This window comes from Argiope bruennichi, chromosome 1, assembly GCF_947563725.1.
Source record: "Argiope bruennichi chromosome 1, qqArgBrue1.1, whole genome shotgun sequence".
Lineage (NCBI taxonomy): Eukaryota > Metazoa > Arthropoda > Arachnida > Araneae > Araneidae > Argiope > Argiope bruennichi.
The window spans coordinates 93211740-93355918 of NC_079151.1; the positions used below are offsets into that span (position 1 = coordinate 93211740).

At 27.9% G+C, this 144179-nt stretch overlaps 3 protein-coding genes across 5 annotated transcripts; 2 read left to right on the forward strand and 1 right to left on the reverse strand.

The window, feature by feature from the left end:
• Nucleotides 1-18893: 18893 nt before the first annotated feature.
• On the forward strand, nucleotides 18894-49844 carry LOC129965996 (ATP-binding cassette sub-family C member 5-like). Of its 2 annotated transcripts, none has more exons than XM_056080328.1 (30): nucleotides 18894-19025; nucleotides 20221-20349; nucleotides 20679-20813; nucleotides 22140-22298; nucleotides 23497-23644; nucleotides 24314-24547; nucleotides 24654-24827; nucleotides 24924-24986; nucleotides 25176-25260; nucleotides 26459-26607; nucleotides 27341-27448; nucleotides 27735-27894; nucleotides 28591-28712; nucleotides 30469-30540; nucleotides 32267-32391; nucleotides 33806-33878; nucleotides 34970-35173; nucleotides 36113-36266; nucleotides 36789-36899; nucleotides 37807-37991; nucleotides 38804-38974; nucleotides 39311-39440; nucleotides 39950-40232; nucleotides 41053-41239; nucleotides 41673-41952; nucleotides 42953-43112; nucleotides 43980-44058; nucleotides 44432-44545; nucleotides 46272-46436; nucleotides 47233-49844. In XM_056080328.1, the coding sequence occupies exons 2-30, from the start codon at nucleotides 20249-20251 to the stop codon at nucleotides 47329-47331; spliced, it is 4230 nt and encodes a 1409-aa protein (XP_055936303.1). In that variant the 5' UTR covers nucleotides 18894-19025; nucleotides 20221-20248; the 3' UTR covers nucleotides 47332-49844. The 2 variants fall into 2 exon arrangements, with proteins under 2 accessions (XP_055936303.1, XP_055936310.1); XM_056080335.1 differs by lacking the exon at nucleotides 18894-19025 and adding an exon at nucleotides 19228-19360.
• Nucleotides 49845-54692: 4848 nt separating this feature from the next.
• LOC129967996 (homeobox-like protein HDP1) lies at nucleotides 54693-62473 on the reverse strand. 2 transcript variants are annotated; one of them, XM_056081928.1, is made up of 2 exons: nucleotides 62422-62473; nucleotides 54693-56738 (listed from the first exon to the last, which is right to left on the reverse strand). In XM_056081928.1, the coding sequence occupies exon 2, from the start codon at nucleotides 56413-56415 to the stop codon at nucleotides 55219-55221; it is 1197 nt and encodes a 398-aa protein (XP_055937903.1). In that variant the 5' UTR covers nucleotides 56416-56738; nucleotides 62422-62473; the 3' UTR covers nucleotides 54693-55218. The 2 variants fall into 2 exon arrangements, with proteins under 2 accessions (XP_055937903.1, XP_055937904.1); XM_056081929.1 differs by lacking the exon at nucleotides 62422-62473 and adding an exon at nucleotides 61489-61581.
• Nucleotides 62474-138733: 76260 nt separating this feature from the next.
• On the forward strand, nucleotides 138734-143986 carry LOC129971504 (uncharacterized). Its single transcript, XM_056085337.1, has 3 exons — nucleotides 138734-139002; nucleotides 141810-141962; nucleotides 142894-143986. Exons 1-3 carry the CDS (start codon nucleotides 138928-138930, stop codon nucleotides 143671-143673), a joined length of 1008 nt encoding a protein of 335 aa, XP_055941312.1. The 5' UTR covers nucleotides 138734-138927; the 3' UTR covers nucleotides 143674-143986.
• The last annotated feature ends 193 nt before the right edge of the window (nucleotides 143987-144179 follow it).

Genomic DNA, 144179 nt, shown 5'->3' on the forward strand with positions numbered 1-144179 from the left:
CCTAGCATTTACGTAGTTAAGAAGTAAACTGTTCGAGATTATATTTCGTCTAAAGTAAAAGCAATTAAAAAAAATCATCAAAATCTTTCGAAAATATTATAAAACAAACAGATTCAAGGAAAATGCATGTTTATTCGGATATTTTGGTATCTTAATTCAATAATTTATGGCATGGTGCCAATGAAAGGTGGAATTAACGCCTCTCAATACTAGTCTGGTGAAAGACAGCAGTCAGAGAGAACAGCATTCTGTTACGATTTTCTTATTTTGTTATTCTACAATATTGGCATTACCACTGAATACAGTAATTCTTAATGAATGCTGAAAGAATTTTAAATCAATGGCCTCTGATCTTGGCGACAAATTAGACGACAGTTTAGTGATTTCATGACTAATCTTATAGCTTTAATAGGAAAATAAAGGTTCTGGAAAATACAAGAATTTTGGCTCTATTTCCATTAGAACTCAAGTTCTAAAAAATCTTCTGGAAAATTTCATTCCTTGTTGGGAAACTATAAAAATGTGAAGTATTCACATGAGGATGAACTGTCTGTTAGGAATATTGATCACGTTGCGAATTGGTGTGTCGAGGGCTGCAACTCTTTTATTGCTTTAGAAAGGGCAATTTGTTGGTTCCTTGTGTAATAAGTTTCTGCAAATGCTATTCTTTGTATACACTTCTGCTGTGTTTCCTTTACCTATGCTTCGAGCTTTTCGCGAAATAAAGCGCTAGTATCCGTAATCCGGCTAGGCTGGCCTTCTTTCTCGAATACTCCAACATCAAGACTTTACCATTGGCCACCGTGCAGAGGTAAATACACAAGATGTGTAATAAATATTTGGTTTTGGACTACAAAGTTTTATTTTTCTACTAACTCCATTAGAAACAAAAATTAGGCAGATCATTGTTTATGTAATTGCAACCTCATACAAAAGAAACAATTTATAGTAAAATTCTTAGAAAAATATATTAAACCTTAATTAAATGCAACCTTATTTTAAGTAGAACACAAATTATCTTTGATTCAAAACTTTAAGTATCAAACAACCAACTTCCAATATAATTAAAGTAATATCTTAAAATAGTCTACTTAATTGGAAATACAAATATGAAATATTAGTGGCACTAAGCTCAATGCTGAGAAAATCCTACAACAACCCGTTTCATGTAGTTCATCTGAACTAATCCCTAATAATAAAAATCGTAGGTTTCCAGCATTTACGTTTATTTGAATGAAAGGACAAGAGTTCTAAATTCAACAAAATAATAAATTTATAAAATCGATAAAATGCTATCCAAGCTCAGATTTTCATTAATCTTATTAAATATGTGATAATAAACTTTATTCCATGGGTAAATAAATAATTTACTTTCTAAAAAATTAATACAATAAGTAAAATAAACATAGAAATAAGAAATGCTTTTCTTTTTTGTGATGTACTATTTCTTATAAGTTACAAAATTTCTACTTCCGTATTTCATCTCTATCTCTGCTAACAATACGGATGAATGCACGCAAATCTGCGTTTACGTATTATTACGAAATTTCCGGGTTCGTTTGGATAGTGGGAGTTATAAGGTGTGCAGAACGCTCAATCAGCAGGCGGCAGTAGAAAATAAAACAACGACGTTTATTTACACGAAGACACACAGGACAGCACAAAGACGACAACTATATACAGCACAAAAGACGATTATCTTCAGCCGAGACGTGCAGCATACAACCAGACTCTACTGCAGACAGTAGCTCACAGCTTAGTTCAGCACTAGCTTCACTCCGTCGCTGCTCCGCTAATCTCTGGAAGGCCATTTCTTTATCGTCGATTCCTACTACCCGACTACTCTCTCCGGCAGCTGCTGGCTGCCTCCTTTTCTAGGTCTCAGGAGGCGGGGCTAGAAGCCTCTCAACCAATCAGGAACGTTCGAGGCGTAACTCGGTTCCTACTGGACGGTTCGGGAAAATTCTCGATGTTTCGAGTATAATCTATTTTGGCGTCAAAGTCGTCGCTAAATGGTTGCCAAGTTTGTCGCCAAGCTCTGGGACCAACTATGCTGGGAAGCCACATCAGAGATTCGTAACAGTATATTGACGTTCTACAAGTCAGACCGTTTTACCTGAAGTTATTCAATTTGACACATATATACCTTGGATAAGAATGTATACTTCAGAATTATTTTTTTTGAAATTTTAAATAATTATAAATTAAGCGAAATTCTAGTGTTTTCCCCGATAACTTCCAAAAATATTGCAGTACAAAAATAAATAAAAAATGTTTTAAAAATTATTTTTTTAATGATACTAATTTTTTTGCTATAACTTTTTCTAATTTTATTTAATTTAACAAAAATCTTAAGCTTATTTTATTACAAAATATTGTTGAAGTGAAACTGAAATCATTTCTATTCTTGCTATTAATATTCCATCCTGGCTTTTTATCCATTGTTGATGATCAGGGTATGAAAATTCCATTTGTTTTTCCATACGGAACAGGTTTCAGTATAAGGCACCAATAAATAAATTTTTTGAAATTTTGTTGCACCTACAATTAAGTTTTATCTTCAGAATAATCATTAGCATAAAAATAAAAATAAAGTATGTCCTTATATAAACATTGATGTTTTTCCCATTGATATTGAATAAAGTATGTATAAAGATGTTGATAAAAAATTAGAGAAAGGGTTAGCACATTAAACAAGACCGTTAAAAGCTACTAAAGTAGTGTTATTTATATGTCTATCAGAATTTAAAATTAATTTGCTCATCAAGAAATTAAAAATATTTTACTTGAGAAAAGTAAAAGTAGAAATTATTACTACTCTTACTTTTGTAACAAGTTTTGGTAAAATCTTGTTGCAAAAACATAATTAATAAAATTCAGTGTATGATTTTTAACAAATTTTGCTATGATAATTTCTAAATATGTTCCGCAGATCTCGAAAAGAAAATACGCAATCTATTCATTTAGGAAGATTCGACATTGTTTTAATATTTAATAATTCTAAAAAAAATGAAAATTTCACATCATTCAAGCCTCAAGATTTGAAAATTATATATAAATGCAGCTTATGCGTATCTTAGTTTAGCAGCTTTATAGTTTATTTCTTGTCTGCAAAATTTTCAACAAATCATTTGACAAACTTCTAAACTAGAAGAATTCTGCTTTGGATTGTCAGGTAGATGAACCGTATGTTAACTAAAGTCAAAAATAACACTCGCTAATTTCAACTCGAGAGTTTATTCAAGAAACTAAACCTTACATCTGTTTTTATCCACAAGACGAAATGACTCAAATCTTCCAAATTTAGAAAGATACAGAAATTATAAGAACTTTCTAGAAAAAATGTGAAATAACAGAAAGAAAATCAATAATAAAACAGTTTTTAAGGTAACTTGCCTGCAAGCGGACACGAACTTGTGAACTGACGTTTTCACTTCAAAGCATTTTACCACTCAGCCATTCAGTCCGCGCCAAGTTTTACAATATTATTTTGTGGCTGAAAAAAACGTATTTCTTCCAATTTACAAAAAATGTTTTGGCTTTTAACTGGGGTATTTTTATTTTATATATGCTTTTGTAATCGATTTATTTATAAGTATGTTATGACATTTTTCAGAAACTATTTTCTAAATGTTTTTACATATTTAATACTATTTTATTTTCTATGATGTTTTATTACATGCAATGAAGAATTGAAAATTTAAGAACTCTACCCTTGTTAATTATCATTAAGAAATACTTTCTTAGAATTTCTACCAGTTCAAAATACAGAATAAAAATCTTTACAAGGCATCACATCAATACGGATTTCAATAATAAAAATTAGAAAAACACGAATTTATGTTTTTCAAAACAAACTTGAAATCAATATTTCATTTGAAGTACTTTGTACAAGACATTTATCCAACTCATGTTTTTCAAGTTTTTTTTCAAAGCATCGTTTATCATGTTTTCGTATCCTATGTTGTGGTCATATATGGACTCTGTCGCTTATTAAAAACAGGTCACGTTCTGAAAATAAATCGTATCTTGTCGAAAGTTATAAATGATTTGAAATTCGATATTTTCTAAAGATTGCTTTTTAATCTTTTGAAATTTTGATATTTGTCTCATGAATTTCAATTCGCTCCTTATACTAAAAATGCACTTGATATATTGCCTCCTGTTATCCATGTTTGTAAAAAATAAAAAAATATTAAGTTTCTCATATTTTTGAACGTAAAAAGTGAATAAATCGAGAGAATTATTGAAAGAATTAAAAAAATGTGTTCAGTTAAAAATGTTATATTTGAATATTCCTTTAAAAGAATGCTTTTATTGTTTTTTCATTGACATTCAAATTTTACTATAGAATCTTTTGGGGAGAGAATCACAATTCTGCGTTAAATTTTCATTTTATAAAATTGTAACACTTTGCACTCGGAAAAGTAATTCGATGCATAATTATTCACCTAACTCAAGGACTTATTTATTTATTGTAAAATAAATCTGCCTTATCTTAGTTTTATATAGATATTTTTGGCAATGACAATTAAATAATAAATAAATAAAATGTCAAAATGATGCACCGTCTTGAATAGGGTCAGATGACATGAAAATCAAGAAAACAGAAAAAAAAGCGATTTGCAAAATTTTACTTCAAATGCACTTTATTTACTATTTTCAAAGCACAAAACTTTAAAATATCAATTGCCTTAATTTTTAATTTACATAAATTGTGCAGATTTAAGCACTTAGTTTTCTTTTACTGTAAAAGGGAGAATAAATTTCACTTCTCTCTATTAAAAATTTCTTATAAATAAAATCTTCCAGAATTCCAATTGAACTTTTTTTAAATTACTAACAGAACCCATTTGACATTGCTTATAAGTTGATAAATGTTAGCGAAATTTAAACCACACTATCATAAAATAAAGCGACAAAAGCGAAATTTAAAAAAAGTAATATAGGTTTTGCAAGTTTGTTTTTCTTTGTAATAATGATATCGCCTGTTAACTGCAGACGATAAAAAAAAAGACACAAATAACTGAAAAAGAAGAAGAAAGTGAGATAATAAATTTATAAAAATGGTTGCAAATGATTCTATTAGAATTTAAAATATATAAAAAGAATTTTCATAACTCTTATTTTCTAATTTTGCTCTTTTGCCAAATTTTTTTCCGTTGTTCAGTGTTTTCTGTTGCGAATCATCGAAGGAAATCTTTTGGAACTCGGTTTTTTTTTATTATCTATTTTTTTTTATTCCTCTTGGCGATTACAATACTTTCGTTATATTTCGTATATATAAACAAGAAAGTAAAAGAAAAAAAAATAGTAATAAAGGAATATAAAAAAATGCAAAAGTAAATTCTTCATGTTATTGAAATAACATTCAATATTTATGGAAAACATATCTTTTCTTTATTTACACTTCCATCAATCAGAAGAATTCTCTAAAAAATAAGCGGGTAGTTAAACGTTTTAATTAGCTAACAAATTCTTTCAAAATGTGAAACAAAAAAAACCGAATTAATTCAAAACCACGTATTCTGGTTAAATTATCAGATTATATGTAATAATAAATTTGATATAATTCATGATTTTTTAAAACTTTTATTTGACTTTTTTTACGTTTGCAAAGCTAAAATTTGTAATCAATATTTCACTCTCCTCGTGGCAGAATTTCGAAATGTCCTTTCTCATATATTCTTGAAGACAACATATAACTTTAATGCATTCAAAACTTAATTATTGCTTAATCGGCTGATTTAATGATATTTCATTTCCTTACCAGTGGCGCCTCTTGATGAAAATTTCAGAAATAGTTATTTCAAATTTTCTGAATAATGAATTACAAGCCAAAGACTGAAAAGTAGAATTTTATTTAAATATTAATAAAAAATGTTTTGTATAAATATTAAAATGTGTTTTCTATTTATTAAATTTATTTTGTGCATGATCTGTTGAAAATGGCAATACATCATCTCACTTCTAGATTATTAACATACTATAGAAAGCTATGAGGGAAAAGGTGGAGGAAATTATCTGTATTACAATCAAAGCACATTGAAAATGAAACATAGAATAATGATTAAAAACAAGAACATTAAAAAAATATTTAAAATGTAAGATTTTTATTTAAAAGTCTTATTTATATTATGCCAAAATAGTTTAAAGAGTTATAGAAAAATCTCGAGTTTTTAAACCAAAATACGGTTTGTTTCAACATCCTGAGACGGCACTTTTCGACGATTCTGTCTCATTAAGGGGTGAGATGTGGAAAGATGTGCGCTTTCTGGAATTAACTTTATTGCTAAATATAAACTTCTCCTCTTTTCATCTTTCCTCTTACCCCTATTTGACGAATTAAGCCTAACCTATCGCATGCGTAAAAGCGCGGAAGATTTTAGAATCCACTAACAGACAATATGTCCAGATGTAAAATATTTTCAATATATCAGTCACCATTTAAATCTTGTAATTATATCAAACTATTATGCTGCATACTTTGAATGTCTGCACTTTTGAAAATAAATAGAAAAAGAAACTTCACAAGTAAAACTTATAAAATAAAAAGTAGAAAGCAAATAGGAAGAGAGTTTGATAGGAAAAAATTATCTAAAATAATTTGTATTATTTCTTATAGCTTAGTAATGACAATATGGAAGTCTCCTAATGACTAAAATTGACTGATGAGAATTTTCTCCAAAAGAAAGAAAAACTATTCATCAGCTTCAAAGAACTTTCTTTTTAAACTTATATTATTTTAAAATACTGAAGCAGCATTCTTTTAATGATATAATGAAAACCATTTGGCTTTAATGATGGTTTAATGCAAGTTATAAAATAGATTTGAAATTTACAATTCTTTCTTAGCTCTTAATCACTTTTTTTCAACGGAAAAAAAAGAAAGAACAGAGGAGATAAATACTGTATAGAGCAAAAAAGCTATCAAAATGTCTCGCTATCGAGACTAATACTTGAGAAAAGCAAATATTTCTTTTTCAAGAACCTGATAAAAAAAGAACTGATAAGTTATCAGAAACGCAAAATGTGAAGTTAATGCTACCCTTACAGAGCTTTATAAGAAAGTCTGATTTCTTTTACGAGCAGTGCCCTTTTTTGCTACATTAAATGCAATACGGAATTTATTTCCTTCTTTAATGCTATTTTAGTAGCCCTAATAAAGATAAGAAAAAGCCCTGATTTAATTCTTCTTTGAGTTCTCTTTTTCGATTATTTCACATCAAAGGAGTATTAGCTGCGACAGAATAATAAAAATACCAAAATGTTTTTGACAATCTATAAGTTGTTAAAATTCTTCTCTTTTAATACAGAAACTTTTCAGACGATATTAAAGAACTTTTAGCAAGCGATTGAAAACCATTCCTATTGTGAGGAAATACGTATGGAATTTATGTCTTGGTAATTTTTGCAAGATCCTATAAATAAACTCCAGGTTTTTTATCATTTTTTCTCAAAAATTAAACTAAGTTTTGATGTAGAAATAGGAGTTAATTTACACGAAAAAAAAGAATCAGATTTTATTGTTTTTGTAATTCGCATGTATCTCATCTTAGAGAATTGAGTCCTTTTATTCTTTCATATTACCGTTACATGCGACGTACCAATTTATTTTGCAGTCCATTAGGAATCTGGCAAGAGAAAAAAAAGATGTTACATTATTATACAGCTTAAGACAGCATGCATAATTGATATTAGAGAGCATGCGCGATTATGTAAGTCATCTAATTAGCGTCACGGACGCTGGTTAGATGATATAAAACATGTACACAGATGAGATAAGATATAAAATATGGAGTGAACGCTGACGGACTCCATAGTAAATCATGTAAATAAATGCTATATATATCTTTAATGTAAGGATGATTTTCCATATACATAAAGATTAATATTTATTTTTATGTTCTTTAATACATATAAAAATTATATACACATAACAGAAAAAATACCAGTAGAAATACAATACCAAAAATTAAAAGAAATAAAACCGAAAAAGAAACAAGTGTAAAGAAAAAAAGTACCTAAAACATATGATAAAAGCAGGAAAGATATAAAACAATGCGAAATTAATGTACCAAAAGCTGAAAATCAAGGAATGCTCTGAATATAAATCATAAAACGATAGTAAATGTTGAAATAAAATGAATAATAAAATGAGAAATATAGCGATCTGCGCTTTAATTGCTTATCAAGGCATGGAAATAATTTTCTGCAAGAAGAAAATGCTATAATTCAAAAAGAAAATATGGCATTTTCTGTTTGATAATTCTTTTTTGCAGTCTATATTAATTCCATATTCTGATAAGCAAATTGTGCATCAATCCTATGTTTCAACTCTGTTTTACATTGTATTTCCACTTTTACTATTGTTATGAATTTATTTATTTTACATGTATTTACATCTTTTAGCCTATCTTGATAAAATGTGAACGACAAGACAAATGGAGTAGCTCTATCATCTTTCCAAATACCCAAAATTCAAGTGAAATATCATTTAATTAAAAATAAAAAAATTTAGACGTTTTTAATCTTTACCTTCCGAAAATATTATTACACATATTGTTGCATTATATAAGATAATGTAATTATTATATCTTAAAAATTAATTTTAAGTAACACCAATTTCATTTCCGCGCAATATTTTCTAATTAATTTTTTAAAATTTAATTTGATACACAATTTATAATAATATTATCTTTGCTAAGATGAAATTTTAACTAGTTGCATCTTTCCTTCAATTCATTCAAACTCGTACTTTTGCCAATGTTAATATTAAGATTTTTAAAATATTATTCTCTTTCGACATTAATTCCTAAGTAGGATTTTGATTTTCACTTATATCGCGTAATATAAATACTATTTAATCTACACTTACAGTAATTTGTAGTAAAATGATTCTGTTAAGTTCATATATTTCAACTTTATCGCATCGCAAAATGAAATTTTAAATAAATATAATTCATGCGAATTATTTAACAATTAAGAAAACCAATATTTCGGATGAATAAGCTGGCCACCAAAAGCAGTGAATCACAGTGAATAATCTAATTAATAATGATTTAAAACGAATCAATTTCCGTATAAAAATGGGTAAATTATTATGTAATGTTAACGCAATAAATTGCATAAAAACTAGCTGAAGTTGTCTCCAGAAAACTTTCTCGCATACGCTAATAAACTTGCCAGACCAGACAACCCCTTACATGACATTGGCGTACAATAGTTGCGAAATATGAACTTTTGGCATGCATTTAACTTTTTTACTGAGTCTACTGTGTCATCCTTGGCGAATTATTTGGCGATTATTCCCTGATGTGAGTTGATAGCACCCAAAAATCGAATTCCCATTTCAGACATTTTCTCACTGACTGAAATAGACTGATATAAAACTACCCTTTTAGTCACAAAATTTCATGACTTAAATATATCGTGCCAAATTTGATATATTTAATTCATTGGGTTTTTGAATTATTTCGTGTACTTGTTTCTGAGAGTACAGATCGACATACAGTCAACCCTTAGATGGATTTGTCTCAAAATATGACATGTGCCTAAGCTATATATGTTAAATCTGTGCACCGAATTTTATTTATATAGTTCTCTTTGTTTTGTAACTATTATGTTAATTTATATTCGAACAACCGGACAACCCTGACTACCCCTGAACAAATTTTACTGAAAATTTCAAAGAAATCTACAATTTTAGTGTAGATTATATAGCCAAATTTCAGTTCTAGCTCAAAACGTTTTTGAATTATCTTTGTCACAGATATACTGGCGAACACTTTCCAAAAATGTGTTTTTCGAACTCATTGAGCCCTCAAACGTGGAGGTTCGTCAAAATTTCGCATTCGATTTTTTTTAACGATTGTTACATTTTCTCTATACTACGCATGTTTGAAAGTAAAAATTAATTTATCATTATTGCAAAAGATTTCGTTCAATAATTTTCATTCTGCGCTTAAAACTGAATAAAATTTTTATACAGATATTCAAATTGTAGTTAAGAAAGGCGATTCTTTATGAAATTCTTATGAATTTTGTATAAATTACTTTTACGCTTTATATAATTCATATAAACTTTTAAAATATTAAATGAGAATTTTAAGATTTATTTTTTTCTCTTTACCAAAAATACTGAAAATTAATATTTACTTATAATAAGTTAAATTCTATTATTAACATTTATCCTTAGTTTTAAATGATAACATTGTTGGAGGGAAATAGAACGGAAATCTAAATAATCAAAGCATCACAGTAATTTAATTTATAAATAAAAATGCTAAATCTAAATTCAGCAAAAAAAAAAAAAGCAGAAACTATGAAAAATTAATTATGAAATTTTAAATTTCAATTTAATTTGTTTTATACTTATCGTCTATTATTAATTTCAACAGCAAAAGAACATCACAAAATGTCACAATCTTTTACTTATAGTTGTACCGTACGAGCTGATAATAATATCTCTCAGCATTCAGTCAGGTTAGATTTCGTTGTTAACCAACAAAAGCTGCTGATAATGAAATGATTCTGGTAATTAACTTTAACTTCAATGATTCAGATAATTAATTAGCCGAAACTATAATATGCATTTCATTTCTATTTGCTGTAATTTCGCCTTATTTTAAAAGATTTTTCACGGATTAAGATTTTCAAAAGAGACTAATAGAATGTAATTATTTACAGATATTTTATAACGTTGTTCAAAACTCCCAACTTTATACAATATCGTTAAAATATCGTCAAAATACTTTAGATAATTTTATGGTTCTGCAGCATGTCTTGGAGCCGTGGTGGCGTGGTAGTAAGGTTTCGGCTTCGGAATCGATGACTTTCAGGTTGGATACCCGATTCCATCGTAAAATCGTCGTGTAAGAGGGTCAGGTGCCCGTTAAATCCGTTGGGACCAAATGTCCTTCCACTGGTGGGGCGCAGGAGGACGCTTGGACTCGACGTGGCAAGGGGGGATGAGAGCTAAAGTGTCGTCCTTGTCATCTGATAGCTCTTCAAAATTACGAAATCTGTCCCAAAATAGCCTGATGTTGCTTTAACAGGGAGCACTAATATAGCTTCAACATGGGTTCTGATTTCAAATGTAGTAAAGTAATATAATTTCGAGATCATGATGTCATTCACTTACTTTTTCATCCAATTTATCAACATTAAAGATAAAATAAATCTATTTTAGCCCAATATTACATTGCGATGCATCAAAAAACATTATTAAATTATTCTTTCATCCATCATAAATTAATGCAACATCCTATTCAAAGTTATAGTTTCAAGAAAAAAATATATCTGTAAATGAGATCGAGTGAATGTTTTTTTTTTTTTAATCCAAAAATAGGTCTCATGTGCAAATTTCTTTTACCGATGAATAAAACTAGTTGAAATCAGTGCGCAAATTGCATCAAAAAAAGTTAAACTGAAATATTTCGATTTCATGATAGAAATAATTAAAAAAAAAAGAATCGCTTTCTTTTAAACTCCAGTTTTTGATTAATTATGTTGGTTTTCATCTTTTTACGATGACAGAAATACCTCAAACAATCTGTAAATTTATAATTCAGCATGACTTCCTAGAAAATAATACATCTTTAAAAACGCGAAAGTTCCAAAAACTGTAATTTTATGTGACCGAACAGAACTATTTGCGGCGCCCTCTACCGAATTTGGCCAATTTCTACTTCCCGGGGCAGTAATGCGATGACCAGCGCTTATTGCGTAATCGACAAGCAATTTTCCACTTCACTTGATCAACTCGAATTCTCTACTTTTTTTGCCCTGCTTGTTCATCTTTCTATTTTTTTTATTTCATTCTTTTTTCTCTTCTTTACACCCTTGTTGAGGGCCCACAGACGCAATCTCTCGGCTAGTGAACTGCATTCTTGTAGGAGTTCTCTTTTGTTATCCATTGCGGACGAAAATAAAAGAAATTGAAAGAGTGTGAGTAAGTGAGAGAGAGTATTGATAATGCTCTCCTGCGCATGAAATAACCTTTCCTTGTTTCACACGAGGTTGTACAGCTTTAAATACCAGTGGCTATTGCCATGAGTGTTGCTATAAACTTGTTGGCAGAGCCTTCGAGCAGTTTTCTTCGCTTTATTTTATAATAAATGTATTTTTTTATTTAGTGTCACATTAGATATGTAGAGTGATCATTAGATTAGATTAGAACAAACAAAGACAAACAAGATTAGCCAAAGAATTAGATTAATGGTAATATTAAATACGTAGAGTGGTAATTAATTAGGCACCTCCCGTGGTACTGATTTCAAGAAATAAAGTCGAATGTACTTATATTATCTTCGTTCTTACTTTCTCGCACACGTAGTAGAGAGAAAGTATATTAATCGTCAAAAAATTCGAGCTCGGGATTTTGATGAGTCTCCACATTTTAGACCTACCTGATTTCGAATAAGACGTTTTTGAAAAATATTCGTCTGCCTATCTGAAACAAAAATAATCCACAGATGCTTTGAGGTAGGCAGTTGGAATTTGGTATGCAGTCTTTACAACAAATTTGCAAATTTCTGTCACATTTTGAGTAAAATCTGCTCTATGAAAGTCCGTTTATCCGTAGTTGGAATATAATTTAACATGATAATTGCAAAATGAAGAGAGCTAGATCGATCAAATTCTGTAAGTAGATTTAACATCTATAGAGTAGACATCTGTCAAATTTTGCGCCAAATCCAGTTACGGTTTGAATGTCTGCTGGTCTGATGTACTTTCAGATACATGTAAACGCGATAATTCAAAAAATGCAATGATTTGAGTTTATCAAATGTTGTATTTAAATTTGTGACCACATGTGCAGTTTTGTGTTAAATTTTTGTTTTAATCGATTGAGGAAAATGTGCGTAAAACACAAATTCGATTTTTAGACAATAGACGCATTCCAGGATTAATCGCCAGATAGCTCGCCCAAAGATGACACGATAAATTCAAAAAAAATTGCTGAATTCCCGGCAAAAGTTAATATTTCATAGCTATTGTGTACACTATTATCATATAAGGCTTTCTCTGGCATAACAATTTATTACAGAGTTGGCGAGAAAATTTTGGGGAGACCTCTTCCACTGGTTATTCTTAATGATATTTGACTTGCACATTCTTGTACACAAATTATGCTTATTTTTTGTTAGAAATACTTATAATTAAGCTATGAAATATCTTGCTTTTATTTCCGCATTTCTATTATCTCTCGTACTTTACGATGTGAAGCATCGTGTCTCATCATTTGACATTTAAACATGCAGCTATTTAATCGGAATCGGATTTGATTTTGGTCTAATCTGATAACCGAAGATGATATGTAAATATAATAGTTGAGCAGTTATCTATGTATCAGAACATACTATGTGTAATCAGTCTTAATATCAGTACTCGTCCTGGCATTAATCTTAGTAGCAGCTGATCAAACTCGTAATAGTCGCCATTGTCAGCAGCGGTAGTATTGAATTGTATGGTAATATGATGTAACATATGTTCGTCTTCTGAAAGAAAGTCTACAAATTTCTTTGGTCCGTTATCTTTTCTTCAAGAATCCACTATAAACTAATACGCTTGATGCTTGGCCATACTATTAAACAACAATTGTTTTGGATATAGCAGCCAAAATTTGATTTATTTATGTCACATGATTTATTTTATACAATGTTCCCAAAGAACTAATTTATTTTAATGTTTTTACTGTAGGAGAGATCGTGATGTGAGGGGAATAAGTTGTAATACAGTGTTGAGTTATCAAACTTTTCGCTAAATATTATTCTTATAACAGGCGCTATTGCAATAAAACAATTAATGCTGAACCAAAATGGTTTGCGAGAAATTATAAATATGTGATCTTTTTTGGCTAGTTAACTAGAAAAAAATATAATTTACTTTGATTTAAAATAAGTAAGTCGATCTTTGCAAGAATATTTTTTATTATTTATTTGACCTAGGTATTAATTAAAAAAATGTTTTCATTTTTTTTTCTAATAGCAGTATTTTTTTTATTAATCAACAAAAAAGTCCAGAATTATACAATAGACAACTTGCGAGATTTATCTTGATTTGTGTTTGTTTCATAAAGTTCAACTTTCTGCTTTAAATAATAACATTACCTTCGAAGGTCAGGTTTAAACCGATGAATTGAAAAAAATATGATGGCATAATTAATAAGAAATTAAAACAGGAATAAATGGAAAAGGAAAAAGAAACGCTTAAAAAATGAAATTCCGAAAGAGAAATTAAAGTTAGAAAAGGGTTAAGAAGAGGAATTTGAAGTAATATATAGATACATGAAAAGAAAAATGATTATCCTATAGTTTGTAAATATGGGTGCAGCAGTTCTAACGATATATTATATAATAGCATATTAGTTTCATCAGTTTGAGCTTGAGTGGAATTCTTCATTATTCTCTGTTCAAAAGTGATTTGCTTAAACGCATGAGAGCCTGATACAACAATAAATGAATGTTTACAAAAAACTGATGATAATAGTAAGATATTCTAAGATTATTCTAAATCACTAAGTGTTTTTGCTGCTTCATTTTCGCGTCTCTATAAGCCAGTTTGGAATTAGAAATTCTTTACGAAATTACAAATATTTATAAAACTTTTATTGTTACTAGAACTAGAAAATCCTACCTATCTCATCAAATCTAGTGACGGATTCTATCAATATATGATAATTTTAATTTATACGTTCTAAAAATAATTAGTTTCTGATTGGACGAACTCTGAATTCACAAAAGGAGAATTAAGACGTTCAGCACCAGTGTTTTATATTTTCTTCCCAATATTATATATATGTTATAATCCCAATATTACGTGTGTGTGTTAGCGCTCAACAGGTCAGACATTTCAGCTATAGCTACCAAATTTCATACATGTATAATTTAGAGGGTGGAAATATGCTCCTCTGAGCGATTTTTTAAAATTTTAATTAGAAATTCAATTAACTAAAAATTAAGCTGAATTTGATCGTTTTTCTGCAATAACTTAGCGAAATATTATCTTCCATATTTTTCATATATTTAAAATTGTGAAAAAAAATAATCGTGATACCAATTTAATAGTCACACGCATATTTACTGAATTTTAACAATTTTTTGAAAATATTTTTTGTGTGATTTCCAACAATACATTACGTTGTTGCTCTGAAGTTCAAATCATTTTCATTCTTTCATCAGCTTTCAAATCGGGTTATTTCTTTCGTTGTTGAAAGCTAAAGAACAATGCTTCTGTATAATATATGTGTACTTTACGAAACGTATGAAAAACAAAGTAATAAGTATTGAAGTTATCATAGTTAATTATAATTATTATTTATTTTTATTATTCATAATTTATTCTTTGAATGGCAACATTGTATTATTTTTTACTGTATGGCAGCATTGTTGGAATTCTAAAAAATGATGTGTTCTTTTCTTTTAATACAAAAAGAAAATGTCGTTAGTAAAAGGTTAAAAATCACGAGATTATATTGTGGTTAATTTGATTTATTTAATCTAGCTCTAAACAACGACTTAGTTTATAGGCTGATAGTATCATCAAGTATTTATTAAGCATTACGTAACAGTTACAATAGCTGAAGTTTATAAGATATATAAATTGGATAATTTTATTTTTAATAACGCCATGATGGCTTGAGAATGCTCTCCGTTAAAAAGTTTCATATCTATAATGAGTAAAAAATATATAAGAAAATTAAAGTATCACATATCTTTATTGTCAGGCAATTCCACTGTGTCTAAGTGAAGTTATATCTAAGTGATTTGACTGAAATTAACGATAACCAACTTCTCCAGGGAGCCAGCTAGTCTCAAAATTCAAATAATATTGAATAGATTTTTATTTAACGCTTATTTTTAATATATATTTTGAATTTCCTCTGACTTGCAACTAAAATTTAATTTCTCAAGTAAGCGATGACTTCAGGCGTTCATTTTTAAAGACTGCTTACTTTTCCTGTTATATAATCAGATGTACAAAAATATATTATCGTGTTTATTACAAGAAAATTGCTTTCTTAATAAGCTAAATTGAATTTTTTTCTGAAGCAAAGAAATATTTAATTCTCTTAGATATTTCCGAAACTATAGAAAATATTCTGAAGTATATAAGAGATTCCAATATTGAAGGATTAAGTCTTCTGTACTTATATATATACAGTGGCTCAAAAAATTGAGAGTACACCTTACTTTTACTTGATAAATGCGAATTTCAATATAAATAACACATTACCGGGAAGTGCAAACATGTTTTTATTTTTACACATAACAAATGGTTTAATTTAGAGTAAAAATAAAGAAAAATCAACAAAAAACTTCTAAATTGAAAAGTTTCAGAAGTATTTTAAATAAACCTACGCAGAAGTTTGCCTCAAAAAATTGAGAATACACCAATGAAATTTTTGCAATACCACGTATAGAAACAAAGTGTCACGATTAAATTGCATGTTTTTAGGCTCTCATAATGGCCTCTAAACGTCATGGTACGATTCGACCAATTTTTGGTGGTATCTGAAGATATTTTACCCCATTCTTCTTGTACCACTTGTTTTAAATGGGTTTTGTTTTTAATTTTGTATTTTTGAACCACTTTTTCGAGTATGGCCCACGAATATTCAATGGCATTGATGTCGGGGTACTGTGTTGGTGTGTGTAACTGCTATTTACAATGAAAAAGACACCATATTTTGAAATTACATGTATTCTGTTTGGGGTCATTGTCCTACTCGAAAATGAAATTTTCATCTAAACCCAAATTTTTAGCACTTTCCTTCAGATTGCTGAGAAGTATATCCAAGTAAACCATATCCTTTATAATGCCATCTATAAAAATTAAATTTTCTACCCCGAATGAATCCATGTAACCTCAAATCATGATGGAGTCACCATCATGTTTAACTGTAGGACGTAAATTTTTTGGATCCAAAGCAGTATGAGGTTTTCTCCATATAGTACGATGGCTGTCACTGCCAAAAATGTTGAGTTTTCTTTTATTACTAAGTATAGCTTTCTTCCAAAGGTTATTAGTCTTCAATTGATGAGTTTTTGCAAACTTTAAATGCTTTTTCTGAATTTGAGAGCTGATGAACGGTTTCTTTCTAAGAATGCGACTTTTATATCAAGCTTGTATAATGGCATTTTACACAGTTTCAGCACTTACACTTCTGCCTATGATTTGAAAAGTTTCTGCAACAAGTTGGATGAACCATATGGTAGCAGCAATCTAAAGGAAAGTGTTAAAAATTTGGGTTTAGATGGATATTCTATTTTCCACCAGGACAACGACCCCAAACTGAATGCACGTAACTTCAAAATATGGTGTCTTTTTCATTGTAAACAGCAGTTACACACACCAACACAGTACCCCGACATCAATGCCATTGAATATTCGTGGGCCACACTCAAAAAAGTGGTTCAAAAATACAAAATTAGAAACAAAACCCATTTAAAACAAGTGGTGCAAGAAGAATGGGGTAAACTATCTTCAGATGCCAGCAAAAATTGGTCGAATTGGAACCATGACGTTTAGAGGCCATTATGAGAGAGAAAAGACATGCAATTTAACAGTGACACTTTGTTCCTATGCGTGATATTGCAAAAATTTTATTGCTGTATTCTTAATTTTTTGAGACAAAATTCTGCGTATGTTTATTTAAAATGCTTCTGAAACTTTTCAATTTAAAGATTTTTCGTTGATTTTTCTTTATTTTTACTTTAAATTAAACCATTTGTTATGTGTAAAAATAAAAATATGTTTGCACTTCCCGGTAATGTGTTATTTATATTGAAATTCGCATTTATCAAGTAAAAGTAAGGTGTACTCTCAATTTTTTGAGCCACTGTATATAAAGTACTTGTATATATAAAAGTGATTAGTTTCAGTAAAATCTTTTGTATCAAATGAAGTTTAATCACTTCCGTTTCAAATTAAAGTTTAAATTTTAGAAGACATGATAGAAAATTAGGGAAAAGAGCATAGTACAATGAACAGAATGGTGTAGGGGTTCGAAAATAGAATAAGTTATAATAATATAAAGATTTGAAGTTTAAAATATTTTGATGGGGAAGCCATTAAGACTGAGTTACATAAAATATGCAATTTAAACTTTTAGCAATTCTTTATCCTGGCAAACAAGCAGGTCACCAAAAGCAGTTAGTGAAATAATATACTACAGTAACCTAATCAATTACACTTGACAAAGTATTAATTTTACGTAGTATTATTATATCATTTAAAGAATTTATGATTTTTAATTTACTTGCTTTTCTGGTATCGGCTTACTCTATTAGCACAAAATGCCGAATAACATTATTCGATATATACGCGACATCGGCCGGTATTCAGAACATGGAACAACATCATGAAAATGTCTAACAGTATCTTGTAGTAATAGGGCAGGCAGCTGCCTTGCCTGCAAGGTTAGAAATGCCAATGATCGTTTGCCTAGCTGCTAAAACTCTAAAATTGGATCCACACCACTGGCTTCAAAAGCAATCGAAGACAAAGTTAAAAGGCAGGGAGAATCTGCAATATCTGAGCCAATTTAACATGATTAAACCTTCAAAATTAATTTCCCATTGGTTCATTCCAACAAACTTATTTGTAATGCAATGAGTTATGATGTCATTGTCCTATTGATTGCCCGTGATTCAGGTTAGAATTTTAAAAATATTACTAAAACAACACAATACTCACATTTATAATTTCAATTTTATTAATTCATCTCTGCATATATTTATAAAATAATGGCGTTGCTTTATTAATAACTTTCCTGGAAAGTAAAAATTATTATGATTTTTTTAATGCATTCTCAAGGTAGCGTGACTTTTCATTCATCTTTGTTTACAATGACGTAAACTGGAACCGCTGCGTTCCGAAACTAGCGTTTTCTCAACTCAATAAAAAAAACTTTTTAGAGATAATTTTCATCTGTTGTAAGAAAGTGCTGGATAGTTGATTGTGTAAATACTTATTATATTCAAAAATGGCATTAAAAAACTATTTGGGAAATAATTAAAGTAAGTATAAATTCTACGTTCGGCATTTGCAATTCCTTATTTGAGCATGTCACGTCAAATTTAATGGTCATTATAAATGTTTTCATGCAAGCTGTCTTACAATGATTCAGATATCTTGCTCAAGAGTCATCTGTTATATGCATAAATACGCTGAGTTAAGCTGTCGCTTTCTGATTTGTTTCTGTTAGTGAATTTTTGAAAGTTGAAATGAATTTTTTCGGCTATCTGCTGTTGTTAAAAAAGGAGTTCATTTAATAAATAAATTCTTTGCATAACAAAATGTGTGGGTTTTCACGTGATCTTTTATTAATAAACACCAGGAGCTTAATTTAAAGGTGTGGTTCTTCGTATATTTTATTAATCTTTTATATAAATTTTATTATTTTTAATACTTTTATTATTATTTATTAAAATGAGACATGTTGAATTGATTTAAAGAGCAAGCAAATACGATCTTTCAAATTGGAAATTATTCCATTCATCACTATTTTAAAAAATCATTAGTTGAATGTATAGAATTATATTTTTTATTATTTAATTAGTTCAAGCTTACAAATTAAATTATGTACATTATGTGACTTTAACTGAAGCTATTTTATAAAATATACTTCTAATACTGTCTTGGTTTATGTCTTGACTTCTAGTACTGTCTTATCTTTTTCTAAAGCTCTTACATTAATCTTTTAATCAAAACATCTGTGATGAATATGTATAGCTATTAAATGGAAAACGAGATACCTGTAGGTTGTTACAGTTTTAAAATCAGTATCAAATAAAATGAGAAGGAACTACTGAATTTTGTTATTTAGTGCTTATTTTGTTATTTTGTTTTTATAGAATTGTTATTAAATATATTTTTTATACAAGTTAAATTTTGGCTATTTTGAATAATTTTATGCTTATTTACTATTATATTATTTGTGAGGAAAGGTCAGCTTATTGATAATAAAATTTTCTGTTGTTGAATCAATTATTTATTTTTATTCTTTGATGAAAAATAAAATAGACCAGAACTTTTCATTGTTTTGTTAATTCTATTAAAACAGCATTAAATATATATGCTTTTTTGCCTTGTTAACGAGTAAAATTTTCATATTACATATGAATGTAATGTATAGTTTTGAAATTTTTATTTTGCAATTTCAATATTTTCATATTTAGATTCAGTCAGTAATTCCTTTTATTTCTTTTATAGGCTTTATCTGGTATTTTAAAGAAGCAAGATGACTAGCTCAGTCAGTACTTTAGAAAGAATAAAGCGATCCAGTGAGGAAAAATCAAACTGTTTACTATCTTCCAATAGAAGCCCAGAAAATACAGAAAGGTAATTAAATTATTTGGAAAAATTTTATTTTTTATTTTTCACATATATTTTACCTATTTCCATATGTTAGAGTTAACGAAATAAGCTATAAATTGATTTTCAAAATTACTGCTGGATTATATTAATCATTTTTACATGCAACATGTTATATTAATTTCAAAAATATTTAAAAATCTAAATCTCTTTATTTCTATAATTTCTCAAACCCCATGTACTTATTTTATTTTATTTGAGCTTCTTAGGATGTATCTTTTTTTCTGTTATGTGCTGTATAGATCTTCATACTTCAAATTTACAGACACTCTTTTAATTGTTACTCTCTTTATTAGTTCTATTGGGGATAATGACTCTTGGGATTCTGTATACAAGCCAACCACAGTGGCTTTCAGATATGAAAGCCAACCTGGTATTAAAAGATATGTTCATTCACTCAAGCATTTATTGCCTGTTCGTGTCCGGACTGGGTAAGTAATTTATACTTCTTGGGTGATTAATGAGAATTAAAGTAATTGTGTTATAATTTCTGTAGTCTGCAGATCTTAATATCTATTATATAATCAATTTCTACTGTTACAAAAATGCAGTCCATTGTTTCGTGTGATTTCTAAAGGCATAATAGGAAATCTATTATACCACGAATTTAAAAACCACACTTTTATGCATTCTGTTACATCTATTTATTTTTAATTTGTCGTATAATTTTTCCTATAATGTATGGATTATAATTATTTATTATACTATTTTGAAGCTTTATACTGTTTCAAATACATCAGAATTATGTGCATTCCTCAAACTGCTTTTGTATGTATATAAAATAACTTCATTTTTATTCTGTGCAATCATTATTTTTAATCTGTGCATTGTAGATATACCAAATGAAATATATCTATGAATTATAGGTTCAAGCAGATGAAAATGCTCCTTTTACTCCTTTTTTTAAGATAAAAATTATATCTGATTTACCAATGTGAATATTTTGGGTAATTGTTGCTTTTGCATTAAGAACTAGAAAATTAAAACCTCACAAATTTTAATGTATTTTATAAGTCTTATAATATAATTATAGGCTAATGTGTTTTTAAAAATTGTTACTTATTCATCACATATCTTTCTTATGGAATAAAAAAGGAATATATTATTGTTTTGCAAAATCCGGCTGTTGCATAAATTACATCATAATCTGAGTTTTAATCCTTTAATGCATAATTTAAGTTTAGATTTCTGTAAATATTTTTTGAATTGCGTTAATGTTAAGACTAAGATAACTGTGAGGTAAGATAAAAAAAATTTTAGGGGCTGGGGGATGGTCCATTTTTTAAGAAAAATTATTTTTGAAAAATCTGCAAAATATGATTTTAAAAAATTATATGTTATATATAAACATATTTTTGAAATAAGTATTTTATTTCTTGATTTCTTTTTTTCTTTCATTACTTCAAAAATAAGTTTTTTAAACACCTATGATTTAATTTAAAAATTAATGATCCTGTCTATCAGATTGAAACTCTGAGGTATAAGTCTCTTTTCACAACTAGCATCAATAATAAAGTATTCTTATTACATATATTGCTATTAGATTTCATATATTATAAATACTGTATTAAAATAATTGTTTTATGTTAACTACATGCTATTTTTGGACTATTGAATTAATATGCATAGATAAACCAATTTCTATATGTTCCAAATAATAAAATAACAGTTCTTAACATATGTTGAATGCTATTATTAAAAATTCTTTCTCTATCTTTTTTTTTTTTTTTTTACTTATAAATTTATTGATATATCAGTCCAGGAACATACATGCCAGTTGATATGACAGGATGTTGTGCCTTCACTTTTTTTTCATGGATAACGCCTTTGATATGGAGAACTTTTCGAAGAGGATTAACACAGTCTGATCTTTATCATTGTTCACCATCTGACAGCTGCCATATTAATGGTGCAAGGTAAGATTTGAATATTTTATACTATTTATTTATTATTTTATTTGTATTTAAGGTATTCAGAATATCTCATTAAACATTAATAATCATTGAAAAGAAATAGAAGCGTTTAAATTGTGTTTAAGTGAAAATACAATATCAGAATGAGTTATTTTGATTTTACTATTTCATACTTCTACAAATACAGGAAATTTTAAATACCTGTTGTCCTTGATTAGCAAAATATTATTGAAAGCCAAGTTTTATTTTTTTTTGTTATAATATTTTTCACCCAAAATAAATTATAATAATGAAAGCATGAAAATGCAAGTAAATATTGCGATACACAAATTATATTTAGTTCTTTTATATTTGTTTCTTCATGCTGTTGCTTACTGAAACAAAAGTAAATTTAAGTTAAATGAAGTGGAGTTCAGTTAAATGAAGTTCTGTTTTTAAATGAATAAAGCTTTGGCTGGATATCTTAGGTATAAGAATATGGAATATCTTGACTTTCATTATTTTTTAATATTTTCCAAAATTTTCCCAATATATCGATACTTATTAAGATTTGGTGTACAATTGTTGATTTTATATTACTTAGTAAGATATTCTAATTTTAATAATACATTTTTCAATAAAATAATACTTTTTCATTTTGATATTTCTCGTAGATGTTTGATTATATTCACATTGTACTGTTCTACTACCTTTGGGATCATAACACATAATTAAGAAATTATACTTTGTGAAGTAACTGTTAAGCTATTTGTATCTATATTGGTAGCTATTGCATGGCAGCAAAGTGTTATAAGTATTCATTTAAGTGATTTATTATTCTAAAAAATATATGTCTGTTTTTGAAATAAAGCTATGCTTTGTTTGCATGTGCATTTTGCTTATTTGTTCCATTTAAAATGGAACGAAAAAAAATAAATTTGGTTTTTGAAGTTAATAAATAGAAGCAAGCAGTGTGAACAAATAGTCATTTTCAATTTTTTAATATTTTAATGAAGGTCAGTTCATGTTCCTCAGTTTCATCATATCCATGAAAATGAAATGAAACTAGTCCACAATGGATATTATTATTCTAAACAAATAAAAACGTGTCAAAGATATGTAAATTATTTTGATAAATTTTTTAAGAATAAATCCTTTTTAATCATATCAATTATGAATTCATTTTGATATAAACTAACTAATAGTTGATGTTTATTTTTAGATTCTCCACTATCTGGTCCAGAGAAACTAAAAAATATGGCCTTCAAAAAACTTCTCTCTCCCATGCATTGTTTCTTTTCATGAGGACTCGTTACATTCTTTCTTGTTTGATGTATATTTTATGTGTATTTTTTGGATTCATTGGACCTGTGAGTATTATTTAATATTTATCTTACTTATTATAATTGTATCATATTGTTGATGCAAATGAATATGTAGTATCCACTTTTTGTATGTTCTATTTTGATTAAAGATCTCTATGACAAAGATTTATTTTGATTAAATATTTATCAAATGAATGAGAGGATTTTTCTTGATAATGAGAGAATATGCTTTGTTTGCTATACAAACAAAGTTATTCATTAAAAAAAAAGTTCTTGAAATTTTAAAATTGATGGAAGATGAGTATGCTGCTTACATCTCCAGTATAATAATTTTCTTTTTAAAATAATAAAAAAATTATTTTTATTATTTAAATATATCTTTTTACTGAAATTATATTAACTCCATGAATAAGGAGATGCAGTTAAATGATGGTATAAAGCATTTCATTAAAGATGATGATATTTAAAATAGTACTGTAAATTCTGTCTTTACCTAACTATATCCTACTTGGATTTTGAATTTTCATTGATATGAACTGTTTTTATTAATGTTTATTTTTGGGAAATTAACATATAAAAAAAGCAGCTAAATGTTATTAATACCAAACTATGGACATTCTTTTAGTGTATTGGCTAAGTTTATTGTGATTTATCTTGAAAATTCAAGATAATGTCCTATCTACCAATGTTTAACTTTTATATCCAACTTTTTAGGTCATCTTCATGAGACTTTTGCTTGTGTACATACAAACTCCAAATGCAGAAGAGTATTATGGTTTTACATGGATGATTGGGCTTTTGTTTTGTGAAGCTCTCCGCATAGTGTGCCTTTCTCTTATGTGGGCTATCAATATAAGGACAGCAATTAGAGCTTCATCTGCTGTTTCAGCACTTTTGTACAAAAAAATAACTTCCTTAAGGTCTGTTTCAAATGCGTCCACTGGTGAGGTAAGTTCTCTGATAATGAGAATAAAAACCTTTGTTTTGTGGAAGTTTTTTTTTTTTTTTTTTTTTCCATTATAACTTATTTATATTTTAATACTTTTCTTTGTAGCTTGTGAACTTGTTTTCTAATGATTGTAGGAAAGTTTTTACAATGGTATATAACTTTCCTTTGATCATTGGAGGGCCTCTTGTTGTTGTTGGAGCTATAATTTTTACTTGGTGGTTGCTGGGTCCCTTTTGTCTTATTGGCGTAGGCGTGTTTGTAATTTCTTATACCTTCCAGGTATTTTTTTATTCTTACTAAATTAGTATTTTTTCACTTTTCTTTTGTAATCAAATGAAAAGTAAAAATTACACAAATTATATTTTTATTTTACAGTTTGTCATATCTTTCATTTCTGCTCATTATCAGAAAAAAACCATCAAAGCTACTGATGAACGAGTAAGTTTTGAAAAATTTCTGTTAATTGTATTCTTTTAGCAGCTGGATGCTAGATATGTACTCTTGTGCTATTGCATGAATAAACTGATATTAATTTGAAGTTAATTAGGTAACAATTATATATTGTGGCAGTTTTAGCATTCATGTTTATTTAAAATATTTTGTTTGAATATTTATTTATTTATTTAGGTATCAATGATGTCAGAGTTTTTATCCAATGTGAAACTGATTAAATTGTATGCTTGGGAGAAACATCTGATTGAGGGAATTAGAGGTAAGTTGAAAATTCTTTTGTCAGACAGTCTGCATCTTAATAATTAATTATAATAGGTAATAAACCAATATTTTATATTAGTTCTCAAAGCTGATGTAGTTTTCAGATAAAATGTACTGAAAAATTATATTATACATGTTTTACTTAGTAGGAAGTAAAGAATTAAGTAAGAATTAATTGTATGTAAATCTGAAAAAGGGTTTTTTTTTTTTTAATGTTCTAGCAATTTCATATTAATCAAGTAATAAGAATAATTGCCCTTGATAATGATTAAAGAAAAGAAACTTTTATTTTAATGTTTGCTAAGAATATAGGTTGTGTTTAATTTCAATTAAATCCCTTAATTTTTAATTTAAACTCTTTATTTATTGTGTATATGAAGTTTCTGGATGCAGTTGTATCTAGTAGTAAATGTCATATTGCTATTAAAAATCATAATTGTCTAGATAATCTTTTAATTGCTTGCTCTTATTTGTGTACTAGTTTCCTTTTCTTATTCCATTATAATTCCATGTAAACTGTGCAAATAACAAACAGAATCTTTCTTCTTTAACTTTCAGCTATTGAAGATGGTCTTAAAATTAAATATTTATTGGAGCATTGAAAATTATTTATAGTTCATTGTAATGATAGAAAATATTGTTGATTATATGTATTTAATATATAATATTGTCAAAATTTTGGGAAAAAATCTCTACATTAACTGAATTGATACCATTAAAAAAAAACAATATTTTAGGTTTTAAATTGGCATGAAAATTATTTTTGTACGATAATATTTTTTAGTAGTTGCTGCTGAAAAACTCCAAAATTTTACTTGATTTTAATCGATTAAACTTCTAGATTGGGCTATTTTAGCTCAAATGATACAAGTGGTAATAGATTATAGTTTTCCCTTCATTATTATAAATTATGCATATAAAGAATAGATTAGTGAAGTCTTGATTCTTTATGAAATTAATTCTTTATGCTTAATTCATTCAGTGTCTCTGGTAACATTATGTATTTGAGCAGGCATTTATTTTTATTTATTACTGGATGTATATTTTCACTCATTTTGTTATTGTGTTTCAGATATAAAGAATTAAGTGTATTTTTGTGTCAAGTTTTATGTATGTTAGGTGTAAAATTAACTAGGGTTTTTTTTTTTTTTTTTTTTTTTTTGTTAATGATAGTGTTTTAACATATACTTTTACAGGTGCTAGAATTACTGAGAAAAGTTTTGTTGAAAAAGTTCAATATCTCCATTCTTTGAGTTCATCCATCGCATCAATAACTTCTGTAATGGCAACAATTTTCACAATTTTAGCCTATACACTCTTTGGTTACGATATTACTCCGGCAGAGGTAAGTCAGAAATATTAATAATTAATTTGTTTATTTTTAAAACTATTTTCTTCCTGAAATCTTTTTAACTGTTTTGTTAAATTATTTATGATGAGCATTAGTATTTAAACTCATTAACTCATCTTGGAATATTTTGAAAAGTAGGATATGTTTATGACTGTTATTTATATTTAAAATAACAAGTATTTGCCAATTAATTTTATACATGTTTTTAATCTTTAAAATGTATTGTAATTTGTTTATCAGTGACATTTTTTTAAACTAAGATTACCGATTTTACAACATTCAGACTATGCTATACATGTCTGTTGGAATTTAAACTGAATAAATGGTATAGAAAATTTTATAAGAAGATGTGTATGAATCTGTAATTTTCAGATTGTTCATTTCAAATGTAAAACAATTTTTAGTGTTTTTTTGTGTGCCATTGTTTGCAATATTTATTTTTATGCTTTTATGTTTAATTTATAGATTGATTATCATTTAAGCAAATATTGGATTAATTTAGTTCAACAATTTTAATTGATTTTTTAAATAGTTTATTTTGTATGCAACATTAATGTTTTGTATTTCACAATTTTTCTGTTATATAAGTTTTTGTTCATTGCTATTATATTAATTTCTTATATTGCATTTTTATCTGTTGTATGTTTAGGATTATAAAATTTTCAACATTTGCTTTTTACAATACGAGTAATTTAAAAAATTTCTAAATTAAAAAAAATTATTGTAGGCTTTTACATTGGTTATGGTTAACTCAATTGCTAGTCATGGGATTCGCACTCTACCTATGTGTGTTAGAGCTGTGGTGAATGGATCCGTAGCACTTACAAGGTTGCAGGTAATATTACTTTTTCTTTTGTTTTGAAAGTTCAATGCTTTTTAATATAGTCTATAATTATTTTGTCACAGTGTTCTATAATGTACTAAAGCATGTTCAATACTTTATGAGCTATAAATGTAGTGCGTTAAAATGTGAAATTTTGTGTTTAGAAAATTATTTTAGTATTTATTTATTTTAGTGTATATTTATTGAAGCCCATTCTGCTCTCTTAAAATTATTTTTAAATGGAAAGTTTATTAAGTTAAACTTTATTAAGTTAAAATGTTGAATATTTCAATTTTAGACTATTCTTCGCTTAGAAGAAAAAGAAAATTATACCGTTGTTCCAAATCGCTTGGATGTTGCAGTGAGTGCCTCGAAAGCTACATTGGACTGGGAACAAATTGTGCCTACAATTGTGATGAATGGCTTAAAAACTGATAAAGGACAAGTTAATTTAATAGGTAATTCAAAGCATGTGTTTTATAAGTACTATTTTTCTTTTTTATTCATTTTCTTTGGTGTTTTTAATCCTTTCTGTCAAAAATACATTCATATGTTATATCAAATAGAAATAATAAATCAAAACAAGAATCACTTTCTCTTGTGTATTTCTTAAATCTGTTCCTCTGTTTTCAAATAATTAAATATTTTCATCATCTATATCATTTACTTCTTATTTTTTTTACTCCAATCTGAGACTGTTGTCAGTCATTTGTATGCATATCTTTTCTAAATATTGTGTTTTAATTTCAGTTGTGAAAATGATTCCATGAATAACTATAAGAATCCAAAGATAAAGAGTTTTTATAAGGAAATTCACAGCTAATCTTCACCTTTTTATTTTATTTCATATGTTCTTAATGTTGGATGTTCGTTTTGATGCTGTTAGAATTCAGGAAATAAATGAATATTTCTAACTATCTAAACATTTTCCTTTGATTAATTTTTATGTAGATTATATTAAATCACAGAAATCTGATTTCATTTTTTATGTTTAAAGAACATTCTTTTCCACATTATCCAATTGATTTTAATAATTTTTTTTAATTGCTGATAAAATTTCACCTGTAGCAGAAATTATATATTGCCTTCTGAAAAACTCAGAGTTTTCCATTTTTCTTTATAAATTTTGTAAGATTTAGAATTTTCTTTTTCAGTTGCTGAGAATGACAAGCATGCTGGTGATGACATTACTTCAAATACTGCTTTAGTGAATACTCTTCAGTCAGAATCAGGTCTCCCACCAGCTCTCACAGATATTACTTTCACTTTACATAGAGTAAGAAGTGTGATTTATATTGAAATTTTTAATATGTTATATACATTAATTTCTCTAATGGTACTAATATTACATAGCCTTTTTACCACCTTTGTAAAATATTCTGAATATAATATTTATTATCTTCTTCTTTTATCAGTTTTATTTCGAGTTCATTTTATAAAATGCTTGATTAATAATAGATTTGATTAATATTCATATATTTTTTACTATAGCTATTTATTTATTTTTTGATTATTTCTATAGATCTTTAAAATTATTTGAAGATTTTCATTTTGCTGCTATTCATCTTGTCAAAGATGTAATTTTTAGAACAATATAAATAAAAATAATCAAAGTTCCTTTGTATATAATTTAAGTTTAGAATCTTTAAAAAAAATATGTCGATTATCTTGATTGTTGATTTTCCATTGTTTAAATGCATTTATATATTTCATAATATTTTTACCCCCCACCCTGCCTCCACTTTTTTTATTTAAAAAAAATATGATTTTTTACTAAAAGTCTTGATAATTAAATTAAATATTAAATATGTCCAAAGATTTAAAAAATTCCATGCAATCCTTTGTCTTACAATCATGGTATATCTTTAAATATTTACTTTGGAGCTATTTTACACAAAGCTTTACAATTCAGCCTACATTTAAATACCTAATTACTTGCTAAAAAAATAGATAATTTAAGGAATTTTAAGATAAATTTATAAATAGTATACAATATATCATTTGATCTTGTTTGTTAAAGTGATACTAATTATTATGATAATCATACAGTAGCAAATGGTATTCAACCTTTCCTTTTTATAAAACATTTTTATTCAAATTTTAATGAAAATAAATGCATATGAGGTTTGGCAAAATTATTCAGTCTGACAATAAAATTCTGTTAAATGCATTACTTTAAATTACAAGTTATTAAGTATGTAGGAATAAATTTAAGTGTTTTTATTTTATAAATGTTCCTCAAGTTACGTTAGTGAAGGTTTTTTTTAAATCAATTTGAAATACATATACTCTAAATTTTTGGGGGAAATTTTAAGCTTATTATTGTTAAGTATTTTTCAAAATATATCTGCCTAAACCATTTTGCACTTTACATAGTAACTTAGTAGGTGTTGTAATTGCATTATTTATAATGACAAAGCTACTGCTAAAAATTTTAACAAACAATAACATGTATCAGATTTCAATATCTTTATTCTGAAAATTTCCAAATGAAGGTAAATATATATATATAATATATGTATTTTTATAAAAGAAATTTGTTTTTTAAAAAAACTTATGAAGCAAATTAAATGGTCAAAGCGTAGAATTTTTCCATTGCACTATTTCCCCATTCCTTTTATGTCTAATTCCTTTTAAGCATAGATTCCATCTTTACTATGGATATTTTTTTTATCTATCTCTAAAATACATCTCAGCTTTATTATAAAAAAAAATTGCATACATATCTTTAATACTTTTATTCTTTCATGTGATATATAAATTTACCTTCAACTAAAATAGTTGTTTAGCTTTCAGAGTTTTAATAATAAACTGTATTATTGATATTTTTACAATGGTTGTTTGCTCAGATTTCCTTTTGCTGGAGTTGATGCTATTGGGATTTTAGAATTATCAGGTATATGAACTTGTGGTTTATTGCATTCCACTTGCATGCATATTTTGTCACAACCAAGAAGCATGTTAAATATATTCCTTTTAAATGTCTTATTTGATCTCTTGTATCTCATTTCTAAAAATATTTTATTTTACAGGGCAAATTAATTGGTGTATGTGGTCCATATGCTAGTGGAAAATCATCACTTCTTGCAGCGCTTCTTGGACAGGTAAATAATTTTTTGTTTGTTTGTTACATTTTATTTTAAATTGACTTGTAAAAGCAACAATAGGAGAGCAACCTCATTATTGCTGATTCAAAGAATGAGGTGGATGAAATATGGTGTATGGTTTTGTATCAAATTTTAGATCAGTCAGTCAACGCTTCTTAAACCACTTCTCTTCATTTTCATGTGCATGTGAATGAAATTACTTCAAGTTTTTTTAAACCAAAATAAAGATCTGGATCAAATATTGGACCTAATTGAGTGAAAGTAAAACAGCTAAAATGGGTTTAGATTTCTTCTTTATATTACAAAATCTTATTGTAAAGTTGATGTAAGGAAATTGCTGTTTGAAAATCAATTCACTTCCATAATGCTGAAGAATATGCTATCTGAAAATTTTTTATAGAATTTTTACAAGATACTGTTTCTAGGCATAATTAGTTCTGCTTTTAAATATTCCAACACCAAATGTATGTAGACATAGCATAAGAATTTGGTAGTTTTTTTTTTTTTTTAGATTAGAATTTAATTTAAGAAGAAATTTCATTTTAGATTCAATTGTATAAAGGCATTATGCATTTAAATCCATCTAGATCAAGTTTTCTTACATTGATGGGTATGGAAATTTAGATATTAGAATATCATATATTGATGTAATTCGAAATTATAAAATTTGATCTAAAATAAATTTTCTGTTGCTTCAAAAGGGAATAATGAATTAAACCAAACAAATTAACTTGCCAAAGAAATGTGAGATTCAAATTATTCAATTCCTACTATTCAAATTTTCAATCGTTAATAAAATATTTTTTATTCATACACTTAAGTTCAAATACATTTTTTTTAAACTTGTAGTGGATGACACTTGATGTTAATACAGTTTTTCAAATATTAATTAATTTTATCCAGTAATTTCTATTTGATCGCCAAATGGTCACTAAGTTTGTCACCAATTTTGTAATTATTTAATAAAAAGTAACTGAAATAAAAAAATCTTTGTTGACCTAAGTACAAATTGATTTAAAAAATTTTGTTTTATATTTTACTTTTTTTTTTTTTATTAATAAACTGATTGGAATCCAAATTAAAAAATATTGGACTTTTTGATATGGACTTTTTTTTAGTGTGATTTTGTAATTAAATCATTTTTGTATTTAAAAAAAATCTGCTGAGAAATTTTTTAATTATATTCATGCTAATGTTTATTTTTATTCAACATTTTCCATTGTCCATGGGCAATAGGCATGGTTTCTATTATTATCATTACACCAATCTGAAATTTTAGATAATTTTTTATTTTAAGTTGTGTGTGTGTGTGTGTGTGTGTGTGTGTGTGTGTGTGTGTGTGTGTGTGTGTGTGTGTGTGTGTGTGTGTGTGTGTGTGTGTGTGTTATCAATTTACTGTAGACATGCAAATTGTCGAATTGAGAATACAATAAGCTCTAAATATCTGCTCATTATCAAAAGACTTTTTTAATAAGATAATAAAAATTTATGAAAAGACTGTTTTTGCAGATTTTTTAAAGTTAGTGAATATGCCATGCCTTCTGGAAATAAATAAAACTATTTATGATAATTCTCATTCAAAATGTTGCGATCGATTATAATCTCATTAAAATATAAAAATTAAAATAATTTCATTTCATTTCCAAAATTTTTTAATTCCATATGTTGTATAATAAATACTTCAAATTACTAGAAAAATATTCCTGTTCCTTGTATTTTTCAGATGAGGCTTTTGAAAGGACAGATTGCTGTTAGGGGCTCTATTGCTTATGTTTCTCAACAACCATGGATACTCAATGCTACATTACGTGAAAATATTCTATTTGGAAATCTGTTTAGTTCTAAGAGGTCAGCAGATAAATTTTTGTTGTTTCCCTTTATATAGATTTCTTTAAACATAATATTTGGGAATATTTAATAATTATTTTGAAAGGATTTTCTAAAATAAGAGTTGTCCACCATATATTTAATTAGGAATTAAAAGCATATAATTCTTAGAATAAACTGAACATTTTAAATTTGTTTGCACCTTTGTCTTGTTTGATGATTTTACATAGATAATAACAGACTAATTTTCATATTTATCATTTGTTAATGATGCTAGGTTTACGATCATATAAATTTTCTGATTCATAAGCGATCTTTGAAAATCTAGAAAAGGCTTATTAAGTGCTTGTCACTTTCTGTTTGTTATAATAGATTGTTTGTATTTAGTGAATTAAATTTTTATTGCTTTTAATTCTTTCTTTAGATAAATTTTAGAATTTTAACAACTTTGACTCTCATTTCTACTGAAGAGTATACTGATTATCATTATACTGATACTTTTTCTTTCAGTGTTTTAAGATGCTTGAAATTCATTTTAAGATTCTGATTCAATTCTAAATCCTTTATTGATTGATTTATAAGGCTGAGTTTCCATGAACTTTCAGTTTATAAAGTTGATAGGTATAAGCTACATTTTTCTGAAGTTTAAATCTTAACCCCCTTCCCTTTTTCATCTGCTACATGTAAGCATTGATTTTTCTGGTAACCAGGAAAGATTATCCATCTTTTATTAAGGTATTCTAGTACATTGCTTAATATTATGATAAATAAATTGAAGCTTTATGACGTTATTTATTTTAGAACAATTTCTTTAATATCTAAAAAAATTGTTTTCTATTAAAATTTGTATTGAACAATTTTTCAAGATCTTCTATAGTGTTTTAATTAATTTTTCCAATTATTCTTTTCATTTTTTTTATCCATTTAAGGGTAAAATTTTAATAAAAAATTGTTATGAATTTTTGTGATCAAAATTAATATGCCTTTCATGATTCATTTGGAAATTTATTGAAATAAAAGCAAGATTTTTTGAAATTAATGATTTTCCTTAAAAATAACACTTCTGTACAATATTGTTTATTATATGAAAAAAACTGTCCCTTTTTAATATAATAAATAGTATTTGAAATTGTCAATACTTAAATTTGTCTGCATTATGTTTTAAATATTACACCTATGGGGAAAATAATTCTTCAAAGTCAAGAAATGAGGGATAAATGCATCCTGTAGCTTCTGCACATGAATAATTATCTACTTTGCTATTCAACAGTTTCATATATTAAATAATGTTTGAAGCATTAGTTAGCATAAGCCTAATTCCTTTTTTGGTATTGTTGGATTTGTCTAATTTCTCTCTCTCTCTCTCTCTCTCTGTCTCTTTTTTTATATTTCAAAGTATTTATTTAGTTTTTTAATTTGAATTTATATATTTTAGATATTATGAAGCTGTATATGCTTGTGGATTACCTGAAGACATTGCAGCATTGCCTGCTGGCGATCAAACAGAGGTAAAATGAAAATGTGTAACATTTTTACTTATGGTATACACTTAATTTTAACTTTTTAGAAACTGTTAAAATAAGTTTATAATTTTAACTTTGAGTCTTGACAAAATCAAATAGTAAAATATTTCTTGATTTAAAATTTGTGTATGTTCATTAAGATTTCTATTTAGTAAAATTTCAGTTAATGCCAGACATAAACTTGTAATGAATGATATATTTAAATTGTAAATAAACTGCATACTCTATAACAGCTACATAATTTCCACAATTGCTATGGAAATTACGGAGTTAAAGATATATAGTGAAAAATTATGGGAAACTACGAAGGAACAAATGTATATCAAATACAAAAAATACTGAAAAACTCTTCTTTCTGGAAACTTCTTTCAGCAGTGCCTGTCTCCACAATGCCTAGATAGAATTTTTAGCATGGTTATAAAAAAAAAAAGAAAAAGGAAATCTTATTCTAGCATAGGAATCCTTCCTCATTCCAAAAATGTATGTGGGAGTGTATTATGATGTTATACTGAATAGTGAGAATTCTTTTAAAGCAAAATTACTTGCCCACTTAATGAAAAAAAAAATGTGAATGTTTAACAAGCAATTTGTTGGATCAACAAAATCGTGTTATGTCATTTTTTAAAAATATATCACATACATTCAGTTAATAATCAAGATTTGTTAAATTTTGAGTAATGCTTGAAAATAATTGTTTTAACTAATCAAAATTCTTTGGAAATAGCTAATTGATACTATGTTATACATTAACTTAAATAAGTTAATTTATAACATAAAACTTATAAATTAATGTACATTATTTAGAACTTGCATTAAAAGTAATATGTCTGTGCTACTGATGACTGGTAATCAATTTTGTAGGGTATGGATATGATACTTCCTGTTAAAAAAAAAAAGTCAAACTATTAAATTCAAAATTAAATACTTTTATGCTATTGCTTGTTTTTAAATTAACTTGTATATGCATTTAAAATTCTAAAAAGCATGACTGACTTTTTAAGAAATAACTTCAATACTTTAATGCATAAGTATTTTATAAAATAAATGTCACTTATAAATTTTAATTAATATTTTAGCTTGGAGAAACAGGTGCAAACATTAGTGGTGGCCAGAAACAAAGAATCAGTTTAGCTAGGGCTCAATATGCTGATAAAGATTTGTATCTTTTGGATGATCCTTTTTCTGCTGTAGACAACCAGATAGGAAAGCATATATTTCAGCACTGTATTAAAGGAGCTTTGAAAGGAAAAAGCATTTTGCTTGTAACACATCAATTGCAGGTACTTCATGTTATTTTTTAATTTTCTTTCTTATGACATGTTTTGAAATTTTGCTTCATTTAATGATTATGATTTGTGTCGATTCTTCATAATAAGTTATTTTACTTTTGTATATATTGCTTTGAAGATCAATGATTACTATGCTTCATGTGGAAATTTTTGAGTTACAATTCTAAGATTTGCTGTTTGGCTTTCTATAATTTGTGGAAATATTTTATATGTAGATTGAGAATATTCAAAATTCACATAAACTATTTTGTTCAATGTCAATGAATTATTCAACGTAAAAATGAATTCATGCATCTGCTGTTTTTCATTTATCATCCTTTCTTTTATCTGAATCTTCTAGTATATAACTGAAAAATGCTATTCTCCACTTTATCTAAAATAATCTTGTTTTTATTTGTACATTTCCTTAAAAGTTTAAGTAGTTCAAATTGCAAAGAATAAATTCACCTTTATAATCTGTATACTGATTTTATTAAAGTTTAATGTCAGTTGTTAGCTCAAAAGGCTTAGTACATATTATTGAAAATTTAATTATGCCTTATTGAAAATAAGAATAGAGAAGTATTTATAAAAATCAAACTCTTTTCAATAATATTAATATTTTCATATTCCTTATATGAAATTATCGTATTTTTATATAAAATTCCATTTTTAGATTTATAATACTATTGAAATTCAGTATTGATATAGTTTCTTTCTGTAATGCTCCTTTGCTTTTACAACAAATGTAATAAGCATTTTGATAACTCCTGTTTAATTTTAAATTATCTATTATTAATTCACATTAAAAGGATCTAACAAATTTTTGCAGCCTATATAGAAACAATCTGAATCCATTTTATTTTCTTGTAGATTCTTGTACGAAGTCTTATTTGGTGTATTAAGGTAAAATTGTTCATTCTTTATTGACATTCAAACATTTTTTTTCAGTATCTTCAAGAATGTGATAGCATATTATTTATGAGAGATGGTACAATAGTAGAGCAAGGCACTCATCAAGAATTAATGGCAAATGACTCTGAATATGCATCATTGATTCAGATGCTGTCCAAAGATGACAACTTCCGCAATGATATTGTGGAAGGTTGGTATTTGCATTATTGTGTACTTAATTACTTGAATTGTTTGTTTTTTTTTTTTGTTGTTTTTTAATTTCTTAAATGACCAATTTCACCTACTCATTTTTGATTCAAAGTACACTTTTCTGGTTAAATTGTATTTTTAAAAAATCCCAAAATATATTTCTTTAATTTGAAAAATTGAAGCAATATTAGAAATGAAATTTTTATCTTTACAAAGTAAATTACACTGTTAAAGAATCTTTGATTAAAATTTTATGTAAATAAAATAGTATCCAGCTGGTCCCTTTTTTAATAGTATGCTAGGATTGCTCAAAGTGTTTTGCATATTTATATTTATGATTATAGTTTTAATACTTTGTTCCATCTTTAATTTTTTAAATAATTTTGATAATGAAAATTTTTAAGTGATAAACACATATTATTGCAAGTAACTGTTTCAATTATAATAAGATAATTATAAAAAAAAATCTTCATTTCATTGTTTTAGATTAGTTTTAATCTAAATTAATGTGTTTCTTTTCTAGATCGTAAATCTTTGACTCCTGAAGAAGAAACCACACCATCTCACAGTCGTTTAAATTCTCCTACTTTAAGTTCTGTTTCAGATTTAGATGATACTGATGCCTGTTGTGATGGTAAGTTCACTGTATTTGCATTTTTATCCTTAAGTGATTTGTAAAATTTAAAGATCTCCAGAGGTTAGAAATATTTTATGTAAATCATAAAATAAGGAATTTTATATAAAAATATTATAAATTCGTGAATTTTTTTTCATATCTTACCTGATACTGCAGATTTCTATCCCAAGGCTTATTGCATAATTTTGATATATCTTTTGACCTAATAAAATGTAATTATATTCTAATATATAGATTAAGTTGGGTGGTGCCATTTTAGTTTAACTATAATATTTTTTTATATCCATTATTAAAAGTTCTGTTTATTATCATAATGAAGTGATTAACATATACTTAACTCTTACAATTGCTACATTAATTGTATGTGTAATTATTTATCAGTAAGTGAAAAAAAATGTGTAATTAAATTGATGGTAATGATAATTAATAAAAACTAAAAATTAACTCTCCCTAATCATTTGTAATTTCTTCAATTTTTAAAATTATAATTTTTTAATGCTAAAAATTGACATTTCTTGTATTATCACATTCAGCTATGGAATGGGAAATTGCACTTTTTATAGCTAAATTTAATTGTACACATTTTCTTATTTATATTTTGATGGGTGTAAAGTTTAAAAGTATATTCAGCAACTTAAGTTGTGTATCATGTTGAGCATTTTGGTTATATTTAACTGCTAACCATGAATAATTTAATTTTTCCATAATGCATGCTACCAGTATCTTTATTAACATTTAAACACTATTGAAAATCCTGATTATTATAAAGTTTCCTCTAAATAGATCAAAGTAGATTCCTAAGCAGGAAGAAAGTTAAATTTAGAAACATTTGAATTATATCATTAATTTTTAATTTCATGTTAAAATATTCTAAACTGAATGCATTTTTAAATTATATTTCTAGGCCAGTTAACAGCTGAAGAAAAAACCAAAACTGGCACAATATCATACAATACTTACATTAGCTATATAGTGGCTGCAGGTGGTTTCATTGTATGTTCTTTAGTGATGATTTGGTTTATTCTTCAAGCAGTGTCAGTAGAATTCAGCAAATACTGGCTAAGTTACTGGCTCTCTCAAGGTGATGGGGTATGTATGAACATATTATGAGTTTTTTTCATATCCTTGTGTAAAATTGATTATAAAGAATTTGGATTTGCCTAATACAAATCAAAGTTTCTTTTGCATGCTTTATGAATTAAAGAAATCTTCACCTTTTATATGTGTTCAGTATTAAATAATCAGAAATAATTATTAATGCAAGATTCAGTTGTAGTAGTAGAAGTACAAAATATTTATTAAAATAAGATTATTTCTTCACAAATTTGTTGAACCGTTTTTTACAATATTTATTTATTTTAATGCTGTTGATTTATTGTCTATTTGATCAGGTTGCAGTGATTTTGTTCTGCTTTGTTAATGTTCTTTTCCACTCTCTTTGAGCTTTAACAACTTAGGATTATTAGAATTCTAACCAAGTTAACTGATTTGCAATCAAATGCTTATGTAATTAAAAGAATATCATTTTAGTTCATTCTCAATTTTTATTTATTTATCTGCTGTATTGGTAGTGCAGATACACTTTATAAATGTTTTATCCTTGCATTTGAAAGCCCTTTAATATTTGTTATTTATAAATCCTATAGCGTATGTAAAATTGTCTTTCCTATTTTATCATACATATTAATGGAAAAAGCATTGCTGAGATATAATTTTTTAAGAAACTGTAATTTATTTTTGATAAACCCTTGAAAGTTTGCTATGTGTTTCATTTTATCGTATTAAATATATTTAAGAGTCATTTAAAGCATGGTATAAGGGAATAAAATACTATTGCCTTTTAGTTAACTATTGAAAAATTCTTTCATGATCTTTCTCATTGTTTACTGTATTCATTTTAGAACAATACATTCAAATCAATTTATTCTGTGAATGTTACTGAAGCTCCTCCTCACTTTGAAGCAATCAGCATTTCAGAACATCCTGATGTAGAATACCATCAACTTGTGTATGGATTGAGTGTCATAGCTATGTTAGGAGCCAGCTTGATCTTGGGTTATTTGTTTACAAAGGTTTGTATTTTTTTTACATGTGTTTTTATTTATTTCTTACTTGAAAATTAACAAACTATATCAAAGAGGGATAATATTACTTTTATCAAGAAAATATTAATATATTTATGAAATTTCTATATAATAAAATTGCTTGCAATGATTTTTAATTTGAAATTGTTTTTTACTACAATTGCTTTTAATAAAATTCCCTCCAATTTTTTTCCCCCAATTACTGTACTGATTTTTAAGAAAGTGATATCAAATTCATATATGCATTTTTAACTTAGAAAAATGTTGATATCACCAAAGATACTATAAAATTTTTTTTATATATTATACATATTTATTTTGTAGACGACACTTCGAGCTTCAAGTAGTTTGCATGACAAACTGTTGCAGAAAGTGATTCGCAGCCCTATGCACTTTTTTGACATCACACCCACTGGAAGAATTCTTAATTTGTTTACTCATGATGTGGATGAAAGTAATTACTTTAATAACTTATCTGTTACAATTATATTCTAAGAACTTGTAAAATCTTTTATGATTTTAAGTTTTAATTTTTATGATATAATAGCTGTAAATTGACTTTAAAGCAGTTTGTAAATATATGCTAATTAGAATGAAGGGAATTTTAAATGTGTTGAACTCCTTATTCCATTAATGTATGGGTGTCTTTTGCTTTTAAAACTTTGTTAAATATTGAAAAGGCAAACTAATTGTTAAAAAGTTTAAAACTTTTGAAATAAAGCAGGATTTTAAAATAAATGTATTTTCTTTTCTTTTTTCTGTCAATGGTGATATAATAACGTTTTCTTAAAAGCATTTAATATGATGAGTAACAAAACATTCTAGTTATGAGCTATTTGTCTTCTAATATTTTGCAAAAACAATTTTTTCCTTCTTACTACTTTTTAATATCACCTTTCTCTGAATTTTTTTTTTTTTTTTTTTTTTTTTTTTTTGCTTGATTTTTAATTTTCTGTTTTTTAGTTGACACCCAGGTACCATCTGTTATGGTTATTCTTCTTCAAAGATATTCTTCTCTAGTATTGGCTCTGTTATTAGTTGTTATTGTATATCACTGGTTTGCTATTCCTCTTGTGGTTTTGGGTGCACTTTTCTTGTTTCTCCAAAAACTTTTCAAAGCAACTATGAGGGATCTGAAACGATTTGAAAATACATCTCGGTCTCCTGTCTTCGGTCATGTAGCTGCAACTGTTAAAGGTCTACCTACCATAAAAGCATTTGAAAAACAAGAGGATTTTTTTGACAGGTATTATAATTTTCTTTTTCCTTTTTTTTTTAAATCCTTAAAAAAACGTTTTTAGTAAGAAGCTTTAGTAAATATTTATTATTGCTAATGAAATTGTATGAAGTTCTAAAATGTTTTTTATTCATACAATATAGTACAATGTACAATACAAGCTTTTATTTAAATATTTAATTTTTATAATAAAGTAATCATTTTTAAATACCTTGAAATGATAGAAAACTGTAAAATTCTAATAATAAAAATGTTATGCATATAATAAATAACTTTTAAAAGCTTGTAATTATAAAAATAATTTTAGTTTTACCAAGCTTCCTCAAAATCTGTTTCTAAGGTAAAAAAGAATATTAAGAATCATAATACATCAGTAAGTTTTGTTTCTGAAACAATAAAAAAATTAGATTAAGTTAATGAGATTTGATTCATGAGACTATATATTCATATGTTAACATTACCTTTCATAAAATATCAGTTGAATATTATGTTATTTTGAAAATATTCTCTGCTTTTTTAAAGTTCAATTTTGTATTGCATCATATGTTATTAAAAAAATAAATGAACTGACTTATGTAATATATGAAATATATTTTTCCATTAAGGAATTTTATGGCAAATTTCTTTTGTAGTAATAAATAATGAAAAATTGCTGCATATTTGTATTTAGTTATGTATTTATTCTTTGAATAATGCTTATTGTATATTTTGTTAAACACTTTTTTTTTTTTTTGGTTAAAAATGGGGGCCAGGGACCCATTGTGTGATTATTTTCTTGAAATTAGATTTTAAATTATAAAGTTGTTTATAAACTCTTTTGCTGTTTTAGATTTACTCAATTAGTTGATAATCATGCATCTCCTCGGTATCTTTATTATTCATCAATGAGATGGTTAGGCATTCGAATGGATCTCTTGTGTCTTCTCATTACACTGATAACTATTTTGTTTGTTCTTTATCTGAGAGATCAAGTTAATCCTGCATTTGCTGCTCTTGCCCTTGTCCTCGTTCTTCAAGTAAGAAATAATTTTCAATATTGTAAATTTTCTTTTTTAATATGTTTATAAAATAATGATAGCAAAAGCTGTTGTGCGTTTTGTATGATGTTTCTTGTGGAAGATCACTTAAATAAATTTTAAATTTATATTGTATTTCATAAATGACTTATAAATTATCCTTATATTGTCCTCTTTCCCTAATATTACTGAAAATGTGAATAAAAAGAATATTAATATATTTACTGTGTAGCAGAAGTTCCTATTAAAACATTAAGACAATAAAATTTGCTTTTTAAAAGTATGAATAAAAATTTAGCTACTTCTTTAAATTAATTTTAATTTGTATGGAAACAATTTTTCCATTCAGTTCTTGGTCTCATATTTTCTGCCTGCATTTTAAAAATATCTTCTCTGTGTAATAATAACAAGTTAAATGATTTTTTTTAAAAAGCTAAGTGGCTTATATCAATACATTGTGAGAATTGGATGTGAATTAGAGTCAAGATTTACATCTGTTGAGAGAATTCAGACATATGTAGAAGACCTAGAATCGGAAGCGCCTCCTGTCATTGACAAAATGAGACCATCACCGGATTGGCCAACTAGGGGCCACATAACCTTCAAAGATGTGAAAATGCGCTACAGACCAGGCTTGCCTTTAGTTTTGAAAGGTCTCACTTTTGAAATTGAACATCAAGAGAAGATTGGGATTGTTGGAAGATCTGGTGCAGGTAAATTTTCTTACTGCTATTTTTATTTGTTAATAATGTAAAACAAGATGCCATTAGTCCTGAAAATATTTTTTACCTTAATCCTGGATCATTGTGATTAATTTCGATGCAAACAAAAGAAAACAAAAAAATCTTTACTGTGTTGCTATTATTTGATAGTGTTCTGTAATGCAAATAATAGTTTCCATAATTTTCATTTTTCTATGTGTTAGAGGTAGCTGAAAGGAGGTTTTTACATATAAATCCAATAAATAAAATGATTGGAGACATGTGACAGTTCTGCCTAATTTTGATGATTTTGCGAGATGTAAATGTGAAGTTAGATCTATGATATGCACAATGTAGGTTTTGATTGAAGAGACAATGCCTGAACAGGATGAAGACAGTCAGAAATATGAAGAAATTATTCCACAACCACCATAATATGCATTAAATCATTAAAACAATTTCAGTTTTCATTATTTGTCATAGTGACATAAGAGAAAAGATATATGTACAGATAGATGATTGCAATTTGATTTTGATTAAACTGATCTAAAATATTTCAATTTATCTAGCAATGAGAATTGCATTTTACTCTTAAGATTCTGTGATAAAAATTTCAGAAAAAAATATATATACCCTTGATTATTCAAGGCTTGTTGTTCTAAATGAATTACAATTATTGCTTGATTCCCTTTTTTAACATTAAGGAAATACTTAAAATGTAAGTATTTTTTAAAGTTTTTTTTAATGATGCCAAAATAGTTTGTAAAATTAAGTAAATGAATGTAACATTTTGTCAAAATGAGTTGTAATAAAAGTATATATACCATGATATTACAGGCAGTATTGTATTCATCACATGAAACTTATTTTAATCTAAATAGATTGATATTTAAGAGATTAATAAATTTTGTTTTTGCTTGTTTTAATTTAATAGATCTTTTCTTTAGTGTTCTTGGATTATAATTAATTTACTTATAGATTATTGTTCTAAGTCAATCTTGTATTTATGTAGGAAAATCTTCTTTGGGAGCTGCATTATTTCGATTAGTTGAATTATCTTCAGGAACTATAACAATTGATGGAATCAATATTGAAGAACTTGGTTTGGAAGATTTACGCTCTAGAATGTCTGTTATTCCACAAGACCCTGTTTTATTTCATGGCAGTATCAGGTAAATATGACAAAAATGAAATATCTAAAAAAAATTTATTTCACTAAAAGAATTATATTAAATTAATACTTGGGATCTTAATATTTTCATATTTTGTTACATCAAATTCTAATTTTGACTTAAAGATTACAAAGCTAAACAGAACGGTTTATCATATGAGGGAAACAATGATCTACTTGATTTTTTTAATTCTAAAAAGTGTATGAATATTTTTTTATATTAAATTTAACTTTTGTTGGTACCTTATACTATATTTGTTTAAATTTCATTTATATTATATTTAATATATTTAAATTTCATTTCAAGACTTGACATTTCATCTCAAAATTTCATTCTTAAATATATCTTTGATTTATGAGATATTAAAGTATATTATTGGTTTTAAAAAGGAATTCATATTTAAAACAACTTATTTTGTAGCACATTGATAAGAATTCCATATTTAAATGACTTTATTGACTATTTTAGAAATTGTGTCATAAATATCATTGTTAATAAAAGATAATAGCATTATGTTTTTTATGCATTCCAAATAAACACATTTTTTTTTATTTAGATTGAATTATTCATTTCATTTTAAAATTTCATATGTATGTTAATGTCACTTCATTAATAAAATCCAATTGTTTGTCTTCCCTAATTTATTTTACCATTATTTATACCTCTTTTACAAAAAATTAAATGCAAACTAATGTATAAACTATTTTTATTATTAATTATTGTGTTAGAAATATTTTCACTTGTATATTTCAATCATCAATAATTTTATAATTTTAGCTTCTAATCAGAAATTTCTGTTTTTCATGAAATTTTTCATTAAACATTTTAATTGTGCTGTCTGATTATTTACATTTTATTTTGCGTTAGATACAATCTAGACCCTCTGAATGAATATGAAGATGAAATATTGTGGAAAGTACTAGCTGAGGTGGATATGAAGTCAAAGGTAATATATTGTATTTTGTAATACTAAAATTTGTTAGATCTAGTCTCTTACTAGTCTGAATTTCACACATATGTAAGGAAATTTTGCAGTTACATCATCTTAGCAGCTATTCATTTGTCTTATATAAAGCTTTCAAAACTATTATCGATCAAAACTAATCAATCCATCAATCACCATTTCTAAAATGTATTCAGTATTTTTATGATTACATTGCACATAATTTTTCATTCAATTTAATAAACTTATAGTGATTCTTTACAAGTAACAAGTTTGTAATTTATATTAATCATATAATTGTATGTATACAAATTTCTCTGAAATTTAACATATCCTTAATATTAGATAAAATGTTATCTTATACTTATTTTGTTAGATTTCTGCTCTGGATGGAGGACTTGATTCTACTGTTGTTGAAAGTGGAAATAACTTTTCTGTTGGTGAAAAGCAGTTACTGTGCATGGCAAGAGCTTTATTAAGAGAAAGCAAAGTAATTAGGATTTATATAAAAATTTTATCTGTTTTAGTTAATGCTACTAGATAATATTTATAGTTATTGAATATTGATTATTTTAAATTTATTTTAATTGTAGTTGTACATATTTTTTTTTAAAATTCACAACATTTAATTCTGTTAGTAGCTTTAAAATAAATAGCTAAACATTTTGAATATTAAATTGACATAGTATTGCACATACTCTTGAAAAATACATTATAAGATCATTCATTTTATGAATTTCTTTATCATTTATTTCAAATGCAGTTTAATATTGAGTTTTAAAAATGCTTTGATCTTGTTTAATGGTTTAATAAGAATATTAATATCAGTAAAACAAAAACAAATTTTTTATTGCATTATAATGTTGTATGATTAGGACTGATGATGACATTTTAAATGTTTGGTGAGACCTTTTTTGTATGAATGATTCTATATTAGTGAATTTTTCCTTAAATAAGTAAATTTTTACATTTTTAAGACATGATATTTTTTAAGAGTAAAATATTTTATCGTTGCTGCTTTCAAAATGTGCAGCAAATGGATTAATAGATGCTGTTCCAACTGTTTTTTTCCCATTGTAAAAATAAATAAATAAATGTTGGGAAAATTTATCAAGTAAGTTCTGACCAGATGTAATGGCTATCTTCACCTTTGACCTTTCTTTGTCAGAAATTTTTCACCTTGAAGACAAAATCTATTCTCATTGTAATATTTGAATATATTGATCTTTGCCTTTTTTTAGTTCCTTTGGATTTATTAGAGAAATAACCTTCAAATAGAGGAAGTACATCATTTAAAGAATTTTGAGAACTAACAGAGAAATCAGCCGATTATTAAGTCACCTTCAAATAAAAAAAGAATGGAATTAAGGAAATCAGTGTTAAAAATTAGGGAAATACTGCATGTGACCTTTTAGAGAAAGAGAGCAGAACATTCAATGTTAAATTTATTTGGAAATATATGTAATTATATGAATATTGTGTGTTCATTTAATGGGGCTTTTATCTGCGTTTGTAATTGTATATTATAATTTTTTTTGGATACCCAGGGGCAAAAAAGCAAAACCATTCCATTGTAGATATTTGAAGGATTTAAAAACAATCGATGAATGTTCATGCTAATAAGTCGATCAAATACATACCAAGTCTGAGGTTTTCAGACTCGTCACTCTTGTAACTTTCAATGGTATCAAAAAAAATTTTTAAACAAAGTTAAAAATCAATAGAATTGTGGAAATATAAAACAAATGAAATTTAATAATATAGTGTAAAACATAAAAAATAGAAATAATAAAATGAGTAATAAAACTTGTACAAGATATTAAATAGCAATAATAGAAGTATTAGATAAATGTAAATTAACATAAAACAGGTCATCTGTAAAAGTAAATAATAAGATTATATAAATAAAAAGTAATTAAACATAACATTAATAATTATGAAATATTATCTAATATTAGTATCTGCTATATTCAAGAATAGCAATATTTTTATAATGCAATTCTGTTAGTCATATTTTATATATTTTGTCTCTCTGCCATAAGAAAACAAAGATTTTTTAGCTTCAGAAACATGTGAATCTTCCTGTATGAAATAAATACGAGTTCTCATTTGAATGTTTAGAATATAATGCATAATTATTTATCCTGATCAGTTTGTCATAAATATGCTTTTTGCTGTTAAAAACTAAAAAATAATTATAAAATACTGTTTTGTAGGTTGTACTTTTAGATGAAGCTACTGCTTCTTTAGATAATGAGACTGACCGATTTATTCAAAAAGCAATCAATCAGGTGTTTGCTAATTCAACAGTACTAATTATTGCTCATAGACTGGCAACAGTTGCAAGCTGTGATAAAGTTATGGTGCTCTCTGAAGGAAAAGTAAGTTAATTTTGAACATTTCAAACTATATTATTTATCATTTTTAGTTTGTTTTTTGCAAGATAACGATGATTTTATTGAAAATATGAATCTTCATTGAATTCCTGATGAAAATAGATCTTGATGTATATTTTTGTTTGTATATAAAATTGTGAAAAAAAATTTAGTTAAGAATTATTTTGACTAAAATATATTCAAATTTTTAATATACTCAAGATTATTTCATCAAATGTTTTATCATGTACACAAGGACTGATTGTTCAGTTGTAATGAATTACATTTAATAATTCTCGTTTTATTTTAGCTTATTAAAACTATTTGTTCATTTGTGTGTAGTCTTTTCTTACTTTGAATGCCTAAAGCTCATAAATAAAATGTTAAGAAATAGACTTTTATTAAATAATATTAAAAGATGAAAATTTTGGCCTATAATAAAGACTATGGTATTAGAAAAGTATATACTAGAAGATAATCTTTTTTAGTTTTGTTTTGATTAATACATTTAATTATCTGTTATTTGAAATACCAAAAAAGCTGCTTGTAGTAAAATACTGTGAAATGGAATATACATTACTGAAAAAAGAAATTATTTTGATTGCAACATATTGGCTTTAAACATTGCATCAGCAATTTTGGATTTAAGAATTTCCATCATAAATTAAAAATTTTTTGTATATTATTACCCTTTTAATCTTATTCTTTGCTTAAAATTTTAATTTTTTATCAGTTAAAATTTATTTATATAATGTAATTAAAAAATGTATAAATTTATTTTTCCAATTTCTTATTTTTACAGATTGTTGAATTTGATCAGCCTACTGTTTTGCTGGCTAATAAAAACAGCCATTTCTACAAACTAATGTCAGCATCGTCGTCATCATCATACATTGGTTAAAAATGAACATTTTGATTTTAATATTTCATCGTTCATAGGAAGAAACAATGTTTAAACATGTGCCTACAGTGAATATTTATCTTTTCCAAATATTTACTGAGATTAAAATACAAAAACTGTACTGAAGTGTTAAAAGTATTTGGGACTTGTAAGGATTTTATTTTTTTATATATCTGCAATAATTTAATGTTAAAGAAATACATCCATTGATATTATTAGTGTTTTATGTGAATCAGTATTTTTCAATTTCTAAAATGCAATTTTTTTTAATGAATCAAAAGTATTTGAATTGAAATTGGGTTGGGGTTTAAAAGAGAGAGCAATGTATTAACTATTGTAGTATGAATTAATAATGTTAACTTTACAATTTTTTAATTAAATCTTAAATTTTTTGTAATTTTTAAATTTTTACTTCGTTTGTATTTTAAATTTCATTCTTTTAGAAATGCATAAACGTATCAGGGTTTTTTTTTTTTTCAATCTATCCTAGTGTGTACATATATTTCCAAATATATATATTCGTTGTTCTATAAATCTGGAAATATTAAGTAAAAAAATTATAATAATTCATAAATGTTATTTCTGAAATTCCATAGTAATATTTTTGTATATAATAAAAATATATTTGAAATACATATTATAAACATTAAGGTGTTTAGCTATAATCAATGAATTTAAATATAAGGTTTTGAAATTGGCTTGGTTTTTTTAAAGTTTCATGCTGTATATAAAGGCACTTTTTTATAACTATTTTATTATTAATGAGATATATATGTATATTAATGTTGAGGATTCTGGTTTGGTTTTAATACTCAGTTGGTTTTCCATGGAAAGACTGTATACTTATTGTGATAAACTGCTTAACTGCAAATTATATGTTTAAATAAATGTATTTTTAATATGCAGAGAAAGTGGAATTTGTGAATTGAACTATTTTAAATGCCATAAAATGACATATTTTATTATCGTTATGAATGAATTTATAATGTCTTGTTATATAAATGTGTAAAACTTTATTAAATGTTTTATGTATTACTTGTTCTTAAATTGTGTATTTGTGATAGTTAAGGTTTATAATGGAATAATAATAGTGTTCTGTTTCTTGTTTAATGTAGTTTAGTAAGTATGTAATTTCAGATTAGTACATTCTTTCAAATGAGACTGATTATTTCTTTTAGTTCCATTAAAATCACATTGATAATGTGGAACATTGGTATTTCTCTTTTATTTTGAGAATAATGATGGAAATTCCATTATTTATGTTCTTTTAAATGATTTAAAACATGAAATTCTGGAAAAAGGGAATAATTTATAATTGAAATTATTAAAATACTTTGCTATTTTGAATTTGTATCATACTATATTAGACTTGCAAAAAGAAGGCAATGTTTTGAAAAAAATCTTTTTTTATATAATATTTTTATTACCCTGAAAATTCATATACATTATGACATTGCCAATGTTTTTAAATCACTGCTGTAATATTTAATGAAAATTAAGGTGTTTATAAGAACAACTATTAGCGATTTAAATGCTGTTATTTTTTTAATATTAATTTAGTTTAATATATTTTTCAGCTTCTATTAGTCCAATCAATTGCATAGAAAATGAGTAACTATAATTGTACATATTTTGATCTCATTCATTTTAAATTCATTTAAAATGTTTATATAATTAATTATATTATTCTCATTTTTATATATGTATATAATATTTGCATCTTCAGTTTTTCTATGAACAAGCACCAAAATGCAGTAAACATTTAAATTATCTTCCTAACATATATCCTATTTAAGTAATATTTGAAGTAAACTGTCGATAATATTTCTATTTAATGAATATTTCTTTTTGACTAGGATACCTTTAATAAAAGACCCCTTTTTAAAAAATTGTATCTAATAAATGTATCTATTTAGCTATTCTTTATTCATATAAATGAATTAATTTTTATAATGAACAATCCTAATATAATTATGGACATGTACATATAATGTATGAATTTTTTTATTATAATGATCAGTTTGGGGAATATTTACTATCTTAATGAAAGTTTGTATCTATTTTTCCAAATATTATTTCTTATAGGGAGAAAAAAAAGGACCAATTTTTTTTTTAATATACTCTCTATATAAAATAAGTATTTTTTAAGTATTATATAATAAACAGGCTTTGTGTTCATTTGCACTTATATATAAATATATTAAGTACTGTAGAGGTAAGTTTTTTTGTTATTAAACTTCTATTCTATACTATACTGATTAAGAAGATCTAAAGAATTATTGATTTAAAAATATTGCTTCATGTAAAATGATTTACTCTGTGATTAGCTATGTAATTTGTAAATTCCTTTTCTTTATCCCTGGTCTTTTGAGAATAAGAACTAAATATAGCCTTATTAAAAAAAATTAACTGTCAGGAGAAATATTTTATTAAAAATTCATGTAAAAAAGATGTTTTGAAGTTGTAAGTTTTTATATAAAAGTAACAAAAAAAGCCATCATTATTAATAAATATTTTGTGTACTATTCTTTATATTTAATATTTTTCACTTTGTAATGAATTAATGTAAAAAAAATCATATTTTTGGGCATTGATATAAAGTATGTGTTTTAAAAAAAAATCTTGTTTTTTTTTTTTTTCCCCTCCTTCCATTGTATAAAGACAAAAGTTGATAAATTTACACAGCTTACATAATAGGATAATTCAAAAATTAAAATTTATATTTTCACTTTGCTATAGTATGGTAAAGTTGTAAATGGTAAGTACATTTTAAACAACAAAAGAAAAATTCACATCTTATAATGTTTTCCTGTGGTTCAAAAAGCATCAAAATATATGAAAAAAAATGGGGAATTTCATTGTTTCCTAGTAAGTTTTAGCATTACATAAACTCCTCCCCTGTAATAAATTGATCCATTTTTTTTCACCATTTCAACAGTTGGTAGTTTATTTTATTTTTAATCCTACTAACTTTTAAAAATATATAGGTTCTTTTTAATAATATACATGCATTAAAAATGACTACAGTAATACATTTTTGAAAAAATGAACATAAATATTTAATTGTTACAAAAAATTGTTAGGAATTTGTTTCCCTTTCTTTCATAATATTTCTATGATTTGCCATCTAGAAGTTGATGCACTCAGAAAAATGTAGTTCTTGAATAAACATACACAGCGGCAAACATAAGGAACTGTTAACAGCTCTAACTATTTTACATAAATTGTTCAAACTTTGGGAACAAACAATTAAATTTAGAATATATATTTATGTAATCGGGATAAAACATTTATTTACCCAGGTTTTTTTGTTGTTTCATTTTACTTTTGGGATGCATTTTTCTGGTCACCCTGTATATAGTTTAGTTGTTTAAAAACTGGAAGCGTACATGTCAACTAATTTCATTATACAAGTAGAACAAATGATGTATTGTAATTTTTGCCAGTGAATTGTAATTTTTAGTCAAGACTACAGCCCTTTTATATTGATCACATTTATTATTAACATTATCACAATATCAGCCTCTCATGTCTTCCAAACTTAATTCTCCAATTCAGTTGCTATACAATTTATACTTAATAAATCTTTCGCCATTAAATAAAGCACTTCAAACTACAAAAGTTAACCGATTAGAATAAGTAATATCTGAAGTGGAATCATTTTGTATTAAAAAATGTGTAGTATTTCTTTTATACATAAAAAAAGTGAAGAGCATAAAGTTTTAAGAATTATGTGCATTTCTTCTAGATAAATAATTTGACCTGAATGTTTTTTTTTTTTTTTTTTAAGAAATACTATTCTAGAATGAAAAATTCATGTGTCAAGAAATTTTTTAACAACCGTTACTCAACTTTAGATGTATAAAAATGTGTGGCAGAATTGCCTCTTAGAATAAAGGTTTTTATGTCAGAAAAATCTATGATATGTGCTGTGTCACCAAATACTATTCTTAATGTTATGAAGCTAAAATTTAGCAGTTATCCATATAAACTACTTAATCATTTTGTCCATGCATAATACAGACAACAAATTATCATTTCTCAAATTTATAAATTAGCATAAAATTAATAATTCATTATCAAAATTGCATATAATTCACAATTATCTCAAGTTTCATATTAATTCTTAAATAAAGCAGCCATCTAATTAAACAGCAAATTTCACTTTTTTTCAGACTCTGTTGGAATTCTTTTAATTTTTATATAAAATCACAAACAGTTAAGAGCTTATTAGGAAATCTAGAGAGAAATAAAAGCTGTAATTGTAAGCAAAATAAAGAAATATCTGATAACACAGCTAATATACCAATATTAAAAAGAAATGTTATTTCTTCTACAAATAGGGATATTTTTAAATTTTGAAAGAAACAATTGTGCATTGTCAAAATTCAGCATAGATGATACCTAAATAGGGGTGCTTTGGAGAGATGCATGAAGTTAATACATTAATGACAAATATGATGAGATAAAAAGTACCACTTTATTATTTACAGTGTTGAGCAAGAAAAGAAGAATTATGACCTGAGCATCACTTATCATTACCCCACTAGAAAGAACAGGTGAAAAGAAACTTTAAAAACCAGTGAACATATTCAATTTTTCAAAAATTTTGTAACAAAAAATATATTTAGATAAAATAAAAATTAAATACAAATCCATTTTTTGATTTTGAAGTAATTCTACACATGATAAACATAATGAATATTATAAATTGTGCTATCAACGATCAAGAATAAATGACATAATATTAATATTAGGGAAGTCAAAATTTTGTTTATAATTATGAAAAAAAATTTTAACCGTACTAAGAAGTCAAGATGACTCGTTTCTATTTTCAGATCAGATTTTAGTTATACAATACTGTTAGCGCTGCAAAACATCACAAGTATTTATTTTATACATAATGATATTACACTAGAAAATTATGCAGAAACATTAAAAAATTAAAAAGAACATGAATGAAAATTAGGAACAGTATCAGACAGACTTTGAAATACATGACATAAACATCTAGAATCTAATTCATGCACAGTATTGACAACTTATATAATGACAGACTATATTTTAGGAAAAAAGGATTAAGAGAGAGAGATGAGCTTTGATTTATAATATATAAACTGTAGGACATGAATTCTGTAAAACTTTGACATTAACATATTTGAACATGAGATGTTTTCTATTTAAGGGCCTTATTTTCATATATGTATCTAATAATATTTCAATAAATCTATTAATGAAAATTTATCACATAGCATTCAATTACAAAATAAAATAAGGCTTTCGTAAACTGTAGTTAAGTTTTTCTTAAAATTCTTGATACTTGACTTTCTGCTTGAAAGAGTTTAAATATTTTTAAAAGAAACATCAGAATTAAATTAATTTTCTTAAATTTCTTTCAAATTGAGAAAATTTATCATCCATTATTTTTTTTAATACAAAATGATAATTTTTCAAAGGATGAATAAATTTATAACAAATAAAAAGACAAAATCAGTTATTAAATATGAAAAAGACTTATAATTTAAATCTTTATCTTCAAATTAAGATTTATAGCCTAACTATTTATAGGGCAGTTACATTTTACAGGCTAAACAGGGCATATTCCATTACTTCCTTATTCCTTTGTCTAAGAAATTAGTACGGTATATTAGCATTTGGACAGCATATGCCACTCATTCTGATTTTGAAGTAAACACATTATTTTTTAAAATTCATTTTTAAATAAATAGGAGAAATTCAAAAAAATTAATGATCTGATAATTTACTATAATGCTAAATTCTTTTGAAAAATATCTACAAAAAAGAATTGTATAATTTTTCACTAATTTTTTTTATTTGAAAAAATTTTCAGGTTTTTATTTTATTTCACAGTTCATTCATATTGATTTTTTAACATAATTTAAAAGAAATTCAATGAAAACTAAGCTAAATTCAGTTGGTGTTGACAGGTCAAAAACATTTTTTTAGAAACAACATTAATATGAAATATTAATTTAATGCTTGAATTAAATAAATATTTTTATAACAGCAAAATTCTAAATTTTTTTGGAAAGATTTTTTAATGAATACTCTTATTTCCTATAATTAACAAACATTTTTAAATTCAAGCTCTTGTCTTTGCTATATTTTTAAAACTTTGATTTTTAAAAAATTACAATACTGCAAAGAAACACAAGAAAGGAACCTATCAAGCTATGTGAAATTTCACTTATCAACACGAATTATGTTCCAAATGGAAGTTTTATTTACTTCCTTTGCAAACTCTTCATGATTTAATTATGAATGTTTAATTCATTCATCTCATGTTTTCTTTTTTAATTTGTCTTATTCTAAGAATATCAAATGTTATATTTTCTTTTTCTTTAAAATTCATAATATTAAAATAAGAATATTGAGTATTAATATAATTTAATATTCAAAAGTGGCTAGTGTAATAATGCTTCTATTTCCTATATTCTAACACTTAAAACTAGTACCAAAAGATGGAGAGCAATAATGGAATAAAATGAAGGGAGAAAAAAAGATTTGTCAATAGTGAAATTTTATAAAGAAGAATATAATTACATGAAAATTTCCCTTGCAAAATTTCTTAGACTATTTTTTAACATTATAATACACATATGATGTAAAATATACAATTTCTATTTGGCAACATAATTCAGAAGTTAATTTTTTTTTAAAAAAATTAATTTATAGTTTACAATAAAAAATCTGAATACCTTAAAACTGAAATTCCTAGGTAGTTTTTTAATAGATAAGGATTCTATTGAGCTGCTTATAGGTTTAACATAAACAATAATCACTTCCTGGTTTTCAATACATTTTAAAATGTCTAACTTAAAAATGATATAAATGAATTTTTCCTCATTCTAATGAAGTAAAAATATGATACATTATGTTAGGACTTTAATATTATATGCAAAGCAATTTAAATAATAAGCTAAATTGCACCTTGAAACAAAATATTTTGAAATTTTCAATAGTTATAGACAATTACATATAAATAAAAACATAAATATATGACAAGCAGAAAATAAAATTAAAACATATCTTATATAAACAATTTTTATACATTAAGCTTTATTTTCTAGAATGTTATGCATTTTTTAAGTCATTTATTACAATTCTAGATGAAAATAATGAATTATTTTAAAATGAAAATAATAAATACATGAAAGATAAAAATGACAAAAAACATTTTTTAAATGTCATTTTTAATGGAAATTTAATTTATGAACTTGTAAAGATAATGTTTCTTAGAGTTCATGAATAATTTAATTTTTTTTTTTTTTTTTTCACAAATATTACAGAAATTAGCTTTTTTTCTTTTCCCACAGAAAAGGAAAAAGGTGGCGGTAAAATTTATTATCTCTAAAAATCGATTTGTGATATTGAAAATATTTAAGAATGGAAATTATGTTAATCTAATTATCTATAGTTTCATTTTTTTTTTTTGTAGCACAAAGAAAAACCATTATATATATATATTAGATCTAATGTTGAAATACCCTGAATCCTCCAAAAAAAAAAAAAAAAAAAATGTTTTAGTTTATTAAATATGAATTTGAGACAAAATTCTTATCAACTTTATATCTGTTATATTTATTTATGATATCATGCTTTGATCAACAGATTTCTTAAATCATATTGTATTCTTATTTTTAACTGTTTTTCCAAAACAAAGCAATATCAATTTTAAAATTACCTAAAGAATACTTATGTAACATAACTAGATGTATTGCATATATGCTGATTTTCTCTAAAGAGAGTGCATGAAATTTCATTAGAAATTTCAAAAATATCTCATGGGAGAAAAAAAAAATGAAATTACATTCAAATTGCTTGTTTGAAGATCTTTTTCACATTCTTCAATGGTTTCTTTATCTTTCAAAACCGCCTACCTTTTCTTCTCTTTAGATATTTTTTCCTTTTCAATTTCGAAACTTTATTTCGACTTTTTATAGATTTTTTTTCTCTATGAATAAAATAATTTAAATATTCCTCAGCAGAAAGTTTGCTTTTGATGTCTTCTAAAACAATACAGCATGGTATTGCTCTCAAAGGTACATCTATTATTTCATCACTTACAGAAACATTAATATGATCTGTATTTGGAATTTCATCAACTTCTAAAGTTTCATTAGTAACAGAAACATCATTATTATTATAGATATTCGCAATTTCAAGAGCTTTTAATTTTTTAATAACCACATAAAGATCCTTGAAAATTGGAAATTCTTTAATTTCCATAGATTTATTGATTGCAGAAACTTCATCCATATTTGAAGATTCACCGACTTCTAAAGTTTCATTAATAACAGAAACATCATCATTATTATTTATATTCGCAATTTCATGAGCTTTTAACTTTTTAATAACCACGTAAACATCCTTGAAAACTGGAAATTCTTTAATTTCCATAGATTCATTGATTGCAGAAACTTCATCCATATTTGAAGATTCACCGACTTCTAAAGTTTCATTAATAACAGAAACATCATCATCATTATTTATATTTGGAATTTCATGAGCTTTTAATCTTTTAATAACCACATAAACATCCTTGAAAACTGGAAATTCTTTAATTTCCATAGATTCATTGATTGCAGAAACTTCATCCATATTTGGAGATTCACCAACTTCTGAAGGTTCATTAATAACAGAAATATCATCATTATTTATATTTGGAATTTCATGAGCTTTTAATCTTTTAATAACCACATAAACATCCTTGAAAACTGGAAATTCTTTAATTTCCATAGATTCATTGATTGCAGAAACTTCATCCATATTTGGAGATTCACCAACTTCTGAAGTTTCATTAATAACAGAAATATCATCATTATTGATATTTGGAATTTCATGAGCTTTTAATCTTTTAATAACCACATAAACATCCTTGAAAATCGGAAATTCTTTAACTTCCATAGATTCATTGATTGCAGAAACTTCATCCATATTTGGAGATTCACTGACTTTTGTTGAAAAAGTAGTAGGATCTAAATAAACAGAACAATATCTTTTACGACACTGATTAACATTTTTTGCTACCAAAATGAAACTTTCAGTTTCATCTCTTACCATAGGATAAGCAGCATTTTCATGGTAGAATGAATTTCTTATTGTTGAATCTATGAATTTCTTATTTTTATTAATAGCATGTTTATCAATCAGTTTTGTTGGAGTGAAGGAAAAAGAGAATGCACAAAACAAAATTTACTTTCATCAGATTCAGCTTCAAAAAAATTCTTGAACATTTAATTTACAGCAATATCTTTCAAATGTGGTACCTCTGACCTTTGATAACAGAAATGAAAATACAAAAACAGCAAGCTCTGTAATGATCTAATATGAATCAGATATGAAAACTACATTCATTTCATCCAGAAGTCATCATATAACAAAACCTATAAAGATAAATAAAATTCACAATTCAATAAATCAAAGATAAAAATTTTCTGAAAAGAAAACTAAACAAACAAATTTTAATTAAAAAGATATTAAGAATGCATATTAAAAATAATTATTCACCATTTGATTCCAACAGTTATTTGAGTGTCGCAAAAATGCATTCAAGTAAAAGAATATCGGAGAATTAAAAAAATTATGGATCATCTACTAATATCAGAAAAATTGCTACAAATATTTTCCTATTTCTTTTTTTAAAAAGTTATAATTTGATTGGAACTCTCTTTCCTCCAACAGATGGGAGATAAAATATTTTTAATGATTTAACACAAAAATTAGAATTTAAATTTCCATCAAACCAAAATTTCTTAAATAGAGAATTTTCTCTTCAGTGATGAACCATAATTTCAAAACAAACTCAACTGTTGCATAACATCAGAATAAACTGTCCAACTGCTGCAAATCAAAAATATATATCAATCAAAATGATAATTATTTTGAAATATTGCTCATTTCTTTTCTGGGAAATAATGTTCAACTGATTGTCATCTGTAATGAATGAGAACTAGATTTTATTTCCAAAGTTCAAAATATATTGTTTTAACCCCATCCACATGCACCCAATTTTGGAACATTAGCACATCCGCAAGGTCATTTTGAACCCAGATTATTAGCTACTTATTCTTATTACTATTTCTATACAAATAAAATATGTCCAGAATATCTGAATATTTATCATGTAAATGTTTGTTCTACTTAAGATACAAATGAGATTTTTATAAAGAAAACCAAAATAGAACTGAAACCCTTTTTTCCATATTTTTTCTGTATTAATATTCTTTTTTCTAATTGTATTCATATAAAACTCATTTTTAATATAAGTGCCCCTTTTATTTTGTAAAAAAATATTGAAAGAAAGAAAAACTATTTTACAAATAGTCTACATTTGAAATTTAAAAAGAAAAAGAAGTTTAAGCATACCACTGAAGATTCATAACTTTTGTTTTTCATTTTTATACATTACTCAAAAAACACTTTTATAATTCCTCATTTAGAGTAAAATTTATTTCTAACATAAAATTCAAGACATTTTATTCACATTGTACGAATATACTTTAAAATATAAAATAGATTTATTTTATATAAGGATTTGGACTTTTTTACAAGTAAGAAAACATTCAATCACAAATTTTTTAGAGTATTTGGAATCTGTGTTTTGTTTTAATTCTTTGCCAGGACCACTTTCCAAGATTTCATCAATATATCTGAGTAAGATGTATAGGATTTATATATGTATGTATATTATATATATGATATACTGATGTATATTATATAATATACATCTATCAATATACAAATCTGAGCTATCATCATTCTGTCTATCAGTAGGAATTTTTCCAAGATTTCTGCTGCCCACGTTCGTATGTTAAAATAATGTTAAAAGAATCTGAAATTCTAGCACATACAGGGGTCACTTTGACCCCAACCCACCTATAAAAAAAGAATAATTTGTTTTTATAATTCTGATCTTCTTCTAGCTCCCTCATGACGGTGTACCAAATAAAGGTATAAGCTTTTATAAATTCGAAATTTCTAATCAAAACAAAAAAGATGGGATCAAAAAGATCTTTGCATGTATTGTCGAGTTAAATTGTTCTTGTATATTATTTTAAACAATACAAGTAAATAAAAGAATAAAAATAAAAATCACAGTTTTAATTACTTTCTAAAATTATAAGTTATGTTATGTTTTAATACATTTATAAAAAGAATTCAAAGGACTATTTTAATCAGATAAAGCTAGCATAATCCCCTATTCCTTATCATCATACAGCATATTAACTGTTGTAGAAAAATCTAAACCATAAAAAAATTAACATAGTTCAATAACTAATTTTTCAATAACAATCCAATAAAAAAAAAGATACAATTTTAAATCATGGGATCATATTTTTTTAAATTCAAAATTATTTAACTTTTATTCAATTACTCATCTTAACATATATAATATTTTCACAAAGGTTAGCTGCAAATTTGCAATGTAATATAAATTTTGATATTACTCTGTATAGTTAAATTTAAAAAAGAAATAGTCTTCCGAGGTTTTTAATTAATGTTTTAAAATTGCATAATCGTAAAAATCCCAGAATTACCAAGAACAAATGCTAAGTATTAAACTAAAGGCTATCGATTACTTCCTGCACTTTTCCACGAAACTTCTGAAAGTTCTTAATATAACATGCAAATAAGAAACTTTTCCAAATATTTTGCATTTGCCAATATGAATTTAAAATATTAAGGAACAAAAAATATAATAAAATCTATTATTGATTATTAAAGATTTTATTACAATTTAAATTTTTAAGTAACTTGATTTAACAGAACATTTAACAATCTATTAGTTAATTTTGTTTAGTTCCTAATGTTCAGTTTTGCATTTTTTATAAAAACATTACTTTTATATAAGAAACTGAGAGCCATTTTTAAAAAAAACCTAAAATTTGGGATGACCAAATCTTTTATGCGTAAAAATTCCAGACATTCATAACCAGAATAATAATTTGTGGCTAGAAGACAAATTATATTAAAAGTTTTATAAAAAAGTAAAAGAGAAAAGATTTCATTCTAAAGTAAATTTCCTTATTTGCACAAAATTTAAGTAGCAATTTAATGAGGATAAAAATGAAAGTAAAAAGTAAAACTGATATGTTAAACAAGCTTTTTTTTTATATATATAATTAAGGTGGAAGGAACCAAAAGAATTATTTATAATAATATATATTTAGCATACTAATAATTTCCAATTTATATGCATGTTTCATACAAGTTAACAAAAAAAAAAAAAATCTTGATAACATTAGTTTTAAAAAAAGTACATTAATATATTTTTAAAGTTTCAAATAATATGTGATGAAATATAAATTTATACTTGATGACTTCAACTACGAACATCCATAGAAATATTAAATTCTTTTATAGAAAATTCAAACATAATGAGAGCTACAGACATGTTAATATTATATATATATATTGGCAGATTAAAATTCAGAATATCACAAATTTCATCAAAATATCACAATCCTATTTTAACTACATTCAATAAAATTATAAACATATTTAGTAACTTGAATTGTATTAAATGTAAAGATAAGTAAAAAACATGATCCATTACACAATGTTGATATGTACATATTTTGTATATTAAAAAAAAGTATCATTATAATCAATAACGAAAAAATAATGATTTTTTTTACAAGCTGATTGAACTTGATTATTAAACTCTTTTTTTCCATTAATTTTTTTGAAAACTATTTTGCATAAACGAGATATTTAGTTTCTCATAAAATGATAAATAGAACATTTTTTCCAAATTTAAAATGAGAACAGTCAAGATGTCATTTTTCTTTAATTATAAGTTTGTTTGTTTGTTTTCTTTGTTCACACAATGATGTCATAAATTCCTTGCAAATTCATGGTGAATTTTTCTTCTTTCAATGGATAATTATCAGCTTAGCATCACACATATTTCTAACCTCAGCTCAGCAAGGAGCCAAAAGAGAATTAAAGTTAAAAGTCTCCAGTTACTTCTTAAAGCATCACATTGCATTTATATATATATTTCCCGTGGCATCAAAATGCATTTAGAAAAAAAAAAATTATGTATTTTGTTTCTATGATTCTAAATAAGGATTAAGTTGCTTTTATTTCAGTTTAAAAAATTAATAACTGAGAACAATTTCTGAAATTTAAACACCAATATTAAGACATTAACTATATTAGAGCTGAACTCTTTTAAACTTCTGAATGTCAAATAATTTTGATGTAATAGTTTCAAGGTCAGAAAAGTATAAAGTGGGCAAACTAAAATTTCATGAATCAAATTTCTTGAATCTTAAGAATATTTATCTGCAGAATTTTAAATATATATATGTAACATAATTTTGCAGAGAAGAAAGCAAATTTGGAATAAATTTCAATTTATTTTTCTCACAAGAGTGGATGATTTTTACATGGGGAAAGGCAATGCCATGCATCTATCTATACCGAGAAGAAAGTCTGTAAAAAGTTTTTCCATTAGTGCTCTTACTAAGAGATTCCCAAAGATTTCCTTGAAACAAGTCAATTTAGAAAAAGGAATTTTGGAAGAGATGCCTAAGGCATTAAGGATTTTTTGTCCCCTTTGCTTGGAAGGCGAGAATTGCAATGGTCATCAACTTTTTAGAGTATTTTATGAGAGTAAAAAATTGGTATTTGGATTAAAACAAAGAAAATTTTACAATAAAGTAATTAATATGCACTAATCTAAGATTTAAAAAATAGGAAATTAATTAGGATAAATATTATTTCATATAATATATATATAAGAATGAATAAATTTAATCATTACTGTTAATAAACAAAATTCAATACGATGTATATTTTTAAAATTCTAAATAAACAATATCATAATAAATAGAGAAGTGTAATGTATTAATAATTCATTTTATTCTTATTCTTCTATGCTTTTTAGATCATCCACAATATTTCACTTAAATACTTAAATGTATAATTTATGAATTAAATGCATATTCAACTTAATAGGAATTGGCTCGTGGCAGGAAATAAATATGAACATAAAAACTAATTATTCCTACAGAAATGTGACTCAGCTATAGACATTATTCAACAACAGAATTAAGATAACATTCTTAGACATAACTTGCATTTCTCTATTATGAAAAGCTAGACTAAAGATTAATGTATAATTACCGAAATTAAACTTTTTTTTTATTCTTTCCATTTCTCTTCAACTGTAATCGCGACTTTTTTTTTTTCTTTTTCTTCTTTTGCAACTTTAAAAATAGTTTCCAAAATTTTTTTGTAGCGGCGGATGATTTCTGGATGCCTGGCACGCCTTTGACGTACATGTGCATTAACATTAACTCTTGTCTTATAAAATTCGAATATTATATTAGTAATATAAAAATAGAAAAAAAATGGGTATTAAATTACAATGCTTTGACTGTTTCTAGAAAGAAAATCCCAAAAGTAGTAAAAATTAATAGTGACATAGAAATCATATTATACTCATTTATGTTTGTATGTCAACTAACAGTACATCTTCTTATACTGCAGTATCACATCCAGTTTAGATTTGAAAGAAGCACATTATATAAGAAAATCATATGAGCAAAGCTCATTTGGCACATGAATTGTTTGCACCATATGGTGAAATTACCGAAATTATTTCACCACCTACAAAAACAAAATGAAAGCACAAACTCCTAATAGTGCTTATCAGACTGTCTCTAGACAATTCAAAATGACATAATTAGCTTTAAAGATGTATCTAGTATTTTATTAAAATTAATTATTCTAATATTTGACAAAATATTAATATCGATAGAATGAAATGAAATGTCACAGGAAATTATACAGCCAGTTTATAATTAATTCCCATTTAATGCCTAGATTCTATTTAATTCATTTGAAAATTTTTACATTTTGTTGGTGAGAATAAATGAATGGCATTTCGTGTTTGTCTTGTCTAATAACTCACACTGCATTCCCAAACTCCAAAATAAGTTTCCAATCCACGATATATACTGATCATTTATTCAACAGACCTTTTAAAAAGAGTTTAGAATAGTAAAAATATAATACTTTATGATAAAAAAAAAAATGAAAACAATTATACTTTACCCCATTTGAAAGGAAAACAGCCGAAAAAGAAGAATGAGGAAGAGAGTATGATGCCAACAGTATAAAAAAAATTAACTGTTGCCATGCAATGATAGATATAATATTCCTCAATTTGTACATTTCATTCTAACAAATTTACTATTGCACTTCTGCAACACTTCCTAAAAATTGGATTCGTTAAACGAATTTAGCTTCTTTTAAATTGGTTTCGACAGGTAGCTGTCTAGTTAACACTTTTCGCAAGCATGCCAGAAATATTCAAATTGCATTGCACTTGTGCAAACCTTACTAAATCTTTTTCTTTAACCTTTTCACGAAGGGAAACTGTCCCAATTCTGTACGTTTATTTTGTTTTGCTTTTATGTAGTGTGGTTTCGGGCTAAGACAATAGCTACTTGGGTGTTCGCAGAGCTGTGATCATTTAGGATGTTAGGCAAAAAGTTTTACACTTCTTCGATAGCATCATACATCGACATATATTGTACTGTGGACAAGGCTGTTCTTTGCTTTTTGCTCCTTCATTAGATGGCACCTCACTTAAGTAGCACTCATTATGGTAGAATATTGTAAAATTTGAAAAACTAACAATGTACAGTATTATTTAATATTATTGAAAATTATAAAATATGAATTTTGTTATGCTGCTGAATATTGGCATTGCATATATCGAACAATATAGTTTTCCCGATATTTGTCAAATTAATTTTCACTACTATAAGTATTGACAAAATTCCAAATAGTCATTCGAATATGGGAAAAATGTCAAATAATTAATCACATTTCCTAGATACTTTTTATCCGATATGTGCCGACGTTTCGCATTCTATTCACCTGAAGATTTGAACTCGGAACCTTCCACTTAATAGGTGACATTTTGGCCAGTGGATCAGCGAGGCCATTGAAGAATACCGTCAGGAATATCGTGTACATCCACATCTAATTTTGGATTGTTCTTTAAATTTATTTTTCAACAGTTTCAACCTAAGACAGTTGTGTGAAGTCAAAGAGGTAACGATTTCATTCATAACTAATATTTGCTATTAGAATAAATTTTGAAAGTTGATTCAAAAATAATAGCTTTTAAATGCATAGACTATTTTAATAGTTTGTTTTTCTTATGAAAATTTTAATATTTTCGGCATGTTCTATTTATAATTAAATTTCGAAAGAAAACTATTTCAAAAGCAAAATTTTTAATGCTTATTAGTTTTTTTTTTAATTTCTTTTGTTTACTCTTATTTCATCATCTAACATCGCTTTATTTTACTTTAAAAAAATAAAGGGAAATCAAAACATTTCAATAAAAACCTGATGTTTCATAAATCACTACGAAGAATTAAAAAGATGATTTCAAAAATTGTAACTGGGTTGCATCATCATTTCAGGTAAAACGAATAAAAATCTAGATATATATAAAACGCTAACGTACATGGCACAGAAATCGCTCATATTATATATTATTAATGACAACCATTAATAATAAATAAATACTATACGACCGTTTCAAATTGCTTCATTCAGCGCTTTCACACCTGCACTTAAATCAAAGCTTTGTTAATTAATGAAGCGACAAAATGCTACTAGGAATACCTTGAACAGCGCTCACTAAAAACTCAGTTCACTCAGAGGAAAGGAATTGTAAAAGAAATCAAGAAATAGGAATCAAATAAAGACTACTTTAGTGTGAAAGCAGGCTTAATTATTGCCTAATGGATAATCGCTATAACTTATCTAGGGAAATAGATGGCCATATCTTCCAAAATTTATTTCATAAAAATGACTTTTTATTATCTTAAAACTGAAAAAAAAAAAACACATTTTGGTTATATAATTTTTTTGTATACATTTTTTTTCACTTTATTTATTCTGATTAACTGTAGCTCCAACGTTCACAAAATATGATAAATATCTCTTCTTTATAAACTTTTCCTAAAATTCCTCTTTAAAGCTTCTTCATTATTTGTTTACTAAAACTTCTTCATTACTAAAATAACTTAACAAGCAATTGTTGGGGGGAGGGATAAATTTCCACTAGATTCTTAAGGCAGAAGTGTCATTTACAATCTTTTCCCAGTGAAGGGAGCTGATCTTCATCACTAAATTTGGCTTTATTGTCAATGTAATTAGTTTTGGAGCATCAACGTCTACCAATGATTTTTTTTAAAAAAATCCTACAAGAAATCTGTTAATGGAAAGATTTACAAGCAGTATCCAGGTGTTTATTTTTTTCTCATCTGTTAAATGAATTATACTAGCCAGATCCATGTCTGCAATCTTAAATAGAAATTCATAATCCACGATTTTTTGAATAACAAATAATTTTGCTATTATTATTTTTAAGTATTTGTTCCAAATATCTGTTATTTCAATCACATTATTAATTAAAAATTATTAATTAGTATTAAATATAAAATTTATTAATTGTAATTAATACTTAATTTACTAATTTAAGTAATGTGTGATTGAGTTAATTTATCTATTTCAGCTTACTTCTTAAACTTGATTTTTCAAAAATATTTATTTAATTTCTTTATTGGAATAAACCATTTTCTGAAAAATTTGAATTAAAAATATATGTAATTTCTTTAAAATGTTTACTTTAGTTCTATGTTCTACCAATAGATGGCGCCAGCAGTAAACAGAATATATGCAGTCATGTGACAAGCAATTAAAAACGATCTTTAGGGAATAGTGCATCGTCAAATGCGAATATCGGAGAGTCAATGTCACTCCCATGAATTGGAGTGGTGACTTCACACTTTCCAGTGAAGTCACCGTTCCGATAAATTTCAGTGATATGCAATTCAATGATACGATAATTCCAAGAATAACCGGTTCGTTCACTTTTCAACCCACTTCGTCATCCCTATCAAGGATTTGAATCATACCCCTCTTTGAAAAGTAGAGATGCATAATCCACGATTTTTTGAATAACAAATAATATTGCTATTGTTATTTTTAAATATGCGTTCCAAATATCTGTTATTTCAGTCATATTATTAATTAAAAATTATTACTTAATATTAAATATAAAATTTATTAATTGTAATTAATAATTAATTTACTAATTTAATTAACGTGTGATTGAATTAATTAATCTGTTTCAGCTTACTTCTTAAATTTTATTTTTTTTCTCAAAACTATTTATTTAATTTATTTATTAGAGTGAAACATTTTCTGGAAAAGTGAGTTAAAAATATATGTCATTTCTTTAAAATGTTTAATTTAGTCCTATATTCTACCAATAGATGGCGCCAGCAGTAAACAGAATACATGCAATCAAAGTCAATCATGTCACGAGCAATTAAAAGTGATCTGTATGGAATAGTGCATCATCAAATACGAATATCGGTCACTCCCGTAAAGTGGAACGGTGACTTCGCATTTTCTAGTGAAGCCTCGCACTTTCCGGTGAAATCACCGCTCCGATAAATTTCAGTGATATGCAATTCAATGATACGATACGATAATTCCAATAACCCGTCCGTTCACTTTTCAATCCAATCGCAGATTTCTTTCGAGAGCTTCCATTGGACAGATCGTATCGATTGTTACTTTCCAGTGAAGTCACCGCTCCGTCAAATTTCAGTGATATCGTATCGATTGTTACTTTCTATCGTGATCCAAAATCTGTAATCGAAATATCATCAATAAAATCGTATCAAGGATTTGAATCACACCCCTCTTTGAAAAGTATTGATCCCTTGTATTTGTGACTTTTTGATATTGGTTACGTAATAACCGCTTGTAAAATATTCGTTCATCCCTAATCTTAAATACTAGCGCTTCCCTTACATTTCTACTTCTGGTAGTAAAGTAGGAATCTCTTCGGTTTTTTTGTTGTGCATTTTTTACATTGCCCATATTCCAATTACTCTCTTTGAACAATCGTTCTCCCATAATGGCCAAAATGTTTCTCTGCTAGAACAATTTGAATTCCGTTATGGTAAGAATTCAAATAATACTCAAAAATTCATCTTTCCACTAATGGATGATCTAAAGGTAAGCCTAAAGGACATATTAAAATTTTCTGCATCACCTATTCAAGTAATTCTGGTTTTAAATCTAATCTATTCATAAGAATCAGTGAACATTCAGAGTTCTAATGGAGCTTTAAATTTAGATTCCACTTCTTCGTTTCTTGTAGCATATTTTCGGGAGTTGATTTTCTGCTGTATCCAATTCTTAGACAGTTAAATGACCTTTGTTCTTACTATCTGGATATTGGCAATTTTCCACAGATCGTAGCCTCTGAATAAAGAATCTCAAAATTTTCGTACATTTTGAGATTCTGTGAAAATATCATCCTTTATGCAGGTATATTGAATTACTGATGAAAAATAACTACCTTTCTTTACTTCTTTAAATTTTTCTTCAAGACGACATTGAGAGTCACTTGCGAACCATTCTTCTTCTGAAACCACTGTGGACCTCCCACCATCCTTATTTCAGAAATTCTTTAATTGAACAGGCATGGGATGGGAGATCTGCAGGATTATAAGTACCAAGAATATGTTTCCAAGCTTCCTTAGAAGATAACTTTCTTATATCTTCTAGTCAGTTATTAATGAATGTATTCTAATTCTTTTCCTATTAAAAAAATTTAAAACATCTTAGTTTTGTCTTGAAGTAGAAATTTGAAGAAATATCATTTTAATGTTGGAAACAATTCCAACAATTTTGTAGGAATTTCAGTAAAATAGGTGGGATTTGTTCTATTAAACATGATCACTTTTCTGCAGATTTAAGTATAGAGCCGTTTTGATTCAATAAGAAGTATCAAACATTGAACTTAACTTTGGTAGTTGAATTATTCTTAGAAACACATCTAGGAGGCAAATAGAGCTTGCATTTGCTATTTTACTTTTGCAAACTTTTCCAATGATATTTTCTTCAAGCTACTCTTCGAAAACAGCCCCATAAAGTATAAATTCCCCCTTTATTCTTAAGCTTTTAGAAATTTGGAAACTCTTTTCCTTAGATATGGATCTATTGTCAAATAAAATTTCTTTGCTTTTGTCTAAAGTAACTTGACCGTGTATCTCCCTTATACATCATTTCCATCCGCTGTCTTCATAAAAATGCATTTACTTCCAATGGAGTCAATTCATGTGACGTAAAAGTCACATGTCATGTACTTCTTGCGCATGGCATTTAAGTTTCATCCGCACCGCTTTCGTTGATCAGTCTGCCATTAACGTTCTCCGCCAAGTATGAAGCGGATTTTTTGTTTACATTTGAAGTTATAATTTTTGAGTCATTTTCTTTCCTCTTATTATGTGTTAAAAGCAGAAATACTGGTGTGTTGAGGGATGCATGCTTTCACGCGAAACACATGAGTGACTGTCATGATTTTCCTTTCAACAATTCTGACTTGGGTTGATAGCTTTGGTATAGATTTTTTCAAGACTTCGAAGTCTGTGATATGCTCCGATCATTTTGAAGAATTCATTCAGTGATTTCCATTTATTAAATATAGCTGTTCCAGTAATTTGTCAGAAAAACTCTTCGAAGAAAAAGAAATCGGTAAGTGATTTGCCGTCAAAAACAATCAAACAAAATCGTGAGTGCATTTCTAATTTACTTTATTCATATTTGATGAAATTTCTAATAATTTTGAATATGCTTAGAAGGTTTTAAAATGTTTACATGAATATTACAATGCAATTTTTTTTTTACAAAATCTTATCTAAATTTAATTAATGTAAGTAAACAAACTCCTGTTGCAAAAATAACAACTACTATAATGCTAAACTTAGGTGGAAGTGAATATTACTAGTTTTCTAATTACATTTGCAGATTTGTGATGGATTCAAAGTGAATTTATGTCAAACAACTTTTCTATTGTTAAAAATGAAATGTTAATAGTTTATTGTATTTAAACTGAAATTGACTGTTATCAAAATATCCTGTTATAACATTGCGCACCTCAGTGATTTCTGTTTTAATAAATAAAGGTCTTTTCATTGAAAATCAATTTCCATATCAGCATTTATTATATAATTTTTATTCCCAACTTCATTGCTACATGCATGTTTCACTTTTCTTTTTTTTTTCTATTTATTTAACATATTAAATTTGAATTATAAAATTCTGTAAAAGCATAAAAGTTTTTCTTCCAACTCCTCTTTATATTCTATTTAACTTCGCTCTCTCTCTCTCTCTCTCTCTCTCTCTCTCTCTATATATATATATATATATATATATATATATATATATATATATATATATATCATGATCTTATTCTTGTTTATTAAATATTCTGTAATGTATGTTTTTGTTTTATTTTATGATATTCATTCAGAGTAATTTTTATCAATGTAACTTTAGCATTAAAACAATTTCATGAGTGTTCTGCTTTAAAAGTATATTGTTCAACATAATGTTTTTATTGGTGATAAAAAAAACCCTGTTGTTTAGCATCTAGAATGTTTCTGTTGAATAAAATTGATTTCATAATTTACATTAACATTCTTTATATTTTTTCTAAGTGTCTAGAAAAATAAATGTTGATAAATAGTAAATAGTTTTTTGGAAAAAGTGAGTATATTGAAACATCCATTTGATCATATTTTTTTCAAATAATTATCATATATATTTTATCTATATTTTTTTTGTAATGTGTAAATAAAAAATATGAAAGTGCAATCTTGTTTGTTTTCCTTTAATGAATTTTACAAATTAAAATGAAATAACTGATACATAAGTCGCATAGATTTGAAAAAGATATGTATTGTTTGTTTGTTTCTTATGGCACTTGCCACTGACAAGCCCGCTGTTACGAAGACAGCGATTTAAGCCTGAGGGGGACGTCTCTTATTTTTTATAGCAGCGCCAACTAGGGCCAAGAGTACGACTTTGCTACTCACGCATCACTCATTCGCTTGCACAACCCCTTTTTACAGGAGGGCACATTCACACATCTCACAGCTAGAACAACCATGCCCAAACCGGGACTCGAACCCGGGACGCCCAGATCACGGGGAAGACGCGCTACCCCTATGCCAGGACGCCGGCAAAGATATGTATACCTTTTATATTTCATAATTTGAAAATGTAAACATAATTTATTCAATATATACTAATTTGAGTTTTATGTTTTTTACCTGAGAAAACTGAAAACATTAAAGTCTCAATATTAGCAGAATTATAGTCTTTTTTACTAGGGATTTTACCCATGATCAACTAGCCTATTTTTGTTTCATATGCGACTGATTCACATTTGTTACATATATACTTCTTGAGCATAACAGTCTACAAAAATTCGCCTTTATTAATACTTCAATGCGAGCAATCTTTTCCTTGATTTTTCTTTTATTCATTTCTTTCAGCTTTATTTCTCAGATTCCTTTCTTGATTCGAAGTACATTTCAGCAGATAACTGATTGATCAAAAACTTTAATATCAAAAAAACAGAAAAATCCAGGATTTGAATTCTTTTTATATAATAGTTTTTAAAAATTTTTTTTATTGATCTACAAATAGTGGATATATAACACTTATAATTTCAATGAGTTTTAGATACAATTTTTTGTCTTTTTTAACAAATACGGCCCCTATAAATCACTGTTAATAAGAGCAAGAATTTTGAGTACTTTAGTAAGCTTGGTGCTTGGGTACAAGAATTTACTAGTACCTTCAACTTTGGTATTCACTAGGGAAAGTTTGAAGAACTTCTTCCGACGGACAATGATTAGATAAATTGCATTTAACTTCATTTTGAAATTTGGCGTCTTAATTTTCAGTTTGTTTGTGGACAAGTCAAGACACATCAAAGTCCAATGTCTTTTATCACAAAGTAAGGACTATACGTTTGACTTACAAGCTTTAGATTTATGTCCCGGCTTTCAGCAGGAGAAGCTGCATTTCTTGTTGTTTAAAACTTCTTATTTTTCCTCAAAGCCAAAAGTTCTTGTAAAATAACTTTCTTTGTTTTTGCGAAATTACGCACAAAAATTGCAGTTATTAACACTATTTCTTTTCTCAACTCCCCCTGAAAATAAATCTGTGGCATGGTTAGAAGAGCAGAAAGAGATATATTTCCTTTCTTTACAATGCACTCTTTCTTTACATAAATCCTGCTTAAGCCAAACGAATTCTTTCCTCTCTTATTTTGGATTTTAGAAAAAGCAACGCATTTTTCAATTTTTTTTTAGCATAGACATCATTTAAATCATTATTTGAAATTACAATTGGACTATGTATCTATATTCGAAAACTTTCATTTGATATGCAAGACTCAACGGGAAGTAAAAGCATTTCGGAATATTTATCAGATGTTAAACCAATTGATTCTAAAATTCGTAAATATGTTTCTAATTTATTATAGATATGAAAGAAGTTAAATTTTCTTTCAGCTTTCATACCATTGATTAAAACTAAATTTGGTATCCTACAAACGTAATACTCAATAGGATGCTCATCTTTTTCAAAACGCAATTTTAAATTTTCTATTGCTTTAGAATAATTTTCGCTTATCGATGGATAACCATCTAAATTTTCACTTGTTCACATAAGTTTTTTCTTGTTTCTTCACTAAAAAATAGGACCAAAAAACTTATTTTCGCTTTCTAACTTATGTTCATTATGAATACTTTTAAATATGGGTCCATAAAGCCAGCCAATTCTTAATTTCACATCCCAGTTTAACCAGCGGTAGTGTCTCCCCAGAACTTTCTCGCATAATTTCCAATAAACCTGTCATGATATGGCACATACAATAGCTATAAGATATTTTTAGCGTCAATTCGTCATTCTATTGTGCCGTCCTTGGCGAGTTATTTGGCGATTAATACCTTGCATGCGCTAATAATATCCAAAAGTCGAATTGTTGTTTTAGATACGTTTTTCTTAACTGATTGAAATAAAAATTTGACACAAAATTACACTTGCTGTCATAAAATCCCACATTATTTAATATATTTAAGTCATTGCCTGAATTATCTCGCTTACATGGTTCTGAAAGTACAGACCTACAGACAGTCAATTCTTTTGATGGATTTGTAACAAAACTTTATGGATATCTACACTATAGATGTCAAATCTGTGTACAAAATTTTATCTGTCTAGCTGTCTTTGTTTTCAAGTTATCGTGTTAGTTAACATTCGAACAACTGGACAGACAAATTTTCTCTGAACAGATTTTTCTCAAAATTTGATGGATGGATTACTTTACACAAATCTGAAAGTTTAATTTTAAATCTATATATTAAATTTTCACCCGTCTACCTTAAAGCATTTTTGAGCTATCTTTGTCACAGACAGATGGACGAGCATTTTCCAAAAAAGTGTTTTCCGAACTCAGAGTGATCTGAAACGAGGAGTTTCATCAAAATCTTGAGTTTGAATTTTTTAGAGATTATATATATATATATATATAATGATATTTTAACTCTTAATTTAATCCAAATTAATTTCCAAGATTTTAATTTAGCCCATCGTAACTTCATTCTAAAATATTCTCTTATTTCATGATCCAATTCCACTTTCGGTTTAATTAATTCCTCTGTAAAAATAATGCGGCATCAGTACTACGTATCAAGAGAAGGTGATATCTTCGGTTGCCCTTGAAAAGGTGTCAAAGGTCACCACGTGTATTGAATTGGCGCTTGGCCAGAAATTCTATGTTATATAAGATTAGTGATCATTTGTTCTTCCCTTTTTTTGCCTTCTGCTTTTGTGCCGAGCTGTGCCTTCTTGTAAATAATCATGTTTGCCTCTCGAGAGAGAATAAAATGAAATTAAAACTACAAAGTCTCTTCACTGCTTCGAAAATGCATTCTGCTACAACCAAAATAATGTTACATATTATTTAGTCGTCAGGATTTGAAAAATAGTATTATATATATATATATATATATATATATATATATATATATATATATATATATATATATATATATATATATATCCATTTCAACTTTTGCATTCCGTTTCATATTTCTGGGCAACCGAATTTTCTAGCAGGAAACTATACATTCTTTTACCTAATTTGGCCCATTTTAATGAATACTTTCCAAATTGGCGAAAAGGGATTTTACTTATTTCTTATGGGGCTCATCAGATTTAATTTTTCAATTCAATTAATTAATTTTTTAAGAACTACTCTTGTGATGGTCGCTTCTAATAGGACATTGCTTCTTAACGAACAAGTTTAGAAGCAATTTATTTTTTGGACCGATTTTTTTTTTGTTTAATTTCTGAAATAATCCAATAAAACTGCACATACCTTATATTTAATTTTCTAACGACAATGTCCGGTTCATCACAATGTCTATCTGAATTTCATTTCATCAATTATTTCTCTACTTAAAATACCTTTATGATGTTCTTTCATAAGACAAATATAACAAGTACACTGACTCCATTTACTTTCATTCTAAAAATTAATATTTACAAAGATGTTATCATTTTCAAAATAGAAACTTTATTTTACGCATAGTATAAAACTTAATTTTGGCTCGACGCCAGCGGCGTTTGTGATAATAATACTATTAAGCGGATTATTATGATTTCAATCAACTGAACACAGTTATTTTCTTAGCCCATTAATATAAATTAAGTGATAAAAATTTAAGAAAAAATAATAGAAACGAAATTCATAATGTTTGCAAATACGTTTTTTAAACTAATTTCATAAAGCTGGAATGAATGTGATATGAAAATCTTTTTTCGATTATTCTTTTAAAATTAGTTTAATGAAAAATGATTGAATAATGTCGGCATGCTAGCATAGGGGTAGCGCGTCTTCCTCGTGATCCAGGCGTCCAGGGTTCGAGTCCCGGTTCGGGCATGGTTGCGGTTCTTCATCTGTGCTCTATCTGTGAGGTGTGCGAATGTGACGCATGAGTAGCTAAGTCGTACTCTTGGCCCTAGATAGCGCTACTGAAAAACCAGAGACGCTCATCTCGGCTTAAAATCTCTGACTTCGTCAAGCGAGCTTGTCAACTACAAGTGCCATAAGTAAAAACAATATGATAGAATAATAAATTTATATTATAAAGCAAGTAATATCATTCTTTTTAGAATGGAAGTAGACTCTTGCTAAAATTAGACTGTGCAAGATGCTCACTTTGCTTAAAAATACTTACTTAATGCCAACAAATAGTAAAATGAAAATGTTTTCCATTCTTAAAATAAAGCAGAGCCTTGACCAAGGGGAAAAAAAGAATTTCTCTTAATTTTTTTTGAAAGAAATAATACAAGTTCATGCATAAATTGTAAATTTAGAACTCTCAAAAGCAAGTGAAATCTATACTAACAAAAATTATGGGATTTATATGTGACATATAACAAGAGATAATATAAGTGAGACAAGTGACATATAAGAAGTATAATATGTGACATATATACAAGTCATATATTATTTATGACTCACCAAGCTTAAAATTATCATTCAATTCATTGTAAATTTTATTTTTCAAAATATGCTCATATTTCAGAGGACATATGTTTTAAATCCATCCCATGGTTGTTATTGACTATTTATAGTGGCTGTTAGATAATGCTTTCATTGATTTAGACGTATTAATTTCCATTCAGAATCATGCCAAATTTCTTGAAATAAATTATTTTTATTGCAGTTAATGTTTGAAAAGCAGTTGTATATTAATCCATAGCAGTTTTGAAAAGCAGTACTAAACTAGTGCAATATTTCAATTTTAGACAATCATCACAAAAAAAAGGAAGCTTTTAGGTAGAATAAGTGGTAACAGCGGACAGAAGTCTGGCATGTTATTGTCAGCAAGAAAATGGGCATTAACATGGGAATAATAAGAATAATTTTAAATCAATTACATATGCTAATATTGTAATATCAGCACTCTTTATTTTAAAATACTTTAAAATTGCTTCATTGTCTTTGAGGATATTGTGAGCATTCAATTATTATTATAAATTTGTTTTTAATTTGTCGAAATATCAAAATATTGCATATTTTTTTAAAAAATAAATTTTAAAGTATTTGCGTGATAAGAAGACATTCTCTAAACAAAGATTTTTTTCCCCTTGTGAAGCAACTCCTTCTTCTTGCGTACAGCCGACCACCCCGCCACCACTGAACGTAACAGTATCGACAGGTTTTTTGCGGCCGACTGCTATCTTAAGCATTGTCCATCCTTGCATTGACCGATTTGTCAAACTGTGGCCAATTACCTCGAAGAGAATGTCAAAGTGGTCAATTAATGTCCTTCCTTATCTATAAACTCTCAAATAGTTAGTAAAAAAACTGACAATTTTTGACATCATGTCCTTCAGAGTTTTAAGATTACGTGGTACCATCAGTACTGTGCTTAAGTCATTATTTATAATTTTCAGATTTTTTCTTAACACCGAGATTTCAATACATTCCTTTAAATAGTGGTAAACAGTACCGATTCCTCCACAAATGCATTTATTTTCCTGCATTCTTCCAAATCTTTGGAAATATGCAGGAAATCTCCCATGTCCTGATATAATTTGAATTATCAGTGGATGGTATCTTCTTATTTTTATTTCTGGATTAGGAATAAAATTGAAAGTTACTCTGCCGTTTTTGGACATATACCATCTGTCAAACCATTGCAGCTTTATTTTTTTTCTCTTAATTCCCATTTTAAGATACCATTTGATTTGGGGGCAACCATATCAACATCCTCTTTCTGTACCGCCAACTTTGCATATTGATCCGCCTTTTCATTACCATATATCCCAAGATGGGCCTTAACCCAATTCAACTCTATCCATTTGTTAGTTTTCACACTTTTTATTTTTTCTTTTATCGTAAATATTTCCTTATTACAATTGTGAGATGATTGTATGGCTTATAGGACTGACAGAGAATCTGAAAAAATTGAGCACTTCTGTCCATCCTCCACCCTTTCACAATATTCAATGGCCATCTTTAAAGCTTGCACTTCTGCCTGGAAACTTGTGGCATGGTTCGATAATTTCACAAGACTGTTATCGATTTCTTTCCCATAGTAGTATACTACTATTGCAGCTTCTACTTTATTTTCATCTTTTGAACCATCTGTAAAAATTTCTATTCCATCCATATCTGGGATTTTAATTTGAAAACCATGAATAAACAATTCTGCAGGATATTGTTCGAACTTGTCAAGATACATCTCATAATCTTTTTTCCTGAAGCATTTGTTTCCTATTTTAACTTTATTACTAGAAGCTCTTATTTGAAATTTAGTGAAAATTTCCGTTGCTCTGAGGTCCATTGGCAAAATTCCCGTTATCACTTGAAGGGCTTCTGTAGAAATGGTTCTATATGCTCCATACATAAAGATGAGAGGGCGCCGTTGGATTGAATTTAATTTTCTCTGATTTTCTTTAGATTTAGCCTATGTCCCCATGCTCCTTGCCCAAAAAGAACAAATGGCTCAATGGCCCCAGTGTAGATTCTTCTTAGATGGTATTTCCTTTTTCCATAAAATTTATCCGCAACTGTCACTAGTTTATATGTTAATACATCTACTTTTTTCTTGACCTTACTAAAATGCGACGTAAATGTTAATTTACTGTCCCATGTAACTCCCAAGTATTTAATTTCATTTGATACATTTATATTGTTATTGCACATTTTTATGTTAGGCGAATCTATTAATTTTAAACATTCTCCAAATGTAATAAGCATTTGAATTGTTTTCCTTTCATTAAACTCAAGTTTGTGTATTTTGCCCCATTTTACTAGCCTATGAATTATTTGTTTTCCTTTAATTTCCAGTTCATCTTTTGTTCTTCCCGAGATCATTAGTAGCACATCATCGGCATACGCCTGTAAAAAGCAGTTCACTGGAAGATTGATTTTAAATGCAGAATTCATAACTAAGTTCCAGAATGACGGTCCGCTGCATGAGCCCTGTGGCACTCCTCTATCCATTTTAAATTCCCAATTATTTCTTCCATCTTAATAAATACATTTTCTTTCATTTAAGTAATCTTTAATCACTTCAAAAAAGATTGCTCGGGCAATTCATTTTTATAAGGGCATATAAAATGCTTTTCCTTCATACTGAATAAAATGCTCCAGCTACATCCAAAGATATAACTGTTGTTTTTAGTTTTTGATTCATCGCACCTTTTATTTTACTCCATAGTGCATTTTGGGCTGTTTCACAAGAGTGGTTATATCTAAAACCATGTTGATCATGATGCAGTCTATTTTGTGCCGTTAATAAGTGCTGTACTCTTTGAGTTATCAGTTTATCCAAGATTTTACTTGCTGTTGTTAGCAAACAAATTGGTCTATAGGATTTAGGATCCTCTAAGTCTCTATTAGTTTTAGGAATTAAAATCAGTTTTGCTACCTTCCACTGATTAGGGAATGCACCTAATTCTAGGCACTTGTTGTATAACTCTAAAAGTGTGAATGGATTCTTTCTGTTAATTTCAGCAAGCATCTCCATTGGGATGTTGTCTAATCCAGGTGTTTTCTTTTTAGCCATTTTATTAATCGTTGTTCTTATTTCATTTATTGTGAATATTTTATCTTTATCTTTTGTTTTATATAACTCAATACTTTTTCTCATTTTCTTCTGCTTTTTACTTTCTTGTTGGGACTGTTCCTCTTTGAAAAGGCATCTCACAATAGTTTCAATAGTTTCTTTAGTATTTTTGGTTTTTGTTCCATCCTGTTTTTTGACACCGTGCAAAACTGTTTTCCTTTTCATTTTATCTGCTGGTATTATTTATAGGGTAGCTCAAAAGGATTCATTCTCGTTATTCCGCTACATAACTTTTCAAAGCATTCAATACTTTTCTTTCTTAACATCCCTCTGTATATTGATTTTTTTATATATAAATTTGTCTCCTCTTCATTCTCTTTTCAGTGTTTTTAGATCGTTGGTATCTATGCCGCAAGGCTCTTGTCAGTTTTCTTTGTTTCTCCAGTTCAGTGTACCACCAGGGGACACTGAGATGATTTGTCTCTTTACAGTTTGATCTTTGGCTCATTTCTTGAATGAATTCTGTAAATTCTATTACCCATACTTCTAAATCTTTTTTAGTTTTTATCCTTTGCATTGTTTCTCCTATATTAGCATATTTTTCAGCCACTTTAGAACTAATTTTTCGAATTTTCCACTTGCTTAATTTAAATTTTTCTGCTGAAACCACTTTGCCACCCATATTAATTTGAAAATCCAAAAATCCATGGTCACTCAGAGTACTTTGGATTACCTTCCAGCCCATTACTCTGTCATGCAGGTCTTTAGTTGATAAGGTGACATCAATCCAGCTTCTTCCACGTGCAGATTGAAACGTTGCCAATGAGTTTGGATCATTCCAAATAACAAGGTTCTTCTTTAAAATGAATTCTATAAACGAGTCGGCTTAATCTTGTGGTCTATGATCGGGAATTTCATTTCCCCACAGACGAATATGAGATTGAAATCTCCTCCAATAAGTATGGATGATGTCCCCAACTGTTCAAACAGATTTCCAAGTTCTCTGCAGATTTTATTGTGAGTCAGTGGGAAGTATGCCGATACCATAGTAATTTCACTATTTCCCACTGATAAATTGGCTGCTACTATGTTTTCGCTAGTAAATCTTGTCAAAACAGAAATATCTTGGTTTCTCACTGCTATAATCGCCTTCCCGTAAGGGTGAGCAATTATTCTCCATCCTAGGGGAAGTCCTATTATTTTTCCTTTCATTGTATGGTTCTTGTAACAAGCAAACATCTGGAATATTGTCCGCAAACAAATTTGGGAGTTCCTTTGTCGCATATTTATTTACCTAGACCTATATTATGTTGAATAACACGCAAAGAATTATCATTGAAAGGCTTACACTGCGTAAAAAAAGTAGAAGGACAGTGTCTTTTTGCCAATTAATATCTCCTATTTTCTCCTAACTACCAGATATTTATGCAGATTTAGTTTAATGACCCTTGTTTTCATTTTAGGCAAAAATTAAACATCTACCACTAATATTATTAAGAAAATTAGTATATATAATTTCCGATGCGTAAAAAAAGTAGAAGGACACTTGCTAATATATTTAATTTAGTGAGTTGTTCTTTATTTAAATAGTGATTTTGTACTTTGTTTATCCTTTTCTGTCAAAATAATCTAATTTGTTTAAAAGTTACGTTGTTTCTCCTGTTCTCAGAAATGCCTAAAGGAATACCTTTGAACGATTTGCAAAAAGGGCAAATTTCCGCATATCAAAATGATGGTAAAGATGTCAGAGAGATTGCTAGATTGTTGCAGGTGAGCCCCAATACAGTTTTAAACTTTATCAGAAATCCTTATAAAAATGGAAATAAAAAGAAAACTGGTAGACCGAAGAAGTTAACACCACGTGATGAAAAAAAACTTTCTCGTGTGCTGAAGAAGAACAAAGGAAGTGTTTCAAAGGCAAGAAATCAAGCAGGACTTAATCATGTGACGAAACAAACAGTTTACAACTATATTAAAAGATCTAAAAAATTCATTTTCAAAAAATGGAAACATTATCCTAAGTGGAAACAAGCTCACATTGATAACCGTTTAGCGTGGGCTAAGGAGCACATGTCCTGGACTACAGAATGGACTTCTGTGATATTTTCCGATGAAAAAAAATTTAACTTAGACGGTCCAGACGGATATCAGCACTACTGGCATTGTCTGGGACTGAAGGCGAATACTATTCAACACGACAAATGGGAGGAGGGAGTTTAATGGTTTGGTTGGCTGTTGGATACGGAGGAAGGACAAGTCTGGTTTTCTTAAATGGTAGGCAAAAACGTACAGACTACATTCAAGTGCTGAATTCCGAGCTTCTTCCTTATGCCTCTGACATAGGGGGTGAACAGTGGAAGTTTCAGCAAGACGGAGCTTCCATTCACACCGCGACTGGAGTCAAAAATTGGTTCCTAACAAATAATGTGGATGTTTTACCATGGCCAGCCAAAAGTCCTGACCTTAATATAGTAGAAAACATCTGGGCAATGCTCGTTCGTCGAGTTTATGCTGATGGAAGGCAATTCGATTCGCAAACTCAGCTTCGAGAAGCATTGAATGACTCGTGGGACAATTTTTGTCAAACTGAAATTCAAACTCTATAAAATTCACTTTTAAACAGAATATTTGAAGTTATGAAGGCCAATGGGAAGACCATTCCTTATTACAGTCACTATTTTTTCATTCATTATAATGCTGTCCTACTTTTTTTTACAAAGTTTGAAAAAAGAGAAACTATTTTTGTTGCCATTAATATTTTATGTTTGAACATCATAATTCTGATGTTAAAATTGTATTTTAATAATATTTGTTAAATGTTTTTAATAAAAAATTTTAGTAAAAATAAAATATTTTTCGGTTATTGTTACAGAATCAAATGTCCTTCTACTTTTTTTACGCAGTGTATTATTCATAATTCGTCTGTTTAATCAACTGATCTCTCTCCATGATAAATACAGGGCAATGCTCCGATGTTGCAATATGATCCGTTCGAATCACAATTTTGATTCTTTTTCGATACTCTTTACAGTTTCTGCACTCTGGATTTTGCTTTGTGCAATTTTTATAGTTATGCATTTCCAAGCACTTGGAGCAGTTATCTTCTCTTTGCATACATTTAGATCGAACATGCCCATATTTGAGACATTTAAAACATCTAAGGGGTTCTACAAATTCTCTAAATCTATACGATCCGAAATCACACTGTAATCTTGTTTTATCTTTAATTATTCGGAACGCTTTCGGTTCCAAACTTATAACCCAGTGAGACAAACTGCCTCTTCCTTTTTTCCTATATGGAACTCGCATATTCCCTACTATGTCATTGCTTAGCTTGATTTGATTGAGAAAATCCAATTCTTCCTCCTCCCTGGGTCTCTCACTCTTTTCCACATCATATATAATAATTTGAGGCATTCTTATCTGTGGAGTAGTAGCCTTGCATACATTTTGCAAATTTGTATGACTGTTAATTGTATCTTTTAACTTTGTTACCATTTCCGGTGTTTCAACTTGAACCAGAACTCTATTTCCCATTGCTGGCTTCAAACCCATAATTTGAATTTCCATCCCCTTTGGACTGATATTCGCTTCTAACGTCTTTCTCATTTTAATCGATGTGTCAATTTCCTCTGTAATTGGTCTAACCACCAGTGTAGGCAGGTTTGCTTTAGGACTTAGCAATGGTGTTGTTTTATGATCGTTTTCATTCGAGTTAATTATTTTTTGTTGAATTTGATTCCTTTTTTCCTCTACCAACAGCTTTTTGGAGACTTGGATCCTTCTAATAAACGTTAAACCTGGTTTTAATGGAATTTTTTTTCCCACTATGTTTCCATCACTGTTGAGATTTTTAACCACATTTGCGAACGTTGGTCCATGATTATCATCTGTTGAGTTCATTTTGGTTGCTGAAGAATTTGACAAAACATTCAAAAATAAGTCTCTCAATTCTTTGGCCGCGTTACCTTCAATCCTATATTTATTGATAATATTTTCAAATGTTTCCAATATTCCCAATGGTCCAAAGGGTTGCTTGTTTTCCTCTGGTATTATTTCGTTTTCACTTGCATCCACATTCTTTGCCTTTTCAGCATTTGCAATACCATCATTTCTTTCTTTCTCTTTGCCTTTAGGAGGAATGCACAGTCTTTTATCTTTAGGGCGATTTTCCCCTGTTTTCATTTTTACATTTTTCTTTTTCCGTTTTGTGGCCATTTGTATTTTGCTGTCCTTCTGCATTAACGGTTCAATTATCTCATTTGAATCAGAATCCGATGATTTTTTAAAGTATTTATATGTCAATCCTTTAATTAGAGTTGGTGTATCGGGATTATCATTCCCGCTCCTTTTGACGAGTAAAATAAATTATCATCATCAGTTAGAATATCGCTATCATCAGCAAAGTGTTCTCTATCTGTCTTGTTTTTGCCTGATTCCATTTTTTTTCTCACAAAGTCTAAATTTCTAGTGCAACAGAGAGTAAAGCTTAATCAAGCTTTTAACAAAATATTCGGAAAGCTTTCCCAATTTCGAATTTGAATTATTAGAAACGCATGTAAAAAACTGTCCAAATAAAATCTCAATCAATTTTTTTAGCAATAAAAAAACTATCTAAATTATAACAAGAATTTCTTCTAATTAGATACCCTAAATGTAACTGAAATTTCCAAACAATTTTATTGTCAACTAATATTCAACACATTTATGGACACTTTCCATAAATTGGAATTTAAAATTGATAAAAAAAATCACAAAATAAGAGTTTGCACAATAAAGAAATCTTTGGATACAGTAGGACAATATCCGAGTCCTGTAAATAGTTCATGCACTGAACGCAGATATCGATAGAAACACACAACAAAATGGCTACCAAAACAAGTGGGCGTTTCTGCCACAACTATACTTCAGAAAGTCAAAAACTTCTAAGATGCTAAAGAGTTTTGAAATAGAATTCAAAAGCATGTTACTCCAGGATTTCAGCTACATTTGATCATCACATTCAACAGAAATTATCCAACATTTTTCATTTTATAGCCATATTTTGAAGAGCACAAGAAAGTATCAACTTCACCGATCACTGCGGATCCGAATCCCTGTGAAGCAACCCCTGGGGGGCAAATGAGGATGAGATCCTTCCGGCATATTGGTTGGATCTCGCCGCACTGGACGGTGCACAAATAGGTGGGGAATCTGACCCTTCTCATCGATGACGGAACGAACTTCCATCGGGGAGGGTTGTACCGTGGCCGGTGATGGCCCTTAGAATTCATTCCCGCCAGTGTTGCTGTTGCGGCGGTCCGGCAATTCAGTTTTATGGCTTAAATTCGTGTGCCTTCGTGGCGGGTCGGAGAGTCAGAAGTATGACTTCCCTTGTGAAGCAGTACCCGTTTCAATTTTTTGGACTATAGTATTAAAAAATATGATGGCAAAAAACTTTTAAGAAATGATGAAATTCTTCATTTTTTCCCCTCAAATATCTAGATGTTCTGTACGATACGAAGATACTAGAAATGAATATTTTTTTTTTTTTGTTATTTTATTCGCACTGCAGCAGCTTATAAATATGAATTTGTGTTTCGCATCATCTAATTGTACAATCCATACATTGTCTTATGTTCTAAAAATAAAAAGAACATGAATGCACATTATTTAGCTCAATAAAGCTTACATCAGTGCACAAGAAATATATTTGAATTATGTCTTTGTGAATTATAATTGGTCAACAAAGAAAATTTTTATTTTTGTTACTTTTTATTAAATAATTATCAAAAAAATTAATAAGTATAAAAAAATTATCGATTTTCGCAAGAATCGAACTCGCATTCTTCACCTTCACGTGAAAAATACTGAAATCCTTGCATTTTACAGATTGAGCTACTGATTGATTTCAGTTTTCATTACAAACTGCTAAAACTATATTTAAAGTATTAAAAATCAACAGATGATGATGATGTCGTGTCCGCGTTACCACGGAAAGGGGGGCAGTAGCTTTTGAGGGTAAAGACCCCTGAGCACCCGAGGGCAGAAGTCTGACTTCTAGCTCATATGAAGATGAAACTCGCACTTTCGCTTGCACAACCCCTTTTTACAGGGGGGGGGGGGCACATTCACACACTTCACAGATAGAACACAGAAGAACAACCATGCCCGAACCGGGACTCGAATCCATGACGCCCAGATCATGGGGAAGACGCACTACCCCTATACCAGAACGCCGGCATTAAAAATCAATTAAATTTAATTAATGAATTAATATTTGAAAATACTTTATTAACATCAAGTGTCATCCTCTACAAGTTTAAAAAAATGCATTCGAACTTGAGTGGATGAATAAAAAGCATTTTATTAACGATTGAAAATTTGAACAAGATATATGAATATATATTTAGGGAGAGTGTGAACTAATAGTTGAAATTAAATAATAGCGAATAGTGAAATTTAAAGTATACTTAAAAAAAAAGAAAACAAAATAAAGTCATTATTAGGAATTCGACAATTAAGGGAACCAATTTCGAGATAAATTTTGAAATCCAGATGGCTTTCACAGTTATGGAAGCAGATCCCAAATTCTAGCCTTGAGCTGTAAGTCTGTAAGAAAAAATCGGCAGCCAAATATAATTTGCGAATTCCTCTGTTTCTGTCCTTGAATTATAGTGAATTGTCCAAGAAATTGTTTGGAAATTAATATTCACTGTCTTCCTATAAATATATCCTTATTATGGTCCTGTAATACTAAATTTTTTTTTTATGTGTGATACAAAAAAAGAACTGCAGCAATCAAATCTTGTCAGGTAGAAAAGTACAAGTTTTTTTAAACCAAACATTCATGAAAATAAACGGTATTGGTGTCACCGAGATATTCTCGCGTATTCTCTAGTATAAGCTTTATCCTCTTCTTACTGCATAAAACTCTGAATCTTAGCCAAGATTGTGAACGCCAGGAATGGTCCCACACTTGAGCATTTTGTGCTTCGAAATATTATAAAGAAAACCGAATATGCATTTTGGATCTCTTTCTGTCTACCGATTAAAGCCAAATTTGATCCAGAATTACAATTTAGTTACAAGATGTAATTTCAAATTTCGTGTCTTTGCATATTTAAACGTTAATTAAGATGCTGCATTTTTGAGTTTTCGTGCTTACATGAATGTGGACGAGTAGATCAATTTTAGGCTATTTGAACACTGAATATGTGCAAATAAAATATTGAATATGTGCTTTTTCGCTTCCATTTGAAAAGAAAAAAAAAAAAAGCTCTGCTGAAATTCAACGAAAAGTGTCAGAAGTTTATGATGATTACAATCCATCGATTTTAACGTTTAAGTACAGTAAAGATACATGATAATGACGCAGTAAAGATGTTTTTGATACAATAATCAATATCCAAACTGGCCGAATTTTTTTTAAATGGGAAAGTGGGAGCTTTCATCCATGAAAATCCAAGTCAAATGAAAGGAAAACTTGTAGAATTCACTAAATATTTATTGAATAATGATTTTCAGCCATTTATAAGACAGTAGAAAGATTTTCAAACAAAGGAAGCGGGTATTGCAAGAATGAATTAGAGAAAATCGAAAGGCACAAAATGACTTTTGAATGACTGCTTCAAAGACATTGAAGAAAATATTTTTAGTATTATATGTAGTGATGTATAGTCAAAAATTGATACTCTGAGATAATTCGAAGGGCAAAGGATGTACAGGCCAGATGAACCATTAACATCTGCATCGAAGTTCAATATCAAAAGTGTTCACTTAGTATGTACTTGATGGAATCAGCCAAGTATTGTGTGTTCTGAGTTGTGAACAACTCAACCAAGAATTACAATAAAAATGGCCAGAATGCGCGAAAACTAATAAAAAAAATAATTTTCCAATATAATACTGTCTCATGAGGCGAAACCGGTCAAAGAAATGTTTGAAGTGCTTTACACAGGATGTTCTAATGCATCTGTCATGTTGTCCAGATGTTGCTTCTTCTGATTACCTCTTATTTAGACTCACAAAAAAGGGCTTATATTAGAATTCTTCCATTTTTCTGAAGATTTCAAAAAAAAAAAAAAAAAAAAAAAGAACTCATAGATAACCTCTTAAGATGTGTCTTTCGTTCGGCGCAGTATCCTCTTATCACTACCGAAGAGATTGAACAAAGTAATAAACAGTGGATAACAGTATTTTAAAAGAGGAGTTTGCAGTCATTTCTATCAATAAATCGGTATTTTTACCTTTAAAAAAATCCCTTTAAATTAATTCCTTAATGCACGCTTGCAATAAAAGATGAATCAAACTTACAATATTGTTATGGCGTGATGTTTGGAATTAGAGGTTCGAATTTCCCTAAAGTTTCATTACATTTTCTCGAACAGTCCGAGTAGCAATTTTGTTGACACCCTTCAATGGCGGATTTAAATATTTTGAGGCCCTAAGCAATGCACATCATGAGATCCGTCTTTTATTAACCATTTTAATGATCACTAAGTTAATCATTTTATTACCACATTTCAAAATACTTTAATATGTTAATGATTTATTTTAGGTTAATCTCTTTTTATTTTATTTACTTAGTGAAATTTTATTAGCTTTTATTTATCTATTGTGATTCAAGACTCTGGCATCCAAGCTTGTATACAATATTATTAAAGCAAATACTCGGTATTTATAAACATTCTAAGTAAATCACAAACATGAAAATGGCTAATTATACTTGATAAAGTGTTAATATTGTTTTCATTTTTAAATAATTTATAGAATTTGTATTTTCACGCACGTATTTATTTATCAATGAGGAAAATAAAGTTCTTTTTTTTAATCTACCTGTCTGTGGCCCCCTTCTCTGCTTAGCGCTAAAGGTTGCCTTTTCAGAAATCCGCCACTGATACCACATAAAAATGACCCATAAAGATTTTAGATATAATCGTAAAGTAGTTTTAAATTTTGGATGATTTTCTCAGAGCCAATTTTAATATTCAATTAACTTTTTCGTCTATAAGCGGTCTCTCCCAGTCGTCTCGTCAAATCCCGTCGGTTGTCTATAGACATCTACCTCTATAAAAGCGATTAACCTTGTCGAAAACATTTACCATGCACCTTAAACCTAGCAGGCCGAGCGAACAATTGAATGAAATACAGACGATCTCTCCTCTCACCCCCCTATTTAACTCTCAGCCAGGAGTAAGGGGGCTCAGGAAGTGGGAGAGGGGCAAAAAGAAGAGGAGAGCTTCGGTAAATGAACAGAACAACGGAGCGACCCCATTGTTTATTTTGAATGGCAACATAATTTCGGCAGCTTGATCAAAATTGAATTAATAAAGATCCGTCCATTACGTTTAAAGGCCGCGGGTTCGATCCGGTGCTCGCCGCCTGCCCTCTCCCCTTCAACACAACAGCAGGTGCCGAATTAGCAGAGCCTATTCCCGTCGATAGGCTTGTGTGCTGGCCCGTGATTGCATTAAGCCTAACCAACGCGCTTTCGCTCTTGTCGTCACCCCCTTTCCATGCCCCCTTCTCTATCCCACGTTCGAGTGGGGTTGCCATAAACGTTGGCGCAAATCGGGATCCTGCCAAGGCAAGTTTTGCAGAAGTCTTACCATGTGCGCGTATATAATGGGTCGCAATCAAAATGGGCAGCTTTAAAAACTTGTCCAAAATACTTAAATTTGAGTGAGTTTTAAATCGGAATATTTGCTTTTGGGCATAACAGTAATGGTATTATTTTTAGTGTATTTAAAATTAGTGCATATAAATTAACGTCCCGTTTTGTGGATGTATGAAATATTTTGGAATGGGCTCTCTGATTTCTGAACTGTGATCAGATGTGAAGTTGGATTATTAAATAGGCTTCGAAGCCTTTAGACACATTTTACTAAATTTTTAGGGTAATCAAACCTTATTCTTCCATCTTAATTAAGGGTGAGTGAATTTGAATGTTTATATTCAAATTAAAATCAAGTATCATTTAAATTGACTCTGTGATTTGAATTGTGATCAGATTTGAAGTTGAATTATTAAATAGGCTTCGAAGCATAAAGGTTGAGTTATTTCACTGGGCCATAATTGTTTCCGATAGGTCTGAAGAACATTCCGGACAATTCTAACAAATGGTTTGGCCATCTAGATCGCCAACATGAGTTCCATTGAGCATTTAAGGAACATAATAGACAGGTCAGTTCTTGCACAAAACCCGGATCTCGAACCTGAAACCCTCCGGTTCCAAAGCCGAGACCTTACCACCAGGCCAAAGAAAAAAAAGCGAGAGGAATAAAATAGAAATTGTATTCTACAAATTATAGATGAAATGCAGCTACTAGAAGCTATTCTATTCATGTAGCATATGAACATAACTAAAAAATGCATTTAAATAGATGACACACATATTTTTTTTTACACTGATATTGTATATCTGCATCAGATTTCGGATCAAATTCGTAAGCATTTTGAATCTGTTTATTCGCGCATATGTTGAATGTAAAAACTGAAAAAGTTACTATCAAGAATAGATGTTTGTGAATGAGTTTTACATCAAAATTGCGAACTACCTGTTGTACTTAATCGGTTCGATGGAAGTCACTGAATATCATATGATGAGGTCAAACACCAAACGAGCCGAAATATATCTATACTTATAAATAAAGCTCAATGTGTGTGTGTGTGTTGGCGCTCTACAGGCCAGACCATTTGATCTACAGCTACCAAATTTGGTACATGTATACCTTAGAGATCGGGAATGTGCACCTGGGGTCCCCTTTTTTGAATTTTTAATTAGAATTTTAATTATTAATTAAAAAATAATTTTCCCGCCAAAAAAATCTTTCATTTTTCCCACCGCCAAATGAGTAAGGCTGCAGTTTTTTTTCTCCCAACAGTAATAAGGCTAGGGTTAACATTTTTCGGTGGATTATTTCAAACGATTCTGTTTATTTTCTTAATGTTTTATGCGTTTAAAATTAAACATTGTTAATTAATCCATGTTTCAGATTCATTCTGAAGTACTTTTGAATTAAAATAACACAGAATAAAGGAAATTAAAAATATATAATCTGCATAGCGTTACCCCAACTGGCGTAAAAAAATTCACGCATTTGCGTTACCGTAACTGGCGAAGAAAATTAACGCATGCGCATTGTGTTCTGATTGTTGACATGACAACCATTATCAGCGGAAGATTTAAATTATTTTTAGGTTAGTTGAATGCTTTTGTAAGTAAATTGAATTTATGTTAGTTATATATTTTTTGTATATGCTTATAGTTTTAAGTACATCGTTTTTAAGTAGTTTTTTAAACCTGTTTTCGACCGATTATTTTAAACGATTCATTTTATTTTCGTAGTGTTTGATGCATTTAAAATTAAACATTATTAATTAATCGATCTGTTCATGATGAATCTGAGAAAATTTTGTTGACAAATTTTTGAGATATTACATAAATTAAGAAAGATATTCTTTAGTGCCCATAAAGTTTAAAAGCTCAGTGACTCTGTTATCAGTAATCATATTATTAAAAAAAATGCTTTGTTTCAGTAAAAAATATTATTGTATTAATTGCAGATTAATTCTTTCCACTTTAATTTAAAGCATAAATTTTACGGGAGCTAACAGAAAATTAGAGAGATACATATTATGCTATTGCTGAAGGACTTTATAATATTACGAGTGAATTATATGACTATCAAAATTTGAAGTTTTAAAATATTTTGATGAAGAATTGCGTAAAATATTTAATTATTAAAATTTAAACGAACATTAAGATTGGCGAACCGGCTGGTCGCCAAAGGCAGCTAGTAAGTATATAACAAAAGGCAGGTGAGATCAATATGTCCTGTTATTTATTACAAATCCCCTTTGACCACTAACTGGTTTGTCGGGAATGTTATGCTAATTTTAATTAAAAATCTTGATCATAATTTAGTGTCCAGGATTCTCTTGAGAAAATGTTTTTAAGCATCAAATTGTGACACATACTACAGCCTGTTATTTTAATAGCCTTATACTAGTTCTATTAAATGTGTATATGAACTATCCCAACAATGAAGCCATAAATGGGTAATCTCAATTTTCAACTTATTGCAATTTCATTTTCTTATTCCAATTTTAATCTATATAAATCTTGTAGCAAAGCACCTTTTCCTTAGCCTTCAATGATGGAAAAAATCACGTGATCAAATATGCAATGAAACAATATAAATGGTTTAAGTTTTTTCGCAACAATAAAAGGTATTGTTGAAAATTATGATAAATAATATTTTAAAAAGAATTGCTAACATTCTGAAAAATCTTGCGTGTCAGTTAAATTGGCGTAATTAAAAAAACATTTTTTAAAATGGTACAGAAACCAATTTTGAGAATGATATTTTCGGGAATTATCGCCGGAAAATACCAAAATCTTCAATTAAATATAATTTTATTTAATTAAAATTATCACTAACATTTAAAAAAATAATTCCGAGGTACGCATTTTATCTTTCCAATATATGTTCTGCGCCAAATTTAGTAGCTCTCATTCAAATAGTCTGTCCTGGAAGCACCAACACACATACACAAACACACAAATACGTATACACTCTTCTTTATTATTAGTATTTGATAGATTAGATAATTGAAATTAGCAGATAGGAAATTTTTCGGAAATCTTTTTTGCATTTTGATTATCAAAATAATTTAAGGTGTGATTCAGTTTAAATTAAATCTTTCTTATTAGCATTAGAGATAGTTCTGTTTCGGTTATTTTTGTCTTTTATTTTCAGTAGGCCAATCCAAATTGGAATCATATCGCATGAAAATCATTACCTTGGCTGCGGTTCACCTGTAACACCTGTGCTTTTTAGCGTCAGTACTTTCATTGACTTATGTCTGGAAGTACCGAGTGTCCTATAAATTTGTAAATACTTCAAAAATTCATTAAAACTGAAGGAATGAGTATATTTTAATGCGGTTTTCGAAACTGTTATTTTCATAAAAGGGAATTTTTTTTCCATACAAAAAAAATATATATATAGTTCAAAGATTTGTCGATAGAGGGCATTAAACACAAGCAAAACATACAATTCTACGAGAAAAATACTTTTATTTGCATGCAAGCAATTGTTTACATGCGTATCACACCAGTACTACAGTACTTGTTCTATGTGTCCGCCATCACCACAAAAAAAAAATCCCCCTTCATGAGAATAATAGTTTTGCAAACCGCCTTCAAATATACCCAGTCCTTCAATTTTTATGAATTTTTAAAGTATTTACAAATTTATGGGACACCCGGTATATACATTCAGCGAATTGCGGCCTATCATTCTCTTTATTAATTTCTCCTGCAATATGCAATTTGAATTCAAAAATGCATATGCGCTCAAAAGTACGAAGCTAAACGATACTATGAATGAAGAACTATACTTTTCCAAGCATTAAGTAACATTTATTTCATTGCATTGCAGCATAATGTGTAAATGGTATTTTAATAACTGAAACAATTTGCTTCCTCGCGAAGGTTTTAATGATACACGAGAACTGTTTCATAATCGATATTGAATAGCATTTTAAATTTTCAGTTTAGAGAATTAAACTTCAAATTTGACATCTTAAATATACAGGATAATCAGAAAATTATTTTAAACCCATTTATTTCAAAACGACGTCTTGTATAACAAAGGAAGTAATGTGGCCTATATTAAAGTGACTATTAGTGACTAGTGACTATTTAGGAAAAGGTATAAGTTGGAAGTTACAAAAATAACTCAAAAATTTTTTAATGGATCTTAAAGGAGATCGTCCAAAAAGTCTAGTGAAAAAAAAAATGCGCATTGTACCATAATAAAAACATATTAAAAAGTTTTTATGGTGTTATTTGTAAAATTGGCGGAGATATTTGTGATTAAAATGAGGATTCTTCCGCTACTTATCATTTTATAATTTAAAAAAATATATCTTCAGATCTTCTCTTTTCTTGAGGGCTCTTTACTGATTTTAAACATCATTTTTGTTTACTTCTTTCGTTGATTGCATTTTATTTCGTCGTTGCTTATCTCAGAAAGATTATATGATAATACCAGAAAATACATTTTTGCAATTTTAGGTGAGCCGCTTTTCATATCACGTTAAATTCCTAATTTTAACATAATTTTATATATAACCGCCAAATTTTCAAAAATTCCCTGAAACTTTTCCCTGTGTTTTTGTTATGGTCTAATATACAATTTTTTAAATTGACTTGTCATGAAGCTCAAATATTTTTTTTATTTTTGCTGCAAATATTTTACCCTGAATTTTTCATTTAATGTTGTTGCTGAAAAATGTGGTTTATTTTCTCATGTTAGATAGGTTTCAGTTTAGGGCAAACATTTATTAAATTTTTGTTGCATTTACAATTACAATTAAATTTCAGTAACTGAATTTCCATTCTAAATTACAGTTTGTACGTAATATCACAGAAAATTAGAAATAATATTTTATCTCTTATTTAGCACAATGAATAAAACGATGTAAGACTTCTTAAATATTACTTATTATTTTCAAGTTTATCAAAATTTGGAAAAAAAAATATTTTGTTATGAAAGCCATTAAGGACAAGTTGCATAAAATATTTAATAAAAAGCGAATATTAATATTAAGCGAATATTTTTAGCGAATATTAATATTAGTGAACCAACTGCTGGTCAAAAGCAACTTGTATTTTAATCAATGCTTATTTCCTTGTGTAGAGCAATGGAATGCATTTCAAAATATTGTAGAGGTGGAATATAGATAGGTAATATTTGCTTTCTTCCATTATTGGCCCAATGGCTTAGAAATCTAATTTATTGCATTGTTTATTAAATTGTTGGATTATTATTATTATTTATTATATTGTTGTTGAAAAGGACTAGATTGTTTTCGCGCACTTTTTCCACTTCATATTTCTTGTTTCCTCTCATAAATGGATTAGAAATTCAAAAAAAGTATAAAAAAAAAAATTCTGAAAGGATATAGTATCTCTTTTTAATTAGAAAAAAAGTAATTATAATTAATGCAAATCCTCTTGGAATTATTTGTTTAAAACGAAGAAATGTTCTTAAAAAATGATAATATTAATTGCTTGCTTATAAAAAATAGTTAGTGATGAAAGGAGTTGCTTTTTTTATTGTAAATTAACACATTTATAGTCACGACACAAAATTTAGCTGTACCAGCTGGGCCACGTGAATTACTTATATATGCAACTGATTCAAAAACACAGCTGACTCACTACTGCAACCAACTCACTATACATGCACACGTTAAACGTGCAACACTCATACAGCCCAAACATATACATGACTTGTAAGACATCTCACGTGTTAATTCGTGAATTTGAAGTTCAAATAAGACAACTGGAAATTTCGCAAAGAAATAAGAAAATTAAATATTAAAATAAAATAATTTAGGATCTTAATAAGACTGGATAACTCTGAATCATAGTGACCTATGCTCGGTGGCTCTGTAAGCTCTGATGCTGGTGTTAATACTCAAAGCATTCTGACATGTAAGTGGCGTGAAAGTTTGGAGGAAATGTCTTGTTCATATTTTTTCCTCTTCGTCGGATCAATACTCAGAACTACAAGGTCCGTTCTAAAATAGCCGTCGTGCTCCAAAACAAAACGTTAATGTAACCATTATTTATTTATTAATTTTTGCATTCTCAAGGTTTTTGTATTTTGTACCACGATGTAATCAGTTAGAAATATTCCAGAGAAACTATGGAAGAAGCGAGAACTCGCCAAATATTGCAGTCCCTTATTCAGTGCACAATCCTACTCCTAACGGCTTGGCGCCGCGTGCCCCTTCGGTAATTGCTTTACCCGTAATTGGGCTTTGTTTGTCAACAAATATTCCTGGAACGGAAGATATTTGTCGGACAATTTGGGGCCTTTTACTTGGCACCCCCCCCCTCTCTTCCCCGAGGCGAAATTCCTCCGCCCCCCTCCCTACCTTACCCAAAGTTACCCTCTCATCAACTTGATTCAATTTCCCACGTTTATTTGTAATTTAAATGGTGTGTATCTTATTAATTTCTTAATGAGTCCGTTGAAGACCCCCCCTCAAACTTCTGCCCTAAAGTAGGTGGGACGAGATTGCAAGGGAGGGGGGAGGGACTGAAGGATGGTTCTAGAGGTGAACGAAGCCAAATGTTGAAAGACCAACATTGAACAATTTGTGCTCTCTTCAGATCTTTTTATTTCCTTTACTGCTTTTCCTCTTTTGCACATAGTCACGTGTGAATGTATGCATATCTTCATGCATATATATTTAGGAAAAATTCTCGGACTGTTTTATCTTATAGTATAAAAGGTCGTATCTGTATTTTTTTAAAAAATTTTTTCTTTGATTTTTATAAAGTAAGAGTAGTATGTGTGTGTTTTTTTCTAAATTGTCTCCCGTTCTCTTTAAGAAATTTTCGGTGTATGCAGATTCGTTTGCGAGAGAAAAGGGAAAGGAAACTCCCGACGATTTTTTTTTCTTTTTCTTTTTATCTTCCTCCACCCTAAACTATTTTTTTACCCACTTTATTCAACGCTCCCATACTGTTTGCTTAAATAGGACCCGTTTAAAAAGTGTATGGCTCCTATTTTTTTTTCCTTGGGCTACCTCGGTATTCAGCGTAGTTAAGAAAAGAATAAAAATATAATAAAGTAAAATAAAAGTCAGTGGAAAGAAGAAAAAAAAAAAAAAATACCTCCAAACGATTTGATTGGATCAGACGATTTTAGTGCTTCGCAATGCGCATCAAGGAAAAAAAAAGATCGTTGTGTGTGTTTTTTTTATTGCCGTCATGAAAGCACAATAAGTTTTATGCTTTTTTTTATCAGTCTTATTTTTATTAAGGCGTCGACAGAAGCAATTTTGACTCACCTTTTGTCACACATTATATTCATATTCTAATAAATTTAGTTTTTATGCAAATACTTTCAATTTACCTCCTGTGCCCTGATACATTTTGTTAAATAATAAGATTCTTCCTTTCTTGGGAGAGGGGATCATTTTTTTTTCAACTCCTCTTATTTCTACAATTCCTCGAATGTTTATTTTTTATTAAGGAAATTCTGTCGTATCGTTTGAAAGCATTGGATTTTAATACATCTCAAGCGGTTCTAAAAATGAATAAATAAAGTTTTTCTTTTCCCTCCAATGGCAGAATTAAATAAGAACGTCAGTTTTTTTTTTATTTATTTTCGACGTTCCACTCTTTTTTTCTCCCTTTCAAGGGAAGGGGAAGAGAGCAGACTTTTGGAATTGAAAAAAAAGATTTTATTTTCTGTAATTGTAGATTTGATTATATTATTAAAAACATTTGTTAAGCTACAGGGACGGTTGATTAAATCTTTTGGAGTATTAAATAAAAAATATATATATATAAAACCTCGGGAGGAAAAAAAAAATCAGGATTTTTTTTTTCTTCTGCCAAACGATAACTGCTTGCTTAAATACATAAAAAAAATGTTTAAAAAAATATTCTTAAAAAAATGTTACTTTTTTGTATCATATATTATTCATTTTCCGGACAGTGAAGAAGTAATTAAGCATGAAGGGAAAATTAAGTTTATATATATCATTGTTCAAATTTGAACCCAGTTGTGGAGGCGGAATTTGATTGGTTCAAACATTTTTTCTAAATAATTTTAGATTTACTTTCAGTCTTTTTTTAAATGTAGATTTCTTAAATTAAAAGATATGTAAACGACGAATAGAAAAAATGGCGTTTTTCATGCATCTCAATAATAAGAAATTTTTTTTTTTTTTTTTTTTTTACAGTTTTATTCCTCGGGCTTTTGTGAAATTTACCCTGCATAATAAATTCAAATTATCTAACTTTGACGAAGATTATTTAATTCTGATTTCCACTGATTAAAGTTTAACAAAAAAATTGTTTTCTTCGTTTGTGTATTGGTGTTCTTTTATCTTTTAATGTCATAATTATGTTATATTGAAAATGCCCCAAATAGAGTCCCCCCCCACTGAATGCATATTCCATCTAATTTAGTTATTTTTTATGAGCTGAAAAACATTATTTTTTTCTCGTATTTGTCAAAGTGAAACATTTATGACTGTTTTTTTCTTTTTGGATAAATTGCTAATCTTTCAATAAATACAGATTTGCATTTAATAATAAAAATTTAGTATTTATTTATCGAAAGATTTGAACTGCTTTCATAATATTTATATTCAATACATGCACATCAAATCAATCAAATTAAAATGCTTGATAATATCTTAAGTTAAATTAAATTTTGAAATCAAATTACGAATTAAAATAAAATCCTACAGCTGTTTAATAATAAGAATTTTTAAATGCATCTGACAGAAATTTAATTTTTGGATCTATTTTATATCTATCTTATTTATTTGTTTAAATGAAAATTTTGTGCATTTATGATCTGAAAAAGTATTCAGTTCAATGCTATAAATCATAAATTATTATAAAAAATTCAATAAAATTGTGTTTTTTGAGTGCCTCTTTTCCACTCATTATCAAACAAGGCGATTTGTTTTCTAATATCTCTTTATTCTGGTGCTTGAATATGAACAAGATCTTTTTAATTTCTCGTAACGTAGTATAAAGAAAGTATAGCAATCGTCAAAAAAAATGTAAATTTGGGATTTTTACGAATATTCATGTTCTAGATCTGCCTGATTTCAAAAAACACATTTTTGGAAAAGTGTACTTTCGTTTGTCTAGCTGTATGTGACAAAAAATAACTGAAAAAAGCTTTGAGCTAGACTGTCAAAATTTGTTATATGGTCTTTATACCAAATTTGCAGGTTTCTATCACATTTTGAGTAAAACACATTTTTGGAAAAATGTGTTTTACACAAAACACAAAAAACACATTTTTGGAAAAATGTACTTTTGTTTGTCTAGCTGTTTGTGACAAAAAATAACTGAAAAACGCTTTGAGATAGACTGTCAAAATTTGTTATATGGTCTTTATACCAAATTTGCAGGTTTCTATCACATTTTGAGTAAAACACATTTTTGGAAAAATATACTTTTGTTTGTTTAGCTGTATGTGACAAAAAATAACTGAAAAACGCTTTGAGATAGACTGTCAAAATTTGTTATATGTTCTTTATACCAAATTTGCAAGTTTCTATCACATTTTGAGTAAAACACATTTTTGGAAAAATGTGTTTTACACAAAAAACAAAAAGCACATTTTTGGAAAAATGTACTTTTGTTTGTCTAGCTGTTTGTGACAAAAAATAACTGAAAAACGCTTTGAGCTAGTAAATTTGCTATACGGTCTTTATACCAAATTTGCAGGTTTCTATCACATTTTGAGTAAAACACATTTTTGGAAAAATGTGTTTTACACAAAACACAAAAAACACATTTTTGGAAAAATGTACTTTAGTTTGTCTAGCTGTATGTGACAAAAAATAACTGAAAAACGCTTTGAGCTAGACTGTCAAAATTTGTTATATGGTCTTTATACCAAATTTGCAGGTTTCTATCACATTTTGAGTAAAACACATTTTTGGGAAAATGTGTTTTACACAAAACACAAAAATCACATTTTTAGAAAAATGTACTTTTGTTTGTCTAGCTTTTTGTGACAAAAAATAACTGAAAAACGCTTTGAGCTAGACTGTCAAAATTTGTTATATGGTCTTTATACCAAATTTGCAGGTTCCTATCACATTTTGAGTAAAACACATTTTTGGAAAAATGTGTTTTACACAAAACACAAAAAACACATTTTTGAAAAAATGTACTTTTGTTTGTCTAGCTGTTTGTGACAAAAAATAACTGAAAAACGCTTTGAGCTAGACTGTCAAAATTTGTTATATGGTCTTTATACCAAATTTGCAGGTTCCTATCACATTTTGAGTAAAACACATTTTTGGAAAAATGTGTTTTACACAAAACACAAAAAACACATTTTTGGAAAAATGTACTTTTGTTTGTCTAGCTGTTTGTGACAAAAAATAAATGAAAAACGCTTTGAGCTAGACTGTCAAAATTTGTTATATGGTCTTTATACCAAATTTGCAGGTTTCTCTCACATTTTGAGTAAAACACATAAAAATGTGTTTTACACAAAACACAAAAAACACATTTTTGGAAAAATGTACTTTTGTTTGTCTAGCTGTTTGTGACAAAAAATAAATGAAAAACGCTTTGAGCTAGACTGTCAAAATTTGTTATATGGTCTTTATACCAAATTTGCAGGTTCCTATCACATTTTGAGTAAAACACATTTTTGGAAAATTTGCAGGTTTCTTTATACCAAATTTGCAGGTTTCTATCGCATTTTGAGTAAAATCTGTTCGGAGGAAGTCCGGCTGTTCAGCTGTTTGAAAATAACACGATAATTACAAAACGGAGAGAACTGGATGCATAAAATTTAATACACTAATTTAATATCTATAGTGTAGATACTTATTGAATTTTGAGCAAAATACAACTACGGGTTGAGTGTCTATCTGTCTGTTTGTACTTACAGTAATAAATAAAAGCGCCAATTCAGAAACGAAATGACTTAAATACTGGTATATAAAATTTGGTATGGGAATTTATGACAATAAATGCAGTTTTGTGTCTAACTTTTGTTTCAATCTGTTGGGGAAAACGCGTCTAAAATATAAATTCAATTTATATTTTACTATTCGGATACTATTAACCATATTAATAAATTTCTCATTTTTAAAGCAGAAAGGTTTTGCTTGTCTTCATGAAATACTCAACCAATGTTATAACGTTTTTCATAAACTTAGTGCACGTAATTTCATTTTTCGTATCTTAGTGCATGTAATTTCGGCTATCGTATTAGCTGATTATAATACACAACATGAGATAAGAATTTCAGGGCATTAATTGGTCTCTTTAAAACCAATTAAATAACAAAGACAGAATACTTTAAGGAAGCGAAGATTTTGATTAATATTTAATTCTTTAGGAAGGATGCTTTATTATCTAGCTTCCACGTTTCTCAGCTTAAATTTACTTGCCCACAGCTTACCCAAAATATAGCTTTATCTAATATATAAAAATGAATTTTTGTTTGTTCGTACCTTATGCTCTGCCGTACCGTTCAACCGATTGCGATGAAACTTTGCCAACTTATTGCTTGCATTTGCGCAAATGTTATATTTTAAAATTGACAAAAGACAAACAGTAAATGGTACATGTCATTCGGAGTTAAACAAAATAAAATTATTATGATTGATGCCAATCAATTTGAGTGATGCGGAAAAAAGTGAGACAACTGTTCTTAACAGAAAGTCAATTGGAGAAGATGTGCTCCTTCCACGCATTCCCATTATTCCCACCGACATGCCTTTTGATTTCAAACGACTGTTGTTTACGAAAATTCATGTTTTTCGTATGGCCAGTTGTATACTGGATGCTTACGAGTCGGACAGCCAAAAAATTAATTTGTCTTTGTTGAAGACGAAAAAGCAAAAAAATATTGTCTGCCGTAAAGTACTTGAATAATAAAGTAAAAAGAAAAAAGAATAAATATTATTTGTACTTCTACTTTATATATCATTAAATTTCAATGAATGCATTCATTGCCGATAATAAAAATACAGATCGTTCTTTCTATTATTCCTAATTTAACAAGACAGCTATTTTAAATTTCAAACGATATTTTCAAAATTAATTCTTCTGCGGTAGCACATTATTGATTCTGCGGTAGCAATATTTTTATAGCTACATCTAATAACATAAATGGATTGTAACTTATTCCATTGTTACTTAGAAGGTATCAATATTTTCTAATCTAAGAATAAAAAAGTATTATCTTCCCGATTTTCTAAGACACTCACATTTAAGGATATCTTTTATTAAAAAAAGACAAGGCTTTATTTCGTCTCGTTGATATAAGATCACATATTGACCAGGCATCAATAAAAAATCCTCTAAAGGATTACATAGTTATTTTTTTTTTTTTTTACTGAGAGTTTATTATTTTTGCTGAGCTTTGATGCTGCTGTTAAATTTGGACGTTATTACCTAAAGAATCATACTTTTAAGTCATCCGCAAATTATATCTTCAAAAATAGGCAATTTCACAGCAGTAATATTTATTTACTTATCTATTATTATTATTGCTTCTTAACTAATAAAATATTTATTTTATTTGTTTGCTACTATAATAAATGTAGTAAATATTTTTCGTTGGATACAAATGGTAAAACGCAGAAAAAATGATACAAATTAAAATGTGTATGGTAACACATATTATTAAAACTCTTTGAAAATATTTCTCTTATCAGAATTTCATAATTTAGTCAGACTTGGATTGTTACGAATTGATAATATTCCTTTCCTGCACCGTCTGTATCATTGCTGAAAAGAGAGATTTGTATATACAATATTTTTAATGAATTGATGCCAAGTTGCCTGAATTGATGCCAAGTCAATGCCCCCTCAACCCAACTCTGCTAACAAAATAAAGATTCTTGAAAATACAAGAATTATGATGATATCTTCATAGTAGCCGATCCCCGTAGATCCTTATAGAAAATGTTCGGAAACTATAACAGTGAAATGCTCATGAAAAAATGAATTCAATCTTTGGAATGTTGATTGCACTGATAGCGAATGCGCCGAGCACTACTTCGTTTTTGCTCCTTATTAATAAACAGTTCACTTTTTTGCGTGTGTTTTGTTACTTGTTTTTCGTCTTTTCTTGTGATATATAATGCTACTATCCGCCATCGAGTTTGTTACTTCGTACATCTCTTTGACAATTTCTGTTATAGTTTACATTGAGGAAAAGTACATTTTCCTTTTCCTCAATATACACTATAGTATAAATTAGTGAATATAATCTTGATACAAAATTGATTAACTAATATAGAGTATCAATTTTGATTAATAGAAATCACAAGATAAAATTAAATTACTTATAGCCTTTTAAGTTATGGTGTTAATTTATACACGAATTGGCACTTTAGAAATTTTAAAAATAACTTTTCAGACTCATTTACATTTTTGAAGGTTTAAGTATTTTCTCTATATTGAGAAACTATAAAAGAATAAAAAGAAAACAGTTTGTTAATGAAACTTTGATGAAAGCAACTTAAAGAGAGATACAAGTAATAGTGTAACATTTCTCTTTCATTTATAAAGCATCAACCATTTGGAATATCTTAAGTCTTTAAAGTCAAATCATTGTTGAAATTTTCTTTAAACACTTTACGATATGTTCTCTAAAAGGTATTTTCCCTGTTGATACTTATCAGAGTTTCATCTAAAAAGTGAGAAAAGGATACTTCATTTGTTGCTCTAAATCAAAAAAGGTAAGAAGGCTTTTCTATCCCTATGTAAGTCAGAATATCTATTGATAAAAGGAAATATGTCTGTAGACAAAAAGCATTAGAGTAAAAGTGGACTAAGTCAGCTTCCTTCGCATTTTACCTCAGAATACAACATGCACTGTTTTCTAGGAAGTAAAACTAAATTTCTTTGCATTTATAAAATGTTGTATTTTAATAAGTATTATCAGATTCGATAATAATCCGAAAAGTAGAAACCACATTTATTTTTAAAAATTACTCTAATATTTTAAGAAGATGAAGATATTTTATTACTATTAAAAGTTTTTAAAATTGAGAAAATTGTGTTTTTTTTTATAAATTAATAAATTCAACGCCCTTTAAAATTCTTCCTATATAACAAATGTTAATACTGCTGAATTATTATCTTTTTTTAAATAAAGTATTCTAAATGAATTTCGACTTTTACATTAAAATCAGCGAAAGAGATCTTCTGAAAAACTTCTAGAATATATCTTAAGATATGTGATATTCTCACCAACGCTCACATAAAAAATTGTAAACATTGGGCAAGGTCGTAAGCAACTGATTTTTATTTTCAAAATCTCGCATATGGATAATTTTTTTTTTTTTTTTGCAGAATGGTAAATAAAAACCGGGTATTAACTTTGGATGTTTATTTTTCAAACGATTGAAATAAAAATTTGCCACTGAACAAAATTTTAGTAAAAAATACTAAATTTCAATTATCTAAGTCGTTGCGTTTTTTTGTTATTGCGATTATATGTATAAAATTATACAAACTGAAAGAGGATCGACTCCTTAATGCTTTTACCTTATACTTAGAAAAACTGTGAAGTCAATTTAATTTATGAAATATATGTTTTTTTTCACTTGTACCTGGAGAAATTGAGAAATTGTCTTTGAAAATTTCATTGAAAATGCGATTGAATTCTGAAAATTTGGAGTAAAAATCACATAACGAATTTAATTCGTACAGCTGAAAACGCTTCTGAATTATTGTTCACATATATTCATAGTTACAGACAAACATAATTTCAACTCATGTGAATATTCTCATGTGCACTCTCTAATAAATGTGTTAATGTTTGAGAAAGTTAACATGCGATTACGATATCTTCTCTTATATTTCGTGTAATGGAAAGTATCGTAATCGTCAATTGAAAAATATGCTTTTCAAGCATGGAAATTATCCAAATATTAAGAGATAACAAAATCGTGAGGTGGAATTTTTTGACGATCATTGTATTTTGTATATTTTACAAAAAGTAATAAATTATATATTAAAAATACAATACAATTTAGCGAAACAACAATGCAATTATCTGCTTATAATAAATACATCATCATCCAAATAGTTCGTATTAAAATATTGTATCAAATCTAGCATAATATCCACTTTTATTTCCATTCATTTTTATATGCAATTTTATATAACCAAGAAACTGTTTGATTTGTTCTTAAAAAAATATTAGAACTTCATGAAATACTCAGCAAAATATTTTGTCGTAAACTTTTTAAAATAAGCAATAGGAAGGAATAGCTGCAAAACCTTATATATTTCTGATTTAATAATAATTTGATATTAATAAATAGTTTTATAATTCCTTGAAGTTATATCACAGATTTTAGTAATAATTATATCAAATATGTCTAAGAAATTTCCATAAAATTAAAACTAAAAATATTTTTTTTTTTACTTCCATTTTTATTTAAAATACTTTTTAAGAAAATTCTTAGTCCTCTTAGAAAAAAAATAATTCCAAGAGGCAATGAAATGTCAATAAAGTATAAATTTAAAAAAATTATGAAAATAATTTTTAAAAAAAGCATTTGTATTAATATACTGAAATTGTTATTAACATTAAGAAATATAAAAACCAATTTTTAATTTCAGAATCGATATTTCATTGAATCGATCGATTAATAGTTAAAAAAAAACGACTAAAATATTTCAGTAACACATGGTTACACGAGTTTATAAAATTTCAAAACTCGAGCTTATGAGAAAGTTGGTTTAAAATCGATTACAAAATTTCATTCTTACAAACTTAAAATTAATGAAATATCCAAGTCATCATTGAGATATTGTTGGATATAGGGATCACTGTCTTTTGTACCCATAATTTTATTTAAAGATGGATGCATTGCTTTTGTATCAATCGAAATATTATTTCAGTCTCTATTTCAGATTTAAAACTCTTTTATTATCTTTTAAATCTTTATAACTAAACAATCAAATACGAACAGTTTTCTTATTCATATAGTTTCTTATTTCAACGTTTTGTTGAGTAAATAAGGATATAAATAATAACGAATATAATAATAATAAATAATAACGTATTAAGATCTAAATATTTTGAATTTTAGAGGCTTTAGTAATAATACCTTCTATAAAAACATTTCATAACAGGGAATTCTTACATATTTCACTCTCTAAATCATAAAGACTGTGTTTTGAGCTTTGCATAAAATATGGTCCAAATACAAGTTATTGGGTTTAAAAAAATTGAAAATTTTTATATTATGCTTTTTTTTAAATATAGTCTTATTAACTGTCAGAATTGAATAATAAATATTTACTAATCATCTTTAGTAAATTGCATTCACATTAAAGAAAAGCAGAAGCAAATGTTAAACAAAAGTATTACAGTAGGAAAAAAATTGTTTTCAAACCCATTGTCTGTTCTCAAAGATGTTTAAGTAATTAATAATATGCAGTAACTAGCCTATGAAAACATACTACTCTATGTAATGCTAACGCAATCATTTAAAAGATGACCCAGTAGTAAAAAATTATAACACAATCATGCGTTTTAATGCAAATTAGGTTACTTTAAATAATATTATAATTTTCAACAGTATTAAATTGCATTGCAAACATGTATTCCTAATACAGACCGATCAAAATTATGTTATTTTCAACGATACTAAATTATATTCCAATCATATGTTATTTCCAACAGTATTGTTATTTTCATCAACATTAAATTATATGGCAATCATATGTTATTTTCAACAACATTAAATTATATGGCAATCATATGTTATTTTAAACAACATTAAATTATATTACAATCACACATTCCTAAACCAACTGATCAAAAGTATGTCATTTTAATACTATTAAATTATATTAAAATCATGCGTTCCTAATCCGAACCGATTAAAATTACATTATTTTCAACGGTATTAAATTATATGACAAGCATGCGTTCCTATTGCAAACTGATTAAAATTACATTATTTTCAATAGTCTTATTATTTTCAACGGTATTTAATTATATTAAAATCATGCGTTTCTAATCCAAATGGATTAAAATTACATTATTTTCAATAATCTTATTATTTTCAACGGTATTAAATTATATTACAATCATGCATTCCTAATGCAAACCGATTAAAATTACATTATTTTCCAACGATTTTATCCTCCCAATTTGAATTTATTAAGCCATATTCATAAAAACATAGGTTCTAAGTTTCCATTGGTCATTATTGTATATGCATATTACTACGACATAGAACATATGATTTGTATGTATATCTTATCTCCCATTTCCGGACTAGATAAACCGACTAACGCCACTTTCGATCCAACTCATCAGATTCCGAGCAGAGATCATTTGAGCAACAAGCAAAAAGTGAGATTTCCAGCAAATGGCGAAAAAAGTAAGACGCCGGAGTAATACTCAGTAAATGAGAAGACGTTAGGATTTTTCGACACGCACCGAGTGAATAAAAAGCTACGTCGCCTATAGACTAAAAATATATAAGTAACTGAAAAAAGAAATAAAGAATTCGAGCTTGGATTCCTCTTTTATCTCGAAACGGAGTTGTTTTACTTTCGCTAGAGAAGATTCCGTTGCCTAAACGGTCCATTAGAATCTCTGCAGACGAAGTTTTTAAAATGGAAAGGGGGGAGGGGACGGTGAAAGAAAAGTGGGCTAAAATGTACTCATCCGTGCTTCACATTCGCAGCTATGGATAGAAATCTTTTGAGAGAGCAAATTCTGCCGAAAAGATCCAAGGAAATGCAGTTTAAAAGAATTTTAAAAAAAATCTTTCAAATACTGCCAGGAAATATTTATGTATATGTCTTGAAATGACATGATATGCATTGTATTGCATCATCTGTATATATCTTTAAATTGCCTTTAGAGACTAGCTAATTCCATGATGATATCGGCTCCATTAAATTTTAATTAAATTGCGTTTAATAACGGAATATCCATTATTCTGTCAAACTTTCAGACGTTAAAGCCGTGTTATTTTAATAATTTTACATATCAATGTTATTGTCTTGTTCTAGAGTTTCTAACGGAGATTAATCTAATGATATCATAGGACTATTAAAAACTTAATTTCCCTTTTCATCTACCTTTTGGAGTGTTCTAAATTTACTTTTTTATTCATTATGTGAGCTACACAAATATTAAACATTGTCCTCCTTCCTAAGGTTGCAACAAGAGAAGAAACTCATGCGATTAAATATTGATTAAAATATTTTTTTAAAAATTTGAACTTAAGGGTAATTATTAAAACGAAGGTAATTATTAAGAGCAATTATTAAACATCATTAAAACAAAAATAATTTTCAAACGATGTAAAAATCCTTTTTGTGGGATAATATTTATCAAAGAAAAATCCAGAATTCAGATTAATTATTAAATAATTAAAATTTAAAAAATTCATTTAAAGATGCCCATTTTTACCCCTCCAAATTTGGTAACTGTAAGTCAAATGGTCTCGCTTGCACATCACCAACACACACACATGTGCAGACACATCATCTACATAGACATTCATCTATATCATCAGTACAGATTGTTTCTATTTAAATCATAATTTACTTATTTCCAGCGAAATGTTTTCTTGCCATTATTGACTAAAAAATGGTCCAGACTGGTTTCCCAAAACTAAACAACTATTAAAACGAAACATGTATTTATATTGTTTAATAAACAATGCATCGATCCATTTTATAAAACTAAATAATGATTAAAAAGGAATTTATTCTTTATATTGATTAAAAAGTGAATTACCAGGAAGCAGTTCTGCCCCACAGAAAGTTGCTTCATTACATCCAAAAAGCCGTCGCTATAAAGCAACTTTTACAGAAAGTGTGTGCAATTTGCATTTTTGTAATAAAATATTTTTTTACTCCCTAAAAAAATCCATTTCTGATTAAACAACAGTCGAAATTGTTTCCTTAAACTGTAAAATAGTTGGGAAGATATTTATTATTATTGCTGATTAATTGAGGGTCCAAGTTTTTTTCCTGATACAAAACATTTTTTCCACCATTGCTGTTTTATGAAATGAAATAGTTATTTTATTCTTTAAAAAATGCTGTTTTATTAGAGCAAAAACCTTTCAACAGCATATGTTCACTTTAAATATTTTACAATTTGTAACAAACCAAATAAAAAAAAAATAACAATGAGCCAGCGAACCAGTGAGCCGACAATTATTGTATGATAAAAAATTTATTTGAAATCCAAATCTAATTTGACCTTGAATTTAAATCCAGCATTATTTCTCTTTCAGCGTCTCTTCGAATTATACTAAAAAACTATTAACTTTTGAAATCGGTTTTAAAATGTTCGATTTTTGAGGTAATTTCTTCCCAGAACTAGTATTTTGATAAGATGTCTTACTTTCTCCTTTATAATTACTTACTTACTCATTATTTACTTACTCATTACTTTTATTTATGGAATTTTAATAAATTTAATCATTAAAATTTGTTTTTTTTAACAATTTACCGAACTTTCTCACAATTATAAATAACAGTCAAGTTTTGTTTAGACAATTTTATTCTTTTGGAATCGCATAATGCTAATGAAACTTCTCATTACATTTCTTGAGAGATTTCGTTTAAAAACACAACTTAAGAGTTGCTTTAGAAAGGCCTTAAATGCTGAATAGAAATGGTAGTAAGTATTATATTAAAACTTCAGAAGTGTTGAAATAAAATGCATGTTCAATTGTCAATATAAATGCCATCAATCTTTTTTTTCTAGAAGCTTTTTATAAAGAAATAAAAGGATATAATATATTAAATGCTATTTAAATTTCAACTTTATTTTGCAATATACAAAATATAATTACAAAAAGAGGCATAACGTGTAAATATTTTGATTCGATTTAAAAAGCAATTAATATTTTATTATTGCTGCTTACCATAAATTGAATATCACTAACTGCTAATTTGAAAGTCAGATTTTACCAATCAGATAGGCAGAATTTAGTTAATAACATTTTTAAAGCTGAAAACTTTTAATTTAGAATGATTTTTGTCTAAAATTATTCTTATATTCTCAGTACATATAAAATGAATCCTTGTAGATTTTTTCATAAATTAGTACATTTTTATTTAAAAAAATGTAGGAAAAACGCTGTCACCCTACAAGATTTGTCACCTATGAAGTTGTAAAACAAAAGTTTTTATTTTTCATTTAATAATCCATCGACTTCTACCGTAATTAATTTAACATGGCTATTTAAACACTTCAAAAGCTAAACTGGATTTCTGAGATTTCAGATGAAATGTATTTGTTACAATAAAATAATAGAGCCAAACCAAAAAACACGATGCAATCGCCAAACTGTAATTTTTAATAGGCGATAAATCATCAAATATGGTAATTATTCTTTAATTAATAAATGGAGAATTTACAATTCTTCTGCACTACTGGGCAGAGATTGATGTAAACTGATTGATGAAAAACTGTTTTACTAATAATATGTGTAACAACTCTCCATTCATTTGCTTTAATGTTATCGTCAAATATTACATGCTGATATTTCAAATATCGCTTTCACAATGCAATTGCCGTTCTAAATTGATTTAACACGGATGTACAAATGCAAAGAAAAAAATATGAAAACAAGCTATTTCTTACGAAAATTTGTTTTTACAGAAATTAAAAAATCTTCCAAGCGTAGGGATATGGTATATTCAAAATTATTTTTAAAATTCGGGGATTGGCTCGTATATTCTTCCTTGTGAATTCAATATTTTAAAAATAACTGTTTTTTTTCCTCGCTTCGTTTAAATATTAGGATAATATCAAAAGCCTACATTGAGCATTTTTATTGTATTTCAAGAAGGCCAGCAAATTCTTTTATCTAATATAAAACACCAATAGCTTCCAACTGACTTTTATAATAAACGAAATTCCAGTTATAAGAGATATTTCAGTACAATTCATAAATCATGTTGTCATGTAAGTATATGAAAGTAAATAATTTTTTTAAATTGGTCGGATAAAATTTAATAGTTTTAATAATTAATTTTGGATACTAAGAAATGTGCTAGTTAGTTTTATATACTGATAATATCATGAATTATTACTGATACAAACAGGAATTAATCGCTTTATTGTTCTGTTCGGAAATAATCGCTATAAATTCCTTGTTATATTGTTTGGACAATCAAGTTTGCATTTTTTACGAATAAAATATCATCGTTTCTTTTTTCTTATTAAAGCAATAAATAATAATAACTACAATTAAATATCACACACCGTTTAGAATCAATAATATTTTCATATTTTGGATTGCATAAATATCCTTAACATTTTTGATGACTCCCGCATTATGAATATTTCTGGATTATGTTATGGATTATATGAACAAAAAAATATAAGGTAAGATATTATGATAACGAAAGTAAATACCTTGAGAAATCTTAGAGAAAGATATAAAGTGATGAAAGATAGCTGAACGAACGATTTTCAGAAATGTATTGTCTCTCAGAGATGAGAAAGATTAAAGAAAAAATCAGAACTATAGAGGGTCTGAAAGTTTTTGAAAATTTAAAATTTATTAACATCAAGATCATATAAGAATTATATCCATAAATCTGCTCTTCTGTTTCCTTTAATTTTCTTACCAGAATATTGATTATTATAAACGGTACAGAACATGTTAAATGAATATACAAAAATGATACAATCAGAGAATTAACTATTTGTAATGTTATCCTGTTCTGTGCAGGAAAAATATGATTCGACAAAAATATTTTATTTACTCCGTGATTTTCTATGCTGTAAATTTGATATATAGGACTTCGGTAATATAGAACAGAAAATAAAATTGGCCTATACAAATTTAGATGATTTAAAAATCACAATCTTAAGTAAATGTCTCTTAAATGAAACAAAATGGAAACAATCAATAGATAAAACGATTCCAAACAGTATCCTTGATATTAAGCGATATATATCTAGATAATAAGCCATCAGTTTCACAGCTTAAAATGAGAAAAAGTTCAAATTTAACCCCTTTTTACTCTCAGAACTGGAAGTTTGGGGAGTTTTAATGTTTTCTCTTAAAGTTGTGAAATATGGTTATGACATTGTTTAGTTCACAAAATTATAAGGAAATTAATATTCCCCGCTTTTTATTGTAAAGCGGGGGAATATTAATTTCATGCATGCGCTAATATTTCAGACGCTTTTAAAAAATTAAGCAGTCTTTAGGATAAAAGAACATATCACAATGCAATGTCAATGACTTATAAAATTAAAAAGAAGAATCATACAGATATTTATTTTAAATAAACAAATAATTTGATTTCAAATTGAAAAAAAATCTCTACTTATATATGAATAATTTATATATACAATTTTAATTAATATATTTATAATTATTAAACTCTAACATCCTTTATTTCTCTCAGCATGATTACTTATTTCATAAGACACTGGATATTCTATGATTGTTTCCATTTGTTTCCAACTGAAAAACAATGATAAATTATTTATAATTATTAAATTCTAATATCATTTATTTTTCTGAGCATGATTACTTATTTCATAAGATACTGGATATTCTATGAAACAACTTAAAAACAATGATCAATTATTTATAATTATTAAATTCTAACATCCTTTATTTCTCTCAGCATGATTACTTATTTCATAAGATACTGGATATTCTATGAACCAACTGAAAAACAATGATCAATTATTTTATAAAATGCTTAGAATATCTCTGATTAAGCTGAATTATGTACTTCAACAAGTATAAAAATGAATTTGTGTTTTTTATAAAAATTTGTAATTCTTTTATATAATCTCGATGAAACTGGGCACATACACTCGGACAATTAGAAAGTAACTGATAATTTTTTGAAGTCTAAAAATATAAATTCATTGAAAATAAATAAGATCAGTTATATCTTTCTAAAATATTATTTAAGATAAATGATTTTTCCACTACCCTTAAAAATTTCCTTTTTAATGATACTAATGATATAGCCATAAAATTTTTATTCTCAAATATTAATAAGTATTTTCAGTTTAATATGATGCACAATATGTAACAATGTTTCCGTCATTATAAGAAAATTCTCTTTAATATTATTATTTCATCAAACAATACAATCGCGTGCTTTTGCCAGTATTAAAATAAGAAAATGATCCTTGTCGGATCTTAAATCTGATATATTTTTATTTCGTAGAATATATATTTAATACATGCGCAGTATTGCTAGAAGAGCTATCCATAGAATCCATATTTTTCAGTCTTATTATAATACAGATAATTTCACAACCTGAAAAATCAATATTCAAAGCAAGTAAGCTAATCGCCAAAGGCAGCTGGTTATATATAATTGCAATATTATATAACAACATCGCAGCATGTATCACATCGACCGAGTTCATTTGCTGTGAAAGGGATCAGCTTGTGAACTCTGATAGCCGATGGCTCCATTCATTTCAAGCCAACTCGTTGCATCAGATTTCGCCAACAAGATATCACAGCCGACAGCGTGAACTCAATTAGTTCCTTAGTATCAATGGCAGCATCTATGGTGTTAACGTTTTCCCTTCCTTGATTTCCTTTCTTTTTTTCTAAAAATCCATTAGGAATGTTTCCGTGGGGGTGGCTCCATTCAACAAGGCACGGAGGGCAAGAGATTTGGGGTCGGTCTAACCTGACCAGACAGGCATGCCTGGCGGACCACTTAGGCCGCTATTAGGGCGAGAGGGTTCCGTATGGTCGGAATCACGCGCCTCAATAGCCGCTAAATGACGCTCGGCCCAGCGCCTTTCCCGCCCTTTTGAGCTCCCAAACAAAATGCAAGATCCGGCCTGACCTCCATGTTGGAGATCAGAAACAGGACTAAAATATTCTTTGTGAGCATTTTAGTAATGAAATTTCTTGGATTGATTAAGGTATTTAGAGAAATAATAATTATATTGGATGTTTCAAAAATGTCTATCAAAAAAGTCCGTTGCATTTAATTCCGGATTGAGCAATACCTTCTTTTTTCATTTCACTAACGTCACTAGTGCAAAATTTTGACAAATACAGCAAAAAATCTTTATATTAATTTTTGTCTCTTGTGAATGAATCGAATGGTGCATATTTTATTATACAATGTACAAATGATTTCTTAGCTATCATAAAATATAAAATCAGTACGTCTCGAATATCACATATCATTAAAACAAATGTCTATATTTTATCAAATGTCTCTCTATATAAATATCAAGTATCAAAATGTCTGTTCTATCAAAAGTCTCATTATATATAAATATCAAAATTTCTGTTCTATCAAATGTCTATATATATAAATATCAAAAAGTCTGTTCTATCAAAAGTCTCATTATATATAAATATCAAAATTTCTGTTCTATCAAATGTTTATATATATAAATATCAAAAAGTCTGTTCTATCAAAATGTCTATATATATAAATATCAAAAAGTCTGTTCTATCAAAATGTCTATATATATAAATATCAAAAAGTCTGTTCTATCAAAATGTCTATATATATAAATATCAAAAAGTCTGTTCTATCAAAATGTCTATATATATAAATATCAAAAAGTCTGTTCTATCAAAATGTCTATATATATAAATATCAAAAAGTCTGTTCTATCAAAATGTCTATATATATAAATATCAAAAAGTCTGTTCTATCAAAATGTCTATATATATAAATATCAAAAAGTCTGTTCTATCAAAATGTCTATATATATAAATATCAAAAAGTCTGTTCTATCAAAATGTCTATATATATAAATATCAAAAAGTCTGTTCTATCAAAATGTCTATATATATAAATATCAAAAAGTCTGTTCTATCAAAATGTCTATATATATAAATATCAAAAAGTCTGTTCTATCAAAATGTCTATATATATAAATATCAAAAAGTCTGTTCTATCAAAATGTCTATATATATAAATATCAAAAAGTCTGTTCTATCAAAATGTCTATTATACATATATAAATATCAAAAAGTCTGTTCTATCAAAATGTCTATATATATAAATATCAAAAAGTCTGTTCTATCAAAATGTCTATATATATAAATATCAAAAAGTCTGTTCTATCAAAATGTCTATATATATAAATATCAAAAAGTCTGTTCTATCAAAATGTTTATATATATAAATATCAAAAAGTCTGTTCTATCAAAATGTCTATATATATAAATATCAAAAAGTCTGTTCTATCAAAATGTCTATATATATAAATATCAAAAAGTCTGTTCTATCAAAATGTCTATATATATAAATATCAAAATGTCTGTTCTATCAAATATGAAACATTTATTTAATTTTAATTTTTTTCTTTCATAGAAGTTATTGTACTTGATATCCATAGACATAAACTAAGGTTTCTTCTCAATAATACATTATAGCAGAAAATTTTTTGTTTGAGAAAAATCGGCTTCTTTTTATGCATTTAGAAATAAAATGCGAACATAGTTTCATCATTAAATAAACATAATAACATTGTATTTAAAAAGTACTCCTTGAAATTAAATGTTTACAATGTTTAAGATATTCAATATTATTTTTATTTTAAGATGAAAATCCACATTGAAAAAGTTAGCTGCTACAATGAGAGCATAGTTCCGAATTACTATTAATGATGCACGTCTATAATTCTTATTTTTGAATGATAATGGCATTATATAAAGTCGCAATAGTTTTTCAAGACATTTCTAATGCTCTCTTGTGTGATCAATATTATTTTTATTTTAAGATATTCATTTACATTATAATTGACAGAAAAACATTTCAATGTTTTTTTTTTGTTGTTGTTGTTGTTAAAACAATGTTCAGAGATATTTTTTCTTACCAAAACTGAGAGATTGCAGTTGAATCTGAGTTCTAATTCAAAAATATTATTTTCTATCTTCTATTTTGTAATGAAAGGGAAGTTACATAGAAGAAAAAAAACGATCGAAGTTGTCATTAACTGACATTCTTGGTATCCGAAATAATAAATCCGAAACACCTAAACTATATAAGAAATTTCTTGAGATTTCATTTCTTTCAGGATAATATGGAGCTTCCCTGTGTCTAATGGATCATAAAAGTCGAATCGTCTCTCTAAAAATTTGAATCAAACGTTTTAAAATAATATTTTATCAGTTGTTGAGAACTGAAGAATTGATGTTTATACTGTAATACGCGTCATTGCTTCTTTGCAGCTTCTTAGTTAAAATCTTCATATAATTTGAAAGAATTTAATATATTTTAAACATAATGATTTAAGTCTTATTTTATTTGCAATACAGTATTTCTTTACTACGATAGAAATATATTAAAAAAATATATTAAGGTGTACGTACACACTTGAAACTTCGAAAATCGTTTAAAATATGGAATATTCTTTTTATTGCTTCAAAATGTTCTCTGGTACTTTATCTTCCAAACGATATCAAGATGTTATCAATATTCGGAATATTTCTCGAGTTATATTAATTTTTCTTGAGGTACTTTCACTAAAAACTCTAGTTTCGGTTTTTTTTAAACTCATTTTATGAAGAACGATATTTTCCCACTATGTTGCTTCATTCAAACAATCATAACTCAACAAGAAATTAACCAAATACAATTATTTAAATATCAAAATAATCTATATGAAACAATGGATGTTTTGTGTCTCAATCAAAGTTATATTTAGAGAAATAAATTTTTAATAGCTATTTAAAATTTAAAATTGCAGAAAAAAAAATCTCGTTTTTACTATTCCCAGTGGATTAAACAATTCGTAAAAAAAACCCTATATATTTTTATAACTTGATTGAGGCAGACAACGTGAAGACTAATATTAGGCATCATTTCCAACTAGAATTGTGTGTCTGTATAAATTAGAATTTAAGATATCATGTTTCAAAAATATGCTAATTAGCTCCTTAAATATTAATTAATTAATAATTAATGCAATATGGTTTTTTTCTCACTGAAATAAGTGTAAACATATATTAATGACCCACTGTGAAAAAACTGGATTTTTAAAGTTAAAATTAAAAAAAAAAATTCTAGTGTGTACGTACACCTTAATATTACAAGTAAATTATTAATTGAAACTACTGTCCATATTAATATAATGTCATTAATAGAATAAATTGGAATGAATTAATACTATTAGTATAGAATATAATAAAATGCATCAAATATATACATAATGTCAAAAAAAAAAGGAACAGGCAGTTATTTCTCTAAATACATACTTCTTATTAGAAAGTTTATTTAAATAAAGCCAGCAATCGTATGATATCACTTTGGCTTCTGTTTGGAAACGGCAGTACAATATATGTTTCCTAGTGCAAGTGTGCAATACGATGTAAGTTAATGCATTTGCTATTTAATGCCTCAGCAAATTTTACACTTAGAAGTATGAAATTTTGTATACTTTTGGTAATTGTTGGATAATTATTTTACTAATTGACATTTGTTCATTGCAGGAACTGTCTCTACCTAAGCAAAAAATATTTTCATACATCTGTATACTTCATTTGATGAAACTTTGTCATAGAAAGTACAAGTCTAATTGCAATAATTAAGGAAATAAGTGCTTAATTATTGTTAATAGAATATTACTATCATATATAATAATATATTAATAAATATTGCATTACATATGCACGATATAATCACAAGTTCACTACTTCGACCCATCCTGAGGTATACGGATATATCTGAAAGAAAGGGCCGCCACGACAGAATTGATGGGAACTGAGATTGATTAATATCACCAGTCATGGTACGATTCCTTCCGTATGAGGCACGTCCTATCATTTGTAGGGAGTTGGGTTTTATGTCTGTTTATACATATAAATGACTTTTACATATTGCATAAAATGGCAATATGAGATTCAACTTGTTGAATATGAATTTAATACAAATTCTGTATTAACTTATTTGTTTTCAATAACAGTAATTATTTATTAATGTTTTAATACAATAATTATGCGATTTGTTCAAGATTTATATTTTTAGGACGGAACAAAGGTGCAATAATTTATCACTTAGTATTAAAAATCATTCTAAAAAAATGAATTAATCTTTGATGCCAATTAAGATCATTATTTCATATGTGAATGCCGGAATTTTGAGCCTTTCTCATCTTTTTTCCTGCAGTTGCTTACATTTTTTATGCGAAAAAATAATTTTCACAGACTTAAAATCATAATAAATTAGAATTTTTATATCTTATTTTCAAAGTAAATTTTATTTTTTTAAGAAAATATATTTTTTCTGCATCTTTTGAGCAAAATCATTCATTTCAGAAAACACATTCCTAAATGTGAGAAATAAATATTAAATTTACGTTATGTACCAATGTAACTATTAAAAACTAGCATCTCCAATTCATTTGCTTCAGTGCTTCCACAAGTAAATACTAATTCAAGTTTCTGTACCAGACACTTTATCCTTATTACAGGAGATTCTCTCAAATATCATTAGAAATGTTAGAGTAGAATATAAATCGATATTCAAGCTCAAAGTTAAAATAATTTTTTCAGACAAAATTATTTACAATTTTTGCAGTTGTACATAATATTAAACTCATCATTTTCGGCAAGCTTATTTCAAATTATTACGGTTTTCATATTTTAGGCAAATTTAATTTTGTGTTTCACTTTTTTCACAAAAGGAAACCTTAAGTTTCAGTGAATAGTATATATGATTCAAATAAAATATGCAGCTGGAAATAGTTCGAACCGCGTATAATTAAAGACAAAATTTGTCCTCAGATCGTATAAACCGAAATTTGCAACGATGTATTCGTTATTATTTAATCGTTATCAAAAAGATTTGTTACATAATATAAATTTGCTGCTTAGAAAAAATATACTTACGTTTTCTTCTGACATAATTGCTTCTTAATTTTCATTACATCATTAAATATTTCACAATATTATTCAATATTGACAGGAATTCAGAGCTTCCAAATCTAGGTAGCACAGCTTATTGCACAGTATTGTAAAATTTTACATCATTAAATACTTCACAATATTATTCAATATTGACAGGAATTCAGAGCTTCCAAATCTAGGTAGCACAGCTTATTGCACAGTATTGTAAAATTTTACATCATTAAATACTTCACAATATTATTCAATATTGACCGGAATTCAGAGCTTCCAAATCTAGGTAGCACAGCTTATTGCACAGTATTGTAAAATTTTACATCATTAAATATTTCACAATATTATTCAATATTGAAGATATTGCTTAGCATTATATTAAGAATATCCGATATAAAGCACTGATCTTCGATATCATATTAAGTAGATATCGCTTAATATCAGTAAGAAAATTCAGTTAGCAGTTACTTCTGTAGTTGCTTACTAAGAGAGAATTTTATTAATTTAAAAAATAATTAAAATTATTCGAAATTTTAATTTTTCGTTTAATTTTGGAACACATGATTATTTGAAAACTATTTTTACATCACTTAAAAATTCAAAAAATTAGATTTTCATGTTTCACCTTTCGTGTAGTATTTTTAAGAATTTTGATTCAATTTTAAAAAAAAATTATAATTAATTTATAATTTTAAAAACAATATATAATACTACTTTGTTTTATAACGTAAGAAAAGCAATTTGTGAGTAATAATTATAAATACTTTAATAGCTCTCTGACGACTAATCAAAAATAAACGTTAGGTTTTTAGTTTATTACTAATTAATAATTTAACCTCTTCAAAGCATTAGGTTTCTTTTATATGCTGCGTTTTTAAACTGGGTTTTTTTCTTGTAAACTGCGTGACGTAAAACTCGTTATAACAGAATGCAACGACTGATACGATCAAATCAGGTATATCAAGCCTGTAATACTATCGTACTGAGATGCTTCAAACAAGCGATTCGAATTTCATTTTCATTTATTTTATTTTTGACTTTTTGCACGTGCAAAAGGATAAATCATGCAAATTACTGCATGAAGAGCTGTTTCAATGGGTAAAGGATAACATTTTGGAAATAAACTGTATTAATAGAATTTAACGGAGTCTTATGAAATGATTTTTTCACTGTAATATACAGAAGGTTTGGAAAGCAAATTTAAAATATTCTAGTGGGCTCCACTTTATTTTCAGTGCTCTATTTCCTGAACAGAGATTTTGTTTACATAGATAAGAATCTTTACTTAAAAGTGTCATTAGAAAGGGAGAGAAAGGGGGTATGTATGTACTATAAAATATTTATTTAAATAAATTAATTTAATTCTTTTTGCATTAGAATTTAATAGCCACACACAAAAAGAAAATAAATAAACGTATCAAATATATCAAATGAAATATAAACCTGTTCTAACAAAACCATAAGAAGGAAAGTAAACAGCTTTTGTAATTGTTTTAGTAACATTTGTATGCTGAGTGAAAAATCAATAAGAAGCATATTAAATCAATTATAATTAGCGAGAGTGATCTCTCCGAAGATTGAAACTTTCTAGCATATTCTCTAATAAATGTAATTATAGTTAACCTTATGCAATTGGCGAACAATACTCACGAAAGAGCCCATTAGATGCTATGTCTGGCGATTAATCTCTGAGAAAACCGCTTCAAAATACACATTCGCTACTAAAACCGAATGTGTATTTTGGATACCTTTTTCATGTTGATTGAAACCAAAATACAATTTTAGTCAATAAAATCATATATCAGATTTCATATGTTGAAGTCAATGTGTTTTTCCAGTTATCGCTATCTATGCTTACATATTGCCGTTATTACATGCTTATAAAAATATTAAAGAAGTAAAATTTGAAACCGAATCTATAAACGGATTTGATTCCAAATCTGATGCATATCCACACGTTTTAATGTTACATCTGTATTCCACATTTTATCTATCTTACTTTTTGTTGTATCTATCTGTTTTATAGTTATCTTGTTAATTCATATTCAGACAGCCAAACTTTCTCTAAATGGATTTCGTTCAAAATTCTATATGAATCTTCTATAATTCGATGCTATACATCACATTCCATCTGTCTAACTCTATGCGTTTGTGAGTTAGCATCTTGAAACAGACAGGCATAATCCCCCCCCCCCAAAAAAAAAGAAATATCTTGCTCAAGGAATCTTCAAAATCTAGGTCAAAATCTGACGATTACTCTTTCTACACTTACTTTACTCTTTTTATTACTCTTTTATTGCTCTTTCTACGCTTCGTGTGAAAGTTTAAAAAAATTTGGATTTAAGCCCCGAAATTTTTTTTGCCTTACAATTTGAGAAATTTTTTATCGGTTATTCTTTAATCCTAAAAGATGTATAACATACCATCTGAAAACATAGCAGATTCCCACTTTATTATGCTTACTATTCACCTCCAGATATTTGCATCTTTGTCTAAATATATTTCGAATATTTAGGCTGATTTTTCAAAATTTGGATCTACTTTAGCATATTATCAGATGTTGGAAATTTTAGGTCTCTAAGTTTATTCGCTCCGCTGAACCACCAATTGCTGCGGATATTTTCTTCAATTTTTCTTAAAAAAGATCCATTTTATTAATTACATCTTTCTTTTTGTTCTCTTTCCGCTCTTTTACAAGTTAAGTATATTTAAATGTGATAAACCTAATAAATTAAATACTGCTCCTCTTTCTAAAATAAAATAATTTCAATTTGCAGAACTTTTATTCAATTAATATTAAGGTGTACGTACACACTTGAAGATTTTTTTTAAAATTTTAACTTTAAAAATCCAGTTTTTTCACAGTAGGTTGCTAATATATGTTTAAACTCATTTCAGTGAGACAAAAGTATATTGCACTAATTATTAATTAATTAAATAATATTTAATGAGCTAATTAGCCTATTTTTTGAAACATGATATCTTAAATTCTAATTTGTACAGACACACAATTCTAATTGGAAATTATGCCTAATATTAGTCTTCATGTTGTCTGCCTCAATCAAGTTTTAAAAATATATAGTTTTTTTTTTAACAATTTTTCATCAACAATGAATAGAAAAAGCGAGATTTTTTCTGTAATTTTAACTTTTAAACAGCTATTAAAAATTTAATTTTTTAAATATAACTTTGATTGAAGCACAAAACATCCGCTATTTTATACGGATTATTTTGATATATAAATAACTGTATTTCGTTAATTTCTTGCTGAGTTATAATTGTTTGAATGAAGCAACATAGTTGAAAAATATCATTCTTCATAAAATGAGTTTAAAAACCCCGTAACTAGAGTTTTTAATGAAAGCACCTGAAGAAAAAAAAATTATAACTCGAGAAATATTTCGAATATTGACAACATCTTGGTATCGTTTGAAAGCTAAAGGATCAGAGAACATTATTAAGCAATAAAAAAAATATTCGATATTTTGAACGATTTTCGAAGTTTCAAGTGTGTACATACACCTTAATAAAAAAAAAAAACCTTAATTTTAGTAGTCCTCCATATTAAAATATATGACACTCATTCAAGTAAAAGTGACCAAACATGTCTTCAAAAGACGCGAGGTTGACATCCAGGCGAGTTTTCCACCCTATCAATTAAGAGGAAAAGGGGGCCGGACGTCCTAATGATGTTCTCCCACTTTTCCCGTAGCCATGGAAACGGCGTCATCATCATTAGCCGTGGAGCGAAGAAATAACGGAGCCTGATTCGATTAGATATTGTTTATTAAACTCAACCCGAAGACGCAATTGGATTACAGCCTGCCCGTGCAGACGATCTTTTAATTCCCGCTTTTGTGCTGCCGGGATTGGGGAATGACCCCGGGGGTGGCTCGTCCACCCTCCACCCCTCTTTAAAAGATGCAGGGGTCTTGATTGGACGGAACAGTTAAAGAATCTTCAGATGGAGTGAGAAAGGGTATTTTAATAAATTAAAACTTCTGGAAAATGGAGTGTGAATAGGCTTGGCACTTCGCAGTGTACAAACGGATGCTGTACAGAGCATTTGCTTTCTGAATTCCCTGACGTACTGTACTGCTTTTAAAACGAATTAAATTAATGGTTATATTGTCAATAATACATCTTCTTTGTAAAGATGCAGATATTAACAATTAGTGTGAATTTGTTCACTTTTTTTATTCCTTGAAATCATCAATTAAGCAAAGAGAAAGTATTATAATTATCAAAAAAAAAAAAAAAAAATCAGCTTCGAGATTTTGACGAATCTCCATGTTCAGACTTTTGTGAATCAAAAAAAAATTTTTGGAATTATGTCTATCTGTCTCTTTACCCGTCTGAACTCGATCATTTAAAACACGCACTTGTAGATTTCTGTTCAATTTTTTGAACAAAGTCCATAATCAGGAAGTCTGTGCATCTGTCTGATCAAATGAGCATTATAATTGCAAAAATAAAGAAATAAATGTAATGAAATTTGGTATACAGTCTCAGCATCTAAAGCAATCATCCGTAACAAATTCTGAACCAAATCTTTCAAAGGTTGCCCTCTGAATTTGAGAACAAAGAGATGCATTAGTTGATAAAGGCAATTACTGTATTAGATAAACGAAATTCGATATGCGGAGATAAGTGAAATTTGGAAATCTTGTTACAAAAACTACACTTCTGAATTACATTTTGGACTCATTTAATCAGAAAGCAGGGATCTAAAATGATTACTCGATTTTCTCCAGTATAGTAAGGAGCACAAAAATCTCATGTTATTTTAAGCATCGCAATATTAAGAGCTTATGTTTGTTATTCCACTCGAGGTATTACGTAAAAGTTGGAGACAATGTAAATTTGACTTGTATCTTTGCCTTCCAAATTATACTATCTCCACTATTTAGGGTTATGAAAATCTGAGCACTGCTAGCTTTCACGCTTTTGCCCAAGATTTACAACAGTCAAGGGGAAGAAGTGGAAATTGCGTAGACAAGGAAGTTTCGAAGATACTTTTCCCATTAGTTCTAGTTTCACTAAAATAAATAAAAGAATTATTAGAGATTATCAGGCAAACTATTATTTCTAAAACTATATATCTCAGATTTCTGAATATGAGGCCATAGATGCTAATGTTTTAGTATGACATTATTATTTCACTTTTTAGAAGCCACGAAGCTAATTTTTGGTATAATGATATTATTTCGTTTTATAGAAGGGACAGATACTATTTTTAGTATGGCGTTATTACAAAATATGTAGGTAAGCTTGGAATAATTTCTTATGAGGTTAATTTGTTTCTTATATAACATAAAGAATTAGGGACTTTATATCTAAAAAGGAAGAATTAAAATATTTAGCTTTCAACTATAAATGAAGACTAAACTTAATTGTTCATACTTTGGCTTCAGAAGAAATCTAGAAGCTTGAACTACAGATTCAGTATCCTTTGAGATAGCGTTACTGTATGAAGATAATCATAGGATCGGAAGTTCCTGGATTTTTAGCAATAAATATCTCAAATATGATCTTAGAAAACGATTGCAGATTTTAATTTTCTCATTATCACATTTCCAAATTATATCTTTACATATTTAAATAAGACATACTGTTTAAAACTTTTACTGGAATTTTCTTCTTATTTTAAGATTTAAATAATTTTAGATAAATCTTACAATCAATCATTTTAGATTAGATTTTCCCTATACAGCTAGAAGATAAACATGCCTACTATTACAGAACTCTAACATAAACGTCTCTTTTCGAATATACATTTTATTAATCGAATCCACTCATAGTTTATCTGTAACATTTTGTAAAACGTCAACATAAACTTGAGATATTTATCCTTTCGAATACCTCTCGAAATCGATTGAAAATTTCATCTGGAATATTTTACAGAATGCCAATATAAATATAAAATTTAATATAAAGTGATCGAACTATGAATTCCCAGAGTGGTTTTTATTTGCTGCATATACATATAAATAGCCATAAGACATTGCCAACTTGGCCTCAGCAATTTTGATCTCAACATGAAAAATATTTCACAAATCGTTTTGCAGCCAACCATGCCATAAATATATCATTTGTATATCCATTTGAAAACCAAAACGTCCATTCTTAACACTCTGTCGCACCCCGAGTTAGGGGATTTTGAAACATTTTATCCAGGATATACAAATGTTAGAGCCTAGATTTGGGAGTGCTTTCTGCTCCGTTAGACACCAAGTCGAAGGAAACGTATTTTGTGTTTTATACCAGCATTTTAGATAATTCGAATCGTCCCTTGTAAATGGAGGACAAAGTATTCCCTACACTAGAAAGGACATTTATCTTATACTATTATAGCTATTTAGAAAAATGCGGGCTTTATCTGTTTTTTAAATTTTTTTTTTATACTTTCTGTTATATGAAGTATATATAGAAAAAGTATTGTTATCGTCAAAGCTTCGACCACCAGATATTGACGATTCTCCATTTTTCAAATCTCCCTGAATTAAAAAAAAATATTTATGGAAATATATCTGTATATGAATGAGACACTCGGAAAATATTTTGAGCCAGACAGCTAAAACTTTATATCATCTTTTTACTAAATTTGTGGATTTCAATGAAATTTTGAATAAATTCCAATACCAGAAAACTTTTTCCGTCAGTCAGTCAGTATACAAAACTGATAATTGAAAAAAATTCCTAAAGAATCTAGATAAATGAAATTCGGGACGTAAATTTAGCACTTAAATGTATCTTATTAAATCAAACTATTAGCAAAATCGTCTAAGGGCTGTACTTAGGTCTTATTAGTGATCATTTTAACCTTCTGTCTATCTGTACTTGCGCATGCATGTAAATTAAATAATTCCCAAACGCCTTGACTTAATAAAAATTTACTTCAATAAATGAAATTTGGTATATGATCTTGTTATTACAATTGTAATTCGTTGTCAAATTTTTGTTTCAATTAATCGACAAATACAAATGTTTACGCAATTACCTATCGTATATCGTCAAGCACAAAAGACTCATATGCAGGACTTTGAAAATAAAAGTATTGCACTAATGGCATTTACGGCCTTGTTTAAGGCTCACAGTTTTTATGCGACGTGTATGGGAATTAATGCCAGTATAAAGGCATTAATTCCCATGAATTAAAATAATTTATAATTCCCGTTATGAATTATTTTCTAGAAAGTTCCGAGGAGCTGTTAAAAAGGAAAAAATTCTATTAATATTGTAATCATTTCAACTTCAAAATAATAAAAATTTATAATATGTTTTTGTTAGAGTAGTAAAAAAAAATTATTATAAAAAAGTCTGGAAGCGAGGGTGGATCAAATTAAAATTGTAAAACTTTAAGGCCTGAAACAGAACACTATATATAAACTGAGCCATGGTAAATATAATAGGAAAGAAAATTAACATTTAATAAAAATCAAAACTCAAAACTGTCAAAATCAGACATTTAATAAAAATCAAAATTATATTATAAGTGTGAATAAAATTCTAATTTGAATAGAGTAATTTTTTTTATGCTTCAGGTCCTTTCTATTTTGTATTGATTTCAAAATTTGTGACAAAAATTTTCTACTTTTTAATATATTTTATATTTTTATAGTATAAATATTATTGAATATAATAACTATATATTTTTTCAAATTTATCACTAGATGGTGCCGTTCATATAAAATAAAAATTTAATTGAAATCGATCGATTAACTGATAAATTTCTGAACGTATCAAAATACTATTTTGTTATTCAGATTACATTACCAAATCTGGATCTGGTAATGTAATCTGGATAACAATTAGATTATATGGATAAGAATTAGATTAGAATCGAGAAACGGATTTTTCTTTAAATCTAGTTAGAACTTTTGTTTTCAAAAGTGCACAAGGCAAGTGCAATTATATAATTTTTCAAGTACATTATATAATTTGATTTCTACTTGTCTTAAATATACCTAGGATATCTGCTTCAAGAATGCACAAAGTATTTTTGAGCTAAACCATCTATAAATAAACCTAAACTGACGCCTACTGAAATAAATTAGGGTAGTTACACAATCATATATACAGTTACAATGTTTACTAAAAGAGAGCATGGAACTTTTAATTAAACTTTCAATGAGCTTAGCTTAGTTATATTAATACTCAATTTTAAAGCAACACCAGGGCTAGTTATTTTGGGACCGATCTTGTAATTTTAAACTACGGTCAGATGACGAGGATGGCACTTGAGCTGGCAACCCTTCTTCAAACTTCCGCACCACACACCAGCGGAAGGACATTTGACCTCGGTGGATTTAAAGTGCACCAGACCCGCTTATAAGGCAGGTCTTCTTTGGTGGAATCAGGTCTCGAACTTGAAACTTCCGATTCCCAAGCTGAGACCGTTCTACCAAGCCACCACTACCTCAAACCTTCAATGAGTAAGTCAGAACTTTTAAATTAAACTTTCAGTGAATAAGTCAAAACTGACATCTACCATAAATAGATTCGTACGTCATGATTATAATTAGGATATTTGGTACTAGAACACCAAAGTATTTTTCATACTTCTTATTTCTTCAAGCTTATTTGCTACAACTTTGATTCAAAAGGAATTTTTCCATAAGCGGAACAACATTTATTGTCCTATATGTTGCAGGTTATATTTTATGAAGAGGATTACAGATACCAATGAAGATCTCAAGCTTAAAATGCAGGATTTCGCTCTACTACTTCAAATCCCAAAAACGATGTTTTATTCAAAATATGGATTAAAGATAGGAAATTTTTTATTATTTTGTAATAATGAGAGGAAAACAATTTTGTTAAAAAAAATAACGTTTCGCACTTTTTAACACATGGTAATGTGATAATTTTAGTTATGTAGTTTTTATTTGTATGCCTTTATTAAAAAAGAAATATTGAGAGCATTTGTATTTTTTAATATCAGATTATGATAATTTCACTTATATTATTTATTTACAAAATAGGATACATGATCCCAAGCTGTGAGATCAGTTGATCAAAAAATATCAAACTTCCGGAAAAATAACTTTCTGTATCGTTTATAAATGTGGCCAACAATTTACTTTCGAAGTATACTAAAAAAATTATTCAATTCTTATTTAACAGGTTGAGTTTAACATTTGATACCAATTTTGGTAATAAATTTCATTTATGTACTTTGTTGCGCCTTTGACTTACATAATCAAAAACATGCGAACAAGCCAGTCTAATACCATATTTGGTTTAAAATTCAATGAATCTTGTTTGAGTATCACAGATCAAGTTTAATCGATCCAGCCTATAACGTTTGGCGTTGTCGAATTTCCATGTCGACAGATACTAATAGATGAAGAGAATTCATGTTGACAGATTTTGTCCAAATTTAATACAAATATACAGTTTTGATATATATGTCACATGCAAAAATTTACTTCTTTCATTTGTTCATTTCACAGTTTTAGTTTTCATAAATATATAGAATGAGAGATAGCCCGATATAGTTCCAAAATCGACTTTTAGACTCAAAAAGGGTTTTAAATTTTGAAGATTATCGAATATTTTGACGATTACGATATTTTCTCATTGCATTTTTTCGTATACGAAAAAACAAATATGGTAATATAAAGGCACATCTTGTTTTTATAGGTTTTCTGATAGGACATATAATTTTCTAGAATCTCCGCATGTACTTCTAATTACCAAAATTCCTTCATTTACTAGAACCTTCATTTTTGTCGCCAGAGTTGTCAAATTCATCACCATTGCAATCATTTAGCATTCATTAAGAATGTAAATCTCCTTTCTCAACAATGACAATCGCAATGCAGAAAAGCAATATTACATATTCAAAACAATATTTTGACGGTGGAAATCGTCTAGTCCAGGGGGGGGGGCGAACCTTTATGGATCAACGTGCCATTTTTTCTAAAGAAATGTTTAATGATATATGAATGTGCCGTCAAATAATTTTGACTTGTGATTATTGGGAAAATAATAAAACTAATTACAACTCTATATACAACTCAAATCACTCTATCAAACTCTTTATTAACAACTCAAAAGTTTTTATTTACTACGAAAAAATACATTTTGCACTATATAATAGTAAATGTTTTGGTTGTACGTGCAATTCAAATTTAAGTAACAGTGTGACTTCTGTTTTTGCAGATTAGATGACAACTTATATTAGGATTGTAAGATGTTAGCAGAATGCATGCGTAATTGGAGTCATCTGCCAAACGGTTTCTAAGCGAGTCTTATTCGAGCCACAGTTATTCGCCTCTGAAAATGACTCGCAGACATAAGTAGATCAAAATATGGTTAAAATAGCATGAACCGGCTTCTTCAAACAGTTAAATGTGTCTGGAATCGAATTCCATGTTTCCAAAATGTTGTTACTGGGATTTTCACTTATAGTGCTTGTGGAAATCATATCAGTGGAAATCAATCAGTATAGTGGAAATCAATCAGTTCAATCAATCAGTATAGTGGAAATCAATCAGTTCAATCAATCAGTATAGTGGAAATCAATCAGTTCAATCAATCAGTATAGTGGAAATCAATCAGTTCAATCAATCAGTATAGTGGAAATCAATCAGTTCAATCAATCAGTATAGTGGAAATCAATCAGTTCAATCAATCAGTATAGTGGAAATCAATCAGTTCAATCAATCAGTATAGTGGAAATCAATCAGTTCAATCAATCAGTATAGTGGAAATCAATCAGTTCAATCAATCAGTATAGTGGAAATCAATCAGTTCAATCAATCAGTATAGTGGAAATCAATCAGTTTTTCAATTTCCAACCAATCGAATTGGGGACAAGTTCAGTTTATCAAATGAAATCGCATGCAAACTGTTTGGAAACCGTTTAGCAAACTGTAAAATTCAAACCGTTTTGATTGGCGGCGTGCCCAAAATATTGTGTCGCGTGCCATTGGTTTGCCATCCCTGGTCTACTCAAATAAAATTAGAACTCATTTTTAGGCACTTTTTTCTAATTTTGTGCCATAATTATTAACATTATTCTAAATCTTATATTGTGATTTTTTTTCTGTCTATAAATTTCATTAAACCCATGATGGTTTCTGTCATTTTCATATCAAATTATTTGTTTAATTAAATAATAATGACCATTTTTTAAGCTCTCTTCCTATTTAAATCCCTCAGTAAAAAAAAAAATAAATAAATACCACATACCAGAATTAAATATATTTTCCGAGCAATTCATGAGTCTTTTATTCCCTTTGTAAATTATATGTCCTCTTTTCAATTACAAAATCAACTTCCCCCTTCCCTTAAAGCATTAAAATACACATCATTAGCCCTTTTATAATAAAAAATATCAACTCACTAGCTTTTGAATAATTTAAACTTCCACTTCGTGAAATTATTAATGAGAACGTTATTAAACTAATGGGTTGAAGCAAGGGGAGAGATTCTTCTAGATCGCTGTTTAATTTTCATTATAGCGTCACATTGTGTTGATTTTTATTCGTAATCGTTCGTTTTAATTTATTTTCCAGTTTCTTTATTCAGCTTAAATTGTCCCTGTAAAATTTATGTCTCGCTGCTGTTGCTACGGATACTGTTTCCCTATTCTGAGGGTCTGTGCGCTGTCTGCTGTGAGAATAAATTCAATAATGAATTGTTCATATTTTATGGATATTATTGCAATTAAAGGTTCTGAAACCCTCATAAAATGTTGTTTATTTAAATTTATTAGACAAACCACTAATGCATCTAGTCTGAATTATCATTTTATTATCGTGAAACATTTAAAGTAGTTTTTTTATATGAATCTTAGAATTCAAATTATGTGTTTTCAGATTATTATATCATTAAAATAGAAAATGTCGAATTTTAAAATATTTTGCTATTTCCATACTGAATTTTGTGAGAATACGTCGATTTCAAATGAAAAATTCTACACGAAGCAAATATTTTTCACACTTTTAACAAAAATCTACGTTATTTTGAGGAAAGAAACCAAAATTAGATAGCTATTTTAACAACTTCTTTAAAATTATTATTTTGAGAAAAATTCAAAATAAAACAATCATTGCATAACAATTTAAAAAAAACTGTCATAAATTTGAGGAAAGAAATCAAATATAAACAGTTTAACAGTTTGAATAAAATCATCATTATTTTGAGGAAAGAAATCAAATTTGAACGATTTAACAGTTTAAATAAAATCATCATTATTTTGAGGAAAGAAATCAAATTTGAACGATTTAACAGTTTAAATAAAATCATCATTATTTTGAGGAAAGAAATCAAATTTGAACGATTTAACAGTTTGAATAAAATCATCATTATTTTGAAGAAAGAAATCAAATTTGAACGATTTAACAGTTTGAATAAAATCATCATTATTTTGAGGAAAGAAATCAAATTTGAACGATTTAACAGTTTGAATAAAATTATCATTATTTTGAGGAAAGAAATCAAATTTGAACGATTTAACAGTTTGAATAAAATCATCATTAATTTGAGGAAAGAAATCAAATTTGAACGATTTAACAGTTTGAATAAAATCATCACCATTTTGATGAAAGAAATAACAATTAAACTCATCTGAAAAATTTTAATAAAATCGTCTTTATTTTAAGGAATAAAATCGAAAATAATTTTTAAAATATTTCTTTAAAAATTATAATAAAATCATCGTTATTAAAAAACGTATTTTATATTTATGTAAAAATTATTGAATTTTCTTCGATGTACTTAAAGTTTTGGATTATCGAAAAACTTGTAAAAAAAAATCACACAAAGAAAAGGATTTATAATAATACAGATATTTAAAAAATAATAGTACATAAAAACTTTCTTAAATAATAAGACTATATTTGAAGACTTTATTTGAAGCTTCCTAAATCACTGATTTAAAAATTGATCTAATAATGTGAGAAGATCATATAATCAGCAAGAAAAAAATTTGTTAAAATATTAAAGCAATGAGTATTTTTAAATTACATTTTTCAAAACCTTGATAACAATACCTATAAAATAAGTAATATCCACTTTTTTCCAAATATTTTGTCTGCGAAATTATCACTGGTTATATATTGTGAGCATATGTTTCTCCTAGTAGAATTTTTTCTTAAAATAACGAAAGCAAAAATTTACTTTAGAATAAGAGACAAAAATAAATTACAAAGATTTACACAAATACTTATTAACCCTTTTTTTCCGATTACCTCAGAAGCAACAAATGCTTAAATTGGCTCTTAGGAGAGATCTAAAACTCCAAATGATTTATTTGGATATTATACGCATGCCATCGAATACATATTTTTGAGCAATAATTAAAATAATTTTCTAATAATTAGTTAAATTAAAATTAATTAAAAAATTGTAAAGATTAATTTAACCAATTAAAATATTTTTTGCAAATTAATTAAATTTAAATTAAGCAAAAAATTGCACAAGTTAATTTAATTTAATTAAAATTTGTAAATAAATTAAAATAAATAAAATAATTTTACAATTTAATCTAATTAAAATTAATTAAAATAATTTTACAGTTTAATTTAATTAAAATTAATTAAAATAATTTTTACAAAATTAATTTCTAAGAATATTAAATATATTATACGGATATTATACTCATTATATATTATATTATACATAATATTATTATAATAAATATATTATATTGTATTTTATTATTATTATTATATATATTATAAATATATTATATTGTATTTTATTATTATTATTATATATATTATAAATATATTATATTGTATTTTATTATTATTATTATATATATTATAAATATATTATACTGTATTTTATTATTATATATATTATAAATATATTATATTGTATTTTATTATTATTATTATATATATTATAAATATATTATATTGTATTTTATTATTATTATTATATATATTATAAATATATTATACTGTATTTTATTATTATTATTATATATATTATAAATATATTATACTGTATTTTATTATTATTATTATATATATTATAAATATATTATACTCGTACATATCCTACTTAGCATGTACACTTAAAAAATTTTTTACTTCAACTCTTCACCATTTTCCAGATAAAGGGTTGAGTTACGGGAAAATACAAGTAAATAAACATACATGTGAACACATCTGTAATGAAATTTTAATATCTATATAATCTACTACATTTAAATAAAATGAACACTCAATAACAATAGAAATAAACAAAATTTACAAAAAGGTCGATTTTTTTTAAGAATTCCGTTTAATCTAACATTATAAATATAATAATTTTGAAAATAATATTGAATTGCATTAATTTTTTAACATTTTCCATCACATCTGGTGTAATTATAAATATCTTAGCGATATTTATGCTTAATCTACAGACTAAGCGCAGATACACTCGTTAAATAAACTTGGGAATAAATAAATACTCAAAGCAGGAAGAATTTTATGATTCTAAGGAAAACAGACTTGCATAAAATAATAAAACGAAAGAGACTTTTTAGAAGCACGCTTGTAATAAAGTGCTAAAAAATCTTAAAAATATACTATAATTTTTTGATAAACATTTGATGGCCAAAGTCAGAATCGGAAAATTGTGAGAATATTATAAATACTATTTTGGAATTTTGAAATTTTATTTATAATCACAATGTATTTAATAATTGAATAATTATCTTAGAAACTTCGTTTCTTATGATAAGTATTTCAGATAATTTTGTAATTGTATTGTCATGAAGTACTTTATATTTTTTTGGGATATTTCGCTTTGAAAATTGCTTTTTTATATTTAGTAAATGTAAACGTCTTTTTTTACTTCTACTATTTCCCTCGTTTTACTATTTCTAATATTTCCTTATATATTATAATTATTATCTGGCTGTTAAATTTTTCTTTCATATGGGATGAAAATTGAAGCAATTAATTGATATTTTAATTTCGAAAATATTACAGCATTGTGCTTTCATCCGAAATACGATTGCACAGAGTAGTGACTCTTCTGCATCATATAGAGAACTGAAATGATAATTACAATTGTTTTAATTATAATTTTTTCACACACAAAAAAAAACCTATGAAAGCCCATAATAAATAAAGATTTATAAAAGGTGTCAGAAAATTAAAGCAGATTTGGAACTGCCGCCATTTGTGCAGTAAAGTGATGACAACCCTACTAAAAAAACCATACAATAGATGATAGTTTAGGGTTAGTACCAACGTTTACAACGTATTTTCATTGTTGAACAATATTTCAAAAATAATGAAAATCTGGCTGACACAGTTCGAAAATTTGAGAATTGGCCCCCTAGATCGTGTGATTTAACACCATTGGATTTTTTTATGGGGTTTTGGAATACAAATGCCTATGCTAACAAACCCACAAAAGCGCGTGCATTGTAGGTGGAAATTCAGCGAAATTCAGCCACATTTATACTAAATAGTTACAGAAAATTTCGACAAAAGAGTGTATATGTACTAACAAAGCCATGGAGGCCAAATGTCCTATATACTATTCGATACATAACCCTATCCCGTGTACTTTACAATTCAATACAAATATAACAATTTAAAGGGGTAAAAAAATGTGTTTTTTTTATTCAATTCAAATCTTGCGTTAATACATTGTTCGATCGTGTAACGCTCCCTTTTTACTGACTCGAAACTATCAGCTATCAAATGGTTTTTTAACAGGGTTGCCAACACTTTACAGCTCGGAAGGTGGCAAATTCAAATCTTGAATTAATTGTGGGATGCCCTTTATTTGTAACTGCATAATTATTCCAAGTTTTATTGATAATTTATAATGCGTTTGTAACATATACCATAATATCTAGAAGTACATATTATCAATAAAAGACTTCGTAGACCATTTCTATCACTGAAGCGAAAGGAACCAACTACAATTTCCTTTCTACATTTTTTTTTTTTTTTATCAAAGGCGGTTCTTTCAGAGCAATAAATTACCTTAAAAAATTGTTCAGATGGAAAGTCCAATACGCAAGGAGACCTGGACTTGAAGAAATTAGAGAAAGAAAAAAAAAGAAGCTGTAAAAAAACTTAAGAAAGAAATAAAAGAGTAGGAAAAAAACGCACGGTTTCCTGATTTAAGGCGAATTAAAAGTTCCAGAACTTTCAGGTTCTTTTAGGAAATGAAGGTAATGAAAAAAAGGGGGTTGCAGAACAAGAACTGTGAATTTAGTTCGTTTTTGCACGAGAAAGAAAGTAACATTTAAAACTAACTTTCATGCCTTCTCCAACGCACGTACACCCCTAAATTTAGCCCCCTCTTACCAAATGATTTTTCAGGCATTTTAAAATTCCAAACGGAAAATTCTTCCTGATTTTACTTTCATTTAAAGACACCATTTTAACAAAAGAAATTAAAGTCGTCACTTATAATAATAATGAAAAAAAAAAAAAAAGTGTGACCGAGGTTACCAGTTCTTGGAAAGGAAGAAAAAAAAATCTCGTAAGGCCCAAGAATGAAAAAAAGTCTTCAGCCAAACCCAAATCAAGTTAAGTATTTGCCCATGATTAAAAATGCAAATGAATGTTTTGGTCACCAAACATTACTGGTAATTTTTTTCCCTGTGCTGCTGGGTGATTGAAATCCGGTTTTTCTCTATTTTTCCTCTTTTTCTTTCAGTGGGGGACTAGATAATTCGATTATTTTCAGACACATTCAAATTGGAGCAGTTTAAAGGCAAAATGATGTCGCAGTCGTAAAAAAAAATTTGCCTTTTATTTTCCTCATTGGAGTGCTGATGGTAGAAAATGGAAGATATTTTTTTCCCAACAGCGCCACACTGTGGCTCTATGCATCAGTCGTAATAAGAGGACAATTTGATTAAAATTATCTTTCTTTGATGTTCTTAGGTTAAAAGAAATTATTCATAATTCGGATTGATAAAGATGAAATAGAAACGTCTGAGAAATCTTCCCTAGTGTTTAATTTTCTCCTTTTTTTCTTTCTTTTTCTGGAATATTTTTTATGCATCGAAAGATAAATAATAGAGGAGAAGAAAAAAGCGTTTTTGTCTTAAAAATATGCTTACTTTTGCATTTATGGTAATTTAAAACACATAAAAATGTCAGAGGCCCTTAGACAGGATTTTTACTGCGCCATTTTGTTAATAATTTCATTAAAAATTTTGTTTTTATTTACACATATAGAAGTATCGTGACTGATAGATGATTATTTCTTTTGAGAACTCAATATTTTCTGATTTTATTTTCAAAAAAGTTTTTATTGGTATATTCCGAACATAAGAGGAAAAAGTTAAAAATTTAATTAAGAGAGATTTAAACCTCTAGTCCAGTGTTTCTCAAACTTTTAACATATATGTACTCCTTCTATAATTTTCGTAACGCTGAGTACCCTTGGTCAAAAAATGGATGTATTTTAATAACAATCAAAGATATATTTATTTATTTTCTTTTTTTTGTGGCATACACAAAATAATAATAAAAGAGAAATAAAATTATTCATGATAAAATATAAATAAAAGTTATATTGTAAGTAACATTTATTTGGATCAATGAGAAGGATGAAATTACTTATGCTGAGGTGACAAAAAGTCATAATTTGGTTCCCTGTTTGTTCATTTTAATCCCAGATGCGGTTCCACGTCCAATAGTCTGTTCCTTTTTTTCGACTTAATCTCTGCAAGTGCTGAAAAAGCAACTTCACATAAATATGAAGTTGGAAAAGGCATAATATCAGAACTTTTTCAATTAAGATCAGATACACATGTTGCGTTTGTAACCAGAATGATGTTCAGGTACTCTCCCTATGTTTAATTTTCAAAAATCCGTCTGAAGTCAATTCCAACAATTGCTCTTCTTCTGCATGCGTCAAATCTTCTGGCATGGATGTTGTGTCAATGTTAAACGGATCTCTTATCCATTCACGTGGAGAGGGACAGTGGACCCCAGATGATAGGGCCTTCTTTCATTTTGGACAGAGTCACGTGATTTTTCGGGGGTTGACTTTAGCCTCAGTTGTACCCCCATCAAACTGTTATTGTACCCCTGGGGGTACGCATACCACACTTTGGGAAACACTGCTCTAGTCCAAAACATGAAAGCATGAAAATGTTTTAGGTTTGATTCATCAATCTTTATTATATTTTAAACTGTCTCTTCATTATATAGTAGCAATAATGTGCACACAGACAAAAAAAAAAAAATTAAAACGCGTATGGATATAAACCCAATAAACAATGAAAAGTAATGTTGCAAATCATATATCAAAATATGCTGAAAAACTTAGATTAAATATTTTATATAAATAAAATTGGTACCATAAAAATACTTATATTTTAAATTTTAAAGTGATGAACAACTCATTTTTGTTTACTGGTGTTCTCCGGAATAATTAAGATAAAGGCTTTGGGATTCTGATTCATTTTTAATTAATATTTTGAAAACTTTTTTCTTAGTAAGTGCCTACAATTTAAGCAATAATTAGATTAGAAAAATATGGTTTTAGATTCAACAGCTCTGTACCACGTTCTGAATAATTTTTTTTCGTCATGTTTGTCACAATCACAGATATTATCCTAAAAACAGTATAGCGTTGCAAAATCAGTTTTGCTAATGCTTTTATGATCGAAATACTTTTCTTAAGCATCATATCATATGTATTTAACACTTATATTAATAGATCATTAATAGTTTGGAACCGGGGTGAATGTCTCCCCGAAACTTTCTCGCATATCCTCTAATAAATGTATACTTGTATATTATCTGCATGCCATTCTGGAACAAAGTTTAGAAAGAGACTAACAACGTGTGAACCTTGTCGCTTTTTTGGCGATTAATCGCTGAAATGCGTTAATACGCAACAAATGCCAAAAAACCAAATATGTATTTTAAACGCCCTTTTTCCGACCGATTAAAATCAAAGTCTGTCACAGAAACACTCACAAAGTCACAATAACGGACACCAAATTTTGTATACTTACATCATTGGGTTTTTGAATTCTCATGCTTAAATTTATGAAAAAGTAAAGATGATCTACAATTTGAAAGATTTGATTCAAAGTCTGATAAAGAATCTGTACTTTAGATTCTAAGATAAAGAACTAAATTTCATTTGTCTAAGTTTTTACGTTTTTGAATTATTGCGTTTATTTGTTTTCAAAAATACAGATAGATAGATTGTCAATTTTATTCCATGGTTGATGCATGTCTATATGTTAGATCTATATACCAAATTTTAGCCATTTAACTCTTTGTTTAGTAGTTATGGTAAATTATATTCGAATGGCCGGACAGACGGAATATTTCAGGATGGATTCCGTTCAAAATCCGATAGAAATTTATAAATGTAATGTGAAATGTGCATACCAAATTTTATCCATCTAGTTGAAAACGTTTTTGAGATATCGCATTCACAAACATATACTGACATAATGCTATAAAAGTGCTTATCGGACTCAAAGAGGTCTGAAATGAGAAGATTTGTCAAAATTACGTTTTGACAAATCATATTTGACAAAATAAAATTTCTTTTGGCTATTACAGTTTTTTTTTCTTTTGTACATAAGAAAGTAAAAATTGGTTTTGCTAAATATATGAAAAGAAATTCAAATTTTCTGAAAAAATATTTATACAATACAAAGGTAGAACCAACAATATTTCGGCCTCTTTCTTTCTTATTATTAAAAGTTATTATCTTGTGGATTTTTAGCTTCATTGTTTGATAATATAAATTACTGAAAATATTTAACTAATAAAATTTCTTTCCGTTCTTTAAAATTCACAATGGTCTGTTTACAAATTATCACCTTCGAGTACAATGTATTGAAGATCTGTGTCTCATTCTCACAGATCCACTATGTGTGGTGCATGTCTCATGTTAATGCAAAACATGGAATAAACTTTGTATGATAGCTTTCAGTGGACTATGTTGGATTAAATATACTTCTCGCTGTAAGCACAAATTACGTTATATTCTTTTAGCTCGTTAATTGTTGTCCCCATACGTCAAAAGGGCATAGAATGATCGTTTTTCAAATTTATTTGATATTAAATCATCCAAAGGGTCTATAATTCAATATAAAAATCACTCATAATCCACAAACGATTACACATAATCCAATCCATGGATTCTTAATCGAATCAACAAAAAATCACATTCCCGAAATGAAAGATATCATCTAATTAGATTATGAAAAAAATAGAATAGTCAAATCGTTCAAATCATTTTGAAGCCTATGAATTCTTATTGCAATATCATAAGCTTCAAATTTTGATCAAAATAGAATTGAAGTTTTATAATTCCAGTTGTAAACTTATTATGCATTTTTCAAATTGATAATTTGGGTTTTCATATAAAAGATTTTTCAAACTCGTTATTTTTAGCATGTAAATCTTTGGATTCTCATAGAACTTTAGTAGAGTTTATAATTCACTAGTTAACCCGAATTCAATGGGGATTATGATTTTCTTAACTAACCCAGATTCAATTGCGCTATTAATAAATTCGATTTTATTTTCACGTTTTCATACAAAAGTAGGCACATCTTAGTTTCCTCTTCTTTTACCAGTAGATTTATGTTAATTTTTATATCGCTGTGATAGTTATAATCTATGTGGTTTATATTATATATATATATATATATATATATTCCTAATTTGTTAAAAAAAAGTCAACCGTCGAAAAAGATTCACTTACATTCATATTATTGCAGTCATCTGTAATACTGCTTCCTTGTACAAATAGTTTAATAATAACAAGAAAAATATAATTACCTATATTTTTCAATGGTGGTGATGGATTCCAGGTCAATGAATCAACGGCATTGGCAGCCAGTATGAAGCTTGTTTTCCGACTTAACGAAGAATTTGGTGATAAAAATGAAAGTTCTAGAATAAACAACAATCATGGCAATATCTCCATTAGAGCTGAAATTCGAAGATCCTTCTAGAACAATTTTATACCTTGTTGGAAAACATAAAAGGTAAAGCAGTCACGGGAGGAATCAATTCTCTAATTGATTTCTTTAAACTCCTTGGCTATAGTCAGATTTGCAGTAGTTTAAGATTTACCAATTGACTGTATGTTGTTGATTTCGGCAAGTGCTATCTTTATATACGCTTCGGTTACTTTTTGATATCTATAATTCTTGTTTTCTTGTGTCGTAAAGCATTGCTACTTTTAGATGAGGCTTGTTAGATTTCTAGCACCATATACCCACAGGATGTTTTCCCATAACAATGCCATATCTAAAATTAAAATGATTTTTTTTATCACGGGTTGGAATCAGTTAACTTTTTTTTTTCCATTTCAAACCCTCCCATAAATTATATCATAGTCATTTACATATTTTTTCTTTTATTTTTTATGAGGATTTCTTTACTGGTTTATTTAATGCATTCAATGAGTGTTCTGTTTTGAAACTATAAACTTTTGTTGATAGATTGCATGATATCTAACAACGAAGAAAAGATTAAAGACATCCTCGTCAATAGGTCTTCAACGCCATATCCAAATAGGATGTTTTAGATTCCTCCGATAATCAATTGCAGGGATGTTTAGCATCATTTAAGCCAATTTGCATTGATATTCCGTTTTGAAGTGACATATATGCTATTTTGGAACAGACGTCACTACTTTGAATCATGACCAGTAGTCTAATCCGAACCATCTGAAGAGTAATTAAAGCAAACAGACATCAATCTTTCATCAATATATGCTTGAGATTTAGTATCAGATTATGTGTGCAATCAGACACGAAACTGGGAAAATACTTAAGTACTTCCTATTCAAAATTTACAGTCCGGACAACGTGGTCTTATTAAAATAAACTGGAACCATTTTTAAAATACTATGTTGAAACTCTGAAACACAAATCGAGCATAAGGATAACAAAAAAAGCTGACCTGAAGAGAGAATTCTGTTTGCTGTAATGATTTAACAAACACATTCCTTTCATAAAAAGCAGGAGAATTTGACTCTCGACATCATATTATACGAACAATAAGACATGGATCTTAAATAAAATATATATCCGAATCCATATACCTCTGTCCAGAATCCAAGACTTACCGCTAACCAAAATGATCTAACTAAATAAAACTAAGATTCTTAATAAAATATTATGTTGAAACACTATCACACGAATGAAACATGACAGTAGAAAGATATAGTTAAGTTGAGGAAACACTACTTGATGTAATTGGCAGAAAAGAGTTGACAAATAAGTATCCTTATCGAAGCTCCATTTTGTACCCCAATTTCCAAATCTCATCATAACATCGACAGGAAGACATCGAAATAATCATAAATAAATGTGCAATTGTTACTCACCTTCGGAAGTCTTGATGGTTAGATTTTTGGAATAATTTTCATATTGCTTCTATTTTCCTATTCTATTTAAAGATGGCTGCCTATTTATATATTTTTTTTCATTTCTTTTAACATAACTTGTCACAGTTTTAGACTCCTTGCATCAACCATTAGTTGGTTGTTATAGATTTACCATAATTGGGATTTGGTGGTTTTGTGCTAAGTTTTCTATCTACATTTCATAAGACTTTGGGTTTGAGATCCGATTCTAAAGCAGCGTTCACATGAGGCCAACGATTGTACGTAATAGAAGGTCCCGCCTACCTCAGAAAAATCATGTGACCATCAATGGCACAATAACAAATGATTTCTCATCTGACAACTACTTGCCATTGTCTCATTGTGGTTACATGATCTTCTTGAAGTAGGCGTGACTATCCATTGCCACAATAGTTGGCCTAGTGTGAACGCTGCTTAAAGAATGACCTTGTATGAAATTCTGCTCTGACATCGACGGTTAAAGATTTTCCAGTGGCTGTCACATGGAACTATGGAATGTGGAACGTTGCCTCAGATATCATCATCATCTAGTTCAAGAACATAAGATCCATCACTTAATGGACTTCGTTATAAGATGAGATATTAACTATATAAATTACTTTCAGATAATTACAATATACGAAATGAGCAAGTATTAAATGCATATTGTAAGTGAGCAAATGACTTAGGGTTTTTTCCAATCGTTGGGATCCTAGGCCTTCATCAATTAGATAAGCTTAAACTTCAGGGTAGAGTAGAAAAAGTAAACGAGTTCATAAGAAAACTTGTAGATAAAAATACATCGTTTTGTTTATGCCAATTGTGTCATTAAATTAATTAGAAGATAAACTGTTGTTGCTGTTTCTTATGGCATTTGCCACGGACAAGTCCGCTGTTCAAAGACAGCCATTTTAAGCCTAAGGGGGAGCACCTCTTGCTTTTATCGTAGAGCCAACTTGGGCCAAGAGCACGACTTGACTACTCACGCATTACTCATTCGCTTGCACAACCCCTTTTTACATGAGGGCACATCTCACAGATAGAACAGGAAGAACAACCATGCCCAAACCGGGATTCGAACCCGGGAATCCCAGATCACGGGGAAGATGCGCTACCCCTATGCCAGGACGCCGGCAGAAGATAAACTTATTATGTCTTAAGGCATCCTCGGATAAAAAGTGAATGTCACTGTTTTGTTATTTTTATATCTTCTTTCTATATCATCTAGCAACATTTGTTAAAAAATAGTTATATTTATGTTTGTTTGTAGCACTTATTCCATTCGCCATTTCAAAAGCATATGAACGAAAGATTATTAAAATTTCGAAATCTAGAATAGTTGAGATTTCTTACCTGAATTTTCAAAATGGCTACCGCCACATTTTTGAACTTTCTTAGATATCCACATGGAAGAGCGATAGATGGAATTAATTATGAAATGGTACGTAGTTTTAAAGATTTAGTTTATAGTTTTTGTTTAGATTTCATAGTTATATTGTAAATACCTTATTAATAATATTAATCTGAGTAATTTTTATGTCTCGGACAGAAAATAGTATTCAAGTGACAATAGTAAATAACCAATCGTCTTTTAGGAAACAATGATCAAGTGGAAATAAAAAGGTCATTACTTAACTATCCAAAAGCTGCTATTTTTAAAATGACTTTTCGAATGGCACACTTTCACCCTTCCCCTTTTGAGGGGGTTTCGGATTTCTATTTCAAGTTTTCCTTGCGCTATTGAATCAACTGCATTCCTTTTCGTTCATTAATTGTCTGCATTAATATTCGTTTATTAATTATTTTGAAAATTAATTATTAATATTTGAAAGACCTAGAATTTGAAATTTTATTTATTGTGTATGAAATATACAGTTTTGTAATTGTCAAATAATTAGACCTGGAGATTTTAATGTTTGTATACATTTTTGACTTTCTTGAGTATGAAAACAGAAGAAAAAAAATCTGGATTCATTTTTGACAAAAACGCAATGAATTATGCAGATGAAGTTTCAAATGCTATCTTTAAACCAAAATAGCAGGTTTCTATCAAATGTTGAATTAAGTCTGTCCGTCCATCTATGTGCATGTGACCATGATAAATAAAAAGAAAATGTAACGAACTAAATGGAAGAAATTTAATAAACTATTTCATTAAAATAGTTGTAGAATAATATAAACTTTTAGATCAAATCTATCATCGGAATGATTATATTCTACTCAGGTTCTGTGAACATGATAACTCCAAAATTCAAAGAACTCGATAAAGTAAATGTATATGAATGCTGTGAAATATTGTAAATCTACCTTAATTTCTGATGGGAAATCAAGGTAGATTTACAATATTTAAGGTAGATTTAAGGTAGAGCTTCAATTGGTGATGGGAAAGAGATCCGAATTACATTCTATATTCTGCATACAATATCCTGGAGCTAAACACAAAATTTGCCGTATTGTGAAAGTATGCTATAAAAGCGAGAGATTTAAGCAACCCCTCCCTTACGTTTAATAAAAGCAACTCTATTTCAAAATTGTATTTTCGAATTCGTTCAATGTATCAATGCTCAAATCAATAATCACTTTGAATTATAATTGACCACTGATTCTGAGTTGTTTACTTTCTTTGTAATTACCAACAAATAATTGAGCTCAAGATTTTGATGAATCTTCATCTTTCAGATCTCCCCGAAATCGAAAAAATGTATTTTTGAAATTATACCTTTGTCTGTGAGCAACAATTATTCAATAACTCCATGAGCTAGTCAGATGGAATCTGATGTGTAGATTTAAGTTGTATAGCTTTCTAATAAATTTTGAACGAAATTATTCAGAGGAAGTATGTTCATCCAATCGCAGCCAATTTACTCGATAAATACAAAATGAAAAGATCTAGACGGATCTAAAATTATTTGGTATATCCAATATATAGATACGTATCAAATTTAGAACAGTCAAATCAAGACAAAATCAATTTAAGTTGAATAGCTTTCTAATAAATTGTGAACGGAATTATTCAGAGAAAGTATGTTCATTCAATCGCTGCCAATTTACTCGATAAACACAAAATGAAAAGATCTAGACGGATAAAATTTAGAAATTATTTGATATATCTAATATGTAGATGTGTATCAAATTTAGAACAAAATCAATTGAGGGATTAATCATGTGCCAGTCTGTTCTTACACAAGCCTGCAAATACGACAGCTCAAAAGTGCATTGACTTTAATATATGAAAATTGGTATGAGACTTTATAATCGTAGTTCTGTGTCAGATTTTAGTTTCCAATGATAAAAAAGGCATCTGAAGTACGCATTCCATTTTCTGTTACTTGTGTTTGAACCGCATTCCAGAAAATAACTCTAGATCAAATAACGAAAAGATCTCTCATTAATAGGCTTTTTCGTAACTATTTTTCGTCAGTGGTTGCAATTAATAATGCACGTGCACCCTTATTATAAAGTATTATAGAAAATTCGATGGAGATCATTCCAGCTTATTAGAGTTGTCTGTCTGCGAGTGCAATGACTCAAAACTGCCTTGTATTAGACTTATGAAAGTTGATACGAGGTCCAAGGATTCTTACACGATAACTACAAAACACAGAAAATTAAATGGTTAAAATGGAAACGTTTAGCGTCTAAAACACAGTCAAATTTAATGGATCTAAAACACAAGGAAATTTAGTGAATGTGTCAAATTTAATGGATCATCGTCTGTCAGTAACATTTTTTATATAGCTTTAACATGAAAAACGCAAATCCTAATCAAATCAAATTTAGAACTATATCTGATAAATGTTAATCATCAATAGATCTATATTTTTGAATGCATGTAAAAATGATAACTGAAATATGCAAATATTTAGATAAATGAAGTATAGCAAGTGATCTTTTACTGAAATTGTCGTTCATTTGACAAATTTTGGTTTTAATTGATAGAAAAAAATATCCGAAATGCATATTCGACTTTCTTTATAAAGGATAAAGGGTTCCTAGGAAGGATAAAACTCTCCTGCTCGAGAGGCTGAAAATAAAAATCTGAGCTCTCGTAGCGTTCAAAGCTTTATCCAAGATCCACAATTTTATGCAAAGGGAGGGGAGTTAACATCTTTAACAGAGAATATGAGGGAACGTTTCGGAAAGACTTTTCCTGTTATTTTGAATGAAAACACAAATAATTAAAGCAGATATGTATAATAAGAATTCAAATTTTTAGTCTATATTAAATCAAAGTTGTGTTTTTTGCAGGTGAAATGCATAGTCTGTCCGAAATGTTGGTTGAAATACATTTATCAATATATTACTCTTCTATTGATGGTGATAGCAGCTTGGTTTGCTATTGGAACTAAGAACATTGGAGCCTCTTTAGTTATCGTTGTATTCGTCTTTGTTTTTCTCTCCGTAAGTAAGTTCTTCCTTTTATTAATTTTCTACTCATCTTTAATGACAAGTTGGTTCACTGGGATTAATAGTTACTAAAAGCGTCAATTAAATATTTTGTTTAATATAGTCTTAATGGTTTTCTAAGTAAAATAGTTTAAACTTCTAAGTTTTGATTGACATACACCATTTTAAAAGCCCCATTGACGTATACCATTTTAGAAGTCTCATTGTGTTATGCATTTCGATAATTTTCTGTCTATAAACAGTTTTGTGTCACAGAAAGGATTTCCAGGTGCTTCTTCTATGAGCTATGTCCACTTTTGATTCATTTTTCCATAACTTATATGTATGTTACAGCAAATAGCCGCAATCCTTTTTGGCACATAATTATCAGTAATTAAAGTAATAAATAGTAATTATGCTTAATTACATTTACATTTTTCACATTACATTTTTCAAGGACATATTTTAAAAGAATGAACATATATCACATAATCTAAATGTTAATAATCATAAAACTTACAAGCCCTTTGCACGCGGAAAAGTAATTTGTTGCATATTCATTTAATACATGGACTTGTTTATAACACCAAAAATAAATACATACAATTGTTCTAAATTGAATTTCCCTGGAAAAATGAATCTAAATCTTTTTAATATTATGTAGATATTTTTAACAATTAAAATTAAAAGTAAAATAAAATGTTAAAATGATGCACCGTCTTGAATGGTGCTAGAAAGAAGACATTCGAGTGCAAACGGTTAAAATTGTCCTTTGCAGATATCATTACTCGACACAAAATTAGAAAAAAAAATCTATAATATCTGAAGAGTTTTGTGGGATCCTATTAAATAAAAACGGCAACAAATCTTAAAAAAATGTCATCAATTTAGAAAATAGATAAGAGTTATAATCAGATTTTTTTTTTTTTTTTTTTTTTTTTTTTAGACTTCGGAAATTCTCGTTCCTCGTCTTTTACCCGGGACAATAAGGTGTCAAGATATACCATTCCCACCCCAATCAGGAGAAATGATCAAGTTCTTCGAATTCATGCGTCTGGTGTTTAGGTATACTTGTGAAGAATCCAAAGAGAGATTTTGGAAAGCAGAAGCTACAGAAGAGGAAACGGAAAATGAAATTGAGTCAGATGACTATTTGTTCCTTCAAAGAAATTCTAGAAACAGTCTCCAATTGGATGAATCTATCGAGAGTGTGTATTATTATAGAAAAGAATTTGAAGAACGTGAATATGAAGATACTATGCTCCACCAGAGAGATTCTAAAAACAACCTGCTCCACCTGGATGAGTCTGCAGAGAGTGTGTGCCATCGACAGGAATTTGAAGAACATGAATATGAAGCCATCATGCTCCATCAAATAGATTTTAAAAACAATTTGCTCCACCCAGATGAGACAATAGAGAAAGCGTGTCATCGACAAGAGTTTGAACGAGACCATGAACTTGAAGCTACATTGTTACGTCGGCCATTGTTTGAAGGAGAACGTGCAGCCGAAGCAAATCTGCGTCATCGACCATTGTTTGAAAATGGTTTGCTACGCCGTCCGTTGTCTGAAGGAGAATATGGATCAAATCTGCTTCGCAGACAAATGATGAAAAATTATCCGTTTCATCGTTCAGTGTCTGAAGGTGAATCTGACGGAGGATTGTTCCGTAGAGCATTGTTTGAAGGTCGTCTGATTCGCTTACAAATACTTGAAGGAGAATAAAAATATTTTTGCAATGACAAACACTTAAGAGGACAAAAAATATAAAAGGGGAGCTTATTTTAACTGCTTTTAATTTTTAGCTTATTCGTTAAGTTTTTTTGCTATTTATACCCTTTTTTATGGCACTGACGATACAGAAATTTTCTTAATTAACCTACCTGAAGAATTTTTATATGAATCGGAGATGGAAACTCCATCATATAAGGACTTTTAACTTTTTTTGCTAGCCTCATCGATTTGCTCTAATACGAATAAATATTTGTTAATATACTATTTTAGTTTAAAATTTTCTACCAAATATGTTCTATCCTTAACAAAGAAGAATCGAATAAAGAATATGCATTTTAAGTAAACGTTTCGAATTTATTGAAGTAATGATCACTTCAAATGTAATTTTTCAGTTGTAACAAATATGAATTTCCTAGATAAAATTGCAACAAACCTGCATTCATGCAACCAACATACGTCTGCACATCATTTAATATTTCATCTACCTTTGCTTTTGC

Excerpts from the sequence above, each read along its gene's own strand:
- LOC129965996 (XM_056080328.1), top strand. The coding sequence starts at position 20,249 with ATGACTAGCTCAGTCAGTACTTTAGAAAGAATAAAGCGATCCAGTGAG. Across the intron at positions 26,608-27,340 it reads ACGATATTACTCCGGCAGAG|GCTTTTACATTGGTTATGGT; the intron begins GTAAGTCAGAAA and ends AAATTATTGTAG. Across the intron at positions 36,900-37,806 it reads TACTGATGCCTGTTGTGATG|GCCAGTTAACAGCTGAAGAA; the intron begins GTAAGTTCACTG and ends TTATATTTCTAG.
- LOC129967996 (XM_056081928.1), bottom strand. The coding sequence starts at position 56,415 with ATGGTAAGAGATGAAACTGAAAGTTTCATTTTGGTAGCAAAAAATGTT.
- LOC129971504 (XM_056085337.1), top strand. The coding sequence starts at position 138,928 with ATGGCTACCGCCACATTTTTGAACTTTCTTAGATATCCACATGGAAGA. Across the intron at positions 139,003-141,809 it reads ATGGAATTAATTATGAAATG|GTGAAATGCATAGTCTGTCC; the intron begins GTACGTAGTTTT and ends TGTTTTTTGCAG. Across the intron at positions 141,963-142,893 it reads TCGTCTTTGTTTTTCTCTCC|ACTTCGGAAATTCTCGTTCC; the intron begins GTAAGTAAGTTC and ends TTTTTTTTTTAG.